Here is a 136740-nt window from a genome sequence, read left to right as displayed (position 1 = left end):
GTGGAGCCAACCATAAGAGAAGCAACTGCAAATTCCGCTACGCACTCTGCCATGCCTGTGGGAAGAGAGGCCACATCACACGGGCCTGCAGAAGCAAGAGAGAGTCCAACCGAACCAAAGGGAGAGCAACCTCCGACAACCCGCAAGAAACGTTCTTGTAAATCGGCATCGCTTGGGTAACCAAGAGAACAACCACTCCTACAGAAACAGGGCACCGGCTCTTCAAGCAAAACAGGAAGAGGCACACCAAAGCGACAACCATCGGCCACGCTTCGCTACTAGACGCACAGAAAATCCGAGTGAGAGTCACCATAGAAAACCAACCTTGCCAAATGGAAGTCGATTCAGGGTCGTCCCTTTCGATGGTTTCCTGGAAGACCCTCAAACAACTCATCCCTGCCATCCGTCGTCAGGATCTCAGCACCCAGAAGGTCGTCCTCAGGGATTACCAGGGGAACACGATTCCAGTCGCCGCTTGACTCAAGTCCGAGTAACCTTCAAAAATCGTAGTGCAGCACTTCCATTGACTGTTGTCGATGGTAACCGGCCCAGCTTGCTAGGCCTACAATGGTTCGCCCCACTAGGGATTGAATTAGCCGGCATTCACCATGCCGAGAGCGACGATTGGGAAAAAGGCATCATCCAAGAATTCCAGGACTTGTTTTCGGACAACTTAGGCAAGTACAAGGGGACCCCTATATCATTTAGCCTCAATCCAGAAATAGCCCCTATCCGCCTTAAGCCTCGTCGGGTGCCATTCACCCTTAAACCCAAGATCGACGAGCAACTTGATAAGTTAATAGCCCAAGGGGTGTTGGAACCCATTGACCATGCCCGTTGGGAAACCCCAATCGTAACCCCCATCAAACCGGATGGGTCGATCAGAATTTGTGGAGACTACTGCGCCACCCTGAACCACGCACTCCAACAGAGTGCTTATCCAGTGCCGGTGGTTCAACATCTTCTCCACTCCCTGGGTGGCGGGAAGATCTTCGCAAAGTTAGACTTAGCGCAAGCGTATCAACAACTACCCGTTGATACGGAAACTGCAGAGGCCCAGACTATCGTTACACACCGAGGTGCCTTTAAATGCAACAGACTCCAGTTCGGAGTGAGTGTAGCCCCCGGGATATTTCAGAGTCTAATGGAGAGACTTTTGCAAGGCATAAAAGGGGTTGTGCCGTATTTTGATGATGATTTAATTGCTGCCCCTAATAAAGAAGAGCTCGAACGGCATCTCAAACTAGTTCTACATAGATTCAAAGACACCAGCCTCAAGGTGAAAAAAAATAAGTGTCAACTGTGTACTGAGCGGGTGGAGTTTCTTGGGTATCTCCTCGATAAACAAGGGATTCACCCCACCGAGACCAAACTCAAAGCAATTAAAAACACCCCAAGACCTAAAAGTAAGGCTGATCTCTAGGCCTTCTTGGGGCTCATTAATTTTACAACATCTTCTTGCCTCACAAGGCAACAGTAGCCGAACCCTTACATCGACTTCTCGACAAGAAAGCTATTTGGGTTTGGGGTCACAAAGAAGAGCGCTCTTTCAGAAAGGTGAAGGACTTATTAACCTCCGACGCTGTGCTAATGCAGTACAATGAGACTTTGCCGTTAAATATTACGTCCGATGTGTCACCGTTTGGGGTTGGAGCCATTTTGAGCCACGTGTTACCAAACGGGAATGAGGCTCCGATTGCGTACTTTTCCGCATGACGTTATCAAAGGCTGAACGAAACTATAGCCAACTTGACAAAGAGGCTCTTGCTATTGTATCCGCCGTGAAGCGGTTTCACGAATATGTTTACGGGTGGCCCTTTACTCTAGTTACAGACCACAAGCCTTTACTTGGCATTTTAGCAGGGAATAAACCAACGCCGCATATATTGTCGCCTAGAATGACTAGCTGGTCAGAATTCCTAGCAGCCTACAACTACGTACTGCAGCACGCCCGGGAAAGCCATTCCCCACGCTGACGCTTTGAGCCGTTCCCACTTCCGGAAACCGTCAGCGACCCAGCTCCGACCCTCACTACGCTGCAAATTGAAACCCTCAACTCGCCACCACTAACGGCAAGGGATATCGCCGCCGACACAAAACAGGACGCTATCCTCGCAAGAGTTCTCAGTTGGGTCAAAGCGGGTGGCCAGTCGAAGAAACCCCGCCACTTTTGCACCGTTCAAACACCGGCAAACGGAACTATTTTCCCAGAAGGGCTGCATCCTATGGGGAGATAGAGTCGTCGTACCAGAGAGACTACAGCGACTCGTGTTGCAAACCCTGCATGAAGGACATCCGGGCATCGTCCGAATGAAGGCTCTCGCTTGAAGCTACGCATGGTGGCCAGGCATCGATAAACAAATTGAAGCCTGGGTAACCACGTGTAGAAACTGCCAAGAAGCCAGCAACGCCCCACCGAGAGCGATTCCCACCGAATGGGAAACTCCTCGAGGCCCGTGGTCCCACATCCACATTGATTTCGCGGGACCCACTAAAGGACACACTTTTCTCCTAACCGTGGATGCTTACTCCAACTGGCTCGAAATCCACAAGATGAAAAGCACGACTACTGACTCCGTTATTAAAAAACTAGATAGATTATTTGCAACACACGGTTTCCCGGACGTTCTAGTTTCCGACAACGGACCCCAGTTTACTGCTCTCACCTTCGAACAATACTTGGCGGACTGGGGTTCCCGCCATGCCTTGACTTCGCCGGCTCACCCTGCAGCAAACGGTAGAGCAGAACGGATGGTCCAATTTGTTAAAAAGACACTACAAAAAATGGATCCGGGGGACATCAATGCTAGATTGAACAAAATACTCTTACTACAACACATTACCCCCACAGTGTCACCAACAAACCCCAGCCGAACTTTTAATGGGGCGGCAGCTTCGCTCCCACCTCGACCGATTACACCCGGCTTATTCGCCAGAGAAACCTTGTGGATCCAGCGGAACATATCGCCAATTCAAGGTAGGCAACTTGGTCTACGCCAAAAATCTTTCCGGCGAACCGTTGTGGGTCCCAGCCACCGTAGTCTACCTCACTGGCCCTAGATCTTACCGCCTTAAGACGACAGACGGCAAGATATGGAAACGCCACATAGATCAACTTCGATCTCACTTACAACCAAATATCCGCGACCCCCCGGATTTCCAAACTCAGAGGGGAGGGAATACCGAGGGGGACGAAGACCGTATAGACGACGACGTAATCGAGTACAGATGACCGCTAAACCAAGTGCTCACGCCACCTGAAGAAGGTCCAGAATCGGGGGCATAGTGGAAACATGCCCGCCCGATCCAGGAATGGACTTAAGGGACCCTGATAGTGTCGCGGAATCAACCCCGTGCGAAAACGAGCATTGCGTTTCACCAGAACCGAACTTTAAACAAAAACCGGTGGAACAGCGGAAATCAAATAGGCAGGTAAAACGACCTGCATACCTGCGTGATTACATCACCACAGCCGTCAAATGGAACCCAGAGGGGAGGGGTGTTGTGAACTAAAGAAATGTGATTAATAAAGATTCATTTACATGGCAGGATCGTAATCCTGCACTTCCTATTGGCCCATATAATGGCAAGTTATGATTGGTTCATTCCGAGCAATCTGACTGGCTATTGGCGGGCCGAGTCCCATTGGACGAGGTTCAAACCCAATAACATCATCCATTGGTCATCCGGATAGCAGTTCACTCTATAAAAGGGCGGCCGCTATCCGGGGTTTTTTGCCTCTGTTAACATGCTGTAAATAAAGAGCTGAAGTTCAAGGTTGACAGTCTGGTCTCCATTCATTAAACCCATGCCTCAAACTTAACAAGCTGCTCATTTGGACATAAAGGGTACCCTTGGTACCCTCTGAGCTTGGTTGTTTTCTTGCAGATGTTTTATTATTCAAACTATGTAGGTGTTGGAGTCTGAATTGAGGAGGAAGACGAACAGCTGACAGGGAGTGGGAGTTTGGCTTCGTTGGCTGTGGAGGAAACTGGGGAAGGGCAAAGTCCAGCTGGGCAGAGCAGGGAAGAGATAGAACAAGGGAGAGGGAGTTCAGAGGAAGACCCAGGCCCACCCCCTCTTTATCCTAGGGCATGCAGGAAGGAACAGAGAAGAAAGCAATGTGGGTTGTGTGGCTTACGGGAGAGGAAAGAGCCCTGATTCCCTTCATTAGCTGGGAAGGGAGTTTAGAAGAGATGAATGCTGAGTGCGGCGTCTGCTGGGAACAAACGTGAATTTATCTTGTGTGTACTTTGGTTATCTGCATTCTTGGAATCCGCCATGTTGAGTTATTGCCGTGCCTTCACATCTGGAATTCCTTCTCCTGCCCTGCCGGACTAATTACCTAATTTTGCCTTGTTTGGACTTATAGTTACAGTTTTTGTTGACCACATTTTGGACTTGATTCTCTGCAGCCAAAGGCTGTTCCTGGGAGAGTTTTTCTCCAGCCAGAAGGTAACCAAGACATTGGGGACAAAGTTGGAGCTAATAAAGGGACTGATTATCTGACTCTGTTGCCTTTGTGCCATGCCCCGGGTCATCACAGTAGGTAACATCATCAGTACTAGTAAGGAGTGGGGTTTTCCAAGAATACAACCAACTCAGAAAGCACCAAGGACCCTTCATAATCAACTCTGAGCTACAAGTATTCTTTTCTATTACATGGACAAATCTGTTAGAGACTGAAACATCCTCTACCTGAGACTCTTTTCCAATGGATGTATGCAACATAGTGATTTCTGGATCAAGAAAGTACTTACTATTGTGATTGGAATCAGAAATTCTAGTATGCACATATACCACCCTGCTGCTAAGTGGGCTGGATCTACCTTAACCACTAGGCATATTACAAAATTTCTAAGTGACAGGTAATTTAGATCAAGAATTCAGTGAAGTGCTCTTTGATGAAGTTCCAAGAAGCCACATCAGAATTAACTTGTTGCATCAAACTAGTTGCTTCATAACAACCTTCGATATACCCTTGCAGATATGCAGAAGGCATTTCCACCAAAATAAAGTAATCAGAATAAATGAAGCAACCCATCGCAATGATTTAAAGTGGAGGTAATGTAGATAGACTTGTTTTTCTACATTGAGGCCCTGCCTCAAAATACTAAAGCAATACCATTTAACTCAAACCCATTAACCACTTGCTATGTTGAAACTGCTTTTGTTTTGTCTTCCCCCCCTTTTTTTCCAGTTCCCAGACTGTAGAATATGCTGGTTTTTGGAAGCTTATGCAAATTGCTTATCATTTGTTTCACTAAGACATAAATTAAGAGTTCGGATCTTCTAAGATGCTAGGCTAGATCTAATCAAATTTAGATAATTTGGTGATTTTGTAGCTCTTCTGTAGTATGTTTATGTATGTATTATCTTTCATTAAGATGTTATCTCTGTTATCTTCTTCAAAAGCAAGGAAATAATCACAAATGTACATTTTTATTCCTCTGGAAGAAAGGTTGAGAAAATATTTCTAAAATGCAGATAACCTATCATCTTATTTTTTCTTCCCCAGGGTGATGCTCTTGTTCACTCACATTGTACATGGAATGTCAAGTATTTTACCTCCCTAACCACAAATGTTGTTTTCCACAGGATTACTCTGATGAGTTCACTGAAAGCCATTTTCAAGGTAGAACAAATTATGTCTCTTATGAAACGAATAACAAAGAAACAAACAAACAGAAAACTAAAATGATGGAATGACACTGAATTGGCAAAAATATTGTTGTTGATCTAAACATTAAAATCCCATTGCATTTGATAGAGATGATAAAAAGATGTCAAATTAGTTCATAATCTACATGGCAGGAAGATTTGTTGTATAAAAACTTATTTTTTCAAATAAGCTAAGCCACCTGAGTTTTTGCCATTAATTTTCTATTGCTATTAATTGTAAATTAATAAAGATATCCAGAAACATATATTCTAACTCTTTGTATAGGAATTCAGGAAGTGATTGTGTATGCTTTCTTTTTCACTGTTCACAAACCTGTGGCTTGTCTACTTATCTAGACTTCAATCTTTGTGAAATTCTTAGCATTCTGGAAATTTTGGGAGATAAAATATTAAGAAAAGGTTGGGGGAGGGCAATTGGATAGGGATAAAGAAAGAGAGTGCCAACATCAAGCATGATCTAGTGTCAAAGGGTTGGACCAGCAGTAAAGAATCTGAGTTCTGTCCTGCCTTAAGTATGAAAGACGGCTAGACCTGAGGGCCTGAGGGCCAATCATTTCTTATCAGCCATAGGAACTTCATGGACTTGTCATGTAAGCAACAATATCAAGTCTCAAAGAATACCAGGAATCACATTCTAAAAAGTAGGCAGGTAGTTAAGATATAAGGCTTGATTGAGTCCCAACTGCATTATGGGGGTGAACTTGATGGAGCCCAACTACCAGCCACTCAACTCATAAGCTGCTGACATAACAGCAGTATTTAAACTTTACTTACGCAGAGTTGCTATCTAGAATCACATGGATGATCTCAACATCTCTCTTCTGGGGCGATCTAGCTGGCCTAGATCCCGATGCTATTTTCTCACAAATGCAATCTTGCACTTCAGCAAGTCTCACTATTAGAAGTCAGTTTCTGCCATCTTGTCCAGTATTCAATTGAGTATAACTTTCTTTCTTTCTTTCTTTCTTTCTTTCTTTCTTTCTTTCTTTCTTTCTTTCTTTCTTTCTTCCTTCCTTCCTTCCTCTCTCCTTCCTTCCTTCCTTCCTTCCTTCTTCTTCTTTCTTTCTTTCTTTCTTTCTTTCTTTCTTTCTTTCTTTCTTTCTTTCTTTCTTTCTTTCTTTCTTTCTTTCTTCTTTCTTTCTTTCTTTCTTTCTTTCTTATCTACTTGTATAACCAGTTTGATTTTATCATTGTGTCTGGTGAACTTTTGCATGTAATGTCATGCCTCAGTCTTTATTTGATTTTCTTGAATGATCATAATTTTTAAAATTATGTAACCTTTGAACTTGAAAAAAAATAGGCCTCAGTTAGGTTTGCCAGGTAATAAGGTGATGTTAATGAACTGTATGAGGCCAAATTTTTAAAAAGTCCAATTTTTGGACTTTTCTGGATTCTGGATGGACAGAGATTCAGTGAAACATGCTTTCATCCAAGCAAAAGCTTAACATCCTTATTTTAATTTGTGATGTAGCAATAATAGTGAGAACCAATGCTGAACACATATATCATTACGCTTCCAGAAATTAGTGTTTTACTGCCAAATTTCAGCTTCCTCTATTGGGCAATTACAGGAACCCACAAAAGAGGGTAGAAGCTACTATATATGTCTGGGCCATAACTTGTTGAAACCAGATATGTGGCTAAATAGGAATTAGCTTGAGTGCCTTTTGCGTAGCAGGGTTACTTTAGTCTAAGTATTTCCTTTTGGTAGAAACAAATGTTGATCATATTACCAAATGTCAAATGATACCAAGGTTCCAAGATTTTTTGAGGGTGCATTTAGATTCAATCTCACTACAGGTATCCTCGATTTACAACAATTCATTTAGTGGCTATTCAAAGTTACAAGGGCATTGAAAAAATGTGACCTTTTTTCACACGTACGACCATGGCAGTTATCCCCATAGTCACATGATCAAAATTCAGGTGTTTGTCATCTGACTCATATTTATGATGGTTGCAGTGTGACCTTCTGACAAATAGTCAATGAGGAAGCCAGATTCACTTAACAACCATGTTACTAACTTAACAACTAGTGATTCACTTAACAACTGTGGCAAGCAAGGTCATAAAATGGGGCAAAATTCACTTAACAAATGTTTTATTTAGCAACAAACATTTGGGATTCAGTTGTGGTCGTACATCAAGGACTGCCTATACTTACACCACTATCCTAATCATGAATGGTAAGGAATTAATAGCAAATTTATTTCCTGACCTCAAAATAAAATATGGTGGTTTTTTTTTTTTTAAAGATCATTGCTGGAAGACTTTTGGAGGAAAGTTAAAATAGAATGTGAGCTTTTAAATGAAGAGTTACTGGTCCTATTATCTTTTTTTTAAACAACAACAGCAACAAAAACAACTCAAAGTTTTGTGAAGTGGATTTTCAGCACTCATTATAAGTAACACATGCAAACATACACAAACAAATACAGTCATAATCTGGGCTATATATTAACTTTTCCTTTTAAACATTTCAGTTCTGACCCTGATCAAATATACTATTGTGCGCATGCTTCTTTATCTTGCTGTTTGAAGCTGATATATTAAATCTAAGAGAAATGAATAATGTTTTAAAATAATCCCTTATTTTACTATTCTTAATAACTCATTGCTGTTACTATTGAAAAAAACATATTTTGTGGATTTTGCTATTCTATGATTTTAACCTAACCATTCTTTATTTTAATATATAATTTGTTTGAAACTCTTGACGTATGATATTTCAGTGAAAAAACTATAGCCTTATTGTTTTTTTTTTAATATTAAGAAAACTATTGCAAAGTTATATGAGGGTGCCCTCTGCTGGAAATATTTCAGTTTTGACACACAAATGATATCCACAGTTGAAAAAAGATCAACAAAATGTCACAAAGGCTGACTCTGTTTAGATTGAGATATGGAAAACTGGCATCATCTTCAAAACCAAATCCTATATGAGCTCATACAAAGAAGAAAGAAGGCTAGGTTGGATGCCAAAATTCTATTATTATTTTTTTAAGGCATCAACTTATAACTTTGAACAGTCGAGGACTATGTGTATATAGATTACTCAACCATAGTTTGTTTGTTTGTTTGTTTTACTCAGTTTGGACTCTAGGTGGCTCAAAACTATAAAACAACATAAAAACAGTAAGATATCAAAAACCAACCCCCTCTTCAAAAATAGTTCCAAAATAATCACAAGTTGGCAGTTCAATAACAAAGCAAACCTAAGCCTTGATGTTTCGTTATAAAAATAATTACTGAATTCTCTTTTGATTTGCATCACTAAATGAATACTCAGCATTATACATCAGAAATGTCATTTTATCCAATGTACTCCTTATAATATTGGCAAGGTGAAAGATTATTACTTTGGATCAGAATGATGCAGATGCTCCTTTCTTTCAGAATAGTTCATTTTCACACAACCGAATATGGGTTTTACTGTGTTTTTTTAAAAAACAAAATTGTTTTAATTGATATTGTGAGGAATATGAGTATTAATGGGTGTTTTTTTTAAAAGAAAAAAGTAATGTATTGGACTGCTTTTTGGTTATTTAAATATAGTTTATATAAGCAAACGTTAAAGGCAACATTGCAAATGGAACTAAGTCTGACTGAACTCATATTTCAGACACTTATTCAGGGCCAATCTCATTTATAATCGATATTTTGCCAATATATAATTTGCCAAGGGACAAGTCAGCAATTTAGTGAGTATCTTCTGTGATTTGCAGCACAGGTACATGTTTCACATTTTGAGTTAAAAGAACATTCATTTCACCTTGAGAACTTAAGAGGAAAGACAGGGTCTAAAAAAATAAACTCAAAACTACAACATTGTGAGACTTAACAAATCATTCTATGATATGAAGCAGTATATGAAGTTGAAATAGGTTGTATGTACCCCTTTAATTGTTAGGATTTTAAATTTGATCTGGAAAATATATTTAGCAGAAATAGTCATTGTACATAATCTCTGATGCTATAGTAGCATACCATGTTCTGTATAGAAAGAGTTATGTTGCTCCAGTAATGCTTTCATATGAATTTTTATGGAAAAAACTGTTGGATTTATATATCAACTCTCCTTTAAGAATTTAAGGCATTTTAGGCCTTCCGGTTTGCGAGGCTTCGGCAGCGGCAGGGATTTGCGATCCAGCGCGATCCCTGCCGAGCTCACTGCCAAGGTTCCCCTGATCCGTTTGGATCTGGGGGATATAGCTGCCCTGCAGGGGCAGCTGAAGACAGGGGGATCTGGAAAGGGGGCAAGGGTGTCGCAGACCCCTCCCCAGCCAGCAAAACCCCTTTTCCCGAGGCGGAGGAGCGGCGGGCAGCAATGGCCGCCATGAAGAAACCTGCAAACGGATAAGATCGTGCAGGAGGAAGAAAATCGGAGAAATTGTGAGAGTTGTTTCTGGACCGGGATAAAGTTGCCAAGGGATAAGAAAGTTTCCTGGGGCTTGAAAATTGCTACGGAGAAGTTGCTACATTGTTTCCAGAGAGAGTTACAAGCGGCGCACAGAATTCTAAAAGGGAAAGTTTTTTTTTCTTTTCCTTCACTCTCCTTCCTAACGTGACAGCGGATGGAATAACAAGAGAAATCTGAAAATCTAGGTAATTAAATACTGAAGAGATAAGGATTTCTGAATGATTTTTTTTTTTTTTAAAAAAAGACTTTTAAAAACTTTTTTTGCTGTGAGTGGGAAGGGAGAGGGAAAAATTGGATTAGAATTTGAAAATAAGGAGAAGACTGCCTGGATTTTTAAAGAGCTATAAATACTAACAAGGCTTCTGAAAGATATATATTAAATGGAACTTTGTGATCAAACTCCAATCCCAGAAAGAGAAAGTGAGGGAGAAAGTGCTTAAAATAATTAACCTACTTGGATTGCTTGGTGATTTTACCACTTTTGAGAATTATCTCTGATTAAAAAGCACTTGGGTGGTTGCTTGGGAAAACTTTTTCTCTTTATAATGGCATTACTTGTGGACAGATTGAAACTTTTATATCAAAAATATGAAAAAGAAAAGCAAGAAGGGAAGGACGTTTTTTGATACTCTTTTTCAGTATTTAGAAATGGCGGTCTACACTTATGTAAAATTGAATGGACAACAGGACGACTGGGACAAAGAAGAAGCCATTTTTGATGAACAAGTGACTTTGGCTGGGGAAGGAAAGGAGAAAGAGAAAAAGGAAAAAGAGACTTTAAGACCTATAAAAGCAATCAAAAAAGAGAAAAACAAGATGAAAAAGAGATATTATGTTAGAAGACAACAGAAAGGAGGAAAGCAGAGAAAAAGGGAGGTGGAGAGGCAAAGGGGTAAAGAGGACAGAGAGAAGAATAAGCAAGGGAGAAAGGGGACGAGAAGCCTTAATAGTAGAGAGCAAGATGTAAAGAAACAAAAGTTTTTTAGAGATAATGGGTAAACTTTATTGATAAAGGGATTCTAAAGGTACATAAGATTGTTTTTTATATTTGTATTTAGAAATAATTTTAGAAAGTTGGAAATAATGTGTAATTTAAAGTGTGATAAAATGTTTAATATAACTTAGTGAAACTTGTCTTAAGAAAAGGGGAACATTTTATGAAATAAGGATTTGAGATATGATGTGGTGGTGGGGGGAATAATTGTGGAAAATATAAGTATTCCCAAAAGGCATGTTATTTAATTGAAATGGATAAAATGGTTAAGATATAAAGGAGTTGGAGAGAAAGATACAAATGAATGTCAATATTAATTAGATTGTGTTATTTCAGTGGAATTTTTTTTTTTTTGAAAGGAGAGATTTGAAGTAGGAGAAGCAGGAATACCTTAATGAAATAATGATTTAAAATATGTGATGTGGGGGGGGAATAATTATGGAAAGTAGGTGCTCCCACAAAAGTATGTTAATTAATTGAAAAGTAATGTGCTAAGTGTTTATGATATAAAAGAATATGAATATTAATGAATAGATTAGTATTGGTATTGATAATATTGTATAATTTTAGAATGTACCAAATAGAATCCCAATGTAAGTTAGGTATTTTATATTAAGTATTATAAATGTAGGGGAAAGAGGTAAAGGCGTCATACTCCAATTAGTGTACAGGAGAAGCTTTTTTTTTTTTAAAGAAGAAAGATAAATCGATAGCTGGAAATAAACAGACAAAGAATAATAAATATTATGATTTGAATTGAGATGAGATAAATAAAATAAAATAAAATTAAGAGAATCTAAGAGAGAGAAGAAGCTATATAAAAAATTGAAAATGGCAATAATGATATGGAATGGCATATAAAATGAATATGAATTTGAGTTGGTGTCTGTACAAAGAGTTTTGACCTGGGATTAAGCAACTTTCAGAAAAGATGTTTTTTTTTTTAATGTTTATATGTTTTGTGTTCTTATGTGTTTATGTTTGAATGAGTTAATAAAACCTTGGAGAAAGGTTAGAAAAGGACAATGGAGAGAAAGATAGAAGAAAATAAAGCAAGTTAGAAAGGGAAAATATGTGATTGTAAGGAAATGTGTTAATGTTGTAAAACTTTCAAATAATTTTTAGAAATTTTTAGAAAAAAGGTTTTATGTTTATCTTGTATGTTTTGTATGCTTTTAAAAATTAATTAAATTTGTTTAAAAAAAAAAAGAATTTAAGGCATTTTACATGATTAAGGCATTTTACAAGGGCATTTTACCCTTCATTTTATCTCCAGAAAAACAACCATTTGTCAAACAAGTAAATTCCCATTGCTTAAGAATGGATTAGAGTCTGAATCTTTTCAGTCATAACCATTGCCCTGTTGTATCTGCCTACAGACACAAATAACAATATTCCCTGAGCCCCCATAACATTTAATATTTTCATTCTCTCTTTCTCTCTGTCTCCTGTATTCTAGAAATTGCAGGTCATCCTAGAACAAGTGAGGTGATTATAAAGCATGACTACATCACTTAGCGACAACTTTCCCATTGGTCCTGGTTGCTTCCTCACCTGAATCCTAAGGTCATTAGGACTGGCAACTTTCTGCTGGCTTGACACAACCAATGTCAGTAGGATAAGCTAGCTGGAAATTACAAGTTACAGGCTTGCCGATAGGTGGCTGCTGCTGAGTGAGGAAGGATGTGAGTGCAAAGATGTGGAGAAGGGCTGGGGAGCATGCCCGAGGATGCAGAAGGATGAAGAGGTTCAGGGAGGCTGCACAAGCAGCATGGCATGACATGGCATGGCATGGGGAGGATTGCAAGGGTGTGAGATGGGTTGGGGTAGGTGTGTGAGACTGCAAGAATGTGTTCAGCACTTAGAACAGTTCCTGATCGAATGGTCATAGATTAAGGACTACCTAGCAAATATTCTAATTAGATTTAGTAATTAAAATACTTAATTTTATAAAATAATCAATTTGTTCCATTCTTTGTTACTACAATGGGCAAGAAAATAAGGCTGCAACTGGCAGAAGGCTATCATAAACAGCAGATGGCTCTGTTTTCCAATACATTTCTACATGTGCTCAGAACAGTAGAACTTAAATATACCTATTCAAGAAGAAATCTCAGTGAATTCCCCTTGAATACATATTGTATCAGTTTCAATGTACAGACAGTTTACTATTTACAAATGGGTTGCATTCTAAGAGACCATTCCTAAGTCCATGTTGTTTGCAAGTCCAACAAGCATAAAAAATATGCAAGGTACAATGCAGTTCTTACTTTGCATGGATGGTCATCCAGAGGGCTTTGAGTGGTAGCAGGAGGTGGTTGGCATGTGGCATGCCACGTAAGTGCACTGGAAACTGGCCCATTCCCATTTCTCCCACTACAGCCCAGGGTTTGCTGGACCAATTGGATTTTGCTGCAATACAATTGTTTGTGTGCTGAATTGTGCTGTTCCTGCCTGCAACTCCAGCCCAGAGGGTCTTCTGGGGTGTGTGTGTTGGGAGAGGGTGGGAGGGAATTAGTTTCCGGTACACCACATATGCATATTTATTTGTATTGGCAAAATTTCACAACTTGAAAGTTTATTAGTAATTGTATATATTCATGGTTGTATTTCTCTGTATTTATGACTGGGCTACTAAAATATTTTTGCAAAGCAACAAGCTTTCTTTTTTTGCAAACATATTGCCTTTTAGATGTACATTTAGACAGATGTTTGTGATACATATAATGTTTTATTTTTAATATAGATCACAGTCTCCATACAGAATGAAAGGGATACAAATTTTTGAGTATAGAAATACCCAAACCCATTCAAGTTTATGGAAAACCAAGGTACACACTCTTTATTTGATATGGCAAATATGGGACAATCCTCACTGCTCACAACTATCAGTGTCCCCTATCAGTGAAGTTATGAGTTGGGGACTTCTGCTATGCACTGAAAATTTTGACATCCAGTGACTACATGATAGCACCTAACAGACCTTCTCCAGGATCATCTGACTCCAATCAGGCGCTTTCACATCTCTTAACAAGATATCCATTGTCAACAGGGTTCCAGAGGGAACCTGTTGTTATTCTGGAGGGTTGGATCACATACTCATTTGGTCTCATTTGGTCTCATTCCTCCAGTAGATCCCAGATCTCCCCTCAGTTTATGAAGATGCTTAGGGAGATGAAGATAAGAGGTGCCAAAAGAGCCTTACAGCATCAGGAAACATTTTAGGGAAATAGATGATAACACTAAATAATTTAAGAAGACTGAAGCATTCCTTAGGTCCTGGGAAACAAGAGTCAGAAGAGACTCAAGGTAGCTGCTACTTGATCCACTGGAGTGTAAAAAGAAAGTTAAAACACAAGCAGACTTGCAAGACTCCGATATTATAACATAGTTGCAGTCTTCCTTTGGAGTCTGTTTCCTGATCTTTTCTATTGTGAAGAGTTGACAACACAGGAGCAACATAGAATGAATCCATCATACAATAGAGCTGAACACAGTTTAGAATCCATATTGAGTCCCATCAAATTGATTAAGCGCATTTTAACTTGGTTATCTGGGCTGTATCCAAAACTTATCATGTCATCTCCCAGGTAGTCAGCCAGAAGGGACATGGATCTAAAACCAAGGTAGCTTACAATACATCCTTAGACCTGATCATTTGGAGCATTCTTGGTGGTTGCCTCACAGTCTCCAGATGTTTAGACCTGCCCTTTAACCATTACACCAAATTGATTGTCATCTAAGCAGAACCCAGTAGTGCCTTCCATAGCTGCTCTGGAACAAATGCCATAATTCTTGACCTTGTGTCTCTGAAAGAAGAATTATACCCTTTATTGTAAAATGTAATAAATAACATTTATTTGTTTTGGGGTATCCATTAATAATTGCAACCAACCAGTATGTATAAGTAGAAAGAAAGATGCTTGAATTGCTAATTTTTATACAGTTTTGAACTAGGGGTTTCCTTTCTTCCTCCCTCCCTCCCTCCCCCTCCCCTTCCCTCTTTCTTTCTTTCTTTCTTTCTTTCTTTCTTTCTTTCTTTCTTTCTTTCTTTCTTTCTTTTTCCATTGAGGTGCGACACGAAGGATTTCTTGCGATCCAAAGGATTTCTTGCAGAACGGAGTAATGCCGCTCGGCTGGCGCGTCTCTGCTTGGACTGGGAGGAGAATGAAACGTCCCTTTGCTTCACGCTCTTGGGCGGGCGGGCACCTGTTTGCTAGCTCGGACGAGGAATCTGCAGGAGCCCACTCACTCCTCACAAACCATCTCTGGGCCGGAGTTTCGCCGCTCCAAGTTTGCCGAGAGCACTTGCTGCCAAAACCACTTTTGCGCTTTACTGGCCGGCCCGGCTGGGTGGCTTGAAGAGCAGCCTTACAAGCGAATCCCCGAGAAGAAGCGCTTCCGAGGCACAGAAGCAACAGCAGGAGGCGCCGCTTGGCGCTTCTGAGGCGATTCTCCCCGCCGCCCTCCCCGCCCTCCAAGTCCTCCGCGCCTTGTCCCACAGAGCGGGGGCAGAAGAACTCCGTGGGACGGGAGCAGCTCAGCAGTCTCGTCTTCGGAGCTTCGCCGGCATTTCGACTCGGGCCAACTTGAGAGACTTCGCTGTCTTCAGCTCGGACGAACCAGAGCAAAAACGATGGCGTTTTCCAAGGAAGCGCGGTAGAAAAGGAGCAACCTTTAAGTCTGCGGGCACGGCGGCAGAACTTCCAGGAGAGACCCCGTCCCGCCGCACCCACAGCTCAGCTTCGAAGGTGAGGGATGTAGGGAGCAGGAAAGGCAGGTGCCTTATTTCGGGGATGCTGTTTATCGAGGACTCTTTCGGGCGTGGGGGAAGGCTGGGGGCGCCGAGGAGTTCGCGGCGGGGAGGTGGCGATTTAGCTCGCCCCGTTCAGAGTTCGTAAAGTCATCGGGTGTAAAATAATATGAGGATAACCTAAGAGCTCTAGCAGTTCAAAAATGAAGGATCCCCCCCCCCATCTTCCGATGCGTGGCCAGCCGGGTTACGTGTGTGCGCGTTAGAAAACTTAAAACTGTTCAGGTGGTTGTGGAACGGGTAGGTGTGTGGTGGTTAGGACGGCGGGGTTGGTTGTACACGCGAAACCTCTGTTCGATGAACGTGCGGAGGAGGGAAGGGTTCACAAAAGGATCTGGACAACTAACACCCTCCCCCACCCCTCCCGTCGTGTGTTTCTGAGACTGGTTTGCTGCGTGTTGCAGGGGATGATGGAGAGTCACACATACATGCACCTGTGCCGTTGGTGTGTAAAGTTGCGGCCTTCCAAGTGGGAAAATGAAAATGTTGCCTTTTGGCATTATGTTTTTGGAGAGGGAGTAGGGAAGCATACCTTTGTAAGTTCAAAATGCCCATATGATTCTAGGACTTGTCAAATTTTTCAACTTTCCATTTCCAAACATTAGGGGTGCTCAAAAGTTGGGATATGCCTTGGGGATTGTAAAGATATTTTGGTTACTTTAATATTATTTAGATGTGCTTGGTAAGCAATTACATAAACATTGTAACTTTTTAACATTTTGTTTGTTTCATTTGACTCATCCAATGAAGCTAGTTTTCCCCATAAAAGCTAGTCCCATAAAGAACTCCAAACAATGGATGCGATTACTCTTTCAGCTATTCTAGGTTAACTTGCCCACATTTTACCAACTGATCTCTGGGTTTCCAATTTTCATTATCTTCTTAAGAGACTTTTTTTTCTCTTAATATAACTTTGTTTTGAGGGGGAAGGTACTGTAGTACCTTTCCTTTTATGCCGCATTTCAGAAGTTCATTCAGTTTTAAATTCAATTCATTAAGAATTTTACATTCCAAAAAGTTGGGTCAACACCCTTTGTTTCATTAATAATTTGTCATTTGATTTGTTTAATGCAGAGTTTTTTCATCATTCAACCATGAAATTTAAACTACACAATGTCCAATGTGTGTGGGGTTTTTTTTTTTTTTGTTATTATATTACCAGTGTCACTGTCACTACTTTGAATATGTGAAGTGACTCTAAAGGACAATACAACATACAAAGTCTGTACAGTGTTTTTTTTTTTTTACTGAGTGACAGTACACTGTCTTATTTACAAAGCTACCCTTTTTGTGATCCATATGGACAACAAAAATAGCAAGGATAGACTGACTAACTGAATGTCTTGTTTTACAAATGAAAGACTAGCTGTCTGTAATTTGATTCTCCCCAACAACAGCTTGACAGGCACACTAGTTTTCAAACACTTGACCAGTATCAATAAACCAGTTAATTAGATTTGATGGTTTGACATTGCATAGCACTTTCCCATCCTGCTGTAAAAGAGAATCTTTTGTAGGTCTCAGATTTGCGCAGTTACAAAAGCTTCTGGTGTTGTTTATTTGTCTCAGACATGATTAAGTCCTATAGCATTTATTAGAGCTGTTAATGCTTCTATGCTGCAATCTTCAGGTACATGGAGTATTAACAGAAGTGCGTTGTAGCAACAAAATATTTAAAGAAATCTCTTGGGTGACTGAAATAGGCCAATAAAATATGAGCGAGCTCAAATAGTGACTTATTTGGGTGGGAGAAAGAGCAGAGATAGAATAGAAAAATGTCTGGCTAGAAGTTCAGTTCACAATATAATGTTTTATGTAGCTCTAATAGATATAGCTAATAACACGAACGGGATAAATAAACAACAGTTCCCAAGAATTGTATTCGAAATAGATTTAATAGAATGTTCTCTGATTCACCTTTCTCCCTGGTGCCTGTACAAAAAGAGAGGGTGTATCTTGTTTTCTTAAATTGTGATGTGAGGATAACATCAGTAGTGAACTTCTAGAAATAGTTTCTTGGCTCTTTTTGAGAGGACCAGTGATCCCATCTACTGGGATACCAGAGTAACAACAAGGTTACTTTTTGCTCTAGCAAGTAAATGAGATGATAATGAGGTCTTTATGAACAAGAAAGAATTCACAGAAAGAAATAAAATGATAAAACAAAAGTAATCCTTTAATTTTCGTTGATATGGTAATTTGTACTAATGATAGGCAGCATCATTTTTATATTTCATTGATTATACATTTCATTCATGAGCCCGAATGAAGTCTTTGAAACTGTCTTCAAAATAATAGGACAACAGACTTATCCATAAACTTAAGCTATGAGATTTTATTAGTGGTTGAACAGTTTGAGATGACTCTATCATGTAAGAACCACACACACACACAGAGAGAGAGAGAGAGAGAGAGAGAGACACACACACACACACAATTGATTATCTTGTCTGATCCTGATTGTCATTGTTATTCCTTTTTTCTGAAACCTTCAGGAAGTATTACTATGTGCTGGGATAGTCTTAATATAGGATTAGGGTTATACTATGTTTTGATTTTTTAAATGATTGAACTTTTTTGGGATATTTTTAATTTTTATAACACTTGTAGATGAACAAATAGGATTTAAATATTTTAAATTGTATCAATTGTGTTCAGATATATTATATTGCCTCTAGTGGGACATCCTTAAGCACACGTGATTTTTCAGTTTTCTAACTTACTTTTCTTCTTCTATGTTTGAATTGTATGGTTGCTGGTTTTATTTGTTTCGTATCAGTCATTTTACCATCATTTACTTATTCCTTTGTGTTCTATATTTTTAACTTATATGAGAATCAAGGTTAGCAAATATATGAAATAGATAAAATACAATTTCATCCCTTTTCTTTTTCAATTTCAGAACTACCAAGATTGCTTATTTCCTCAATATTGGTTACGCTAGATACAAGACCAAGGCAGACCTTTGAAAATAAATGTTTAGCAGTTGGGAAGCTTAATAACAGAGCTGTAAAAGTGGAAGTTTTCTAACCAGCTAAGCCACTGTTTTGTACTTCAAAAGAATGTGCCCATTGATTGAGCTCCATATGTGATGCAAGGCTGAAACTGAAAACTGGCTTCAGACTTCATTTTTCTCTGTAAACATTCCTGAATGCCCAGTAACACTATTCAAAATGAGAGCATACATAATTAACAATGTGTGTTCTTCATGATGTGCATGCAATATGGGATGTAAGGAAATGGGCTTAGCACAACAGTAAAGTGAGTAACTAGCATGCTGTTGAATAGTTTATTTACATTTTTCGGGGCCAAGTTAAGAATGGCAGTCAACTGTACTAGAGAACCTTGATAACTGATTAATGAATATATTACAGTATATGTGTGTGTGTGTGTGTGTGTGTGTGTTTTCTTAAGTTTTCACGGGTACTTACATGTATGGTATTCAGCTTTGTTCGGGTATTTTCCCATGTCATTATAGTTGTGCTTTTAAAGTTGTAGCAACATTTTGGAAGAATCTCATCTGCCATCATCAGGCTTCTGTATTGTGTTCGTCTGTATCGTCAGACGAACACAATACAGAAGCCTGATGATGGCAGATGAGATTCTGCCAAAACATCAGTACATGTTTTTTGGTGAAGTTTAATTCTGTGCTTGGTGATGTTTAATCCTGTGTTTAATGATGGGATAATTTTCCCTATTCAGCTTTGTTTGGAAAGAAAAAGATTAATCTCTATTCCTGAAAAGAAACTGGTTTGAGAAATCTGGCTAGTTCCTGTGTCTATTTGTTCTGGTAATTGGTTTAACAAGTAGCAACAGCTACTGTTGTGATTTAATTATTTGTATTGTGTTTGAATTTTTTCCTGATTCATGGTTTCTTTTTCTATCTGGGGACGGGGTCTTCCTTCACTACTTTAGTGGTATCTGGCACTGTCCTTTTGGGGTATGTTTCCAAGAGGTGGGATGCAAGTTTGGCACTGACGTTTTACTGCCTTTTGGGTGGCATGTGACCTTTCCTTAAACCTGGATGATCCTTAGGATATCTTATGGGATGAGTGAGACCAGTTGGTATCTTTAAATGGTGCAAAAGGATTGTTTCTCCTGGGTGTGCTCTTTCTGGAGAGCTTAAATGACCTCTCTGTTAAAGGCTTTCACTTTATGAGCAAGAGTTGGCTGCTGATAGTTATAATTGCATTTTAACTATTTTAATTCCTCAAGGTGCTCTGGCACTCTGCCTGATTTGTAACTCTGGTTTGCAGGTATTTTTAATCTAATGATTGGTATTTAGGGCAGCTTTTTGCAAGCAAAGAAGCTTTTTGTATTTTTGCACAGGTAATCCTTGACTTATAACAGTTCATTTAGTGACCATTCAAAGTTACAATGGCACTGAAAAAAGTAACTTATGAACATTTTTTGCACTTACGACCATTGCAGCATCCCCACTGTCATGAGAGGCCAGACGAGGAGAAGTGCTCCTTGACGTGAGTGATGTTGAGTTGGCCACGCCCACCCAGTCACATGATCACCAAGCCACACCCACCAACTAAGCCACACCCACAACCCAGCTGTTAAAAAATTTGAATCCCACCCCTGAATTTTCCTACAGACTTTTTGGGGGATTTTCCCAGGATCTCTGGTCCGGGGGATTTAAAGTTATGAGTTTGGTGGTCCCTGAGGTCCAAAAGCTTGGCGACCCCCTGTCCCAATGTATTTTCTTCCAAACCTTCCCAGACACAATAAAAGGTATTTATTACTTGCATGATACTAGAAGTTAATCCTGAGTTCTCTTCATTTGTAATTTTATCTTAATTGTTTTTATGAATTAATACATTTGTAAGGAATTTAACTCTTCATTAAACTCAAGTAGATGGGTTTTTTTTTATTTTGCACAAAATGAATATATTGAATGACCTAAGTCATTTCTAAAGGGAAGATCCCAAAATTCTTTTGACTGTGATTTATAGTTCCTGTAATTAAAATACCGACAGTACCAAGTGATGGTTTAATTAAGTGAAGTTCTAAAGGCAAATCTACTCCTGAATTTAAGTTGAATAATAAAATATTTTGATAGAGATATCATATGCCATGATGGCACAGCAGTTAGAATGTAGTATTGCAGGCTAACTCTATCCACAGTCTGGAGTTCAATGCTGACTGGCTCAAGGTTGACTCAGCTTTCCATCCTTCTGAGATTGGAACAATGAGGACCCAGATTGTTGGGGGCAATGTGCTGACTCTGGAAACTGCCCAGAAAGTGCTGTAAAGCACTAAGGGGCTGTATATAAGTCTATGTGTTATTGCTATTTCTATATGCATACTACAACAAAAGTAGTAGACTGAGTTCATCAGAGCAAATAGTACTTAATAACTTCCTAAATATTACCAACTTAATTTTAATATATCAATTAAATGTCAAGGTTAAAATTCCGGCCTTTTAGCTGTTATGAAAGATTTTGAACATTTTGGACAGAACCAGCCATACTATTAGGCAAAGTCTTACATAATAAATAAGTGCTCTTCCTATATCTCAATATTGCCTTCAGACATGTGGAACCAAGTAAGGAAAAGACTTTCAACTAGCTTTTAGTACATGGAATTTGCTTTTTTTATTTATCTCACTGTAATTAACTCTAATGACATTCCACATAACCAGTACAGGCTCTAGACGGATCATCTTGTTATTCCCCCAAAGCATGCATCTTTGTTTTGCTTCCAAGAGCAAAATGTCATGGAATGTTTCTCTATGTGGCTATAAATATTCTACATTTAATCTATTAGAAGTATTTTATATACATGCCATGAACATGCAATGGACATACATCCTTAAGAAGTTTTGTCTTTTCCTCCTTAAAATCCATATCTTTACACAAAGAGATGCAAGCATATTGCAATATTTTCACAAGATATATACTCAGCTGCAAACACATCTTCATCTATTGGTTGAAAGGCAGTCAAAACATTTTAACTAAATAAAAATTCCCCTTTTTGTTTTGACTTTTTTCAACAACATCCTGTAAGGCAGATCACAGGATGAAGACAGTTCAATCTGCCTACTCATTTTTATTGTCATTTGGTCTTCTAACATGTTGGGGTTCACGTATGTTGAGTTCTTTCATTCAGCAGTGAAGCAACTGGTGATTGTGAACCATGCTGAAGAATTCAGTGATCTTTGGGGACAACTGTTCTGTAGGAAACCCTTAGATATATCACACTGATATTAAATTATACTGTGATATTAATTCCTTGCAAATAATCCTGACAACAGAAAATTGGTATGATAAGGCTATTGTATAACTAAAGTAACTCATGCCTTAAAATTCAGATATAATAAATAGACAGTAGGAAAACTATTTACTACTTAATCAGTTTAACAATTCTGCAACTCTGGAAGTTTAAAGGAAAGCATCTTTTCCATTTTAAACCTTATGTAACAATAATGATAACAATGCTACTCATGTGACAGCTAGACAAAGAAACCATTATGCATGTTCAACTGCAGTTTCAGTCTGCTTAAATTCAAGGAAAGCTTGGCACAATTAAGCTTAGGAAATATCTGGGATTATTCACTTTTGCTTGCAAACAGCTACAACTTTCAATTACTAGAATCTGCTTGGCTTTATTTCTTTTACAGTTCTTTTGCAGTAATTGCTATACTGTGCAAATATAAAAGTAGAGCATTTTGGATTTTAGATTCGAGGAATATTCTAAAATTGACAACACATGTACTCTTATAATCCCAGTTAATGATAGGTAAGAAACTACCATTTCTTTAATTTCCCTTTGTATTTCATACCACAAAATGACCCTCTCCATGTCCAACCAACCACATTTTTTAACATTTTTCTTTACATTCAAGTTGCCCATTTAAGAGTCCATCTATGGCCATTAAAATGACATTAGTTGCCAATGAAACCAGGTAATTGTAGGTCAGCTTTAATCAAATAGCTAATTCTAATTAATTAAATTAATTATTCTAAGATCATGTCATAAGTAGACCAATAAATTATATTTAAATGTTATGATTTTCATTGAAATATTTTAATTTGATACCATGTTCATTGGCTGAATATTTTAAATTAGATAACAATGATTTTTTTTTTCAATCTGGAAGCAAAAACATTATATTACAAGATGTTATTGAATAGTACTTTCTTCATCCTATCAAAGCATCTAGTCTCAGAGTAATATAGTTAAATCAATAGAAGAGAATGCAAGGTTGAACTATGGAATCCTTGGTGCTCTCTGAGTTTGGTAATTTGCTTGCAGACATTTCATTACCTAATTTAGGGAACATCATCAGTGCTGGTGAGTGTAGGGTTTGCTCCTTGTTTATATGCAGTAGCTTGCTCTGCCAGTATTGGAATGTCTATGGTTTTGTCCTTGGTAGGTCCTTGATTAGGTTATTGTTTTCTGCTTGCCTCATGTTAGTTTCTGCTTATCTGGTTGTTGACTGTTGGAAAGGATATATTCTGGGCTTTTTGTTTCTTCTGTAATCCCTGCCCCCCCTTTGTAGCTTTTTTATTGTCTCTTATGAATGATGCGTAAATGTGGTTTATGTCTATGTGTCTATTGATGGCTGATTTATCTGAATGCCATGCTTCTAGCATCTCATAGCCTTTTCACTGTGTTAACCATTTGTCTGTCATTTTTTAATTACAATTGTCATAACATATAATAATAAATGTCAAGCACCAGGAAAATCAGTAGATTCAGGCAGTTCAGATTAGTATAAATATTTATTGCAGCTTAAGCTCCCTACAGTAATTTGACCAACTAACAGTCAAGGGAATTGAGTGGGAGATAAGATTCAGGGTGGGCTAGACTTAGATCTCTTGCAAGCGCACAAGGGCCTTGTGACTTATGACACATTTGACCATTCCCTCATTTCCTCAGGCTCAGCCTAGTCGTCTCCTACAATAAATTAACTATCATAATATGCAATTATACATATTTCAATTTTATTATTTCAATCTAGAAATAACATATCATCTAAATAACAAACTATTTTGCACTAAGAGCATACCTAAAACAATAATTAGAGAATACCTTTATGGTAATTGCATTCCACGAATACAATAAAATTTGAAAGCTACTCCAGCACACTAGTAGTTAGAGAACTGCAATAATTCAATAGAATCCATAGGAATTTTTTTTGTAAAACATACCTTTCTGATTATGTTTAGCACTAAGCAAGGAACAAGCTGAAGAAACAATTAACACATCTGTGCCTAGTCCAGAAATGGAATTTGTCTATACTAACAGTATAGAGTAATATATTCTTTCTACCAACTATATCAAGCCTTCTAGGGAAAGTGACAACACAGCTGAATAGGTTAAGTTAATAAAGGCTAGACAGACTGTTACTATTTGTAGAAAGCAATTTTGACAAGAAGAACCTTTATTTAAATATAAAAATAATCCTTTGGGATTTTCAGCCATACCAGACATGGTGGGTGGAATAGACCATATGCTGTTCAAAAATACTTTGTAAATTATGCCTGGAAGGCTTGCATGAGCTCTCAGTGAAGAATATCTTAAACTGCAGTGCATCATTTTTCTCTGTCCAAAAAGTTACCATTTCTATATTAAATAATCAATACTAATACATGGAGTTCTTGGTGCTTCTGAGTTTGGTGATTGGCTTGCAGGTGTTTTATTACCTGACTAAATATTATTATCTAGTAATGAAACATTTGCAAGCAAACAACCAGGCTCAGTAGCGTGAAGGACTCTAAAGATCAGCCCGAAGTGTTTTCGGCAGAATCTCATCTGCCATCATCAGGCTGATGATGAAGCCTGATGATGGCAGATGAGATTCTGCCGAAACATTGCTACAACTTTAAAAGCACCACTACAATGACGTGGGAAAATACCGGAACAAAGCTGAATGCCATACATGTAAGTACCGAAAACTTGAGAATATATATATATATATATATATATATATATATATATATATATATATATATATATATATATATATATATATATATATATATATATATATATATATATATATATATGATAGATAGATAGATAGATAGATAGATAGATAGATAGATAGATGATAGATAGATAGATCTTTGGTTATTCGGGTTTTCTCCCACGTAAAATTGGAAGTATCTAGGCAATGTTTCAATGAAGTCTCATTCATCATCTTCAGGCTTGTGTCTTCGGCTTTGTGCTTCTCGGAGTAATGTGAGCTTGCAGCTGCTTCTTCCTTTTAACTGCTAGAGGGGGTGTGACTTGATTGGGTGGGGACTTGGCTGTGTTCTGATTGGGTGGGGGTGTGTTCTCATTGGTTGGGGGTTTGGCTGTGTTCTGATTGATTGGGGGCTTGGCTGTGTTCTGATTGGCTGGGGGTGTGTTCTGTTCAGGTGGGGGCTTGGTTGTGCTCAGGTTAGTCTTAGTTGCTGGGGGATCTGAGCTGGTGAGCTGTGATCCTGCTGTTTGGCTTCGCGTTCGTGGTCATGCCACATCTTCATGGTGGGCGTCAGTTCGCTTCATGTATGGGTCGGAGGGGTTTGAAGCGGGCAGTGATGCAGCTGCGGTACGGCTTCTGGTCCGTGGTCGTGTCTCATCTTCTGTGTGGGTGTGAGTCTGCTTTCTACGTGGAAGTGTGGTGGTAGCATCTTGTGCGGCCCTCGTGCGTGTGGGTCTGGTGTCATTCTTCATGTTAGGTACTCGTTTGTTCATGAGAGCGGGTTTCCAAATGGCTGGCAAAGAATCCTGGCAAGATTATTATCAGGAATCAGAACCCCTGGTCAAGCATTCTGTTTGTTAGGATGCTTCTGATAACTTCACAAGTATCCCTAGTTAAATCTACCTAACCCACTAGACCAGGAAGGCAAGGTATGTTATTGATCCCGTCTGTTAGGAAAGAACATGTAGTGGGTAATAAAGTGCTGGTGTAATTGTGCTTGTTGCCAGGAAAATGGGTGGTGGGTCAGTGGTGAAAGCTAAATCTGGTTCTAGATTCTGCCTCAGTTTACCTTCCCAATAAGTAACTGAGTCGGAAGATCATTTAAAAGCAGTTTATTAGGGTACCCTGTAAAGTGGGGTCTCTCTATGTACAAGGAAGCGAGAGAAACTTGAGCCCCATGTCTCCCTCCTTTTCATAGTTTCCCTCCTTTTTATAGTTTCCCTCCTTTTTATAGTTAACACAACAAAGAAAATGCAGGAGGAAAGTTGACTGGATAGAATAAAAGTAACCTTCTCTTTGCATAGGAAACCAGTTACATGTAGTCAAACATGTTACATATTTGTATCCCATAATATCACACAGGTTAATTAAAATGAGGTCTGACATCAGAAGGGTCGTAATTGTAAGGGAAAAGTTTGTTTACAGTTCACAAAAGAGATCAGCCAAACCCCAAGTTCTACTAACAAATTTGTCTTATCTGGAGCTAGTCTCCAGCTTGTTTATCAGTTTAGGAATGTTAAAAGCTAATAAATCTGAACATCATTTTGAAAAAGAGAAAATAAATCAAATTAAAATACGAAATAACTATGTTAGTTAACAAATAACAAAATCCATGTTATTTGCCCATCAGTGGGGTTTATGGGATTTTTATATTGTGGAATTTTAATGTTGTAAGCTGCCTGGAATCAGTATGTGAGTTGAGTGGCAATAAATATACAGTAAATGTGTTTAATAAACAATTTAATAAATAAGTAGGACAAGATGGCAAGAGTCCTCAATTTAGCTTTAGGCTATGACTGCGAGGACTACTATGAAAAAGCAAATTTCAAATGAATTTAGGTATAGGAAGTTATTTCAAACTGTACATTTTGTATAATATATGTTTGAGGAAAAAGCTGGTGAAAAAATTGACTGATGTCATAGGAGAAAAATGTAAGTAATTTCAAAAAATAAGGTGAAAAAAGAGTAATGACTGAGATTTAGATAGAAAAGGGTAAATAACTTGTTTTTAACTAGGTGTATACATTTTCAAAGCTTGCATTTCCTAAGCGTTGCTTATTGCATCTGTATTTTATAATCTTGATGATTATTTGTTTCATTTAACATTATCATTCTAATGCTGTAATTATTCAAATAATTGTACACCACCTGAAATCCTGTTTTGGATGATAAGGACATTTAAAATAAATACACTTCCTTTAATTTTTATTTGCTTTATTTAAAAGTGGAAGAAAGAAAGAAAGTGGAAAGGAATTTGGTTATTATAGTACTTAGTGAGGATATATTAAATAAAAAAGTAAGGAATTATGTTATTAAAAACTTTACAAGAAGACTTTATTGTCTGTGATTTCAATTTCAGATCTAAAGAATAAGTCTGCATTAATGGTAATAAATACCTACGCAAGCACTTGGTTCAGCCTAGCGATTAGTGAACTTGATTATTTACCTTATTTTGGTTAAATTGGAACTATCAAAGGGCTGCTGGCTGTATACACTCACATGTAGCAGCTCAGTTTCATTTGCTTCTTATTAATCAAATGCTTCAAGGACAGATTTATTTACAGGCAGTCCTCAACCACAATTGAGGCTAACATTTTCCTTGCTAAGCATGACATTTTTGCCATGGATGTTAAGTGAATCAGTGAAGTTGTTAAGTGAATCATGTGGTTGTTAAGCAAATCTGGGTTCCTCCTTTGACTTTGATTGCCAGAAGCTCCCTTGGGAGGTTGTAAACAACAATCCCAGGCCCCTGGAATGCTGCAACCCTTGTAAATGCATGCCAGTTGCCAAGCCCCCGAAGTTTGATCACATGACTCTGGGGATGTTGCAACAGCCATGAAATGTGAGAACTGGTCATAAGTCACTTTTTTCAGTGCTGTTGTAATGGTCATTAAATGAATGGTGGCAAGTTGAGGACTACCTACATTTTTAAATGGTAGATTTGGATTAAAATGAACCAGAATTGATTTTACAGTTCAGTGTGCCAAGACTGGTTCAGACTGGTTAATGTTCTGTCTAGGTATGCCCTGTGGTTGATATCTGAAATTGAAATATTTGGTGCCATTGGTTGAAAAGGTATAATATATAAATACACTTGAATTGTTTTCATCTCAACTGATTTCTATTACATCAAAAATAATATTTATATCAGCCCTAAACTCTGTCAGAGAAATCCTGTTCAATTTGTGAGGAAGTTGTTTAAAACTCAATGCAACTAGCAAATATAATGTAAGTATTTTCTTTATTCCTGCATATGCCCATGTACTCTATATCTGGAGAGGCCTGTTTGGGTCAAGTGAGAGAAGACATCAAATCTCTCTGGGAAGCAATGAATGTAGTCTTTGCTCTTAAATATATTCACATCTAGGTTCTTTGGAATTTATTCTGTAGTAAGCATACATAAGATGCTTTTCCAAAGTAGAATAATGATTTCAAAATGATTGATAATTCAGTCCTTGTTTACTAATAAGCTGCACTGATATAGCCACTACTGATTTCACTATCAGAAAATGCTTTATTTATATGATTAGGGATAGCTTACTTTGTGAAAATGAAAAAAAAAAATACTTTATTCACTCTAGTGTTTCTCTAACATAACTTAATGATTTTTTCCTACAATTCTGAAAGAGATTTTCATAATTTGGTATCATTAATTTGCATGTTTCTTTTACTTTATAACAATAATTGAAAGATTATTTTTATTTATTTATTAGATTTATTTATTATTTAAAAATAATGAAATAGATTGGTTGATTTTTATCAGCAAAATTCTGATACCCAATTCTGAAGATAAAGAATAAATTGCATTAATAAGTGATGCTTTGTTAATTAGTTTTTTTTATATAAGAAGATTTTTTTGGTGCAAGAAAGTGAATTATTCCTGTTGAAAACATATTTGCTTGATATTTTGAGAGATTTCCCTCCACATATTATTTTCTATTCCCTTTGCCTTTTTTTACATGCAGTTTAGTAATGCATGGGATAAATCACAACTTTTTCATTCTTCCAATACTGTTGCAAAAACGTTCTTCATACAATTTTGCCAAGTGAATTTAATCCCTCAAAACATATTATGTTAACATATTATAAGGCAAAGTTTACCAGTGTCAGAAGAGTTTCGTCTATAATCTCAAAGTTTAGCCTAGTTTTATATTTAAAAAAAAAGCTTTATAGCTACTTTAATCCATGCCACATGCAGATGACCTGAGCAAACCCAACAGTAAGACAGAAGCCTTGTTGTGTATACATTGAACAGTTGCTCAAAATCTGATGCACCAGCTGTGGTTTGACCAGTTTGGAAGTTAAGGGAAACTTGATCTTTTAATCTTTATTTCAGCAGACAGATTACAACTGTTTCCAAAATGTACCTGTCAGTTAACCTTACTACAAAATTTGAACAGAGGGCTTTATTTATTTATGAATATATTTTTTAAAAGATAGGAAAAGTTTGTAAAGAAGACACAGGGGTTTCCCCCAATCATTTTATTTGTATTCTTTATCAGCTTGCATACAATAAAAAAGAAAGTTAAAAATTAGTATGATTTTTAGTATGATTAGTATGTCATATTTCCCCATTGATTTCTCTCTATTCTGCTTGATGTAACTGAGCAAAAAGGACTTACTTCAAAGATAATTGATATTGGCTTTTGAAAATAAAAGATTAGGATAATTAGCAACAAAAAGTACCAAATAACCAGCGTACACAAGTATTTTATAATAGACTAATTTAAAAAACTAATAGAAGATATTGTATGAGACAAACTATTGATTCCAGTTGAATGTACAGTCTGCTTATGTATCATCTTATTTTTTTGGCACAAAGTAATACACACTCCAATAAATTATTGTAAATTACTTCACAACTCATGTTGCAACTGAGCTGTAGAACATTCTCTCTTAATTTTTACTATGGAGAGTACATAAGTTTAATAAAGTGGCTCATTAAGTTAATATATCACTAAAATTTTGTTTATTTAATGCAATATCTCAGTAGTTAATTAGGTTGTACTAGAAACAATAATAATTGTTGTAAAATATATGAAAACTCTTTGTGTAGAGTATCCTTTATCAATATTATCTACTTTCTAAAGGAGAATATAGTCAGATTTAATATATTCAAATATTTTGTAAGGATCTCTGTTTGAAAACTGAAATTCCTTTTTGCTTATGTTAATAAAAATATAGTCACATTATTGCTCACACCAAGAATTTAACTTCTGAATTTCCTATCAAAAGATTAATGGAGAATATGCCAGTCTGGGATCATTCAATGTAAAGTGGACAGTAGTTCCTAAACATTCTTCTTTTCTTGTTTCTCAATGCAAGGAAGTGCCTCCTCAGTTCAAACTTATGGTATCTTCATAAAGATTTTGATTTTTTTTAAAGTAATTATCTAAATCACCAGCTTCTTTTATATTCTTCCTATTATAATTAATGTCATTACAGATTTAACAACAGAATAACCATTCATTCAGCAACAGCTTGAAATTACAAGAGTACATAAGAACAAGACTTAAGACTGATCCTCACAGATGCAGCCACAACAGTGTATCCAGATTCAGGCGCTTGGCAATTGGCAAATGGTTGCAGAGGCCCACAGTCACATGATTGCCATTTGTGATCCTTACTGCCAGCTTCTGACAAACAAAAGTAATGAAGAATCTGGCAAGAGATTCTCCAAATAGTGCTCATGTAACATTACATTGAAGAACTATGCATGGTTTGCTTAATCACTGCCACAACTATCTTTGTAAGTTGGTGCAGTCATGCGATATCCTTATTTTTGACTCTGTTGCTTAGTGATGATGTTGCCGGTCCTAATTATCATTGTTAAATAGGGAATAGCTTATTTATGCATTTCTTGATTACTCTGAAATGTTCTCATTACATAATTTAATATTGAGTTATTCTATCACTCAACAGTAAGCTGAGTACAGCCTGAATAGCGTGTTTCCCCCCAAATAAGACCCAACTGGAAAATAAGCTCTAGCATGATTTTTTTCAGGATGCTCATAATATAAGCCCTATCCCCAAAGTAAGATTGTCAGCCAGATGGATGCATTTAGTACCATAGTTGCCCCAAAATAACACCCAATGGAAAATAAGCCCTAATGCATCTTTTGGAGCAAAAATTAATATAAGACCTGGTCTTATTTTGGGGAAAACATGGTAGTAGTCATTAGATGTCTTTATTATATACATCACCAGCATTTTAAGTATAAATCTTCTTTAGAGGATACATTTTCAGTTTTTCAGGGTTGAAATATATAAAATATTTGATGCATTTATTAAATAATCTTTACTCTCAACATATTCTCTTTAGCATTTTAAAATGTATGCCTTAGCATTGGAAACAGCAAGAGTTAAATATACCTTCTGCATTTTATTGCTAATATACTGCTTTAGCAATGCTAATCAGCTGTACTGATTTTCTGTTTTGATTTTTCTTAATAATTAGGCAAAAGATCTAGGATGCAATCATGTTTTACACTAGGGAGTTCATGTAAATAGCTCAAAACTTTTTCACATTGATTTTTATGTTATTGTTAAATGTATTCAGAAGGAAAACTATTGACATTTTTAAAAAAGGAAATACAATTACCTTCTTAATAAGTGAAATACTGCATGTTTGAAATAAAAATGCACAAGCGGGTACAATTTTTAATTTATTTTTGATGTAACTGACTCACTATTGAAAAATTATATACTTTAAATTGTTGGTGTTGATCAGGGGATCTAGACATGCTTAAAGATAGGAGCAGAGTGGTTAACTGTAGTCCCTTCTCTTGTTACCGTTGTCCTATACCACTATGTTGTTGTTGTTTTTTATCAGATGTGTTTTAATATTGAATGTGAGTCTTTTTCTGCAAGCAGGAATTAGTCCTTTTGCTCTTTAAATTTGTACTTCAACATCATGAATTCCTCGAAAGAATAGCAAGAGCTATGGTTGTTCATGCCATTATATTTCATTTGGCTTTCAGTTACTGCCACATTTCAATATAACTTTATACTACGGTTTGTCATTATACTTCAATTTACACAGTTAATAAGATAATATTTTGTGAGAAACTGAAAAATCAAGTAATCAGTGATATCAGCATAATTTACATCTGAATTCACAAATTACAGTTATCTTTGCTGCCACCAATCTTTTGGGCACCAGGGACAGGTCCCATGGTGAAAGGTTTTCCCATGGATCGAAGGTGTTGTTGTTTTGCAGGCTGCCTGCATCCCATGGAATGGACTTCACTTATTTGTGCAACCCAGTTGCTGGCCTGCTATGGACTGGTGCCCGACGGACCAGGGATTGGGGAGCACTGCTTTAAAACATTAATACACATGAGGATACAAATAAATTCACAAATTTTAAGTATTGAGAAATTGAAAGCAGAAGCAAACAACTATAATATGCCTGGTGTACATTGTAGACACTGGAATATATTGATTTATCTACTACACTCAAAATTGATGTCTTGATAAGTTTCTAACTTAATACTCTTTTTATTTCCTCCCAAATTTACTGTCTTTCTCCCTTAACTCACCTCAGGGCTGGGTTATTTATCTATTGTTATATTAACTATAAATCTGAAGCCAACAGACATGGGATGAGCTGACTATCACTTCCCAAAATATCTGGAACTTAGCTGGAGGGTGAAATTTTGATTAGGAAAAGCAGATTAAGGACTGAGTTGTTATAGTTTGTTGCTGTAAATAAACAAAGTTATAGTTCAACTTGAAACTGCTTGGACATTTCATAAAGTACAGACAGGCAATAAAGGATGTAATGTTAATTTCTGAACTCTTGCATGTCACTAAAACAGGTGCCACAGTGGTGGGATTCAAAATGTTTTACTACTGTTTCTGTGAGCATGGCTTGGTGGATGTGGCTTGGTGGGCGTGGCAGGGGAAGGATACTGTAAAATCTCCATTCCCACATCATTCCAGGGGAAGGATACTGCAAAATCCCCATTCCCTCCCCACCTCAATAACCTGCTTTCCAGTTCCATTCTCCTGTGCAGGGCAACAAAAGAAGACCCAGCCAATCAGCTGGGACTTGGGAGGCATAGAATAGATGGAGGCAGGACCAGTCAGAGGTGGTATTTGCTGGTTCTCCGAACTACTCAAAATTTCTACTATCAGTTCTCCAGAACCTGCTGAATACCACCTCTGAGCTGTCACTGCCAAACCAACATATAGTTTAAGCAGAAATATAAGTCTGAAATTTAATGCATTTGCACATGGGAAGTTGTGTTACACCATTCACAATCACTTTCTATTATTTCCTTAAGATTCTGCATGAAGCAGGTTTTCTCATTCTATTGCATAGCAGGACTGGCTTTAGTTGTTTACCCCAAAGTATCTGACTTTATAACAGCTTGCATATTACCTGACCATTAATATTATCAATCCATTTCTTTTCTCTTTTTACAGGCATTTTGTTGAAAAGATGGTTCTTTATTTGGATACTTTTGTTCATTTCATGCTCATGCTTTTGAACCATTGGATAGTCTCAACTCTATGTCTAAATCTTGAGGATCCAAATGTGTGTAGCCACTGGGAGAGGTAACATTACTTTTAATCAATAATTCTTCTAGCATGATTATTTTAATCAGTATCTATGTAAAATTTCCATTACATGCGAATAGCAAGACAAGGGTGACATTATGAAATGACTATGTTAAAAAATATAAAACCAAGCCACAAGTGTATGGATGTATATTTATGAATGGCATAAAACTACTAAAACAGGGTACAAGTATGAAACAAAAATAGAAGCAATCAATGATGCCCCTCATCTATGAAGTAGGCAGACTCTATTTACTGCCCAAGAAGATTGCAATATCTGCAAGAAATATCATTTGCCTGCAAACAAGAATTGCTGGACCACAAAGTAGATGAAGTAATAGAAAATGAAGAAACTAAAGTACTGTGGGACAAATACTTGCCACAAATTACCCCAAACTTAACAATTGTTGATAAGAAGCAATAAAAAGTCTGAAGGTCCTGCAAATATAAGTAGAACAACTGTGGCAAATGAAAGCAAAGGTAGATCCAATAATAAATGGTGCCTTGGATGCAGTCTCAAAATATCTAGCATGCCACTTGAACCCTATTGGCATTGACAAAATCACTATTGTGATCATCATCATTTAATTGCAAAAGTCAGCTCTATTTGGAACAGCTTGCATTCTGTAATATCATCCTTGCATCCTTTAATATCATTGACTAATTACTGTACATCTGCCTATCCCAGGTCTTTGGGAAAGACTCAATAGCTAGACAAAACTGTCCCAAACAGTCTAAACATCTGGAGAACTATGTACCCAAGCATAATATTCATCATTTCATTGTATGCTCATAAAATAATGCATTTTATTATTTTATAGTATTCAATAATATAAAAATTAAATCAAACATGTACCAATGCATACTGTAATTGTTGTTTGTAGTTTTGATGTGATCAATAATTCGCTTCTAAATTTTCTGAGGATGTCCTTGGGCTCATAAATGGAAAAAGCAGAATCAGCAGAATGTGTCTTCTTTTTCTTTGATAAACTATTTGTCAGCCTTCAAGATTTTCTCCCTTTGCTTTGCATCTTTTGGCTGTCATAAGTAACGGGGGAGATTATGGGAAGTGAGCTGGAGGTGTTACAAACTGAATTGTATAAACTGGGGGAGGGAATACATTCTTGCTTAGGTTTCTATTCCTTGCTTTCTCTTCTATGCTATGCGCAGCTGCAAACCTTTATCAAAATATGCCAAGGTCAACGGACAGAAGCCTCATCACCACCTGGAGATGTCCACATGATGATATTCACAACTTTTAATTGGAAGAACCATTTGAACTATCGGGGGTGGGAACATTGCCATACTTTGTATATGTGATTTACACGCCCATTTTCTCAGATTCAGAATTCTTTTGTTGCTACCACTTGATTTCCAGTAAAAGATATCTTTTCTCTAATTAAAAGAGTCTAAGTATTTCTTTCTTGGATTTTGAATGGAGCACCAGCTGACACTATTCTAATACAATCAGCTTGAAGGGAAAAAAAATAAAAAACTGTGAATCTGGCTAGTGGTTTTTTCTTCTTCTAAGTATAGCAACCTTTCATGTGACTTCTCATATTCAAGGGTGTGCAAGAGTAAATATATTAAGTATATTGAAATAATCTTGTATCTGAATTTAATAAGCAGAATTCCTAGCTAAAGGCTGCAATCTGCATCCTACTCTAGTGTCTGGGACTTACATTGTCTAAGTTGGCATAGAATGGGATGAACTTTCTTGGATTATCATAAACAGTTGGTATAAAAAATGGGTAGGTTCTTATTAGATTTGTAAGATATTGTATATTTGATTTTTTTTAAAAAATGAATTGTTTAGATAAACTTGAAAAGATAGGTTCACTTGAATTAAGCTTGTCCCATTTTAACAGTACAGATAGTCCTTGGCTTATGATTGGTCACTTAATAGACATTCAAAGTTACAACAGATCCACTAAAAGATACTTACCACCCCCACTCAAAGTAAGGGCTGTTGCAATGCCCCCCATTGTTATTCACCTTTACGTTTAACCTCAGGGCCATTGCAGTGCGGAATGTAAATATTTTTATGAAATTATTTTCACTATCAGCAATAATGTCTCCCGTCTAACCGTTTATTTCCATCCTATTGAAATTTCTTCACTTAATTACTCAAACGAATTGCATGTTTAATAATTTTATTCCTTTTTTTCTGTCCAGTTATTCTGTTACAGTGCAAGAATCCTATCCCCATCCTTTTGATCAGATTTACTACACCAGCTGTACAGACATACTGAACTGGTTTAAGTGTACACGACACAGGTGATTTTTAGTAACTCTATTTTGATTACCCTTTTAAAGTGATGTTTTTATAAGTACTTAATAGTTGATATATGTTGAAAACAGTAGAAATGTGTTGAAGCATAGTGGCACATTGATAGCATTTGCAAAATCAGATGATATGGATATTTACATGTATAAATTATCTATCTTTCAAGATAGCCTTGAAAATATTATCCTGAATTTTGAAATGAATTATTAAAGAGGAATATATGACTTGCAAAGATCTCCTCTTTTTCTAAAAATATAATTATAGTAAAATAGATATAATATTATTATTTGAGAACAGAAAATTTCAGTTATAATTACTCTGTATTTAATAGCCCTCCTTGTATTGGGCAGAAGTGAAATTATGGCTTCAGCTACGCATAGTGGAGCCACTGTGTGTGAATTGGGCAGTTATTTAAATTCAGGGGTGGGATTCTACTGGTTCTGTCCACTTCTGTAGAACTGGTTGCTCTGAAAAGAAGTAAATGGAGAGCATACATAGAACCGGTTCTATGTCTGCTGCTGTTTTGGCCCACCCGCCGGTGTAACAGTAGTTACACTGGTTGGATCCCACCCCTGTATAAATTGCTTTAATAAATGAATGCATGTATTTATTTACTGATTCTTTTTGAATAATTCAGAATTTGTTTTAAATGTTGAATCATTTTGAGTTTTAAAAGTTCTGAATTTGTAAAATGGTGACACATGAGAAAAGTATAGTTTGTTCTTGCTGTGCTCCCTTGTCTGACAATAGTTTTGTGTATTTAAAAATTAAATATTGCTCTGAATGTGTACTAATTCATTAGTTAAAATATTTAATAACAAATGTAAATTACAAATCCATATAACATCAGCTGCAATTCTGAAGTATTTGTCACAGACCTTGAAAAGGATCTCCATTTGCAGATAATGGAGTTTGCTGGTAATGTTGTTTATCTTTCTTTGTAAGGGATGTAGCTGATTTATAGAACAATCCAATTTATCCATAAATAGCCATAGCTGGATCTTTTGAAATAGTTGTTCACAAATTTTACATGTCCATATTTTAACAGAATCAGCTATCGAACCGCTTATAGGCATGGAGAAAAGACTATGTATAGACGGAAATCTCAGTGTTGCCCAGGATTTTATGAAAGCAGGGAAATGTGCATTCGTAAGTAAAGTTATTGTCATAAGAATATCCAACTCTTGATAATATGTTAATGAGAATGCTACTGAGAATTCCCCAAGAAACAAAATGTCTTTAGAAGAGCAGTGGCACAAATATGGTGGTTTACAGTTATGGGATGCTTCTGTGACACTAATTGATGGGGGAGGGGGGAAGGTCTTAGCAGAATAACAGAGTTGGAAGGAACCTTGGAGGTCTTCTAGTCCAACCCCCTAATCAGGCAGGAAACCCAATCAGACAAAGTTGTCCAATCTCTTCTTAAAAACCTCCAATGTTGGAGCACCCACAACTTTCAGAGGAAAATCGTTCCACTGATTAATTGTTATAAGAGTAACAAGATATTTCTCCTTAGTTCTAGATTGCTTCTGTCCTTGATTAGTTTCATTCGTTGTTGCTTCTTGTTCTACCTTCAGGTGCTTTGGAGAATAGGTTGTTCCACTCGTCCTTGTGGCAGCCCCTTCACATATTGGAACATAGTTATCATGTCACTCCCTAGTCCTTCTTTTCATTAAACTAGACATACCCAATTCCTGCAACTGTTTTTCATATATTTTAGCCTTAGTCTCCTAATCATCTTTGTTGCTCTTTCTAAGTGTCTAAAGCATCTTTTTTATGTTGTGGCAACCAAAACTGTATGCAGTATTGTAGTTTAGTGCACTGAATGTGTTACAGTGTGCATTGAAGCAATCCTGCTGGTCAACAGAAACGTATGTTTGCATACAGTGTCCTTTGCTCCTGCCATTAATTTTCTTTTTAAAACAGTGTTTTTTTCTTATTTTATTATCCTATACTTGCAGATGGTAATTCCAGTTGGAAAACTATCCAACCAGCCATCATTTAAAAAGAGCTTTAAAAAGTTTCAAATTAAGATTATTTGCATTACCATACAGCCTAGAGTCCTAGACATTGGGAAATGGCTTGTTCATAATTGTAGATTAACAAATAAATAATTAAAATAATACCGATATAGGCATAAACACAACAGCAGCTCTTTCATTTGAGTCTCAATGCACATAATTGAAGCGTATAGAACTTGGTGATTTGTGGCATGCAGAGAGTTTATCTTGAAGATACAAGCCTGATTTGCCTGGATAGACTTCTTATGAGGTTTATTGAGAACTTGCATCCCATTTGTCAGCATTTTAGAGGTTTAATACACCTTTTTATGATTTAAATCACCTTCCTGCATTCTTTTTCCTTCAAAGTGAAGTGCAATGTTAATGTGTACGTAATTTTGATTGACAGCTCCAGTTGGCAGTTTTGATTTCTTGTCTAGCATCTCTGGTGCCAGAATTAGCAGAGTTACTGATTATTTCTTCAGCTGTCAGTCAGTCAGGAGGATACTACTATAAGATTAAAAATGGATAGTGTTTTTCTTTAGCAAATTAAAACTAAATAAATGAAGGAATATCCTTTAGTTTAGTCATAGAACAGCATAGCAACTAAAGACAAAACAATAGTCTCTTTTTATGCAAGAAAAGATATATTCCACAAACACTGACTGTGAGAAGGGCATGATAGCAAGCTATTATTCCTAAACACCAGTTTCCATAACGGTCCCATCTGTTTGTATTTTTTTAATGATTAACAAAAGATCACTTTATTTCTTGGGCACACATGGGATTGCTGCCCCTTTTCTCTTCCACTGCTTCATATGGCCTGAAGTAATTCCGCAGATCAACTCCTTTTTTTGAATATATTCAGATTATAATAGTAAAATATGATACTAATTAAACTTGAAGAAGAAAGTATAGAAATAAAGAATAAAAAGTGCAAGGAAAAAGAAAAGAACAAGAGAGAAGAAAGAGAAAAGTAAGAATATAATAAAGAGAAAATTGTATTTAGAAGTGATTTTCTTAATACAAGTATAAACAAACATAATGATTCTTCACCTCCACTAAAGTTACAAACATTTATCATTTCACATCTCTTATCTATAAACAACTCCCTAAAACTATTTTAAGTTACGATGTCAACAGAAAGTCCATAAAAGACTGCCAGAACTATGGTAACAATATATCTTGTTTTAACTTTGATTAAATAAACAATCCTTATATTCCTTCCTTTTACTTCTATCAGTCTAAGCTAGGGGTGTCAAACCCGATTGCCTCACGGGCCATATCATGATGTATCAGGATGTTTCTTGCCCTTGCGGAGCCAGGGTGGCTGTGGCATGCACGGACCATAACCACCTCACGGGCCACCAGTTTGACATGTTAAGCTTTAAATAAATAATAAAGCTGGTCTAAGCTTTATTTCATTCAAATATTGTTATAAGATTTGATTTCTCTTAATTTCTTCTTTGTCTTCTTTCACCGAGTTCTTCAAGGCTTTAACAAGCCTCTTTTGTAAATCCTATAGAAAAAAAATATTCACTTTACTCTTTGGGTTTGTCATTTGTATTCCCCCTTTCAATTTTAAAACCTCATCCAGTTTCTTTTGTAGATCTAATGAAACATCCTTTTCTAAGTGATATTTGTTTGTGAGACCAATTTTTGATATCTCTTTTGATACCATCTTATCTTGTCAGATAACTTTTGTTCTACAGAATGCTGCAATAGTGGAAAAAATCTTGAGACATTAGACAATGTCTTCTATTAGCTGTGTCCTACACAGCAGCCATTTTACAAGTTCTTGCTTCTAAAATACAAATATACCACCACCACCCCCCTCAAAATTATGAATCTTGTTCTAGAAATCTTATGACAGAAAATAACAACATATGCTTACTTTTTACTCTACACATTATTAACTATTATTAATCTATAGAAATTAGGCATCTGTCTGAAATAAGACAGATAATACTTACCTTATTACTTATTGGACAACAGTGGCTAGTTTAATGGATTTTTCCATAAATTCAAATGTAGAAGATTAGTGGTCTGATGTTATATTTTCTTAAGATCTTAGACATTGTTCTTTAAAGATGACTAACATCCTTCTAACATATTTTATATTTATTGTTAAATGTGTTGGAAAATTATGATAAAAACATCTTTTTATCTTCAAAAGTTTTTCTTTCAATGCAACCCCATCATAAATATCATTATATGGGTAGTTCTCCATTTGGGTCCAGAATCTCAATAATTGCATGAAGCAGCTGTTAAATGAGATATGTGACTGCTTTGTTCAATGACCACAATCCTGGTTCTCCCAGTTGTGGTTGTTAAGCAGAACCCCAGCCTCCCATGACACCCAGCAGGCAGGACCTTTTTTCTGCTCACTAGGGAAAATGATTGAAGAATGAGACTATTTGATAGTGATTTTGACAGAGTGGAAGTCCATTCCCTTGAAAGTTTCTTGGCATGCTAGAGGAATGGCCCTTCAATCTGGCAAAAACACTAGCAAACAGCATAGTTCTGGAAGTCTTAGAATGCTGGCCTTTTTGCCAGATTTGAGATCTTGTTTCTCCAGTGTATGGAAGGATTTCTGCTCCCTGCATGGAGGGGAGGAGAAATCCCTTGGATTTGCTAGGGCAACATATCTCAAATCCAACATCCTTCTGCTTGCAATCTTCTTTTTCTGGGGAAGCGGATAGACAAGATTGCAAAAGGTGATCACATGATTGCAGGGCATTTGGAAGCCAGTCGATAATGTGAACAGGTTTCCAAGTACCTGAAATGGAATCATGTGACCAGGGGAACTGATAGGTCTTTTTACAATGGTGTTGGGAGTGCTTTATACTGTAAGGCAGAGGTGGGGAACTATGGCCCCATTAGGACTTGTGGACTTCAATTCCCAGAATTCCTGAGCCAGCCATGGTGGCTCAGGAATTCTGGGAGTTGAAGTCCACAAGTCCTAAAGGGGCCATCCTGTAGTTCCCCACTCCTGCTGTAAGGCATCTGTTCCAAAGCTGCTGTGACCTGGAACAGTTGTTAAGCAACCAGCCATAGTCTAATTGCTTCTAATCTATGATTTATCTCTTGGCAGCGGTGTTCTTTTTAAAAAAAATTTAGGGAAGTAACACTAAATTATGCCACTGCAGTTTCATATTCATATAAGAAACATTAGTATTTGTATTATTTCAGATAAGTGATCAAAGAATAAAATAGGTGATGATAAAAATAGAAAAGTGAGGGGGCAGGAAGCTGTTTGCACTGACTGTTTGCAGAAATTGACCTAACATTACCTAAAACATGACAATTTTCAGAAGTTTCTGTTTTAATTACCAAGGTACTGTTTTACATTAATTTATCAAGAAATAAAGAAAAGATTGTAGGAGACCTTTCTTTGGATGCATTTTTATCTTAGAAATGGTAATCTTTAAAGGAATTTATGAATTCAGTGCTTGATTAGAAAGCTCTGTATGAATGATATTTAATAAATATGAAATTTAGATTTTAGGAAACTTCCCTATATGAAATGCTAATATTACTTAATACCCGTGTTCCTTGTTTTTCATCACTGGAATATTTATTTACACGGTTAAAATATTAATTTCTTAATTTCTTTTTGTTTTGTCTTTTTGTTTTAATTGTAGCAAACTGGGACAATTAGTAAATAAATGCATATAGATGGATGATAGAATAATGATATATGGAGAACTAATTCAAACAAGAATTGAACAACTTAGCCTCTTAATTTTAAGAGGAAATTGGAAATGGCTAGGTTGCAGAAAAGCAACCTTCATTGTTGCTTTTATGCAACCTGCCCCTTCATTGTTTTTATTCTTTTTGATTTTTCATTATCTGTTTCACTCACCCTGTTTCTTTGACAGCTCACTGTACTGATAAATGCATTCATGGCCGTTGCATTGCTCCAAACACCTGTCAGTGTGAGCCTGGCTGGGGTGGACCCAACTGTTCAAGTGGTAAGTCTGCATCTGTTCCTGTCAGTCTTCAATTCTGTCTGTTTTGTTGCTCTTCTTTGCAGGGAGATTAAAACACTGTTGTGCTATAGTCCTTCTGCATTTGAGATATCACTTCCAAAGGGATAGAATGCTCCACATATGATTCAGTCTGTCTTGTTTTCAATCTATTAAATACCAACATTGCTTTATTATTATATAGTATGTCTTTAGCAAATTAAATGGGGAGAGCATCTGAATCACAGGGGTAAATGATTAAATAATTTGATCTCTTCCATTTTGGAAATATCTCCTGCCAAAATTTTAGCAGAATATCAGCAGGTAATAGATTTTAAACCCAATTCCCATGCAGATTTCAGGCTATCTGATAAAAGTTATTTTTATATATTTAGACCTGAAAGGTTGTCAGATTGATGTGGCAATTAATTGCCTAGTTGTTCAATATATAGTTTTAAGGAATCAGAGAACTTGAAGAGGGCTACCAGTCATTTCATCAGGACTTTTCAAGCTATACCACTTGTTAAAATAGTCCTTACTAAGGTGGAATTGATCTCATGACTCATTTGTTCTTGTCCTTAAAGGAAGACCAGAATGGTGAAATGTAAAACATATTGTTTAGAGTAGTGGTTAAAAGGACCAGGTTAAAAACGGGGGACTGTGAATTCTAGTCCTACCTATGGCACTTGGGTCAGTCACTTTCTTTCAGCCCTAGGAAGACAGCAATGGCAAACAATCTCTGAAATCTTGCTAAGACGACTGCAGGGATTTGTCCAGGCAATTGCCAAAAGTTAATACTGACTTGAAGCATATGCACAACAGGTGCTAAACTAGGAACGGGAAGTTCAAGTTTTGTCTTAGGGAGAAAATATTTAGACCTTTGGGCCAGTCATTCTCACTCTCAGCCCTAGCAAGAAGAGAACCGCCAGCGTGGCTGAATCAAAGCCGGGAAGGCAGCTGAGACGGAAGTGAAAAAGAAAGGAAAGGAAAGATCTTGTAACAGCGTGCTTAGTCTTGGTAAGAATCACTCCAATTTCTGCAGTGGAATTTTCCTTGGAAAGTGGGACTCAAAGGAGGAAATTAGCTGCGATTAAGATCGGGAGTGACTGTCAGATTTATTAAAGAAAAAAAAAAGATATTGCAGCTAGAAGTAACTTTAAAAGTAAAGGACAGATTGGATTGGTTAACCCAAATTTCTGGATTGTTTTTTACTACTACTCAACTTGAAGAACTTTGGGAAACTATTGGAAAACAATCTTATTCAGAGACATATTGATTGTAGTTAAAGTGTTTTAATTCAGTGAGTTTTGCTCTCTTTCAATAATCCAGCGTGCTTTTGAACATTCCATTACAGCCTATTGTTTACAGCGTAATAGCAGCGGCCATCGGAGCAATAAATTCGTCCAACCCAGTAAATAACAGCTTCTAGTAAAACAATTAACCTTTCCTTTCAGACTCTCAATACTACCTCATTACTTTAATCAAACACTGATTAATCCATTACCTCAAAACTTACAACTTTTCTACCTCATTACCTATATCAATGATTAGATAATCAATTTCTATAAAATAATTTATTAATGGTTTAATTGATTTATTGTTTTAATTGATTAGTGTGATTAGTCCAGGCTCCCTGGACTCCGGAGGCTCTCTGGAAGCTGGACATGGGCTCATTTCCTGCCTTCCCAAACTTCCAGGAGACCTGTTTTTCACCATCCCTGAGCCTCCGCGCGCGCTCTGCACTTACTTGCCATGTGGAGACTCCTAGGAGGGATGGGAGGCGGGACCAGCCAGTCAAACTATGCAGAATCTTAGCCAGGGATTCTTCCAAACCCCTGTGAACCCCCAGCAGCCCACCCCTGGACTACTTGTTCTAAGAAATATAACCCAGTTTGAAATGAAATTATTTCCTTCCTTGTTGTTATACTTTTTCATCAGAATTTGGTTTGTTCATAATTTCATATATACTCCTATCATTAAAAGGGTTCAAAATCAGCTAGTACCATAGCTTTTTTCAAATTGAATCTTTTACTTATCACAAATATCCCATTATTATTAATTATAAAATCATTACAATTAAATGGTATATCCATATATATTACTCTAGAGAGGAATCCACCCATGGAATTAAGTATCCATGTTGACCATATAGCAGTATCTGTATGTAGGAATTATATAGGCTGGTAGAAGGATACAGTATTCAAAACATGGTTTTGAAATAAACCTTTACAACTTGTTACTATTCAGCATAGGTCATCCATTTTTGTCAGTAAGAATTTAGTACTGTCACTTTTGAACGGTTTGTAAGTCAGAGTCAAATTTAAGTAATCATGTCTGTTAATACATTCAATTTTACTAAAATGTCAACAGTGGTGTAGGATTCCTTTCCTTGAACCATTTTCTTGATCTAACATATTAATTATGTGCAATTTACTCAGACAAGAGTGAATTCAGTAGGTCTTAATCAGAAGAATATTTTAGCCTACTCATTTTTTATTTGATAGTAACTGTATATGGATAAAAAAAATCTCTGAACAAAGTGGCAGATGTATTTAATTCATTGCAAGAATTTTGAAGACAGTGGAGTTACAGTAGCAACTGAAAGGAGCATTACAGTACTTTGTCCTCTTAAAAGTGTGTTCCAGTATAACAGAAAGAAGTGAGTAAAGGGCAGACAAGAGGGCAAGGGTTAGTGACTTGTGTCTGGTGTGTAATTGAATATGTAATGGGAGAATGACTTAACTTTGAACTTAGTATTGAGAGACAGTGGTTAGGTTGGAACCAATCCCTTATTTGATTTTCAAACTTAGAAAAAAAACCAGCTGCATGAAAGTGCTGGTTTATTGTAAATATCAGTAGTCTTTTATCTCTTGTAGGGCAAATGGCAACTGCTGGAGTTTGTTATTATTTAAGTCTGCTAAGTTTGAATTGATCCATTTGTTTATCAGTTTCCTATCCTATATTTCATTCAGGTTGCCATGTGCAGGACTTATTTCTTTTATTATCAAATATAAAAGTGTGAAAATGTGACATAGACAATATCAAATATATATTTCAACATGATTTCTGAGGTGAATAGAAGAAATCATTTCATAAGTTTAGATTTGTATATATCTTCTATATCTCCATGTCTAAGTGATGTTTAAAAAATTGTCAACATCAAGCTAGATTTAGTGTTCCCATTAACTTGGGAAACATAAATACATTGTGGTTGACAAATTTTGGTCCCTTTCAGTGTTTTGATTATTAATGGGCAAACATGTATTTTATAACAAATAAAATGCAAGTTCAGAAAAAAGACTCAGGTGATACCTTTACATGATATGTTAATAAGCGTACAATCGTGCCTACAGTCCCTGTCCTATTGTCCCCAATTATTCGTACCTATTTCCTGCATTCATACTTATGTTTATCCTTATCTCTATTATCTTGTAAGTGATTGACAAATCAAATCAAATAAAAATAAATAAATAAATAAAATTGCTAGTTGCTATTTTAATTTTACTGACTTGCTAAGGTAATACTAGATATTGTAAATACTAGATAAATGCTAAATACTAGTATTTATCTAGGTAAATACTAGATATTACTTAGATAGGGTAATATTACAAATTAGCAAATAATGCTGTAGTAATTAAAACTCAACCGTTATATGACAGTTGCATAGGATGCCAAAGTAAGATGGAATGCATAATCTTTAATATAATTCCTGGTTTTTGCATAAAATCTATTTCATTGCACATACTTTTGCATACTTTCTTACCACCTTGAGATTTCCCATCCCATGAAATTATTTCTGGAAAATGAAATGAATTGTTATATGATTATCATTATTGTTATCATTTTATGAAAAAAATGTGTACCAAAATGTTCTATACGGTCATTACCATTCTTGTAGAACCGCGCAGTGATTGGTCAAGACGCATGGCGAGCTGATTGGTCGAGCGAGCCGCACTGATTGGCCCGCCGCGAATCTCCCGCGATTGGTGGAAACTAATCGTGGGAGATTCAAAGCGGTGTCATTGGCCGCGGCCGCCGCGGCCAAAGAATAAAAGCTGCCGCTTTTCTTTCGGACCCGGGCCGATCTCGGGAATCAATAAATGAGCTGAACTAAAGTCACTGGCTCCAAGTCTCCTTCCTTGCGACGGACACAACACTGGCGACGAAGGTGGGATGCCAAACCTGATCCCCATCGAGCACGTGTCCTGAGGAAACGAGACCGATGAGATGGCCAGCATCGTACCGCCCGCCCCCTTTAACCCGGCTACTGAGGATTGGGAATCGTACACCGACCGATTCCTGATGTTCCTCGAAAGTAGCAATCTAAAGGATGCAAACGGGCAAAAGAAAAGAGCTGTCTTCCTCACACACTGCGGACCCACAGTATTTAAGATGGCAAAAGCCCTCGCGAAACCCGAGGACGTAAAAATGATGGACTGGGCCGATCTCGAGCCGTTGCTCCGAAACCACTATGCCCCCGACGTGCTCACCGTCATCAGGTGGCACAACTTCTATCGGTGAGACCAGCGAGCAGGCGAGAGCATCGGTGACTTCGTGGCTGACCTGCGAAATCTCGGGGCATGTGTGGGTTTACGGATATGGATGAGGCACTCCGAGACCGCATCGTCCTGGGGCTCAGAGGCCCAGTCCTCCAGAGCCGGCTGATGGCAAAAGGCGACATCGCCCTCGCCGACGTCCTTGCAGATGCCACCGCAGCCGAGGCGACCCGGAAATCAGCGGCTCGAATGCGGAGGCCCGACGCCGGGGACCGCAATGCGACCACCGAGGCAGGCATGGCAACCGAGATGCGCTCCGAAGCAAGCCGCCGAGAGACCACCACACACCATGGCGACCTCGACTCCACCTCCGACACCACGGACGAGGAAGAGGACGTGAATCGGCTCCAGGCGGATCGAGACCGGCGCAATCGACGGAGTCGTAAGTCGGGGCAACCGTGTGCCAGGTGTGGAGGCGACCACCCTCGATCGGAGTGCCGATTTTTCAATGCAATATGCCGGCACTGCGATAAAAGAGGCCACATCGCCCGAGTCTGCCGACTCAAGAAAAACTACAGCCCCCGGCGGCGAGACGGCAGCGACTGGAGACGAGATGGCACCCCCCACAGGCCCAGAGACCGCCAAGCCGAAAACCGATGGAGCCGAGACGGACGGGGCCGACGAGACGGCGGGAACCGGCGGAGAGAGGAAACCCACCAGACGGTCGTCATCGGCCACTCATCCAGCGCAGACGCCCAGAAAGTATATGTGGAAGTGGGCATTGAGGGCGAGCCATGCAAGATAGAGGTGGACTCCGGGTCCTACCTCTCCATGGTTGCATGGCGGGAAATCAAGCGCCTGGTGACCACAATCCACAGGAGAGGACTGGAAAGCCAGAGCCTAATCCTCAAGGACTACCAGGGGAATCGCATACCGGTAGTCGGAACAGGCCAGTTCGAGGTAACTTTCAAAGGACGCACAGCAAGGCTCCCCCTGACGATCGTGGACCGAGACCGCCCCAGCCTTTTGGGACTGCAGTGGTTTGCGCCGCTCGGAATCGAAGTAACGGGCATCGACCACATCGGGGAGGCCGACTGGGAGGAAAAACTCGCAAGGGACTTCCAGGAAGTGTTCGACGGCACCCTAGGCAAGTACCGAGGGCCCCCTATTTCGTTCAGCCTAGACCCCAGCGTTCCCCCAATATGCCTGAAACCAGGGCGGGTACCATTCACACTCCGGCCAAAAATCGATGAGCAAATAGACAAGCTCATCAGACAAGGGGTCCTCGAGCCAATCGACCATGCCCGGTGGGAGACCCCCATAGTCACCCCAGTCAAGCCCGATGGGTCGGTGAGAATCTGTGGAGACTATAAGGCCACCCTAAATTGCGCATTGCAACAGAGCGCCTACCCCGTCCCAGTAGTGCAGCACCTCCTACACTCACTGGGGGGAGGCAAGGTCTTTGCGAAGCTCGACCTGGCGCAAGCCTATCAGCAGCTGCCGGTCGACGCAGAAACTGCCGAGGCGCAAACCATAGTAACCCACCGGGGGGCGTTCCGCTGTAAGAGACTCCAGTTTGGAGTCAGCGTGGCCCCAGGAATATTCCAGAGCCTCATGGAGAGACTCCTGCAAGGAATCAAGGGGGTGGTACCCTACTTCGACGACGTACTGGTGTCGGCAGCCAACCAAAAAGAACTGGAGGGTCACCTGAGGGAGGTCCTAACAAAATTCAAAAATGCGGGGCTGAAGGTTAAAAAAGAAAAATGCCAATTACACACCGAGAGGGTCGAGTTCCTGGGGTACCTTTTAGATCGGCACGGAATTCACCCAACCGAGAAAAAAATCAGAGCAATCAAGGAAGCCCCCAGGCCGAAGAATAAAATGGAACTACAGGCATTTCTAGGACTGCTTAATTTTTACAATGTTTTCCTGCCCCAGAAGGCGACCGCGGCGGAGCCTTTGCTCCTGGACAAGGCGGCCCCGTGGACTTGGGGGAAACGCGAGGAAACCGCCTTCAACAAAACCAAGGACCTGCTCACCTCGGATGCCATCCTCATCCAATACAACGAGACCCTACCGCTAGCTGTCACATGCGACGCGTCACCCTTTGGCATCGGTGCCGTCCTCAGCCACACTCTCCCCGACGGAAAAGAAGCACCCATCGCCTTCTTCTCAAGGACCCTCACCAAACTGGAAAGAAACTACAGTCAGCTGGACAAAGAGGCCCTGGCTATCGTTGCCGCCGTCAAAAGGTTCCAGAGTACACCTACGGCTGGACCTTCACCATCGTCACCGACCACAAGCCGCTGCTGGGAATCCTGGCAGGGAACAGGGCCACCCTGAACATTCTATCCCCAAGAATGACAAGGTGGTCCGAATTCCTTGCCTCCTACAGCTACCGGCTCACACACCGACCCGGTAAGACAATCACCCATGCAGACGCCCTGAGCCGCACGCCGCTACCGGACTTGGACACCGACCCAGCACCCATGACGGCCACCCTTAGCATAGAGACTCTGCCCAATCTACCCATAACCACGTCAGACATTGCCCGTGAAACCAATAAAGACAAACGTCTGGCGTGGGTATTACATTGGGTAGAGAAGGGGTGGCCCGAAAAGGACGACGACGAAACCTTCAGGACATTCCGGAACCGGCAAACAGAACTGTCATTACAAAAAGGTTGTTTACTTTGGGGGCGGGTTGTTATTCCGGAAAAATTACAGGGAAAGGTATTGGAATTGTTGCATGAGGGGCACCCATGGCCAGAAGTTACGCCTGGTGGCCAGGAATGGACAAACGAATCGAGGCCTGGGTGGCAGCATGCAACAGATGCCAGGAAACGAGGCCCAGCCCTCCTGCCGCCCCAATCCTGGAATGGGAAACCCCTAGGGGACCATGGTCCAGGATTCACATAGATTTTGCCGGGCCCACGAAAGGCCACACTTTCCTCATCACGGTAGACGCTTACTCCAACTGGTTGGAGGTAAGCAACATGAGAACTACCACCATGGAGGCCGTCACCAAGGAACTCAGCAAACTATTCGCAACCCACGGCCTCCCAGACGTCATCGTATCCGACAACGGGCCCCAATTTACCTTGCTGGAATTCGAAAAATTCCTAGCGGAGCGGGGGATACGACACGCGTTGACAGCGCCGGAACATCCGGTGGCGAACGGGAGGGCGGAACGGATGGTTCAATTTACAAAAAAAAACTATCCAAAAGATAGAAAACGGGGAAATCCAAGAGAAAATAAACAAAATGCTTTTCATACAACACATAACCCCGAATACAACAACCAATAAAAGCCCGGCAGAAGTACTGATGGGGAGAAAATTAAGGTCCCCACTCGACAGACTGCACCCCACATACAACCCAGAAAAAACCCCAAACTCCTCAAGCAAAGACCGAATATTTAAAACAGGCGACACAGTATACGCGAAAAACCTCACCGGAGACCCACTCTGGGTACCAGCAACCATAACCCAAGTGACAGGTCCACGCTCATACCGCTTACAGACAACCGACGGACGAGCATGGAAACGACACATCGACCAATTAAGGTCAAGAACAGCCACGGGAAACACAACTGACACGCAAACAGAGGCAAACACAGAAGGGAACCCCCCCAACACAAACCAAGAGGGGAGGGAAGGTCCCAAGGACCAAACCCCATGAGAAAGAAACCAGGAATACTCACCGGAAAGCAGCCAGCTTGACACCTCACCAGGGAGAAGCAGCCAGGCCAGCTCAACCAGCCCGGAAAGACCAGGCGGGAGCGGAAACCGCAGCTCAACCAGACCGGGTAGACCGGGAGGGAGCTGCGATGAAAGGTCCGGCTCAGCCTTCCAGACGGTTCCATCAACAGGGCAGAGAGCAACACAGAACCCGACCGAACCGGCCGGGAGCGAAGCACCAACTAACCTGCGCAGGTCAAGTAGACAAGTACGTAGCCCCATCTACTTACGGGACTACGTTACGTAGGACCCTACCAAGAGGGGAGGGGTGTTCTGTACGGTCATTACCATTCTTGTAGAACCACGCAGTGATTGGTCAAGACGCACGGCGAGCTGATTGGTCGAGCGAGCCGCACTGATTGGCCCGCCACGAATCTCCCGCGATTGGTGGAAACTAATCGCGGGAGATTCAAAGCGGTGCCATTGGCCGCGGCCGCCGCGGCCAAAGAATAAAAGCCGCCGCTTTTCTTTCGGACCCGAGCCGATCTCGGGAATCAATAAATGAGCTGAACTAAAGTCACTGGCTCCGAGTCTCCTTCCTTGCGACGGACACAACACAAAATACTTTAAAAAGTATTCAGTTATTAATAAATGCTTGTACTAAGACCCAAGAGAACTAATAATTGTGCTGTATTAGCATACTCCAAACCCTCGCAAACTGATTGGTCCAGACGGACAGCGACCTGATTGGTCGAAGCCCCGGCCGTGATTGGAGCGCTAAGAATCTACTGCGATTGGCTGTGCCGATCACGGGAGATTCAAAGCGCTGCCATTGGCCGCCGAGCCGCGAACCAGCCCTATATAAAGGGCTGCCGCGGCTTGTATTCTTCAGACTGTTCCTATTCCCAATAAAGAGCTGAACTCACTAGGATGGTCTCACGTCTCCTTCGAACCGATCCACTTCCGATCTAACAATAATAATAATAAAACATCAGATTGCATTGAAAATATTATGCCTTCTCCCAGATGCAACTTTTAACATTCAGAAGAGTTTTAGGTACCTTTTCCAGGAAGAACAATCTTTTTTACCTGGACTTACTTCCCAGGTCAGATTAGCAAACATTACATGAATAGGTTTTACAGATTTCACAACTAGGTTACTCCAGAGCTTGCTTCAATTCAGCCCCTTTCTGTTGAATGTACATAAACAAATGATATTGAACACTGAATTTTTTTGTCAATGCTGCTGATGGGATGCCTTCAGGATGGCTAAAGGAACATAGTTTTTTTTTTCTCCAAGCACCTTGCTGATGCTTCCCAGGATCTGCCATCAGAATGAACCATTTCACTCCACTGAATGGTTGAGATAGCCCTGATAATGTCTTTTTTCCTTTCATAATGGCTTTGGACCTACTTTAATGGAATACTAAAGCTTTGTTTTTGTCTGTAAAAGAGCCAAGTGATGTGCCATAGTTTCTCAACTTCTCAAGTAACTTCTGATTCCACCCCCCCTTGCCCCTTCTTTTCTAGTTCTTTGTAAGATCAGCCACGATTTCCCTGCATTTTGCCTTTCATGTTGTTTCTAAACAGAGTTCTTTTATATCTTACCCTGAGGGTACACTCAAACCAGTCCCAAACATTGAATTTCTCACCATTGCTCTGCTTTGTAATAATTAGTCATAGAATCAATGAACATTTGTTTTAATGATTTAATAAGCACATATTACAAGTTTAAACATTATTTCAAACAAAAAATTAAGAAAAAAAATCAATGTAATGTCCCCAAAAGTAGGTTGGTAAAAATATGTTATTTTATGCTTCTATATGCTTGTCTTTGGCCCATCAAAAGATATTTCTAGAGCCTGAAATGTGTTTTATGAAAACAGTTAAAAAAGAATGCTATGTTACTGAAAACACTGTGAAAGAATATATCTCTACAAATATTTTCTGTTCAGCAAAGCAGTTGATATTTATATTCTGACATAAAATCAAGTTATTAAAAGTTTATTCCCTGTATATAGTAGATCAATATCATTTCAGATTAAAAGAAAACAACAAGCCAGCCCTTAGAATTTGGATATCAGTTTACAGTTTTGTCAGAATTAAGAGAAAGATTTCTAAAGCAGTTGGAACATTGATTGCTATTTCAATTGCAGAATTTATGGTGAAAAGAAGCCACAATAAAAGCAATTACATGATAATTATAATCTTAATAAATGTGATTAGAGACTATTCATCAGCAGAAGTAATATAAGATTATTATTATTGTTTAGCGTATGATGAGAACATGACAGAAGAGAATAAGGGATAAGGGAAGAGAAGGGATAACATTGTTTACCCTAACTGGTTTGGGTAAAAAATAATAAATAAGTTATCATGGTTTGTTGGTTAAAGTGTGTGTAACTTTAACTACAAGAATGTAATTAAGGGTGTGGTTGTAAAAGCACCATAAAAGAAGCAAGTCAATTGCAGCTCTCTCTCTCTGGCTTAATGATCCCTAATTACTGGATGGATTGATGACTGCGTTTTTTCCTTACTGGAACGGAGGAGAGAAAGGAGTGTTGATTTCTCAACGGAGAGAAGAGATAATACGGACTGATTTATTGTAAGTGAACTGACATTGGCTATACAACACGGATTTTGCAAATTGAGTATCCCCGACTGGACTGACTGAAATGATACATGACTAATGGACCGTTTATTTTGACTATGCTATAATTCCTAATGGAATAAACTATATTTTTGATAGCACAAGCGTATCTGTTTTTTTACTGCGTGTTAACTAAAATATAAACTTATCTCACACATTTACCTGTCTGCCTATCTGACTACGCTACACATTCTGTTTAGTTTGTTTTCCTTAACACTTGTTGGGGAATTCAGGCTTAACACTGGTTATGGGCCCAGAGACTGCAAAGTCAGTTAAACTAGGATAAAAAACAGGTTTATGTAAAAAGTGAGATTTTGTGTTGTTACACGTTACAGTAAACAGACAGCTGTGTTTTTATTAATTATAGTTTTATATCCATATATTGGAACATGGCACGTCAGTCTACAAAGTTTGTCCCTTATATCCAAGCTGGATGGAACAAACTATGTTTCATGGTCTATGAAATGTAGTCTACTTCTACGAAGAGAAGGTTTGTGGAACATAATTGAAAACCCACCAAACGTAGAGGAATGGGATACTGAAAATGAGGAAGATAGTCAAAAGATAGAAGACTTTAAACATAAAAATGAACAAGCTCTTTGCATCATAGGACTAACACTATCTGATCAGCAACTTGTTCATATACGCGAAGAGCAAACAGCTGTTGGGTGTTGGCAAAAACTGAAGAGGATTTATGTCCGAGATAACGTTGGTGCTCACATAAATCTAACATGGAAGCTTTTCCGGACGCATCTCCAAAAGAATGGTAATATGCTGAGTCATTTGAATACTATGAAAAGCATTTTTCAAGGACTGACTAAATTTTCTCTGAACTACACCAGGTTTACATAATTCTATCTTCATTAGATGAAAGTTTTGATGACTACGTAACTTCCCTTGAAATTTTCCTAAAGAAAGCCTAACTTTAACTGATATCACTGGCAGATTGATTGAAGAGGCCAGAAGAAGGCTTGAAAGAGATCAGTTAAGGAGGGAGCAACCTCAAAAGGAAAATAATGAACCTACTGCATACACAATTAAAAAGTGTTTTAATTGTGGAGGAAGAGGACATTTGGCAAGATTTTGTAAGAAAGCAAAGCGCCAGAATGCAAGTCAAAATACTGGAAGTCATCAAAGAAAAAATAAAATTTTTGAGTTAGCCATGTATAGTAATGGAGTTGTGAAAAATAATTTATGGGTGGTTGACAGTGGAGCATCCCACTGTATAACAAATGATAACAAAAAATTTGTAAAAATGTCCATGAGTTCACAGCATATCTCATTGGCAAACGGCTGGAAAATGAAAGCAAAAGGTGAAGGTATTGCACATTGTTCTTGTATAAAAGAGAACGTAAAAATGTTATATGTACCTCAACTTAAATTTAATTTGCTTTCAGTTAGAATGTTGGTTAGATTAGGATACGTAGTTACCTTTAGGGGAGATACTTGCTTAATTGAAAAAGAAGGTAAGAAAATTACTGCATCTTTAAGAGGTGAATTGTGTGTGTTAAATGATAATGGTTTAGAGGTGGCTAACACAGTTTATGATAATAAGAAACCTCATGATGAATGTATTCACTTGTTACACCGACGGCTAGGTCATTTAAATTTTAAAATGATTAAGAGAACTGTTCAACTATCTACAGGAATAAGTTTGAAACCTTGTAATAAGTATTTGCAATGTTCTGCTTGCAATCAAAGCAAAAGCAAAGTCATACCGGCAAATAGAGTTGATGGATTTACTACCAAAGAGCCTTTAGAGGTAGTATTTGCCGATATAATAGGTCCTAAAAAACTAAGTGTAGGTGGTGCTCGATACATATTAAGCATAATGGACCACTATTCTAGGTATGGTTCCTGTTTTCTAATGAAGAGAAAAACTGAAACGTATCTAAATTTCTTTAATTGGTTAAAATTTGCAGAGAGGAAAACTAAAAAGAAATTAGTAACTCTTATAACAGATAATGGTGCGGAATTTACAAATAATAAATTCCAGAGTAGACTTAGGATGGCAGGTATTCAACATAAAAAGTCTGCACCATATAGGCCTCAACATAATGCCTTTATAGAGAGACGAGGCCAAACACTGCAATCAATGGGACAGACTATGTTGTCAGATTCAGGATTACCTGACAATTTGTGGGGAGAAGCTATAATGTGTGGTAATCACATATTAAATAATGTTGTTAATTCAACAACAGGTGAATTACCATTCACACTGTGGCATGGTAGGAAACCTGATTTAAGTTACATTCACACATTTGGTGCACCAGCATGGGTGCATATCCCTACACAACTCAGAAACAAAGGACAGCATAGAGCTAAAAGATTATTTTTTGTTGGATATCAATCAAATCATAGATCCTATAGATTCTGGGAACAAGGTACATCTAGAGTATACTGCAGTGCTAGTGCACAATTCCTAGAACATATAGTATGGAATAGATTAGAGCAAGATTCAGATAATCGTGTAATTATAGAAACCTACAAGAAGCAGAAAGAAAAGACTAGTTATAAAAAAAGTCCAATTAAAGAAGAAGTCCATGAAGAGCAAATAGAACCAGAACAAGAGGAAATAATTGATCAAGAAGAGATAGATAATCAAGAACAGGAAATAAAGGAAAGTCCACCTGTAAGTCCTGTAATACCTAGACGCACAACAGGTGTAACCAGACCACCTGAAAGGTATCAGGCAAGTATAGTTTGCCAAGTAAATAAAGTTCCTACTAGTATAGATGAACTTAGGATGTATCCTGTAAAGGATCAGGAGAATTGGCAAAAGGCAATGGAAAAAGAGTTAAATTCATTAAAGGAAATGAAAGTATATGAAGATACCAAATTACCTCCAGGAGAAAAATCCATTGGGCGCAAATGGATATTCAAAGTAAAGACTGGAAATAATGGGACAGTTACTTATAAGGCTAGGTTAGTAGCTCAAGGATTTAATCAAAATGCATTTGATTATGATGAGGTATTTGCACCAAATTTAAAGGCTACAACTTTAAGAGCAGCTTTAGTGTGGGCAGCTAAGAAGAATTATATCGTTAACCATTTAAACGTAGAAACTGCCTATCTACATGCACCATTGCAGCATACAATATATTTGAAAAAACCAGTTGATATAAATGATAATAAAGCAAATAGCAATGATTGTTGGAAACTCAAAAAGAGTCTATATGGATTCTGGCTATGAATGGAACCAATATATTGTGAAAGAATTAAACAATATAGGGTTTAAATCTGGTTTAGCAGATCCATGTATGTTTAAAAGAGAAAATAATGGAACGGTGTCATTATTGTTATTATTTACAGATGATATTGCTTTGATTACTAATACAAATAATGAAGCTACTGAGATTATTTCATTATTAGCCAAAAAGATAAAATTAAAGCATTTAGGTGAAATTAAAAAGTATCTAGGATTGACAATTAACAAAACCAAAAATGGATTTAAAATATCTCAAGAAGATAAAATTTGCCAATTAATTAAATTGTATAAAATGGAACTTTGTAAGCCGGCAAAGACTCCAATGAGTCAGGAAGTTTGCCAAACTGATGCTCAAAGTCCCAAATTCGATAAGACCATCTATCAATCTTTGATTGGTAGCTTATCATATATAAGCAATTGGTCAAGGCCAGATATTGCTTATAGTGTTAATCAGCTGGCACGATTTAATAATGATCCACATCAATGTCATTGGCAAGCATTAAAGAGAATTTTAAGATATCTTAAAGGAACAATGCACCATGCATTGTATCTAGAGCCAAAAGGTGATTTGATTCTTAGTGCCTATGCAGATGCAAGTTTTGCAACTGACATAAACACTAGAAAATCAACATCTGGGATGGCTATATTATTTGGTAAGACACTAATAGGGTGGAGGTCAATCAGACAACAGCATATCAGCTTGTCCACGATGGAAGCAGAATTTTCATGTCTGTCATTACTATGCACTGACTTAATTCTGTACAAACAGTTATTATTAGACATGGGTATAACTGTTAAAGATTCCATTATTGTGTACGAGGACAACCAGGCAGCCATACAGTTAGCTACTAATATTGCTGTAAAGACTAGATGAAAGCATACTGATTTAAGATACTTAAATGTAAGAGAATCTGTGAAAATTGGTCTAATTAAACTAGAGTACTGCATGACGGAAGAAAACATTGCAGACCAGTTTACAAAAGCTCAAGGTGTAGTAAAATTTAAAGAGAGTTGTAACAATTATGATTTAAAGGTGTAAATGGTTATATTATTATTATATTATTATTATTACCCAAAAGGGGAGAATGTTAGGGATAACATTGTTTACCCTAACTGGTTTGGGTAAAAAATAATAAATAAGTTATCATGGTTTGTTGGTTAAAGTGTGTGTAACTTTAACTACAAGAATGTAATTAAGGGTGTGGTTGTAAAAGCACCATAAAAGAAGCAAGTCAATTGCAGCTCTCTCTCTCTGGCTTAATGATCCCTAATTACTGGATGGATTGATGACTGCGTTTTTCCTTACTGGAACGGAGGAGAGAAAGGAGTGTTGATTTCTCAACGGAGAGAAGAGATAATACGGACTGATTTATTGTAAGTGAACTGACATTGGCTATACAACACGGATTTTGCAAATTGAGTATCCCCGACTGGACTGACTGAAATGATACATGACTAATGGACCGTTTATTTTGACTATGCTATAATTCCTAATGGAATAAACTATATTTTTGATAGCACAAGCGTATCTGTTTTTTTACTGCGTGTTAACTAAAATATAAACTTATCTCACACATTTACCTGTCTGCCTATCTGACTACGCTACACATTCTGTTTAGTTTGTTTTCCTTAACACTTGTTGGGGAATTCAGGCTTAACATGTAACATATCTACACAGTCCACGTAAAACTTCTATGGAGGTATAGCAGTGGCCTCATAACTGGATGTCCAATTCAGCTATCCAGGTGATTGCCTGTGGCATTGCTTCATGCAGATCTTCTAGGGAACCAAAGAACACATGTTGTGAGCAATCTTGCACAATATGTATAGTAGTTTGCATATCAGCACCATACTCTCAAAAAGAGGAATTTCCATCCCCACTGAGAGGCACTTCTTCCAGTATCACACCTAATTCTATTCAATTTCAAACAGACAAAGTGAGGCAGATAAAAATCAGATGATTTGGTAGAGGGATCACTAATGGTCAGGCAAGAAGAATATACCTTAGATCATTCCTCACTCCAGGTATTTTGGGGTTTAAGCTGGGTAGATGTTAAGGGAATATCTGTTTTCAAAGCTTGCCTACAGGATTTCAAACTTGTGATGGGTTGTGCATTATCCTGGTAAATAGGGAGGACTTTGTTGTATATATCCTTGGCCATAGCCGAATGAAAGCTTGTTGTCATCTAATGTGGGGAAGTATTACTAAGTAATGGTAACCACTGCAGAGGAATGAGAGAAATAATCACCCATGTCTGTAGCATTCCTTAAGCTACACATGTTCCCTGAGTAGTGCTAATTGGGTGACAACCATCAGATGCAGTTGTACTGCTCTTTTGGGCCATGACAAACAAGTGCATAAAATCAAATACAAGATTATTATCTTGTATCTGTCTTATTTAAAGACAGGCAGTCCATCTAGATTTCAGGATGCTAAAACAAACTGCACCTTGAATTAGATGCAGAGGCAGACTGGCAATCAATGCAGATTGTAGAACAGAAGTGTAAATATGTGCTCTTCTAACAGCTAGCAATTTGTATTGCTGCATTCTGCACCAATTTATTTATTTATTTAGAGTATAGCAATGTTACAATAATCTGGAGACTACAATTAGGAGGCTAACACATAGTTCTGGTTGCTTGAGACTGCTAGCCCATTCTATTCACTGTCATGCACCATGGTGCACCATAGGGGATGACCTAGCTTCACACCAGAAAGAAAGATGAACCACTGAAGCCACCTTGCAAACAGGTGTCACCTCTGAAGAGATTCAGCATTCTGACTGTCCTCATGAAGCACCAGCTGGTCTTCCTACCAAAGTGGTACCTATTTATCTACTTGCATATAACATGCTTTCAAACAGTTAGGTGGGCAGAAGCTGAGGTGACATGCTAAGACAGTGCTAAGACTTGAACCAATGAAACAGAGACTATCTAGGCTTCCGGTGGCACTTCCTTCAAAGATGAACCAAAGACTGTGTTTGTGCGTGGCTTTGATCTGTGCTTATCTTGTTGGAGGGTCCCAACGGGACTGGATCCATCTCGGACTCACCTCGGAGGGGTGAGGGAAGAGGGGGAGACTGCTAGCCAGGTTGAGGGGAGCTGCATCTCCCCTCCCTGGCTAGGTATACTCCCCTTGAAGACAGGAGGTAGCGGCAGTTTTAATGGCTACCCCGAAGACAGAAAGTTTCCGGGACTTAAGTGTGTGCTGGAGCGGTGAAGTGGTGAGCGGCATGTAACCAGGCAAAGGATTTTGGATTTTTCTTTTCACAACTCTGTGAACCAGAAGGAAAGAGCCCTCCTTCACAACCAGAAGGAAAGAGCCCTCGTTTAAGAGTGTGGCAGCGGCAAATGGAAAATAAGAGGAAATTATAAGGTAAATAAAAAACCGGACCATAAAAGGACTATAACAGAATTTGAGACCAAATTTGGAATAAGATACAGAAATTGCCATTAATTAGGCATTGAATAGAATGCTGGACTTGCCCAGAATTGACTATATTTAAAAGAGCTAATGATTGAAAATTAGCAGAATTAATACAATTGAAAAGAAAAAAAGGACTTTGAAAAATAGAACGCGATATCGAATTCCATCTAATGGTTAAAGGCACTTTTTCTCTTATGATTTCATGGAAAATTACTGGTCTTACAAATGTATGAATGAGAAATGAAATGAAATAAAAGACTATATTATAACAATAACCCTGGAAGCACCAAAAAAGGAGGATTGCAGCAAAGGGACAAGTGAAGATAATATCTTGGGACTGTTTGGTGTTGATTGTGACAAGGAGACAGAAGGATTAATAAGAGGAATTGAGATAAATGGATATTTTGGGCAAAGACTAAAATAAAAGACTCTGACTTTTAATAAAGAATAACTCAACTGATTAAAAAAATGGAAGAAATGGGCAAAGAATTCAAATTGGAACTGCAAACTGTGAGAGGAATGTTAAAAGAAAAAATGGAAATATTGGACATACTGGCAGAAAAATTAATGGCAATGCAGTTCACAGAAGAACAAAGAAAATTTAAGGAGGAGTTCAAAACTTATTGGGAATTACCTTCAGATTATTATATAATGATATGGTTATATGAATATCTCTGGAATAAATATAAGATTTATTGTAGATTGGGAGATATACTATGTGGATCCTGAATATATTAGTTATATTTTATTTTTTACTCTTTTTTGTTTGTTTATTATATATCAGCTTTGAGAAAGTTAATGAAGATAATAATGTAAAATAAAATAAGTAAAATGGTAAGTTGAAAATGGAAATAATAGGGGATAAAGAGTGGAAAATATATGTGAAGATGAAATGTTTTTGATATTGAATTAATGAATTCAAATATGAAGTGAGAACTTATTTAACGATCAGTGGAATAGATAATGATTTGATATGAAATTAGATAAGAAAGTTGGAAATGTAATTATGACTATGCATGAATGTTGTAACCTGGAATCACATTGCTCACTTGAAGAGATGTGTAAAAAATAAAAAATAAAAAAACTTTTCATAAAAAAGAAGAAACAGAGACTATCTCCAGCATCATTAAGCCACTGAGCCATTGCGCCTTCCCTCTGTACCAAATGAAGCTTTTCAGGGCAGTCCCATTACAGTAGTCCAATATGGAGGTAACTAGGACATGTGTGACTGAGCAGAGAGTCCTGATCTAGGAAGGGGCACCATTGACACATAATACAATGCTGTACAATTCAAAGGCCCTCCCGGTCACAATTGCCACCTATTCCCTGAGCAGGAATTGTGTGTCAAGGAGGATCCTCAGTTAGCATACTAGGTCTGTTTAGTCAGTGGCACCCTATTCAGCATTAAATATGGCATAATCCTAAAACCAATAGGATCCAAAACTCAAAGCCATTCAGTCTTCCCAATGTTCAGTTGAAATCTGTTGGACAGATTGTGTGGAATGGTTTATGTTCAAATCATTCCTCAAACATTACCCCAATCATCTCTTCTGCATTTACTGTACAACAAGTCTGGCATCCAGCTGCTAGCAAATCCAAGTGATTTTGTACAACAGATGTTGGGCAATTTCCTTGGAACATTCCTACAAGAGGTTCTTGAAGTTCCCTTTACACAAGTGAGTTTGTGACATCAGATACAGAGCTGTGCAGCAGCAATCTCAATAGGCTCTATAACAGCAGAGAACTACTTTGATTCCCCTTACTGCCACAAGGTAATACTTGTTAATGCAATGTGTGAAATCATAAATGAGACACGTATTCTATTACACCAGAAATGCCATATAACCTCTCCTCAGACTGCCTTCTTCCTTCTTCTCAAATATAGAATATATACTATGGTATAGAATTCTTTATTGTCCAAGTGTGATTGGATACACAAGGAATTTGTTGTGGTGCATATGCTCTCAGTGTGCATAAAAGAAAAGAATATTTGTATATATCATAAAAAAAAGTTTAGTCGGGACACTTGTAAGTTTATTGCCACCAACAGTGTAAAAATAGTGCACTTAAATCTACTTTAAATGAGAATATCCTGTTTTTACTGAATTTAGGCAAATCAACAAACTTTATGGTATTAGGCCTACCAGATTTTAAAAATCTGGATAATAGCAGCAAAGAGTGAGCATTACCATGTGCCTGTTTGCTCCTATTTAATGAATTTTTTTTACAGCCTAGATCAGTTAGTTCTATGTTGTATTTTGAAATTTCAAGGAATTTAAAAAGATGTTTAAGGCTTCAGCTTCCTGATAACAGTACAATTGTAGTTTCCCGAAGCATAGTAATAGCAAAGATGTTTGATAAAGATAAAATATAAGAGATGGGAAACTGCTTTATGATAATAAATATCATAAAAAGCTGAAATCAGCCATCCATTTTTGGCATCCTGATACCATTATGCCATTTTACATTAAACACCTGGAAACTTGCAAGATCACAGTTGAAATCATGTAAGTTCTGATATAAAATGATTGAATCTCATGAGATTCTGTAAGATCTCAGTATATTTTCATGTGAAAATCTTGACTTTAGAAATTTAAAAGATCCTTCAGTTGGACCTCTCATTCCCATGTATATTGAATAGCTTATTTGTGATTTATATTGACTGATGGTAGCTTTCTAGGGTGTCAAATCCCCCTTTTCAAATCCCACTACGCCCTGGATTGAATGTGTGATCTTCTGAATGCAAAGCATGTATTCAGAAACTGAGCTGATATTTCTTGTTAAGGCATGACAGATAACAAAACAGAAACAAAACTCCATGTCTTTTTTGCTTTTGGAGCGCATGTTTATTATGGAAATTTTCAGACACAATCTTCATGCTTCCCTGCAGTGTCATTTACCATCAAGAATGTCTGTGAAGGTCTTGTAAAGTTCCATACTGCCAATTATTTTTCTCACAGGATCTGGCAGATGCAGAAGAGAGTAGAAACAGCAGTTTTTGGCACAATTTCTGTGGGATATTCACACGAAGTACAACCTCTGCCAGATTCTCAGAGAAGCATTTCGTTTTTAATCAACTGCTGAAAGACTGAACTCAACCAAAGTAGGCAATTGCATTTTCTCAACCCAGAAGCAGAATAATCAAGGAATCAAAGAAAAAAAACCCCTAAACTACAATTTTTTTAAACTGAACCTGTATAGAAGATGTATTAAAGCATCAGCTGAATATTAGGCCATTTTCTGGACTTACACAATAAGAATCAGACCTGGGTTTGAGATATATTCCTTCTGAATTCTGTTACTGGTGTTTCATGCCACTATTCTGGCATAATCCTTGTCCTTTCTTAAGGACAGTAACACAATCTTTCATCTGGTTATTGTTCATTGGTCTCCCTCAGGGTTTAATCTTCATGCTATTTTATATTTTCTTGGAATTAGAAAGATAAATTGTGTAATGAATGAGAAATGCTTCTTGTATGGGAATATTCAGACAAATACTTCTTGTGTGGGGATATTTGGGCTGTTTTAGATGGCGTAGAATTTGTCCTATGTCTTCAGAATTTGGCAACATTTTTGCACTCAACCATGGTCCAGGAAACTCAAATAATGGTTGGATTTCTTTAGTGCTTTATTCAGATGAGAATTTATATGCCAGTTAAAAAAACGCATAATTGCTTGTATATCTTAATTATATCTAGGTTGGATATGAAGCTATTTTTGAAAAATGAAAAATCCAAAGAGTTCAAAACACAGCAGGATTTCAAAGTTGCTTCAAGCTGAGCCAAATTTATAGAAACCAAGCTCAGTTCAATGTAATAATATATATTAATACATCCTTGATGGATATTTCCACTTGGATATATTCATTTAACCAAACTGAAATGAAAATTAGTCCATTCCTTTAACCTGAACATTTTGAATTTTCTTTTTGATTTCCAAAGTATGAGCTATCCACCCAATCTTAAGTCAATTGCAAATATGACAGTCATTCCTCCCATATTCTTATTCAAGTGATTCATTAAAAAATACCAAAGACTACATCACCTTTGTGGTATAATATTAGGTTTGCTCCACCAGTCTGATGAAGTTTTAATGAATACACTTTGAGTACAATTTGCTATCCAGCTGTGTTTTCACTTAGTTGTCATGCCAGCCAGCCAGCACTTAACTAGCTTGTTAATCAGAATGCCATGGCTAGTTTGTCAAATGCTTTACTGGAATTCCATCTACAGCATTCCCACAATCTGCTAAGAAAATTATCCAATCAAAAATTGAAATAAGATGGATCTGGCAAGACTTTTTTTTTTTGCCTAATCCATGCCTAATTATTGCATTGCTTTCATGGTGCTTATTACTCAGTCTGTTTATGAATTATTCTAGAAACTGTTCTGGTGTTTGTTTCATTGCTTCTCTATTCCTCTACTTTAGAACATAAGAGTAATATTTTTCTGCCTTCAATTATCTGCCCACCAAGCCATAAAACACCACACCCATCAAGCCATGCCCACAGAACCGGTAGTAAAAAAAATTTGAATCCCACCACTGGTCCAAATCCATTTGGCATTGTTTCTTTAACATCTCATTATCTATGACCAGAAAATGACAAAAGGTATGCTTACTTTGTCCCCTCTTCGTTTAGCACTGAGCTTGATTTGTTGTCTGCAAGATTGCTAATCTGAGGTCTTTCTTCCCAGGTTTATAATGCATTTCCTATAAATATTTCCTGTTTTCTGCTATAATAGTAAAATCTGCTTCACTAATCCTTGCTTGGGTCAGACTTGTTCTCAAGAATGCTTAAACATCCAGTTAGAATATTTCAATTCCAACAATTATGTAACATGTTTTGGTTTACCTTGAATTTTAGTCCTATCCACTGCAGTCCTGTCACTTCATCCTATTGCTCACAGCTGACTGGCAGAATTTATTCTATCTAGAATCAAAATAGGAAATGACTATTCTGCCTTTTCTTTGTTTTCTTTCTTTAAAGAATGAATGTTACCTCCATTAAGAGATTGATATGCTAGATTCCTCTTCTTATAAGAAGCTCTTTTTAAGCACCTTTGCCAACCAGCCTCAACTCATTCTGAGCATTTGCTTTTCTGATACCATGGAATTAACTCTGAAGTACCTGTAGGCTATGTCCTATACAGGTTCTTTTTTCTTCAGATTCTTGATAGGTTTTTTTTGTACAACATATTGTTTTCTTCCATTCTCTTCCATTTTTACTCTTCTTTTGAACTTTTTGCAATTGTGCTTTTAGGATCTTCTTTTTAAAGAACTTCCAACATCTGTCTTCCTCCCCTCTCTGAAGGAGAAAAAAAACTCAGGAATTTCCTGAAAGGACTATGCTTGGCAGAGTTTATATTCCAACATATGTTGGGTTAATTAAAATCTGCTATTACTGTACTTCATGCTTCTTTCATAGACCTGGCTCTGAACATATTTTGAATAATTCAGATGACTGTAAAATCATGAATAAAAACATCCTGGTATGTTTAGAAAGTGAAATGAATGAACTTGGCTACACATGATTATCACCTAAATTAGTAATCTTAATCTGCCAAGATTTTCTATTGCATATAATGTTACTTTTCAATGGAACTGGCTGAGATCATTTTGTGGCAGCCAAAATTATGGTACCAATAATGGTACCAAAATTACATTAAAGTACACAACTTTTGCTTGTGCATTAAATTCTGATAATATAACATGGTGGCTACCCCAATGGAAAGAAATAAGTGTTGTCTCAATTATTGTTGGAAAATACCGTAACTGCCCAAATGTGACTAAAATAATAAAATAATTTTCCAAATAATATTTGCAAAATATTTGGAAAATAGTAACTAAAGTTCTGCATATTTTCAAAGGAGGATTTTTTAAAAATACATATTACTAAATAAATTCAATATTTTACTATACTTTAAAGTAAATTTTATACTTTTATAACTTTCAGGAAAATAATTTTTGATATGACTATGTTGTAATCCCATTTCATTTACGGACATTTTTCTATTTCATTTACTTCATAAAGCAGAAAATAAACATGTTAATTAAAATATAAATGATAATAATTGACATCATAGGTATTAATTAATTGAGATAGACCAGGATTAGACATTTTCAGTAAGTAAATCACTTTTTTTCCTACTCAGACATGAAAAACAAAAAAAGGAATGGAGTTACTTTTATAGTGACATCTGAAAAGACACTGAAGATAGAAACAGACATGAAAAGACAAGGAAAATCTTCCAAAAGGTCTCTATATTCAGAAGGAGGTTCCAATCTTGAATTGTAATGCTAAAGGACACCAATGGACAGATAGTAACTGATTCAAAGAAGTTAAAAGAAAGATAGAAAGAATGAAATATTGTACAATAGGGGTATCAATATCAAAAATCTTCATCCTTATGATTAGGTCCTGTGCACATTGGTCAGCAAATGTTTTCCAATAATTTCAATAATTTGCAGCATCTTTGGCATCATTCCAAGGGTCATTAATAAACTTAAGATCTTCCTTAAGTGTTTGGCACCATGTTTGGCATCAAATTTATGTCAGAAAATTGATCCAATGAAAATGGAGATAGATTACCATCTTATTCACTGATTTAAAGTGGTAGAGTTCAGAAGAGACTTCATGAATTTTCCTAGTATTGTTAGGAATGAACTAACAATGCTAGGGAAAATGACTAATTAAAATGACTAGGAATGATGATAAATATGGTATGGTTGGTATTACACTTTTTAAATAGGATGACTTACATTGACTGGCATCCTATTTAGGCAGAAGAGTAGGATTGTTGGTATTTATGTAAGCAAGAAATAATCAGTAAAAAAATAAAACAAAAAACAAAAACCCTAACTGCCTTCAGGGATTTTGTATTTTTGCAAAGGGATGCTGAAAGGATACAGGAAGGTAGGAAATGAAGCTGCTATATGAGCATAGAAGAGGTTTTAAACATGGCAAGCCAATCAGAATTAGATTTTATCTCACTATTAAAAGACATCACTGATGCTAATAATACAATTCCATACTCATGGTCAGTGGTATGGGAATCACAACAGATAACAATAACATCAAAGTCACCACTAAATGTAGCTCAGTGGTAAGCCACACTCATATTTGTGTTTTCTAAGTTTGCCGTCATCATGATTCTCTTCCCACACCATATTTCCTGTTGTCAGTACATGTTTAAACAAGCTTGCTATCTTCCTAAAAGTTCTTCAGTATTGCATGTTACAATTTATTTATGAATATTGTGAAAAAAATAAAAATACAGTTTAAAAAAATAATGTATATGAATAATATTTGTTCTTTTTTTTTTTTGCCTTCATGGCTCAAAAATAAATAAATTGAATGATGAATATGTTAAATGGGAAAAAACCCTACAATGTAATAAAATAAAATAGGAACAAAAGATTCTAGAGGAAACTAGATATGAAAGGAATTATACATACAGCAATGTGAATATATATTGCTTGAATACACATGAAACATAAATTGAGATCTTTTTCTTGTAACTAAAATAGCAACAATGATTGAATAATATTACAGCATCCTAAAAAATAGCCAATTTATTATGGCATAAGTTTCTGTCAATCATTCCAGTGTTATTTTACAAACAAATGTTGCCATAGTATATATACAGTAATACATCCAAATTATCCAAATTATCAATCACCCATATCTTTCAATAATATGTCACATTCGGGACTTCCGGTTTGAGCTTCTTCGGCGACAGACCAAAACCTCGTCTCTGGAGCACCCCGAGCCGGCTGGTTTTGGGGCTAAGCCACCCCGTAGAGGTGGTGAAGAAGGGGGAGACTGCTTGCAGGGTTGAGGAGAGCCGGATCTCTCCTCCCCAGCTGGCCATTACTCCCTTTCCCGAAGGCGGTTGTAGCGGTGGTCAGAAATGGCCACCACAAAGAAGCACTCGACCAGAAAAGAATGTGCAGGAGGAAGATAAGAAGAGAAAGTTTTGGTTGACCGGGTCAAACAGCAAAAGCAACAAATAAGGTACCCTGGAATTGAAACTATTAAAAAAAAAACAATAACATTGTTCCCTAAGAAGATTTTTAAGCTGCAAAGGAGAGAGAAAAGGGAAAAGATTTGATTTTTTTTCTCCTTTTCCTATACTGACAGCTAAGAGACTTAAGCAAGAAATTGGAAAAAAATCCACTTTGACATTAATTGGCATTTAATGCTGAAAATAAAAAGTCAAAGGGATAATAAAGATTTCTGGATAATCAAAAGTTTTTGAAAACAGGAAAGGAGAGAAAAAGAATAAAAGGGCAGGATCTGGAAGGGAGGAGACTGCCTGGAATTAAAAAGAACTTACAGCAAAATCTCAACAAGACTTCCAAAAGATACATTTTAACTGAAATATCGCAACAAAAACCCCAGGAAGAGAAAGTGGAAATAGAAATAAGAAGAAATAACTTGGGACTATTTGGATTACTTGATGATTTCTGGATTTTTTTTGGTTATTGTATTTGAATGACTAAAATCAATCGGGTGGTTGTTTAAAACTGTTTAAAATGGCTCCACTTTTAGAAGAACTGAAAATGGAACTTAAAAAGAAGATGCACAAGAAGGGAGAGGTTCTTTTGGCTTCGTATTTCAGTTTTTAGAAATGGAGATTTGGAATTATGAGAAACAACAAGAAATGCCTGCAGAACAAGAAGATTGCGACAAAGAAGAAGCCATCTTTAATGAACAAGTAATCTTAGGTGGGGGAAAAAAAGGAAAGGGGGGAAAGAGAATGAAAAGTTTAAGATTGGGAAAAACAACTCCAAAAAAAAAAAAAAAAGAGTGAAAAATACGTATAAAATCAGAAAGCAACAGAAGAGGGAAATTCAGAAGAGAGAATTAGAAGTAGAGAGACAGGGGGGTAAAAAGGGGAGGGAGAAGATGAGAGGGAAGAAAGAAAGGAAAAGAAGTTATAAAGGACAGAAACAAAATATAGAGAAACAGGGCCTATTTAGAGATAATGGGTGAAAATTTAATGGAAAAAGGGATTCTGCAAAGGTACATAAGATAGTATTGTTATATTAGAAACAGAAATAATTTTAGAAAATATGATTAAAATTATGGATAAAATATTTGATAAAATAGCTATTGTAATTCAGTGGAATGCTTGTCAATAAACAAATGTAACAAAATGAATATTTAATGATTTACAAAACATATGTGAAGAGAAATAAGGGAAAAATTAATTATGGAGATTATATGTGTCTTTAAGGAAGTATGATATTTAATTGAAAAGAAGTGTTAAAGATGTTAAGATTTTAATGATTATTAATGATAGAACTGAACTGGAATGGAATGAGGGTTTCTAATTACATATATTTATAATCTTTTTTTTAAAAGAATATAGTGTGTGTTATAAGAATGTACCAAACAGAATTCGATTGGAAGTTATGTATTATGTATTATATTGAAGGTCATAATCTTAAGGTATATATTGAAGTTTAAATAAGAGTTTAATGGATGTAATTAAAAGATATAAAGGTGTCATACTCCAATTAGTAACTACAGGAGAAAAATTGTTTAATGAGAAAAGATAATATGAAATTGAAACAGAACAGACAAAAGTATAAATATAATGATTTGAATTGAGATGAGATAATCAAAATAAAATTGAGAAAATTAAAAGAGGGGAAAAACTATATAGAAAATGTAGAATAGTATAAGATATAGAATAGAACACAAAAAGGAGCATGAAATTGAGTTTTGTGTCTGTATAAAGAAGTTCAACCTGGGACCATGCTATTTTCAAAAAAGATGTTTTACTTGTATTTTGTATGTGTGAAAACCCAAATAAAACTTTATTTAAAAAAAATATGTCACATTCATTTTATTATATTCTTTCTATTATGGATAAAGAATGTGCAAGTATTTAGTTGAATAGTAAGGGTAATCCTGCTGCCAATGTTGTTTTTCAGCCCATCCATAGATTTCTTCCCATTATATTTAAAATTTGCATGCATTCTGAGACTGAACAACAGCCAAATCCATAGCCACACACCCAAACAATCAAACCACTTGTCTCTTTCACAGAAAGAAAAAAAAAATAGAGCAGTTTGCTTCTTCTACACAACCCACAATCCATGTATATTCCTTTTATAAACATAACAAATCCTTTGAAAACTATTAGAGGAAATCAGTAGAACTGAATTAAATGAAAATTTGGGGAACTAAGGAAAAACAAATTGATTTGATGGTCAAAAGAGAAAAGCATGATGCAGCCATTTGACCTTTTTCTTCTAAATGATTATTTCGTGAAGGAAAAGGATGTAAAAAAGGGAGATAAACTCATGATGCCTACTTTGAAATGGACGCACAAGGACATAGAAAACTTGTTTCGTTACATATTTTAGGATGTATGTTTTAGCCCTTTCTTTCAAAATTAATCAACACTTTCACTTTCTTCTATGTATTCATGCACACCACTAGCTTATGTCACCTTCATTCAAATTTATTACATTATTTCTCTTTGTCTTAATTTCATAGATCCACAACATACTATAGTTCTTTCATGAACTTCATTGTTAATTTATGCTCATATATTTTCTTATCTTACATTCTAAGTAGCATGCTATGATCATCATAGATGTTTTGCTTATCATCATCATTCTCGTCAGTTAAGGCTTTCAAATAATATTTTTAATAAATAATATTTTTAATCAGATTGAGAAACTATAGACTATATAGTCCTTGGAAATTAACCAGTTTGTTTGGGTAGATTTTGTCAATTATAACCAATCAAATTTGTTCACAGTATTCCATGCAATCTAGACAAGAATTATTGTTCTCCACATTCCCTCAATGTGGTTGTATATGTAGCGTATTGATACACATTCAGAGTTATACACAATTTAATATTGAAAATGTGTTTTTAGATAAGGAATGTGGAGGCAGGTCAGTAGTTTTCTTGAACAATAGAATATAGTGGTAACCTCCTGAAAAATTGCTTCTGTAATCAAGATTTTAAATGCAGTTGATATGTAATAGTTAAAAAACTTAAAACGTATGACTATATGATCCCAGTTATTGTTGCTGAATTTAACCAGGGTTACCTCAGCCTGTATTAGTCATCCTTTTCCCACAGAAATTAATAGCTCAAGTTAGTTGGGACAAGTTTAACTTACATGTATTTCAAAGACTGACTCTGGAACAAGCCCAATAGCTGAATGAAAGTCACAAATGAGCTTTGTAATAGAGTAGGGATTTGAAGTCAGGTCACTCAATTTAAAGGAACACTAGGCATGTTGTTTTCGAGTTATTTAATCATTCCTGTCTCTTTGTGTCTTGCTGGATTGTGTATCAGTAACTGCTTCTTTGAATTCTTGTAAACTCTCATGCTTGTGACATCAGTAATAGTATCTAACCACATTGTCTTTGACATTTTTTCATTGCCTTCAATTTTTCCAGACATCAGGATCTTCTCCAAGAACTCTTACTTTTGAGTTATGCACCCAACAGTTGTAAGCTTCATTATTAGTAAATTCAGAGAACAATCTGTTTTATTTCATCAAACATGGAGTGATTTGTCCTACTTTGATTTGAAGTACTCTTAACAATTTTCCTCAGCACCTCAATTCAAAGGCCTCAAATTTGTCTTTGTCCAGCTTTTCAGATGGTACAGCTTTCAAAGCCATATGTTCCTATCAAGAAAGCCATTGGCTTTGTTAACAGTGTCCAATTGCTGCATTCAGGCATAAAACGCTACTATTTGCTTGGTATATAGTCTGGACTGCAAGATGAAAAGAACACTCTAAAGGAAAAATAGAATTGCAAGTAGATAAGCTCATATTCTGAATAATTTTCAAAATATCTGAAATAATTAATCACAAATAATAAGTTGATGGAAAATCATATGGTAGATCCAAATGTATAGTTTTGGCTGGTTATTTTGTTTGAATTGTTCTTTGCAACCATCAGGTATTCTATGGTTATTTTTATGCTATTGTGTAGAAGAAAACAGAACTGCATGCAATTCTGTTATTATCAGCAGGAATATTCTTGGATTCAAATATTACAAATGTTCTTATAAATATTAGCTTGGATTCATTGAAGTTTATTTTTTTCTCCTTTTTCAAAAGATATTAACAAAAGAAAGTGTAGGTGGGATGAAGAATCTAGAATAATCATTGCATAGATTAGATTGATAATTTATTTACTATAACTCAAAAATAGATCTTAAAACAATTATAAATCTATGTAGATGTCTTAAATTTTATATTGCAGTGTAAAAAATCACAAAGTTGCTTTTCAGCTTCTCAAATTTATGAAAGCAATTTACAAATAGTGGATCTTAAACAGTCTAATAATATTTATTGAAGTTTAATTATAATGTGAAATGATCTAATATGAATCTTTACATATATCAGAGTCCCAATAATAATTCTGATATTCCAGTTATATTTATACCTTTAAAAAGATTTGTTCCCAAAGCTTCTTTTGTAAAAACAATTGTATTTATCACTGAAATACATAAAGTTTTATACTTTTCTTGTTGTTGATAGTGAATACATATTTTGAGAACCCAATGAATTTTATTTATTTAATATATATTATAACCCCCAGTGTGAAATTTCACTTGAGATATGGGTAAATGTTTGCTGTTGCATATTTTTATGATCTTCCCAATATGTATTATAGAGTTCTAAAATAGTAATCATTTAAAATAAAATGAATGTTCAAGAAAAATGTGAATTATGAGGTTTTCATAGTATTTCTATTATTCATCATACAGACACAAAGAAATATAATTAAGGGGAAAACCATCACAAGTTGTATTTTACAGTAATATGTTATTTTGTTTTTGTTAGCATTTAAAAAAACAAAAATAAGTGAATTTGTGGTTCTAAGATAATTAAGGTAATTAAGCTTTCCCCACCATTCAATCATATCTGATTCTTGGAGACTGCCTGGTTTTTTTAGTAAAGTTTTTCAGAAGTGGTTTGCCATTGTCTCTTTTCTAGAACTGAGAGAAAGTGACTGACCCAAGGTTACCCAGCTGGCTTTGTGGCTAAAACAGATTAGAGCCACAGTCTGATGCCTTAATCATTATACCAAACTTATTATAGATAAACTATATAAATAGTTAATATATATGATGACAAATTAACAATCTGGTATTCTCAATTAACACTCCATTATGAAACATTGTCATGTTATTTATTTTCTTCAGTCTTGTGATCTAAAATCCAATGTCTAGCTAGAACATTATCAAATATTTGCTTTCATAAATACCTGGATATTCAGCCACTATAATATCAATTAATGAATCAGAATAGAATTGGAAGGGACCTTGGAGGTCTTCTAGTCCAAACCCCTGCTCAAACTGGAAACCTTATATCATTTCAGACAAGTGACTGTTAAGTCTCTTCTTACAAATCTCCAGAGATGAAGCACCTACAACTTGGGTGGCAAGCCATTGGTTATTGTTGTCACTGTTAGGAGGTTTTTTCTTAATTCCAGGTTGCTTCTGTCCTTGATTAGTTTCTAATTCAGTTCCACTATGTAGAATCCTAATGATCCTGAAGTGCTAGTCTACCCTGGTATTTATTCAAATCATTATTGTTTTATCTGTCATGATCTGGCTTTGAAAACCTGAAGAAATTGTCTCAGGGCTCTGACATTCAGGGGGCTATGTGCACAAGATTTGTGTCTTGAAAGGTTTACGACTCTACTACAATTTACTTCAAAGCTTAATACTTTCATCAGTTTGTTAATTGATTTCTATTTGTGATCCTTTCAAATATTAAAATGGACTGAAAAAAATGCTGTTTCAGCTCTTAATAAGTCATAATAATATGATTTATGACTGAAAAAGTGTAAATTCAAACTCACAGTGAGATGTAATATGCAACTTACTTTAACATAAAAGAAGTAGCATTTTAAGGATAATTGGGTGTTTCAATAATGGCATTTGTTTAATAGCTGTGCAACATTTTATGCGTACTGTAGGTTTTAGTTCTACAAGTGAGCTATGCCCTATCAGGTCTATATTAACACCATAGCATGCATGTACACAGTAGGGATACATCACATCCGTTTTATTTTACATCATTGCTGCTTAATTGTTCTTTAAAATTCTTCAGTGATCAGTGATACTTTATTCAGATATTTCAGAACATTTAAATCAATTTGCAATGTTTTGGTTAGAACAATTTTTCTTTCACTTTAAAGAAGACTAACCTGAATATAAATGATACTAAACAAAGTTAATCTTGTAATCTGGTAAGTCTTTAGAAAAGCTCAATTTGTTCAATAAACCTAATGCAAGCATACATGTATTTTCAACACATTGTTTTCCAAGATTAAAAAAGGCTAAATACCCTGGTGAATGATAAGCACAAAACACCACAGTCCAACATACTTGCAGTTCAATCTCAGACAAGAATTCACATATTTTCATCTTAGTCCTTGTCAGCCCTGCAAGATAGTTCAAACAAGAAGGGCTATTAATTCTATCTTTAATGGAAGGTTACATTAACAGAGTATTGCAAGTCTGAAAGTGCTTCTCTCCTCTCTTGCATTTATAATCCCAGAAACTAGGGAAACTTTTGATATATCTCCTACATCCCCAATTTTTCTGCAGATGGATATAAGGCTTTACTGGGAAGATTGGTGGGTGACAGCAGAAATTATTAAAGTTCTATCCCAGACTAGATCCAGGGCGTGAAAACTCAGAAGACTTCTGGTAGGAGGTTTAACATCTCCAGGTTTCTGTCCTGTAGAGCAGGGCCCACCTTTGTGCCAGTGGCCCCACCTTTGGCCAGACAACCTTTTTAGGACTGGGGGAGAGGGGGTTTGCGCAGACGTTTTCCGACGGTAACATGAGGACCAGCGGGTAAAAACTGCCACACCCGCAGGCCCCCTGCCTCCTTCAGCCCCATCCCCTCCCCCCGCTCTCTTGCTGCTCCACAGCCCAAGAACTTTCGCGGGGCGCAGCCCCCCGCCCCCCCCCCCCCCCCACCCCTACCCCCACCCCCCCCGCCCGCCCGCCGTCAACCACCCCGCCTGCCTGCCTTTTTGTTTGCCCGCGAAAAGGGCGTACCCCCACAGGCGGCGGCGCGGCCAACCCCCACGGGCGGGGAGGCCGCACCCCGCCCCCTCGGCCCCCGCCAGCGGCGCTGCCCCCCCTCATGCCCACCCCTTTCTTGCGCCGGCGGCCCACCGTCCAGCGCCGGTGAGGACCCCCGAGAAACTTATTTTTTAAATTATTATTAATTTTATACATACTGTAGACTTAGATGTTCCACTAGAATTACACACATGAACATATTTTTTTTCTAATTCACCAGAAGCATTTAAATTATTTACATTATAAATAGGACTACAGATAGTCCTTGACTTACAACGGTTTGTTTAATGACTGTTCAAAGATATGACATTGAAAAAAGTGACTTATGACCATTTTTCAGAGTTATGACAGTTGCACCACCCCCTTGATCAAAATTCAGATGATCGGCAACTGGTTCATACTTGTAACTGTTGCTATGTCCCAAGATCATGTGATCCCCTTTTGTGACCTTCTGATTACCAAAGACAATGGGAAGCCAGATTAACTTCATAACCGGGTTACTAATTTATCAACTGCAGTGATTCACTTAACAACTGAGGCAAGAAAGGTCATAAAATGGGGCAAAACTCAGTTAATGAATGCCTCGCTTAACAACAGAAATGTTAGGTTCAATTGTGGTCATAAGTCGAGGACTACCACACACACACACACACACACACACAAACACACACAAAATACAGTTTGTAAGAGCATATTGTGTACTATATCCACAGGGTAGTTGTTTAGCAGTAAACTTTACTAGAGTGGTAAAGAAGCATAGCAATGAATAAACAGTAATACAAAAATTACATGTTGTGTTGAGTGGAGGGTTTTTTCCCTAGACCCAACCATGCTTTATTGTGTATTACAAATCACAACATCATTAGACAATTGTGTTCAAGACAAAGCTTTCACATCTAAGTAATGTACAAGACACATTAATGGGGAAAAAAAATCTTTGTTAAGAACCCACTATTGTTATTCGTGCAGCCTGAAGAATTTAGCTTTATGCTAGAGTAATGATCGGTCTGAGGAGACGCCATGAGTCTCCTCTAAGGTCTAAATAAATATGTCTATTTTGCCTCAGGAGAAATCTATGGGAATAATAGTCACTAAAGTAGTCCAGTGACAATTATTAGCAAGGATATTTCCATTTTATTTTCAGTTCAGCAGGAAAATGAAAGCAGATGCTGTAAGCATATATATAGTAAATTCCTAGTGAACTTGATATGATCTTTTAGAGGTTATTTATAGTTTTACCATTTAAAAAAAACTTCCATAGCATTTTTCTTTGAAACTTGGAAAATAATGTCTTTACAAGGTTTTACCTTATTAAACTTTACAATAGGAAGCTCTTAAGCCCTTTTGGCAGCTCTTGAGCCCTTTTTCAAGATCTACATATAATGAATGTCCATAACTGGTACTGTTTGGGCTGCTAATTCATAGTATATAACTATGTTTTATTTTTTTTTAAGATTATTTTCTTAGATTCTGCATTTTCCATAAGCACTAGTGCAGGGGTGTCAAACTCATGTCATTATGGTGGCTTCATGTGACATATCATTACTTTCCTCCCCTCCGCTAAACCAGGTGTGGCCAACACGTAATGCATCCGGCCCATGGACCGGGAGTTTGACAGCCCTGCATAGTTTCTATTATTACTCCATTCATGGAGATAGATTAGAAAGAACAATTATCTCAAATTTTCAGAAAGTAATTGAGGCATTGCTGATCTACATCAGATAGCATAATAATAATAATAAAAAGCCCATAAAGAAAGTTCAGAAGGAAACAGATTTCAAGATGTGTCTGCATATTTCCTGCTTAAAACTTCATATTATATCTGCTTACAAATTATATTTTAACATTTCTCATCACATGGTTTGTTGTAATACAACTGGTAAGACTGCATTTGCTTTTTAAAATATGATTTATAATTCTATAAATATAATTTGTAAATACATTATGTGTAATAATATAATTATATCCAAGCAAATTATATTTAATGCCATAATATATCATTATAATTATAAGTACAGTATAATGATATGTTTTTTCTCACTTGATTTTAAGATGAAAATTAAGCAATTCACTTTGGCACAATATCATAATTAATTAAATAGCAGGGAAAATAGGTTGACAAGGCAGTGCCTATAATCTTGCATTCTGTTTTCTGTGCAGCATGTGATAGTTACCATTGGGGACCCCACTGCAGTAGTCGCTGCCAGTGTAAAAATGGAGCTTTGTGTAATCCCATTACTGGAGCTTGCCACTGCACTGCAGGATTCAAGGGATGGCGCTGTGAGGAACACTGTGACCAAGACACATATGGAAATAATTGCCACCAAAAATGCCAGTGTCAGCATGGAGCCACCTGTGATCACATCACTGGAGAATGCAGATGTCCCCCCGGATATACTGGAGCTTTGTATGCAATTGATATATTGGTTATGTGTTCAATATTAGTGAATTTCACAATTATTTTTTTCTTTTACAAGAAAGATGGCAATATCGTATTCATGCCATGATTATTCCTCTGGTGAAGATAGAAAAATAATTTGCACTCTGCTAATAGTTTTATTGGGATTTGAAATGGTCTCTCAGTTCCAAATCCAATATGCCAACTCGTGGATAACTAATAAGCAATAGAAATATGACAAGATGAACTATATTTTAATATTTTGAGGAAGATTAAATGTATATAACGCATGGGGTTTTTTATGTTACTTTTATTAATGCTTGATTCCTTTTTTAATATGTTGGAAGGGTTTTTATCCTTAGGCAGGGTAGAAACTGTTTAAATAGATTCTAGTTGAACCAGGACTCATTGGATGAGATGTGGGAGCAGGGATGGGATGCTACTGGTTCTGCCCAGCTCTGTAGAACCGGTAGCTCTGAAGAGCAGCAGACACCGAACTGGTTCGGTGTCTGCTGCTGTTTGGCCCACCCACCCGCCCGGGCTCTTACCTGACCTTTATTTCCTGCTTTTTCAACCTCAGCTGCTTTGTGCGGCACAGCTGAGGTTGAAAAAACAGTAAAATAGTGGCTTTTCAAATGCTGCGCACCCACATGCAGTGCTTATCAGCTGCCCGGGTGGCACAGCTTAAGGTTTATTACACGCGTGCACAGCGCAAAATGTAATCACCAAACCGGTAGAAACACCAGTTGACTCCCACCCCTGTGTGGAAGGTTACCATTTCATAATCCAACACAGTGGACTCTGATTTATAAAAGCCAAAATTAATGTTGTCAGGATATTTTTATAACAATAAATTATGACAGTAAATATGAAAAAGACTCTCAAGAAAGAAAACTCTGGTAACAGTTTGTATTTGCACCAAGGAAATGCAAGTTCAAATCCTTATTCTTTATGACTTAGAATCAATAGCAGTCACAATTATTTTCCTCTTACCATCCTATCACAACTAAATAGATCCGACTACAAAATTGCTTGGAGTTGATTTGGGAAAAGAGGAGATAAAGCGGCGATGAATTCACCAGCAGCCTGTTTATGCCAAAAGTTGCTTTGAAATTGTCTAGATCAAGGGTGTCAAACTCGATTTCATTGAGGGTTGCATCAGGGTTGTGTTTGACCTCAGGGTGGCGGGAGGGGTGGCCGGGGGGGTGGCCAGGGGGGGTGGCCAGGGGGGGTGGCCAGGGGGGTGGCCAGTATGATGTCACTTGTGTTGGGGGGGCGTCTGTGGTGGCCCAAGCACTCTGCCAGTGAAAACAGGTTCCTGAGCTCCATTTACGGTTGGGATGGCCTCCTGCAACCCTCTGCCAGTGAAAACGGAGCTCACAAGGGCTGCATGGGGTTCCATTTTCACTGGCAGAGGGTATCCGGAGGCTGTCCCAGCCGAAAGTGGAGCTCAGGAGCCTGTTTTTGCTGGCAGAGGCACCATGGGCTGGTCCTTTGCTGGTCCTTTGCTATTTTCAGGGCAGCCCTGCAGGCCAGATTTAAGCACCCTCCGGATCCAGCCCCCAGGTCTTGAGTTTGACACCTCTGCTCTAGATCCTAGATCAGAATATAGAGAAGGCATCATCTTTTCCCAAAGCAATCCAAAGAATGGACATTTCAGCAACTCATCTGAATACAACATTCTGTAAAGGCAAAAACAGGGGTAGCAATCATTTTTGTTTTAAAGGGAATAGTTAATTGTGAATAGAGAATGCAGGCCTATAAGCTACTTTTGTATATAACTTATTTTAACTTTATACAATAAATATATTTGGTTGCTCAAGGCATAAGCTCATTATTTGCCATGAATGTAAGCAATATAAGAATATTGACTAGGTAATTGTATACCACACATAGCAACGAAATGAAATCTCTAATTCAAGCCTAGTATTTTGCCACAAAATAGAGCAGGATTCAGGAGACAATTTGGAAAATATTTAATAAAAAGTAGATAAAGGATATTTTTGGAAAGCAAACACATAGAAACTTTTAACATTACTGCTCCTTTACCCGGATTAGAAATTCCTATAAAATAGAGAAATATTTTTGCAGTTTTTAAATGGTTAAAATAAAAATAATCTTTGGGCATTTATAAATAGAAATACTTTCTTAAGTAAAGAATACACACACACACACACACACACACACACACACACACACACACACACATACATATATATATTTGTTTTCTGAGGTTCTCGCGGGTATTTGTATGTGGATCTTTGGTTATTCGGGTTTTCTCCCGCGTAGTGATGCAGCTGCAGTGTGGCTTCTGGTCCGTGGTCATGCTACCACCACACTTCCATGTAGAAAGCAGACTCACACCCACACAGAAGATGAGATACGACCACGGACCAGAAGCCGCACTGCAGCTGCATCACTACTCGCTTCAAACCCCTCCGAGCCATACATGAAGCGAACTGACACCCACCATGAAGATGCAGCACGACCACGAACGCGAAGCCAAACAGCAGGATCACAGCTCACCAGCTCAAATCCCCCAGCAACTAAGACTAACGTGAGCACAACCAAGCCCTCACCTGAACAGAACACACCTCCAGCCAATCAGAACACGGCCAACCCCCCAACCAATCAGAACACAGCCAAACCCCCAACCAATGAGAACACACCCCCACCCAATCAGAACACAGCCAAGCCCCCACCCAATCAAGTCACACCCCCACTAGCAGTTAAAAGGAAGAAGCAGCTGCAAGCTCACATTACTCTGAGAAGCACAGAGCCGAAGACACAAGCTTGAAGATGATGAATGAGACTTCATCGAAACGTTGCCTAGATACTTCCAATCTTACGCGGGAGAAAACCCGAATAACCAAAGATATATATATATATATATATATATATATATATATATATATATATATATATATATATATATATATATATATATATATATATTTGTTTTCTGAGTTCTGGGTATTTGTATGTGGATCTTTGGTTATTCGGGTTTTCTCCCGCGTAAGATTCAAAGTATCTAGGCAACGTTTCGGCGAGGTCCCACTCGCCATCTTCAGGCTGGTGCTTCGGCTTAGTGCCAGTGCAAGCAGTGTGTGACCGGAGCTGCCATCTCTCTATATATACAAGTGGTGGGGGATGGTGTGCTGGGCTGGTGAGAGACGCGACCACAGACCAGAAGCCGCACTGCAGCTGCATCACTACCCACTTCAAACTCCTCTGAACCATACATGAAGCGAACTGACCCCCACCATGAAGATGTGGCACGACCACGAACTCGAAGCCAAGCGAACACAGACCCAGACCCCAAACTCAAAGCCATATTAAAAAACCCAAATTCTACATCACAGCCACCCGCTCAGGACATCACATCAGAAAACTCAAGAAATTACACCTCAAGAACTCAAGAAGTCACAACACAGCAAATGACCCAGGATATCACAGCACAAGACCAAGGATACCACAGCAATAAATCTCACAAGGTCATCACACAACCCATTACCCAAGCTGTTACTACACAGGAGGCTAATGGAAAAGAGATCAAAACACAAGCGACCCAGGAGATTACAACGCAAGACCCAGGATACCACAACAAAAGAACTCACAAGCCCATCACACAACCCATTACCCAAGCCGTTAAAACACAAGAGGCTAACGACCCAGGAGATGACAGCACAAGATCCAGGATATCTCTACAACAAAAGGCCATTACACAGCCCATTATACCAACATCAACTCCATCAACCAATCAAGAGGCTGCAGCACAGCCAACCAGCCCACACACCATCCCCCACCACTTGTATATATAGAGAGATGGCAGCTCCGGTCACACACTGCTTGCACTGGCACTAAGCCGAAAGCACCAGCCTGAAGATGGCGAGTGGGACCTCGCAAACGTTACCTAGATACTTTGAATCTTACGCGGAGAAAACCCGAATAACCAAAGATCCATATATATATATATATATATATATATATATATATATATATATATATATATATATATATATATATATATATATATATATATATATATATATTCTGAGGTTCTCGCTGGTATTTGTATGTGGATCTTTGGTTATTCGGGTTTTCTCCCGTAAGATTGGAAGTATCTAGGCAACGTTTCGATGAAATCTCATTCATCATCTTCAGGCTTCTGTCTTCAACTCTGTGCTTCTCAATCTTACGCTGGAGAAAACCCGAATAACCAAAAATATATATATATATATATATATATATATATATATATATATATATATATATATATATATATATATATATATATATATATATATATTTGTTTCCTTAAGTTTTTGCAGGTATTACATATATGATATTCAGCTTTGTTCGGTATTTTCCCACATAATTATAGTTGTGCTTTTAAAGTTGGTGAAATGTTGCTACAACTTTAAAAGCACAACTATAATGACGTGGGAAAATACCTGAACAAAGCTGAATACCATACATGTAAGTACCCGCGAAAACTTAAGAATATATATATATAAATATATAAATATATTATTTATATTTTTCTTAGTTTTACAGATTAACACCCCTAACCCTATTAGAAACATAACTATCTCACTATTTCTCTTATAAGTAAGAGAAACACTTTAATTAAACACTTTCTCTCTGTGAATGTGTGTTTGTGTTTGACTTATTTTTAGCTGTGAGGATCTTTGTCCACCTGACAAACATGGGCCACAGTGTGAAGAAAGATGCCCATGCCAGAATGGAGGAGTTTGTCATCATGTAACCGGAGAATGTGCCTGCCCTCCTGGATGGATGGTAGCTATAATTTCTATAAAATTTCATCACTTTTCACTTTGATATTTCATTGGTATATTTTAGTTCTAGGTTATATGCAGGAAAAAAGAGAAATTATTCGTTTGAATCTATTACCATTATGTAGGATTAAATTCTTGGATTAGCTTTCTTTTACAGCATAAACATTCCACCAAATCAACAATCTAACATTCATGAGAAAACATATAGTATATAGTATTGCAAAGCTTTTTCTTTTTCTTTTGCCTTTTTACATTTCATGCGATCTCATACTACAATCCCATGAATAAATATGAAGTTTTGTTTTCAAACAGGGCACAGTCTGTGGTCAGCCTTGCCCAGAAGGACGTTATGGAAATAATTGTTCCCAAGAATGTCAATGCCACAATGGAGGGACATGTGATTTAGCCACTGGTCAATGTCATTGCAGTTCAGGGTATACAGGAGAATGGTAAGAAGACAATTCTTCAGATCTCTCAATCGTCATGATTGTGGAAAAAAGAAATTTACAATATTATGCAAAATTGATTGCTGTCCAGTTAAAATTAAGCAAAACCCAAGCTGATTCAATTTTACTTAAGAAACTAATTCAATTACTATACATACCTGTCATTTTCTTTCATTTCATTTTGTTTTCATTTATCTTATATTCAAAAAACATTTGCAATTTTTTTGTCTTTTTTTTCTTCGTTTTGGTCATTTCACTGTAATTCATAATATGAAAAAATTAAAAAGCACTGCTCCATTTCATTTTTTTTTACTTTTTTATTTTATTGTTCTTTAATCAATGACTGTTTTATGTGAGGACGTAAGTCAGGGGTCCCCAAACGTGGCAACTTTAAGACTTGTGGACTTATGCATAGCTCGCTGGAGAATTCTGGGAGTTGAAGTGCACAAATCTTAAACTTGCCAAGTTTGGAGACTTCTGACATAAATCATGTGAAGACTCTCACGACTGTGAGCAAAGTCGTAAACCCATTTTCTTCCACCCATTATTTTTTCAAATATCATCACTGGGGCACAACAATAGAACTCTTTCATCCCTATAGATGTTAGGGGCTCAGTGTCTTATTTTTTCCCCATATTTAATCTTCTTGGTATGATAACAACAAATCATTTTCAGAAGGGAAGAGGTGAAAATTTTGTCCCAGAAGTTTTTAAGTGAACTTTATGCTAGTAAATTAACTTTCTATCCTACTATTTCTTATGTTTATGGGATTTGTGCAGAATAACTTTACACTGATTTTTAAGCTATTGAATTATAAGAACTTTTTGTATTTTATAAAATCTTGCATACTATGTGTGTTGTTTGAAAGGAATGTGTAGCCAGCTGGCTATAACCCTGGCCTCTTTTTCTAACCTTCAATTATCTCTTCATAATTTATTTTATGTTATAAAGAGCAACATCTAATGGCACACAGATGTCTCGGGTGTTCCTCTTTTAGCTTTTACAGGAAATATCACGTTATCTAGTTTGTCGTACTGGATTTGATTTAGAGATAGACACTTAAGTGAATAAATCCTCACATAATAAATCAAATGGCACTTTGAGGAATAAGCATTTGCTTAAATATCATAGCAAATTTCTGTTTCATGCATCAACATTCTGTTAGATGCTTGGAAGTATAGTGTGTAGAAAATAGACAAAGGAAAATGTCTTTCACTTGAACAATCAGGAATTTCCTATTTTATATGAAATTTTAAAAAGCTGTTCTTATATATATTCAGACTATTTTTCTATGTAACTCAATACCTGCCTAGCTCAACATTAGCAATAGCATTCACTTCATTTTATGTAGAAATGAGATGTTTAGAATTACCTCATTGGTGTCCTTCATAATGGTCAGTCAGGAGGAACAATTTTTGAAAGGAAAACGATAGCAATAGCTCTTAGAGTTATACCTCACTTCATAATGCTTTACAGCCCTCTCTAAGCAGTTTACAGTGTCAGCATATTGTGCCCAACAATCTGGTTCCTCATTTTATCATCCTCAAAAGGATGGAAGACTGAGTCAACCTTGAACCGGTCAGAATTAAACTGCTGGCAGTTGGCAGAATTAGCCTCAATACTATATTCTAACCATTTCTTCTTTTTTGTAATATATCGGTAATATTTCTGCTAAGAGGTACATATGATCCTGCTTAAGACATAAGAGCATGGTTTGCTTTAATTGTTATCTAGAAAACCATAATTAAAAAGCTGACATGTATTGCATGAAATTGTATGCATGGTTGTGTTTGCATCTGTTATGCAATAATGCTGTTACCTGACAAGAATTAAATGGACATTTTAGATTTTTTTTTTTATAGAAAGTGAAAATATCTTTTTCTTCCTGGTCTTCTCACTAGGTGTCAGGATGAATGTCCAATTGGAACTTTTGGAATACAGTGTGCAGAGATCTGCCAATGCATGAATGGTGGAAAATGCTATCATATTAGTGGAGAATGTCTTTGTGAGCCAGGATATACAGGAGTACACTGTGAAACAAGACTATGTGCTGAAATAGTCTATGGTCTTACATGCGACAAAAAGTGTCCCTGTCATTTGCCAAATACTCACAGGTACTTTAGATATTTTTGTTATATCTGTGTGGAATCAACTTTTGTTCGCCAATTAGTCTTGGGCAAATTTTTCAGTAGTTTTTATAATGTCACTCAACTCTTTTGGCAAAACACGAATGCAGGCAAATTTATATTGTCACAGCAATAACAATATATCACCATGAATGAGAATATGACAGGAAACATAAGAATGTGAGGAAGGATTTGTTTTTCCAGATATCCTGTTGTTGTTGTTGTTGTTGTTGTTGTTGTTGTAGTAGTAGTAGTAGTAGTAGTAGTAGTAGTAGTAGTAGTTAAAGTTGTTCACAAGGATTAAAATCTTTGGATTTCTTTCTATAAATGCTAGTGCCTAAATTTTTTTCTTGTGTCTTGGGGGGAAAAAATACAATGTTAAGAAAGTGGGTTTCATGTTGATGACCTACTAATAAAAACAAAAGCCACTGATTATTTGCTTCTCCTGACAGAGCTTTGGAAGGTATTACAGATTGTTAGATCGGGTAGATCGGTTCCCACAGAGACGCGAGACCAAAAGTGATCATTCAGCTCTTTATTGAGTATACAGACCTGTACGAGACCTGCGAGCCGCGGCAACCCTTCATATAGGAATTGCTTGTGGCTTGGCGGCCAATGACAGGGCTTTGAATCTCCCGCGATCGGCTCGGCCAATCGTGGGTGATTCTTAGCGCGCCAATCACGGCCGTTTAGTTATCCAATCGGGTTGCGGTCCGTGTGGACCAATCAGGATTCAGGGTTTGGAGTATGTTAATATAGAACACAGATAGTCCTCCACCTACCACCATGTTGAGCCCAACGTTTCCATTGCTAAGCGAGACAGTTGTTTAAGTGAGTTTGCCCCTTTCTTGCCACAGTTCTTGAGTCCCTGCAGCTGTTAAGTTAGTAACATGATTGTTAAGTGAATCTGTCTTCTTCATTGACTTCGCTTGTCAGAAGGTCGCAAAAGGTGATCATATAACCCTGCAACTGTCCTAAATAGAGGACTGTTACCAAATATCTGAATTTTTAATATTTTTATTGGTTTATCAAAATATAGAATACAAAGAAAAATCCAAAAAAATAATAGAAAACTAGGAAGGGGGGAAGAGAAAAAAATGGTATAAAGAAGGGAAGGGAAAGAAAAAGGCACTGACTTCCAGCTCTCTTAATGTTCTGACCCAAACCTTGTTCCAAGGAAACAAACATGAAACAGAGGTAACAGCAAAATCCTCTAATGATTCTTTACTAATTCCGTTCCTCCAAAGGCTGTTTCAAACTAATTGTCTCTGATAAGAATGAGCCTTGCCAAGGTTGTGCAAGGTTGCCAAGAACACTAGATAAAGTTACTAAGAAATATTTCAAACACAAAGAGTCTTCAAACACCAACCAAGATATTCTGAATGTCTACAAGGCTTGAGTTCAAAAACTTCTTTGCTTCCTGCAAAGAACTCCGTTTTCTCAATTGGCTTTTATCTCTTAAGGAGGGGCCATTACTTTGCAGCCTTACTCCCAAATTTGATTGTTATGACAACAGTTAAACTAAGTTATTTATTCCCACAGTAAACCATGCATGATTTGCTTAGTTAGAGGTCTTTAGTGGTCCATTTAGCAGAGAAATTTCTAAAGAAATGTTTTCTTCATTCTCTGATATCATTGTTCATGAGGAATATATGCTTAAAAATTCCAAGTGCTTGTTATGTTTAGTACTGGAGTTGGAATCCAGCAACTTTTCCATTAACTTGTCTATTTGGTGGTGTGTTCACTCTTTTTCCATTCTTGTCCTTCAACAACATTGTTCAATTAGAAGGACCTGGGTTGAAATGTTTATCAAATGTCCTACAATTAATGTAGACATTAACTTAGAAAATAACTACATTTGTAGTAGACATTTTAAATCGACAAGAATGTATGGCAAACATTATATAGCATTTCTGATATTTCAAGGATTAAGTTGATTCATGTTCAACACAGCTGTTCATTTATACCACTGAAGGAAAGCCTGTGGGCAAGTCAAACTAAAAATGTTCTGATTCAAATAGAAGCACTTATTTTAGAATGTGTTTTTAAACATTTCTTCATTTCTGTAACAAATTGAATGGATTTAGCAGTAATATGAGTGTAGCAGCATTGTATTGTTCATTTTAGAATACAGAAGAATGAACTTTAATTGATATTATAAATATTTAGCTTAAAGTGTAAGTGAAAAATTGTATATGTATGTATATGCTGTGGGCACAAACAGCAAAAATGTCAGCGTCAATCCAAAAATTAATACTACAGATATATTAAACTTAAAGTTATGATACTCAAATTCTGATTTTTATAATCAAGAAGGCTTTTCTTATACATATCAACAAAGTAAACACACCAATATTAGGTATGAAAGTCTTTCAAAAATCTGGTCATCATGAGTATATTGTACTTTATTGAAATGTAAACACTAATAGTTGGAATGCCCTGACAGTCTGTACATTTCACATTTCTCTATCAATTGTTCATTAAATATAGATTCACTTTGATCTTCATTTAATCTAATTTCCCAAGATTTATTTTAAAAAGAGTTATGTATTTATATCATTCTTCAAACCCTATGCAACCTAAGCACTGCCAGTTAAAGTAGCTACACCAAGAACATCCTAGTATTTTAATTTCTTATTTTTAATCATGGATTGCTCGCTCTCTTTCTGTCCCTCTCTCCCTCCCCCCTCTCTCTTTCACACACACAACAAGAAGAGAAAATGAGATAGAAAACAGTATTCTAAAATGATCTTTTTGTTTCTTTATTGGTTTTATGCTACGATGTTGCCCATGGTTACCAGAGTTAAAATAATTTCCTGAAGTACAATAATTAATTATTATTTATTTCCAAATTACTGTCAGGTGTTACCATATAATGTCTCATTAATCTAAAATAACACAGATGTTTTCCTTATTTTTAAAGCCAAAATTAAAAAAAATGATTAAGAATAAAAAGCATGATTAGCCCATGTGATCTCTTAAAAGCACTTCCAAGCATAGCCTCCTCTCTGTTTTTTTTTCTTCAGAGAGAGAGAAGATAAAGGGTGACTGAATCAAGCTCCTTAGGAGCCAATTCCCTGTTAAAAGCACCTTTAAGTGCTGGCTCCAGGAAAGCGTCCTTCAGAGCACTTCTGCCTGGGAGCAACATAACATTTACCCAAGTGACACATAGGTTTTAGTCCTGGGTCAGTGACATCATCTCTTGTGTTGAAGTGGTGCTTGGGAAATATCTGGCCTTGACCCAGTTGAATTCTTCTGGGTTGGAAAATGACTAAAAAGAGAGAAGTAGCAAAATCCTATTCTATCAATGAAGCATTATTGTCTCAACTAGTAGTCAGAATTCGATTAAATTTCTGCCTGGAACCCAAAATACACTTTGTCAATATGTACTAATTATTAGACATATAACTTCTCTACAAAATATGAATGAGAGCAACATTCCCCAGCTGAGATTAGATGAAGATTTTGGGAGCGGAATTGCTTCATTGGGTTTGCATAATGTGTCTAATATTGTATCTAATGTGCCACAAGGCCACAATGACAGTTAAAACAAATGTATTTTGAACAATAACAATAGTAATAAACTATAATTTGCCCTTTTCTTCTAAACCATTTAAACACAGATGAATAAGAGAAACTATACCTTTTTGGTTTTCCATATATTTGTTTGAAAACATGTTTTACACACAAACAGAAGTGTTTCTTTCATAAAACAAGTGATATCGTGGGGAGAGATTGACTGCAGTTTAATAATAGGGATAAAGAACAGCTCACTGTAAAGAATTACACTGGCAAAATGAGTAAGGGGCATTGAAAAAAGGCATTGAAAAAAATAGAAAAGACACTCTTCTGTCATCGTTCATTTAATATGTCTTGACTGGAGTACATTCCCCCCCCTTTTAGAATGCCTTAGGGAATATTACTTCAATCAGTGATCAGTCACTGACTTCAATCAGTCATCTTTAAACAGGCTGCCTATTGTAAATATAATTGATCTGGATATTAAGGCTTCCCTTTGGTGAGAGTTAAGCTAAGTGCTTTTCCTGCCAGAGGATCACAGAACTGTCCTTGTGTTTACTGTCTTGGCACATATATTCTAGCACAGCTGATGGTTCCATTTGTTGCAAAATAACAGCTGTGTGGTTGTGCATTGAATAAAACTGCTGTTTTAGGTAGGAACAGATGGCCTGACACCAGGTATGGAAGCTAAAATAGCAACATTCTTGAACGCTATAAGAGTGCCCTTGACTTTTCCCCTGTAAAGCAATTTGGCACTGCTTCTAAGTAAAAAAATATAAAACTTGCATACTAAACACCTACTGGAATTTAAATGAAAGCTCATAGGTTCATGCAAGGTCAAATTATGTATCTGTTAAATAGAATTTGGTTTAGATTTTTGACAAAATGAATAAATACTGGGGAATAGTTACAAGGTTGCAGCTAGCATAAAGGGGGTGATTAAACTTTGTTTATTGCAGTGCTGACAAGAATACATTCCTTGAAGCTACCATTTTTTCTTAAGAAATCTATTGTATGATATAGCCTAACCCTAACCTTTTCATCGTTGCGTGCCGAAAGTGTGTGCATGCACGCGTGGCTGCACCCATAATGCAATGCACACGTGACCCCCCCACCCCCTGCACATGCGCGCATAACCCCCCATGCTGTGCGCCTCTGGGCATGTGTGTGCAACCTTTGCATGCGCCCTGTGCCTCTGCACATGCATGCGTCCTGCCCCCGCACACTCCACCCCCACGCATGCACAGCAGGTACCCGACAATCAGCTGGCGGGCGGGAGGTGACGGGTCGCATGCTGGCAGAAATGGCTCTGCATGCCACTTCCGGCACACGTGCCATAGGTTCACCGTCATGGATATAGTCAATAAAGGGTTGGTCCAGGGTCAGGAAACCAAGTTTGAAATCCATCCTTAACTTTGGAATTGTCCTGAGAAACTTCAGGCTAATCACATGCCTCAGTCTAATCTATTTCATGGATTTTTGTTGGGAAAACATGGACAAGAGAGTTCTATAATTGTTGTTGCAAAGAAAGGTGGGATAGAAATACATATATACATTTAACTTAAACACTCATAAAGATAATATAACAATGTATTTCAATAGGGTTTCATTTTTATTATTATTTTAAACAATCAGAATACAAAAATATGTTCCTAATATTCATGGTAGCCTGTTTGGTTTATTTCTACGGTTCCAAGGTAATGAATATTGAATCAGTGAGTTTACATTTGATTTTATAGAATATAACTACAGGTTATATCCTTGACTTACAACAGTTCATTTAGTGACTGTTCAAAGTCACAATGGCACTGAAAACTGTGACTTATGGCCATTTTTCACACTTACAACTGTTGCAGCAGCCCATGGACACATGATCAAAATTCAGATCCTTGGCAATTGGTTCATATTTATGATGGTTGCAGTGTCCCAGGGTCATGTGATCAGCTTTTGCAATGGGGAAGCCAGATTCACCTAACAACCATATTACTAACTTAACAAATGCAATGATTCACTTAACAACTGTGGCAGGAAAAGTTGTAAAATGGGACAAACTCACTTAACAAATGTTTCACTTAGCTACATAAATTTTGGGCTCAATTTTCTGAGGACTACCTGTACATATTTGGCTAATACCTGTCATATTTCATCCAAAAACTTAATTATAGATGTATTTATAATTATATCTATCTGGTAGATTTTCTCAGCACTGATTTTGTTTTAAAACTTAAAATATGTAGATGCTATTATTATTAGTAGAGTATTAATACTGCAGTAAATTAATATTAGACCACATGGTCCTCTAATTCCACCCACTCCCTGTACCCAAGTGAGGGCATTTTTCTAAATAACTTCTTTGTGTGAAAATCCTTTGTCCATTTTTCTTCACTGGGCTCTTGGTATCATATTCTCTACAAATGCTTTGTCCATCCATTCCTTTTTGGTAGCTGCCAACCAATGTCTGGAGAGTGTTTGTGCAAGCCTGGCTGGTCTGGCCTCTCTTGTAATGAAAGCTGTTCCCCAGGATTCTATGGTGAATCTTGTCAACAAATCTGCAGTTGCCGAAATGGTGCTGATTGTGACAGTGTGACTGGAAAATGCATTTGTGCTCCAGGATTTAAGGTAAATAGTTCTGATTGTTATTTCATTGGTTGTCTGCCTTAGAAGACAGATGCAACTTCTATAGTCCCTACAGGGATTAAGACATTCCATCAGAAGAGGTGCTTCAAAACAGGAGTGCAGTTAAGACATATTTGTTTTAATAAAAGATATGGAATTTAGAGTTGAACTGTGGAATTATTGATGTTCTTTGAGCTTTGGTGGTGGTTGCTTGCAGCCATTTCATTACCCAACTAAGTATTATCATCTTGCAGATGTTTCATTACCCAACTTGGGAGCATCATTATACTGATAAGGTTACCTTTTTATTTAAAGATCTAATTAAAACATTTTCCTTAACATTGCATTTTTCTTATCTTTTGTCAAATGTGTTCTAGGGTTCTGATTGTTCTACGCCTTGTCCTGTTGGAACATATGGAATTAACTGTTCATCTATATGTAACTGTAAAAATGAAGCTGTTTGTTCCCCGGTAGATGGTTCTTGTGTCTGCAAATCTGGTAAGTGATCTAATTTACATTTTTGTACTATGAAAGTCATATATATATATTAAAAACTATATTAAAGACTTTTAAAAGAATAAGAATCATAAACTACACTGTGCTGTTACTTCCAGGATTAACTTTCATTTTTTAATTCTGTTCACTCCACTACAGGTTCCTTCTTGTTGATAATTCCAAAACATTTTAAAAAAATGTTCGTCAAGATCCCTGTGTTTTCCCTGCCTTTTAATCATCTTTATTCCTTATTCTCTTTGGCTACCTATTTTGCAATTAGCTTTCCCTCAATATAGTTTATAGTAGTATTTGCATCATCCTTGCATACATTTTTCTCATGCATAGCACTTATTCTATTTCCATTCTTCCTTTCACGCTTTTCTTTTTCTTTGATGTCCACTTTTTCCTTAACATCCATTCTTGCCAAAAAAAATCCCACATTTAGAACACCTCATCACTGCAATATACTTCACTAATTTTTTTCAGTCTTTCATAGTAAACATTCAAATCATTCATGTGGTTGATCCATTCCCTATTTTTGTAAATGTATGAATAGATGTAAGCTTAAAGTACATATTTGAAATAAGCAGGTTTTTTTCTAAGCAAATACTAACCAATCAACACTGTCATTCATTTATGAATGATCCAAGCATTTTTTCTGTATTCTGCCATTTTATTCCTTTCCATACTTTTACATTCATGATGTCTAATAGAATTTTATTTATTTATTGAATGTATACTGTACAGCCATCCATCCATGGTTCCAGGCATCTCACACACAAAAAAGTATAAAAACAGCAAGGCTACAATATTCTACCAACACCCCAGCCCCAATGCTTCAGGGAAAAGTTTGATCTTTCTGGAAGACTAACACAGTCAGGACTATCTGGATCTTAAGGGAAACTACTTGGCAAGCTGGGCAATAAAGAATGCACACTTCCTGTGTTTCACAAAAGAAGAACCCAGAGTATGACCCTTTGATCACAAGTTACACAATTGTTCTCAAACTTACCGTATCTCTTTTTTTATTACCACCATTCACTGTGAAGTATCACAATTATTACTCGCCTATAGATCCCTACCTACATAATACCAATATTTACTTTCTGGCATATGTATTATCAAGTTTGTTCATAACTAAACCCATACCTTCACTTTGTGCATATATTAATCAGTGCTCAAGATCAGAATTTTAAGCATGATTGATTACATTGTTCCTTTTTTTTTCAGTTGTACATGCACAGACAACATTTCCATTTATTCTTGTATCTTTCATTTTACTCATTATTTCACTCTTTTTACTGCTTACCAAGGTTGTCACCCAAATGGATGCATGGATACTGACCATCATATCTTTGGTCAGTTGAAGCGTTTATATAGTATAACTTTTCTGTTTAGTAAACTAGAGAAATGAAATAAGTTGCAATCAGTTGCAATCTTATGCATGCCACCTGCAGAATTCTCTGTTAATTATTAGGATAATAGCATTCATTGTTGGTATATTTTGGCTGCACTGGTGCAATCCAAATAAAGACCAGTTTTACCTAAAAGACGTTGATACTACATTAGGTCAATATACGATTGCTGCATTCCACCAAGTAGGAGGAATATGCAGTATAGTACCATACACTCAGGATTCCTGGTGGATGCATTTAATTCAATTTTGGCAATTCTTTTAGGTTTTCAGTTCAAAGTTCAGTTTGAAGATGTGATTCTGTTGATTGGAACTTCGTTCAGCACAAATTATCAGAGCCCAATTCCAAAGAATTAAGAAAGAATGAAAAACAAAAACAAATAATTCCTTCCATCATTTGTATTCTATCCACTTTCAAAAGTATAACTGCCTTTATTCTTCTAAAAACATTTGTATTTTTAGTTTTAGCTGTTTCTTTGACTTTGATTGCTCATCAACGGCAATATTTTTACAACTCCTCACTTCAAATTGCTTAATGACATTTGTAGATCTAAATACTTTGTATCAGTAACTGCATCTTGTGAGGTCAGTTGCAATATATGTAGTGAGTTGCAGCTCACAAAAGCTTATGTCTTTTAATAACAATGGCTAGGTGGAAAAGATGCTGCCTGAGTCCTCATTTTTTTGCTGCCATAGACTAACACAGTCATCCTCCTATGATTCTGGCAAGTGAATGATATATTTAAAAATAGCTTCCTATTCAAAACCTGAAAAAGGTGCTTATCAGCTCTCAGTTGTTCTTATCAAGTAAGATCTTAGAACTCTATACTTAACAGAGGCATTTTCTTTTTACTGTGTCAGGTTGGCACGGAGTGGACTGCTCTATAAATTGTCCTAGTGGGACATGGGGCCTTGGCTGTAATTTAACATGTCAGTGCCTTAATGGAGGAGCATGCAATATTCTGGATGGAACCTGCACCTGTGCTCCAGGTTGGAGAGGAGAAAAATGTGAATACCCCTGCCAGGTAATAAAGCTGACTCCACTGAAAGCTTGATTTGGCATTATAATATAATGCCTTGATAAATGTGTTGAATATTACAATATTATAAGCTGTGTTTTTAAATAAAACATGTCCATATTATCAGAGGTATTGCAGCATGTAAACTAGCAGTTCACCATATAACCCAGAGGTCTCCAAACGTGGCAACTTTAAGACTTGTGGACTTCAACTCCCAGAATTCTGGAAGTTGAAGTCAGAAGTCTTAAAGTTGCCAAATTTGGGGACTTCTGATATAACCCATTAACTATGGCACAAGGATGTTATCCTTTTAGGGGATAAATCTTCAGGACATGGCCTTTGATTCATCCTTAGTCTATCATCATATTGACACTTTAAATTTGTTCTTTGATGTTCCAGTTTGAAGTAATTTTTACACGTCTTCCTATACTCATCTTGAAGTATAAACAATGTAGAATACCTCATTCGTGAGCTTGGGAATGAAGGAAGGAAAGGAAGAAATATGTTTCATTCACAAATCAACTCTCTTATTATGTCAATAATGTAAGGCTTCCATGTTGACTGCACTAAAATAAGTTTAACTTCATTTCATTTTCTTCCTGGCAGGATGGCATGTATGGCCTGGATTGTTCAGAGCGCTGTGACTGCAGTCATGCAGATGGATGTCATCCAGTAACAGGTTATTGTCGTTGCCTTCCAGGATGGTCAGGTAAATTTGAAATTGTAACAATACAAGAGTGCCATCCAAATTTTGATTCTTCTTAGCACCCTTGGGTAAATTAATACATAGTATTTTGATCAATATATGAAAGTTTTAGAATAGATTCTATTTTAATCACAAGTCCAAATATATGTGGTGTAATTTATATTAATTACATAAACCTTTCTCAGAAAATGAACATCTGGAGACAGAGTAATTCTCTGAAATGGAATAATATTATCTAAGTAATTGTAGGCCTTTAACCTATCATGACAGAATCCCATTGATTCTGTGCCATCAAGTTGCTTTCAACTCCTAGCTTTCAAAACCTAAATTCACACTGAACTTTATCACAACTACAACTCTGATGCTAGCAAAAAAAATATCAGTATTATATCTACAAAGTTAATCTTGGCAACTGTTCTGTAATCTGGCAGTAACCTATAGAGCTGTTTCTGAAAATATGCTTTCCATTTAATGGGTCTTTTAATTAATGTGAATGTGACATTTCATTATTTTGTTCACATGAATAGATTTTTTTTTTTGCTTTCTCTTTTCTAATTTTATAAAAAAAAATCTTCTTACTGTGTTCTAAATGTCTCACAAATGACAAATCTGGGATATAGTTATTTTAAAGCCCATCTTCATCTTTCATAGTTCACCTTCACACATGCCAGAATAACTGTTGTGTTTGACTATAGCGCTATTTGTCTTTGGGCAAAAGTGTTTTTGAAACACGCAATACCAGCAAAGCTATCTTGTTTGTATCATGTTATGTATCTAGATGTTACTGACATATTTCTTTTTTTCAATATTTCAGTCCAAGTAGGCTGAAATATATTTATTTACTTAGAACATATACTGTACTTAAGAAATAAAATAAAAACACCACTAAAACCAACTGTTCACAATGAAAGATAGCAGAGCATAAAAATGTATAAAGATGTATTAGTAGGATATTTTACATTTTATTACAATACAATCTGTTAATTCAATAGTAGGCCAAAAAGGATTTGTAATACTTGTTGTCCATGACAGATATATTTAGATTTTATTCAGTGTGCATAACTAAGCAAACTGACCTTGATTCCATTTTCTCAGGATAATGAGAAATTTTGATCAATCCTTTGGATTACAAGCGTCTTTAAATTTGGAATGCAACTCTAAGATTTAAAAAAATATCAAGAGGCATTTAAAACTTATGCTGTATTACAATTGATTTATTGTCAATTTTTGTTCCTTTATGATTAGAGGTATTGAACCAGACCAATTTTTACCAGACACTTAAATTAACAAATTTAAAATTAATTCCTCAGTAGACTCTTAATTCATTCTTGCCAGCTATATTTTGGTAAACAGAACAATGAAAGCATTCTTACAATTGTCAGATGCAATCTTCATTAACATGTTAAGTTTTACTACCTACAAGCTTATCCTTGTTCAAACATGGATGACTTTCTTTTCTTGCACACTAACATTTATAATATTTTTTAAATTCTGTTATTCAAAATGTTATTACTATTTCCTTATAAATATCTGAAATATTCCCTCCCAACCTTTGGTTTCTTCAGTTTAATCCCAACCTATTCCATTGTGTTTTGTTTCAATCCCATTCATTCTTGACTCTTGACCAATATATCTTTTCTTTTATGTACACTGAGAGCATATGCACCAAGACAAATTCCTTGTGTATCCAATCACACTTGGCCAATAAAGAATTCTATTCTATTCTATTCTATTCTATTCTATTCTATTCTATTCTATTCTATTCTACTGTAGACTGTCTATTTTAAACTGTCTATTTAGCCTTCTTCATCCATTCCCCAATTTTTTAATTTCATTTCATTAATGAATTCATGATCTTTATTATTTATTCCTCTTATATTCCATTCAATATTCTATTATCACAGTTCTTAGTATTCTATTAATATTCTATTAAGAATGGTTTGTAGATATTGGCTTCTATCATCAACCATAGCTTTGTTCAATCAAGATATTTACATAATCCTTTTAGTGATATAGTTAAACTGATGGCTAGGTTTTCAGTCTTAGTCATACCATGCTAGATGTGGAAATCCCTGATAAGAGTAGGGTCGATTTTGCCATAAATTCAATCAAAATCTAATTATAATATAGTATAGATAAATAGGACATGATGGAAGTTTCAATATTTCGATGTAACAGCTCCAATCCTAATCTTTAGGGTTTATTTTTCTTTGCTGGGATCAAAAATCCTGGGTAGGGATGGGTCAATATGTCAAACTCAATATAAATTAACTTTTTTCTAATTTTAAAATTACTCCAATAATATGGTCTCCACCAATAGGAAGGCCCAGCATGATTTCTAGGCATGAGGTGAAATTAAGCCCCACCCCCAAAATTTAGGCCTATTTAAACCATGCGTTTCCCTGCCATTTCTCACATAGTTCGAACTACACGAGGTGAAGAGAAATGGGGGGAAGGGTGGGGGGGGAGAAAACTTGCCTTTAGGAGTGCCCTGCAAGTAGCCTAGGCTAGAATACCCCGATAGCCGATAGAAGCTCCCCGAAGACAGAGTCCCCAGCCGTTTCAGGGCGTGGCGTGGCTGCCCGTGTCCCCTCGCCTTTAGGCAGTCTCTTTCAGGCAATGGAAGCTCCCCAAGTGCAGTCACCAGCCACTTCGATCGGCCAGTACAAGCAGCCTTGGGGCGAGCACACACACACACTCCCCTCGCTGCGAGGCCACTTCTATCGGCCGATGAAAGCTCCCCGAAGGCAGAGTCCCCAGCCGCTTCAGGGCGTCGCGTGGTTGCCTGTGTCCCCTCGCCTTTAGGCAGTCTCTTTTGGGCGATGGAAGCTCCCCAAGTGCAGTCACCAGCCACATCGATCAGCCAGTAGAAGCGGCCTCGGGGCGAGCACACACACACACTCCCCTCACCACGAGGCCGCTTCTATCGGCTGACGAAAGCTCCCTGAAGGCAAAGTCCCCAGCCACTTCAGGGCGTGGCGTGGCCAATGAAAGCTCCCGGCCGATCGAAGTGGCTGGTGACTGCACTTGGGGAGCTTTCATCACCCGAAAGACACTGCCTAATGGTGAGAGGACACGGGGAGCCATGCCACGCCCTGAAGCAGCTGGGGACTCTGCCTTCGGGGAGCTTTCGTCAGCTGATAGAAGCAGCCTCGCAGCGAGGGGAGTGTGTGTGTGCGCTCGCCCGAGGCTGCTTCTACCAGCTGATTGAAGTGGCTGGTGACTGCACTTGGGGAGCTTCCATCGCCCAAAAGAGACTGCCTAATGGCGAGGGGACACGAGCAGCCATGCCAAGCCCCAAAGCAGCTGGGGACTCTGCCTTCGGGGAGCTTTCGTTGGCCGATAGAAGCGGCCTCACGGAAAGGTAATTATGGGCCGCTCTAGGTGGGGGAGGAAATTAAGTCACCCCCAAAAAGACAGCCTAGCCGTTTTTTTTGGGGGGGGGGGTAAAAAAAAATAAGGCCCAGCCTTATTTTGTGAGAAACACGGTATTGCTTTTGACAGAGCAATTATTTCTACAGTTTGCTTTAGAAAAACAGATATTTGTCTATTGTTTTAGTGTAGAATATGTTTGGTCCAAGGAAATGTACACAGATGCCACATTTGCAATCCTGCACACCGCAAAGCATATTTTTGGCTTTGAATCCAAAGTATTGCACAATCCCAGTATTTATTGCTTGTGAAGAGGGCCTTCCTTTGACTTGTTTGTATCTTTGAAACATGAGCAAATATATAAAATATCATTTAATATGCACTCCAGCAGCTGCCACCATGGATCATTTACTAGATCCCAACTACACAGTATAGAAATTAGGTTTTCCACGTGTCAATGTTACCACAGCGTTCCATAGTACTATTATTGTTAAAATATATGAAATATATGAAAAAGTTTTTTCTATACAGACTATATGTAGACTACAAATTTTATAGCAGAATAGATAATATTATCCAAGTAATCATTCCCTTCATTCACACCATTGTATGTGCTACAGGAATGCTAATTTAGAAGTAAAGCTTTTGGCATAGTTCTCCGAGTTTGAGGATTTCTTCAGAGTTCCTTAGCTGAAGTTTATCACGACCATTTTGCTATTGCCTAGCAACTTGCAAAGGCCATTAAAGAGGCCTTTGTCCATTCTCCTGGCAAAACATTTCCTGACTGATCTGTTCATCGAGAATGAAATTAATGGACTTATTTGCTAATAATTCTTTTGTTTTGGAAAATGCATTTTAAATATTCATTTAATATTACACCAAAAAAGCATCTGTGTAATTTTTAATGTAAAAGTTTCCTATGCCAAGTACTCATGCAGTCATCTAGGGGCTGAAATATCTAAATATTAAGGCAGAGTTGCTTGCTGACATGTGGCCTTCAAAACAAGAATGTGTACAAATATGTTCCTTTTCCTGTTTGTGTTCCTAATTCTTTTAGTAGTGTTTAGTTAAATACATGAATTAATAGTGTTTAGTTAAATACATGAATTAATAAAAACATATGTAAGAACACAATTAATCAGGGAAATAATGGCTCTGCATGTGGACAAAAATAATACATTTTCAATACCAGTCAGATATATAGTCATATTATACTAAGAACAGCTTAACATGTAAGATTGCACTGAACATCTTCTCTATTTGAACTATAAGGATGATTAGATAGGTTTTTATATCCATTTATGCAATCTTGTGATTTCTAGACACATGAGATTTTTATTGAAAAGAAATCAAATTAAAAACAAACTGATTTGTTTATAACAATTCAGTGTTAATGTTAACACAGTTTAGATTTCAGGCAAAATAAAAATAGATGTTCCCAATCTCCTTTTTGCTGTTGGGCACAGAAGGAGAAAAGAAGAACATAAACATTTGAAGCTATCTGTAGATGATATTTATTTTGCTAAACAATAATTTGGGATTACAAACAAGTTGTAATCATAAATACTATTTCAATTTATATTCTCTATTTCCACAGATTATTAAACTAGCAAATAATATATTTATGATATATTCATATTATGTATTAAACAAAAATAAATTATTTAATTTATTTAAATAATAAATTTAATTTCTGTTAAATTATTTAACAAAGTCCTATCTGTCTACTCAAAAATAAATTTTGTTAAGTTTAATAGTCATTTTTGGAAGGAGATGGGTAAAAGAGAATATTTATATTGGATGAAATATATTGAATGAAAAAATAAAAAGCAAGAAAAAAATTTCTAAAATAAATCTTTTTTTGTCCTTATTTGGTCTCAGTAGCAAAATATTCTCTTAAAATGCTTATTTCAAACTCATGTACATTAATTTCTACATTCAAGTTTAATATTTTTAAAATGTACCAGCATAGTCAAAATTTAAGGTGTGATGTTTGCAGAGCTTTCAGTGGATCTAATGATACCCAGCATAGATACAACAAGGAATTTAATTTGTTTGCAAATATAGGTGGCTGAATTTAAAATTCCAGTAAAAAGTGTCTGTTCTAAGCTATTGAAAAATAAGTTGTGACTTGATTCTGAAAACTGAGCTATCTAGACAAGAATCAGCTTGCAAGAGGTTGATGGTACAACTTCTTTCATGTCTTGACAGTCAATTCAAAGTCCATTCAAATTTTCATTCAATCAGGAAAAATAGCCCCTTTATACTTGTTCAGTATCCTGTATAAAATTAGTTTCTGAGTTCTTGTCAAATTTCAATGTGATGCATTTTCCACTACAGTTATTTCTGTCATTATTTCTCTAGCAAATCTGATAAAAAGACCTAGGACATAATCGGTTTAACCTACATTCCCCTTTATTCTTACCAAGAAAGATATTTTCCAAACAGGATTCTGTTCCCAACCCCCATAAGAATTAATATATGGATTACTATAAGGAGAATGTTTTTCCTTAATTTTACTCTACTAATAAAAAACGAAAGGAAAGAGAATAAAATAAAAAATAATTTTTTAAAATACCTTTCAAGTACAGATGTAAATTAGCAAGATAGCAAGATAACTCCAGACATAATATACAATATATGATTTTTTAAAAAAGAAAAAAAGTTTAGTTTTCCCAAACACATCAAATGATGTTATCAACTTATTAACTGTAAAAGAAAGAGAAACTATAGTTCCATTGACTTGTTTTGCATAATCAAGTGAACTTTTATTTGTTTAGATATTATGTGTCCCCGGTGTATATATTTTTAAATAAACAAACAACATTTAAAATTATTTCATATTTGCCCTTCTATTAGATTAAACTGGGATATTTAAGCTATTGAAAAGATAATATATTCACAATATATTGCAATTATATAATGCTTTAAGGCAGGGGTGTCAAACTGGATTTCTTTGAGAGCCAAATCAGCATTGTAGTTCTGTGCAGGCCTGCAGGGGGAGGCAGGATGGATGCTTCCTGCAGCACTCTGCCAGCCAAAATGGGGTGTGAAGGGGTCCATGCGTGGCCCCCCTGTACCTTGTTTTCACCCTCCATGGCCTCCTGCAGCACTGTGCCAGCTGTTTTAGGACCCATTATTGCTCCATTTTTGGTTCATTTTCAGCACATTTTTTGGCCTGTTTTTCAGACAGCAGAGTGCTGCAGGAGGCCATGGAGGGTGAAAATGAGGTGAGGGGGCCGCACGTAGCCTGTTTTAGCTGCCAAGTGCACCGTAGGTTGGTCCTTTGATAGTTCCAGGCCAGCCCTGTGGGCCGGATTTAAGCACCCCGTGGGCCGGATCCAGCCTGCAAGCCTTGAGTTTGACACCCCTGCTTTAAGGCAACATATTCATAAATTGCATATACAAGCAATTTCACTTATTTTTGAAAGTAAGTTGTCTGGGTCTGAAACCCAATTGATTCCATCATTGGCATCAACTGAATAGCACATCACTATCTATTTTGGTCACCCAATAATTTTGGTTTCTTATTTCTTATCGCAATTCTCCCGATTTTTCCCTACTTTGAGCTCATTCATTCCCTGTTTTAATAAGAAGCTTTGTTTAATCACAGGGACCCAAAAATTACTTCTTGTGGCTTCAAATATAGCAAATACTCAGATATATGTAAATAATCTCTGCATCAGTGCTCCTTTTGGGTCAGATGAGCAGACGTCTTCTTGGTAATATGTACTTGAGTTATACTTTGCTTTGCAATTTGCTAGCTTCCCCTTAGATAGAAAGAAATAGTCATATAGGGCATAGAGTCTAGCATAGTGGTGGCAAACCTTTTTGGCAATGAGTGCTGAAATGGGAGCGTGCATGCGCACACCGGAAACCAGAAGAGCAGCTACCTGGTGCACTGTGCAGGAGTGCTGGAAACTGGAAGCTCTCAGCTTCCCATGCACATATGCATGCCACCCACCTGATCTTCTGGTTTCTAACATGCATGTATGCACGCACAAAGACCAGCTGGCCAGCACGTGCATGCGCACCGGGGAGCTGCTCTTCCAGTTTCCAGCATTCCTGCATATGCGAAGACCAGCTAGCTGGCACACATGCGCGTGCCAGAACCCGGAAGAGCAACAGGTGACGGCTGGTGTTCCCAGAGATATGCATGTCACTTCCGGCACACTTGCCATAGGTTCGCCATCATGGGTCTAGCAATCACTTGATATGTAAGTAGGTGTGTAGAAGCTATGGAAATCATGCTGAAACTCCAGATTTATATTATGCTTCATTCACTATTTTATTTCTGGTAGTTTTGTTGATCTTCTAGTATTATTATTGATAACTGTACATATTTATTGTTTGCAGGTATACATTGTGACAGTGTATGTGCTGAAGGACTTTGGGGTCCAAACTGTTCATTGTCCTGTTACTGTAAAAATGGAGCATCATGTTCTCCAGATGAAGGAATCTGTGAGTGTGCACCTGGATACAGGGGTGATACTTGTCAAAGAAGTAAGTTTCCTGTTCCCAGTTTATTAAGGTTATAATACTAACATGTAAGCAAATTATTTTCTGATAGAAAAACATTTCTACAAAATTATATGCTGAGATAGTAATTTAACTACTTTTTCATATGGAAATATATCATGTAAATAATCCAATGTTAAAAAGGACTATAGTTACGTATTTACACACACACACACACACACACACACACACACACACCTGGATGAAGTGCATTAATTGCCTTCTGTTCAATTAAATAAATTATTCAGAATGGTACAATACCCACATGAAAGCTGATGGAAAAATGTGTTTTATTTGGTAGCTTCTAGACAATTCTAAAAATGTAAAAGCAAAAGTTAGCCTTGTAAATGTTAATTGCTGTTTAATAACTTGAAACATTTGTTAATATATTGATTGGTCCTTTAAAGGAATGCCAGAATATTAGAGTTATAAAGAAATAAATTCTACGCAACAATTTATTTCTTCCTCAGTCAATCCAAATGGGGACACATATCTTTTTGAAGAAAGGACTGGTGTATTGGCATAAGAGTGAATAGGATTTTTTTTTCTTTAAATCATGAATTGGACGAAAGCAAACAGCAGTGTGCAGCTGTCTGCACTTGCTCTTGTACCGAGAAAAATATTTAAACTACCCAATTGTAATGACAATTATGACAAGGAAACATTTAATTATGAGCATAATGGTTTGATATACAGTGTCACTATAATAAAAATAACAGCAATTTTAGGTAAAATTCATAGTGTGTCAAGCTGTCTTTGAATCTCAAATAGTTACTATCTTGAAGGAAAATCGCTGGAAGTTGAAAACAAATCCTGAAAGAAGGAATAATATATTATTTTCATAATGTTGCCAAGGAAACAAAACATTTGTCCATAAAGTCAGTGGTGACTCAACTGGATGAGGAGATCAGCTTGATTTGAAGAAGATTTAATACTTGAAACTGTATGAAACAAATCTGTATACATTAGAACTTCTCCAGTGTTTCCAAATCTCTCCAAATGAATCCAGCTCAATTCTTTTAGATTCGATAAGTATGTGTGGACGATGAATATGATAGCATCTTTCTTCTTTCAGTTTGTTCTCCTGGATTTTATGGTCATCGATGTAACCAGGCATGCCCCCAATGTGTTCACAGCAGTGGCCCATGCCATCATGTAACAGGGCTATGTGACTGTTTACCTGGTTTTACTGGAGCTCTCTGTAATGAAGGTAGGATCACCAAATGATGCCAACAACTGTTTGAGGTTTTGTCCTTATCTGCTAGGCTTGAACAAACTCATTGTATGAGTTGTTGTACTAAGCAGCATAGCCTCTTTCAGTAAATGATACATATAGGCCTATTAGTGAACTGTACCTCATAAAAACTGATGCCTTTGTTAATCAGAAAAAATGCTCCCAGATCCTCTTACTTTTTGGTTATCTTGTGCTAACAAAAAAAAAACAAAAAAAAAAACAAAAAAGTCATGGAAATAGTTCCCTATATATGATATTTTTACTTACTGAAATAGGATTATTGAATAGTAAATGAGAACAAGGACTAAAAAGAAGAGGCATGGTGAATACATACACAGAAAACAGCAAGGAAAAAGGAAAAAGGTATAAATGGAAGACAGATAAAATAGTGAGTCCTGGATAATGAGAGAATGTAAGAAGTCTCAAAAATAAAGGGAAAGAATGGGATGGGAAAAACAAAGGTTATAGAAAAAAATGGTAGTTACTGATATCTGACTATTAGTATAAAAGCATCTAAAAAATAAAAAGTAGCAATAGCAACAATGATAGTACATAGACCAGGCTATTAAACTCTCAGCCCACAGGGTGGATGTCACACGCTAGCCACGCCCACACCCAGTTTAGCGAAGGGGGAAAAAGTCATGATACATCATGTGCTGATGTGAGTTTGATACCCCTGACTTACATTTATATACCAACCCATAGTGCTTTAGAGCACTCCCTGGGTGGTTTTTAATGACAGCATTTTGCCCCAACAATCTGGCTTCTCATTTTACCAACCTCAGAAAGATGGGAGGCTGAGTGAACCTTGAGCCTGTCAGAATCAAAATCCAGGCTGTGGGCAAAGTTAGTCCACAATGCTCCATTCAGTGCTGCACCAGCAAGGCAGAAGTATAAAAATATAAGTATTCATGACCTGTGTAATTTATTTCTATAGTTTGTCCAAGTGGAAGATTTGGAAAGAACTGTGCAGGGGTTTGCACATGCACAAATAATGGAACTTGTAATCCAATTGACAAGTCTTGTCAATGTTATCCTGGCTGGATTGGTAGTGATTGCTCCCAGCGTAAGTACTAGCATTTCCTTCTTTGGGAAGTTTCTGCATTTTCATTAGAGTTTAGTTCATTGAAACATTTTTAACCAAATACAATGATTAAAGCAGCATGGCTTATTTATCTCAATACATTTGCATTTCTAATAGTGCATGAAATATATGCCATATGCATTTTCCACGTTTGAAAAATTCAAACTTTACAACATAGCCACTGATATAAACTCTATAAATAATTCAGTAGCTCTTAAATATTTGCTGTACAAATAAATAAAACCATTCCTGTATTTTATTATGGAACCATCCTTGATAAGTGTATAAAGACAAGCACAGCTGTAACAGACTAAAACAGTGTGCCGCCTCCCCGCATGCCTAGTGTTTTGGAGAGAAGTCAAGTTTCTCAAAGATACAAACTCTTTCCTATATGTAGACTCACATGTTTTCTGGAAAAATATGTACCTTTGTGTGTTCTTCACCTACTGCCAGCTGCTAACTAATAAGTAAAACTCAGATAAAGATCAGAATGGCCGGAGAACAAAATGGTTGCCCATTAGAGCAGGGGTCTCCAACCTTGGCAACTTGAAGACTTGTGGACTTCAATTCCCAGAATTCCTCAGCCAGCAAAGCTGACTGGTCTTAAAGTTGCCAAGGTTAGAGACCCTTGCATTAGAGTACTGAACAGTTGACTGGCTGATGGTACTAGAGTTTGGGCTATAATGAAGAAGGAGCTGACATACTGAGCTTTGCACACATCAGTTCATCTAAAGAAAATTTAAGGCTTAATCTAATGAAAGCACAGCATGGCACGGCTAAAAGGAGACTAAGTCATCAGGGGCCAGTAAAAAGAAACTGTAAGTAGAGAGCAAAACTAGGGAGTCCACAATTTGAAATAAATGAAGCTTAGTTCTAAGTGACTGTCTCCCAAGTGACTGCCTCCTCAAGAGAGAAATAGATACAACTAGCAGGGTAAGAAAACACTGTGTAGAGACTGAAAATGAAAACAATTTAGAAAGGTGGGAAAACAGACAAATGTTGTTTCAGAAGAATTTACTCCCCGGTGTATACAGTAATTGCCATCATATTGTTGCCAATGTTTTTGACAACTAGAATCCCTTCATTTAAAGAGGTTTTTTTTTGGGGGGGGATCAGATAGTTTTGGTGATGAAATGTTTCTGAGAGGAGTTGGCTGACAAAATTAGTGGCCAGAGAAGAACTAGACTAGTATAGAAACCATATACTTAAGGCAAATACCCTGTTTTCCTGAAAATATGACCTACCCTGAAAGTAAGTCCTAGCTTGATTTTTACATGTGTGCCCAATATAAGCCCTACACCAAAATAATGCCTAATTAAGATCCCACCCAATCCAGAGTGCACGGGTAAACATTAAGCTAGGGTGGGGATCAGTGGTAGTGGAGTTGCCCTACTACTTACCTTTGGTCAGTTGTAGCCGGGCCTCGCACACCCCGACACCTGCCTTGCCGGCCCATTTCTTCTGCAGCCGACAAGGTTGGCAAGGCTTTCCTGAAGGCCTCTGTAGCTGATAACAAAACTCCGGATAGATCCAGAACTCTGTTATCTGCTGCAGAGACCTTCAGGAAAGCTTTGCCAGCCACAGAAGAAGAAGTTCCTGAAGGCCTCTGACAGCGAAAAGGAGGCCGGGGGTGACACACGCAAGTGAGATTAGTCAGTGGATGACATCCCCTGAAAATAAGACCTGGTGCCTTTTTGGTGGCAAAAAAATATAAGACAGGGTGTTATTTTCAGGAAACACTGTAGTACAGAAGTGGGGGAGAACTATTGTTGCCTTCCAACAGTATCTTTCACCGATAATGGGTTTATTTAGTGATATTCTTTATACTCTTCTGTCCTCTATTAGCAAAAATAATTGGAAGGCTTAGAAGAAATGTTCACAGGTTACTTCCTATCTCACTGACTAATTGTAGACTTACCTCATTTCTTATGGATGCATATGAAGTTGAGGGAATTGGAGGACTTTTTAAGAGAATTGGGAAATTTTGGGAGAAGTGTTTGCTTCCTGGGCCACTGCTACTCTTCAAGGGCAGGACAGACCGAGGCAAAAAGAAATGTCACAATCTTTGCAACAGAAGTGAGAGGGTGGCAGAGGCTCATGTTCAAAGTGTCCAGTGGTTAGTACAACTGAATGAATCTTCTAGATCTATCAGATATGTTCTGCACATGGTGTTCAGTGCTAATAGAATGGATGAATGGAAAGGGCTGAATGGGGTGGAGAGATTTGAAATTAGATTAGATTCCAGGAATATGGTAGTAGAGGCATTGGAAAAGTTAGTTAAAAGAACAGGACTTAATAGTGTTGCATCCCCTTTCTTCCAAGTCAGTTATTTCTCACCTGGATTCAGTTTCTGGACTGTTGCCAATTTGGCCTCCAGCTACTGTTGGTAAATGATAATGGTTCTTGTTTCCTTACCAATGAGCAACTGATAAATTGGTGAAAAGAAATAAATGTGCCAATTGAAGGAAAGGAGATATATGTTAAGCCTGACTTTTAAATCAGAAAAATCCATTTTATGTCCTTCCCATGAAAGGAATAATATTTGAAGGAAGAAGTATTCCCATTACTTTAAAAAGCCTTTGTAATTATCTTTATAAAATTCTGATTTTTTTAAAAATGTATGACTTAGCAACTCTCACTCATCTTAGACTTCTCCACAAGAAATTGTTCACTATAGAGCAGGGGTCACCAATGTTTTGGACCTCAGGGACCACCAAACTTATAATTTTAAATCCTGGGGACCACTAATATGAATTTTGACTGACGGTGGCTTGCTGATGTTGGTGGGAGAGAGAGAGAGAGATCTGATCTAAACTCTCTCTCTCTCCCCCTCCCCCTCCTTCTCTCTCTCTCTCTCTCTCTCTCACACACACACACACACACACACACACACACAAACACACAGAGGCAGGGGTGGGATTCAAATTTCTTAACAACGGGTTCTCGGGCATGGCCTAATTTGTGGGTGTGGCTTGGTGGTCATGTGACTGGCTGGGCATGGCTTGTATGTAAATATTATAAATATTTATGTAAATATTGTGTTTTTTATTTTAAAAAGAGCAACTTTTACCCAAAATCAGGCAAAGCAGGCAGGCAGATTGAGTTGCTCACAGAATCACAGATTCACTTAGTGATCTGTGTTTCTGCCATCGGCTATTTGAGTTTGCACTGAATAATAGAGCCTTCAGTCCTAAGGGAGGTTTGGCTCTGGTTAAAGGCAGAGCCAAAGATCTAAACATTAGCTACAAAGCAAGAAATCCAATGATTTCCTGCTTTCTAGCTGATCTGAATCTCCCAGCACAACAGAACAGCTGATGGTCAGAGGGAAAAAAAGGAAAAATAGCAACTTAGCAGGCAAGTTTGCCAGGTAAGGAGTAAGTGGGCAGGGAGGGTTCCTACACACGGGCCATGTGGGTGTGGCAGACTTGTGTTCCTACACAGCCTGGATTAATTGCTTTGGGGGGTGCTCTGGGGGTGACATTTCTCTACAGACCACCAAAATTTTCTCACGGACCACTGGTGGGCCACAGCCCACCAGTTGGCAACCACTGTTATAGAGGACATAAAAAAAACAACAAGTAAACCCAAATTTTTATAGTCTCATTGTGTTCTTGGATAAATTGGGTAATTTTGCTATGCCCAATCTCTCAGACAAAGCTCATATTTATTCTGCATATTTTTGTATTGTAATAAGGCTAATTGTTTTGTTTTGTTTCAGCTTGTCCTCGTTCTCATTGGGGCCCAAACTGTATTCATACATGCAATTGCCACAATGGCGCTCACTGTAGTGCTTATGATGGAGAGTGTAAATGTACATCAGGATGGACTGGTCTCTATTGCACACAAAGTGAGTTAAACATTGAGTTTAAACAGTGAGTTTGCATTCAGAAACAGTAACACCAAAATTAAAAATTAGAGGAGCTCCTGCTGGTTGACAAAATAATTTATCTGCTTCCTGGTTTTTTTTAGAAATGTTTAATGCCTTCAAGGAATATTATTCATAAGTCAGAAAGTGAGATATGGTATTGTATAGGATATAAACCAGAATGAGAAATTAGAATTTCAACAGTTCCTTGCCAACTCAAAAGGGTCAATGCTTTAAGAGTCACAATTGATTTGAATGAGTGGATTGCACAGAAGTACGAAGAAAGTGAGGTTGCTTTTAAGAATCACAGGAAGGTCTGCAGCCATAGTTTTAGATGTTCACATAACCTTTTTTTTCAGAATTATTTATAAAGAAAGTGTGACCCTCCTACTATTTTTACTAGTAGTGGCAATTAGTTCTGAAACAATTCTTGATTTGGAAGGATGGGGAGGGGGCATGGCTTCTGAATACTCATCTCCTACAGTTATAATAATGATACAACATTTACATCACACCAGAATTACATTATTTTTGGAAGAAATAGAGTTAGAGTGTTACTCTGGGTTACTGGAATCATTACTATTCAAGCTTTTGTTCTTTTCTGCTCTGATGTTATTTTGTTGTTTCATAACTCTGGATTCTCTGGAACATATGCAAAATAGTTTTTTCTCTTGAAAATCTATTGGATTTCATTCAAAGTAATGAAGTAGTGAGATTTAGAACAAGCCTATAAACTTATTTAGAATTATACCTACTAAGATCCTTCCTAAGGAAGTTCAGGAATTGTTATTAGAGAAGTACTATTGCAATTATAAACACTTTTAAAGATTATAATGTTTTATCTTTTCTTTGGGTTATGGATTGTGTATTTTTTTGACATAGATTATTTGCTACAGAGTGGCAGTTATTGAACATACACTGCTTGATTTTATTTTCTTACTTTCTTCTTCAAGGATGTCCTCTGGGTTTTTTTGGGAAAGATTGTGCTTCAATCTGCCAGTGTGAGAATGGAGCTGACTGTGATCACATCTCAGGCCAATGTACATGTCGCACAGGATTCATGGGAAAATACTGTGAACAGAGTGAGTTGGGAACTTTTCTTACAAATTGTTAAGAGATGATGTATGTAGAATTAAAATTTACTAAGCTCTTTTTTCTTATTCAGACTAGGCTGACTAAAATTTTACACAGATACCTAAATGGATAAGACAAAGACAATGATTCTTAATACATTATGAACTGTATTGTACACATCATGAATTCAGTCCAAAGTGAGGTTATTGAAAGTTTGATCTTAAGTCATGATTTTCACTGAATTTGGTGGGATTAAGAGTACATAGTTAGCTCCTGAAAATGCAATTTTAAGCAAAGTCACTGGCATCTACATTCCATTGAAATCAATAGAATATAATGTAAATAGGGGGATTAAGATAAAGGTTTGCATTGTAGGTAAAGTTACTTTCAATAATATTTCATCAGTTTAAAAACCATCTACAATTTTCTTTTACTTTTCCTCTAAAAACTGGTATATGTTCTAAATATTATAGTTGGCTTTGGCATATTATGAGAAACAGTTTACTAGTATTTTTCCCTTAAACTTTATATTTTCTAAAGAAAATGTTTACCTAGATTAATACCCAGGAAATTACATTTCAACTTGCAATTACTCAACATACATATTTTTATAATATATGTAAAACATCACAATATATTTTATTCCGAGAGTTTCATTTCTATTGTAACGAATGGTTTCCCAGCTATTTTAGCAACCTGGTTTCTTTTTAGAAAATTGGTGACAACATTATCTTTTATTGAGTGAATGCTATATTGTACATGCATTTATTTTAAATTGTAGTTTATTGCATTTATAAGCATCTTTCAGCAGGCTATGGCTTAGATATAAAGTCTTCTTGTGAAACGTTGCCATCTGGTGGTGACTGATTACATCTGCAGGGACTCCAGGGAATGAGAATTTATTCATAGAGCTTCAAAAAAGCTTATAAACTAATCTGGCTGCAGCACTGAAAACACATGTGACTTTGTTACATAGGAAGACTATCATGAAATAGAGCTTTCCTTCTTCCTGCATACACTCAATTCATTTAAGATCTGCTTTTCAAAAAAGGTGGGGAGGCACTGCCCTGTTGATCAATGGATACCCATTAATGAAGCAAATCTTCACTCTCCATTACTAAGAATTTGGAACTCTCAGTTTTCCTCTAAGCTGCTCATAGTCACTTATGACTATGAATTTGACAGCAAACTGGAATAAAGTAAATCCTCTATGTGCTTTTTTTTTTGCTTTCTAAAGAGTGTCCCCCAGGTACTTATGGTTATGGTTGTCGGCAAATATGCGATTGCCTGAACAACTCAACTTGCGACCATATCACTGGAACTTGTTACTGTAGCCCTGGCTGGAAAGGAGCAAGATGTGACCAAGGTAATATTTTCTAAAAATTGTTCATTAAAAAGGTGAGATGACTGCCTCCCAGAGTAAATTTGTATGGGTGCTTTTGCTATTTCACTTTTCGGATTAGAATATTAGACAACAATGAAGAATGCTGAGATTTTAAATTCACCATTTGTAAAGCTTATTAGGATCCTACTCCCACTCTATATGCATAATGAGACACAATTCCTTGTGTTTTAGATGGCACTGACCTATTACTAAACATGATTAAGATCAGATGTAATGCACAATCTAATGTATGTTTAGTCAAAAGAAAACTGTTTTGCTTCTCATCCAAGAAGCTTCTTCAGCTCTTGAAGAAGCTTCTTGGATGGGAAGTGAAACGTCTTCAAACAAAAACCAGAAAGTCCAGTTGTCTCTTTAAAAAGCACCTTTGGGGACAACCATGACCTGGATGTCTGAGAATCTCCATAGACGTTGTTTTATATTAAGAGGGTTTGATCTGAAGTAAATTGGTTCAGGATTAAAAATTAAACATCTACCTATTTGATCTAAGTACATTTCCATGTCTGCCAATTAGATTTTCCATTAGTCAAGATATAGTGTGACAAGTTTGATTGCAGATCCCCAACAGGAGATGAGAAGAGAAGAAGAGACAAAATTGTTGGGCAAGCACCTTCAACCTGTAGTCCATTCTGTTTTCCTTCACTCTTTTATGCTGCTTCCCTTTCCCTTCACAGACCCACTGCCTCCAGAATAGCTGAATTAAGCAGAGGAAGATATGTTTTAGCCATAGTGGCAAAGATTCTGCAGACACTCTGGATAGTGCTGAGACCTGTTGGTGTAGAGATTAATCAGCAATACTTAGGTTGCCAAGTTCTAGCAGTTTATGGGCATGTTCCATTTCTGGCCGACTGATTTTTTGGAGGGGAGGGGGGGAGAACTAAAACTGGTTTGGATCAACCTCAAATCAAAACAGTTAGATAATAACACTGCTGGTAGTGGATTGTTCTAAAGTCTTTGACGGAGCTTTATTGCCCACTGGAAATTTGAGTCAGCAAATTCTACTCCACTGTTTTAACTACTATACTCCTCTGTGTGGAGTGACTTTTAAGAACCAAGCATCTTAAAGCAAGTCTTTCAAATATATAATTCAATAATGTAATGTTATTGTTATGTGAAAGCATAGTTTCAAAAAAAAAATCTGACACCTTATCCTCTAGTATGTTTTCAAGCATACTTAAACCATTTATAAATTAATCATATGAGACATTTTCAAAACATTTTAAGATTGAAAGTGATGATCCCCAAATGCCCTGTTTCCACCTTAGAACGGCCATTCTAAAATTTGTTCTAACCTTACAGGAACTGTACCCATTTCCGAATACTTTGTTCTAGCTCAGAGAAGGGAAGGGGGGAGGTTGCAACAGTGTCAGAATGCTGCCAATAGGTAAGAAGAGAGTTCAGATTGAACAACATTTTTATTTCAGAATGTGTCATACACTTTTAGTATACTGCATATTGTTCAGGGTTAGGCAATCAGAATAAAAATATGCACCTAGGACTTCTTTTATATGTTTATGACTGGCTTTTCATTTGTTTTCTTTTTCTTTTCTTTTCTTGTTTTTGCAGCAGGGGTGATCATTGTAGGAAACTTGAACAGTTTAAGCCGTACTAGTGCTGCCATCCCATCTGATTCTTACCAAATTGGAGCCATTGCTGGAATCATCATTCTTGTCCTTGTTGTCCTTTTCCTGCTTGCATTGTTCATTATTTATAGACAAAAGCAGAAAGGGAAAGAAACAAATATGCCAGCGGTTACCTATACACCTGCCATGAGAGTTATCAATGCAGATTACACCATTTCAGGTAGGAATATAATACTGCAAGCATTAATTCTATCTCTGTTAGACATATACACTTTCTGGTTTTTCTTTGAAGATGTTTCGCTTCTCATCCAAGAAGCTTCTTTAGCTCCAAGCTTCCGAGCTGAAAAAGTTTCTTCGATGAGAAATGAAACATCTTCAAAGAAAAAAAAACCAGAAAGTCCAGTTGCCTCTTGAAAAAGCACTTTTGGGACAACCATGACTTGGATGACTGAGAATTGCCGTAGACATAATTTTAGCAAAGAGAATTTTTAAAGTTGTTTCAGTGGTTAAAGGCTTTGTACATCATTAGCAAATTCTATAGGAACAGAAGATTTTGCTTTGATTGATTGGTTGATTATGTGCCATTAAGTTGTTTTCAACTCCTAATGACCATATAGATAGAATTCTTTCTTCTTCAGTATAGCATTTTATAGTTGAAATTATTTAGCATCTCTCTCCTACTTGTTAACCACTAACTTTCTGTACATTGCTTAGCTATAATGTATAGCCCCAAAGTAATGTAATGTCTTTAATCCAGCAATATTTGATCTCCAGATGTTGTTGAATTACAATTCTCATCTGCCAAAGCAAGAGTGGCTACTATTAAACAATGATGGGAATCCAATAATATTTGGAAAAATTTACTTACCTGTCTTGCTTTATCAGGACTATTTATAGACAGTTATTTCAGTAATGTATGGGGAAACCAAATTAACATTCATTGCTCCTGCTAATGAATTTATTACCTATTATTTAAAAAGAAATTGATATATGGCAGAGGGAAAGGAACGAATATATTACATTGCAAATGTATGGATATGGATAGAGCCAGGGGTGGGATTCTACCGGTTTGGACTGGTTCTATAGAACCAGTTGTTATGAGTCTGCGCAGTTTGGAGAACCAGCAAATTGTGTGCCTGGAAACATTGCGTGCATGCCCGGCATTGCTGATTGTGTTTTTCCCGCCCAGTCACTCCTTAAGGTATTTCTTTTTTTTCTCCCTCCTGATGATCAGCTGTTCCTATGATCACTCTGCCGGGATTCCCCTCACTTACTTATTGCTTCACCCAAGAGGCCTCCCTGAGGTACAGGAAGGCAAAAAAATGGAGGGGGGCACAGCACCCCCACCCCCTCCATTTTTTTACCTTCCTGGGCCCCAGGGAAGCCTTCTGGGAGCAAAAATGCCCCCCCAGGAGGCTCCCCTGAGGCCCAGGAGGCCCCAAAATGGAGTGCAAGGGGGGGGTGCTGGATGCCCCCCCCCATGTTCCAGTTCTTGCCTTTCTGAGCACCAGGGAAGCCTTCTAGGAGTAAAAACGCCCCCCAGGAGGCTCCTCTGAGGCCCAGGAGCCCCAAAACAGAGTGCCGGGGAGTGCTGCATGCCCCCCCCCATGCTCCTTTTCTTATCCTTTCTGAGCCCCAGGTAAGCCTTCTGGGAGCAAAAACGGCCACCTAGCCACATCCACAGAACTGGTTGTTACAAAATTGGAATCCCACCCCTGTATAGAGCAGTATTATATCTGCTTTGACCTTTATATAGACTGAAAAACAATTATACCCCATTTTGGTAATAAGCTGCATTTGAAACATCCACATAAAAAACTGATGAAAGGCCAGCAATAATTTGAATCATTAAATAAATCTATGAAATATTAATTGACTGTTTAGTGTATTTTTTAAAAAAGAATCATAATAATTGAGGAAGAGACTAAACTATGTCCAGAAGATGAATTTAGGAATTAAAAAGTATTGCAAAGCAATATATAAACCATTCTTAATCTGTGCTTTAATTCTAGGATAGCTGTTGGATGGTTCTTAAGAATTACGATATAAAGCCAAGGATGGGTAATGATAAAGATCTACTTTTTTTTTTCTTTTCAGAAACCATTTCTCATAATAATGGTGGAAGCACTAATAGTCGCTACTTCTCCAACCCCAGCTATCACACTCTAACACAAAGCCCAAATACAGCAAATGCCAACAACATGAATAGGATGACTCTGTCAAAGGTAAGAAAATAAAAAGGCTGCATACTTTGTGCCAGATGGATGTATCAACTGCCTGTTTCAAAAAAGACTATACTTAAAAAACGCCACACTTTTAGTTGCCTTCTATACAATGAAATATATCATTATTTATCTCCTTTACCTTATTTAATTTGAAACAGTCAAACAAGAACCAATTGTTTGTGAATCTTAAAAACATGGATCCTCAGAAGCGAGCCCCCGTCCTGGATTACACAGGGACATTGCCAGCTGATTGGAAGCATGGAGGCTACCACAATGAATTTGGTAGGAACATAAAAACAGACAGTTCTGAACATGATACTGTAGATTTTAGAAATTAGGAACAATTAGTGCAATAAATAATGCAACTATTCCCAGCAGAAGAGACTGCTAATATGCTTAATTTCCTTGTTGTCTATTATTTACAGGAGTTTTTGGAAGTGACAGAAGCTGTTTAGGGAAGTCCTTGAAAGGTGAGTATGAAATTTTCCCCAAAGAAAATACACCAGCGTGTAGTAGATTTCTTGAAGTTAGGCAACCCTGGATCTGATGCTATTTTGGATAGAACCCATAAAAATATGTAGGAACTATAAATTAATACTGAGCAAATGTTAATTCATGAACCTCAGAAGCACAGGTAGCCCTCAACTTACAATGTTTCATTTAGTGATCATTCAAAGTTTACAACACTGAAAAAAGTAACTTATGACTCTGTTTCACGCTTATGACGGTTGCAGCATCCCCATGGTCACACGATCAAAATTTGGACACTTGGCAACTGACTCATATTTATGACTGTTGCAGTGTCTTGGTTCATGTGATCACGTTTTGCGATCTTCTGACAAGCAAAGTCAATAGGGAACCCAGATTCACTTAACAACCGTGTTACTAACTTAACAATTGCAGTGATTCACTTAACAGCTGTGGCAAGAAAGATCGTAAAATGGGGCAAAACTCATTATCTCAATTATCTCACTTAGCAATAGAAATTTTGGGCTCAATTTTGGCTGTAAGCCAAGGACTGCCTGTATCAGAGGTGGTATTCAGCAGGTTCTGACCAGTTCTGGAGAACCGGTAGCAGAAATTTTGAGTAGTTCAGAGAACTGGTGATAACTTTCCCCCAGGAGTGGGGAGGGAATGGAGATTTTACAGTATCCTTCCCCTGCCCTGCCCACCAGCCATGCCCACCACGCCATGCCCACAGAACGAGTAGTAAAAATTTTTGAATCCCATCACTGGCCTGTATGTTTTGATACTATGTAAAGTTTTTAAATATGTTGCATTACTCCTGAACTTAAAAGAAAAAGAATACAAAAAATAGGTTTTTCCCTTTGGCCTTTTGAGCATCTTTCAAGCCATCATTTTATTTAACAGAGTTAGAAACTTTTTAGTTTTTAGGACTCCCCCTGCTCAGTCAAGAAATCCTTACTAAATTAAGGCAGAGGCTAGAAGAAGGGGGGGTAGAAAGGTTTGTTGGGAGAAGAAAGAAAGGGAAAAGGTGGAGAAAAGTTACAAAGTTTTGAAATTAAATGGATTAAAGATTAATTTGATTAATTTAGTGGGGAGATAGAAAGGCATCATACTCTGATTAGTGATTTCAGGAGAAATTTCTTTTTTAAAAGGAATGAGACAAAGGTACAATAGAGAATGGACAAAAGATATAAATATAATGACTCAAATTAAGATGATTAATTAAGATAGAATTAAGAAGAGTGAGATATGTGGAGAAGTTAATATAGAAGACTTAGAATGGTAAATAAAATAAGTAATGATATGTAAGATGAGCATGAATATAATTGAAGTCCATGAAAAGAGAGATACCTGGGTCCAAGTTACTTTCCAAAAGATCCTTTTTATGTTTTGTGTGTTGTGTGTATATATTTTTTTTTGGGGGGGAGAATCAATAAAACCTTGTAGAAATATAGAATGAGAATAATGGTAACTAAGTCAGAAAAAAATAGATGAAATAATAATAATAAAATTGAATAAGAGTAAAGAGAAATAAAGGGAAATTGGATAAGAGGTTTTGTATGTTTATATGGAAATGGTTTAAAACAGAATTATAGTTTATCTGACTTGTTAAATTTATAATGGAAAAAGGTTAAACATGTAATGGATAATGATGACTTGTGTGTTTTGAAAATTAATAAAACTTGTGTTTTTTTTTTTAAAAAAGAAATCCTTACTAAATTATTTCCATATATAGCTGCACCATTTGTGCTGCCAATGAACGTTAACTCACCATCTCCTTGGTTAGACTTTTTGGTTTCACCAGCAAAAAATTATGACTCTTCATTACCCCATAACCTACACATTCTAAACATTCTGAGCTCCTTCAATCTCCCTTTATAAGATTTAGTTTTTCTTCCTTATTCTCTGAACCTCTTCTCTGAATGTTATAAATGTGCCCAGAACTCATTGCAATACTGAAGTGGAAATACTAATCCCCATGATTCAGTAACTATATTTCTGTAGATGCAGCCTAAAACAATGTTGGCTTTTTCTACAGCCTCATAATGATACTGATTTATATCAAGTTTATAATCAGCTACTATTCCAAGGACTTTCATTTTCATTAAATTTACTGTGAATAGTTGAAACAATGCAGAAGAAATCATTGGCTTGGTATGAACTAATTTGCTTATTTGTTTCACTGTTATTGCTGTATAAGTTGCACTAAAAATAGAAACTTGACAAATAACCAAAACATTTCAAAGAATAATTCTAATTTGTTATTCATTGTCATTCTATAGTATTGTTAAATTATCATTTTTGTGTTTTCTTAGATCTAATAAAGAATTCTGAATATAATTTAAGTAACTGTTCCTTAAGTAGCTCTGAAAATCCATATGCTACTATTAAAGATCCACCAGCACTTATGCCAAAAAATTCAGAATGTGGATATGTTGAAATGAAATCGCCAGCACACAGGGATTCTGCCTATGCAGAAATTAATAACCCTGTTTCATCTAACAAAAATGTATATGAAGTTGGTAAGTTCCAATTTTAGAAATTTACCACTTATGTGACAGTAACCTTTGTTCTGTTTTTCTCATTTTTTGCTTCCACATCAGCAGTTTGTCAGTTTCTACAACTCTACCATCTATTTAAAGGTAGTCTATAAATAATGGTAATGAACAGCTTGATTTTTAAAAAAATCTTAAATTAGAAAACATTAGGATGTTCTCCTAGGAGGCTGTTCTCTATCTTATGTTGTCATGATAAAATACTATTTTGAAATAAATGCACATTGTTTATTGCCATTATCAAAAGAGCCTGGGAAAAGGGAAAAACATAATTTTAAGCAGAAATTATTTAAGTGCTACATGAGGACTAATTCATTAGTTGAAGAGCCACAACCTTAAAGCTTTTTCATATAACTTATTTAAAAATTGCTAGTGAGTCCAAAATGAAGAAAATGAAACTATTATGTCAATAAACACACATTTATTAAATAAAAATACTGTGAAAATGAAGAACCTTTTCATAATTTCATTTTGGTTATTTGGTAACCCCCCAAAAAACAATATAAAATTGTTGAATGTTATTATCTGAAAACTTGGCAGGACTTATTTCTCACAAGAGGCAACTATGCCCGAAAATTATTTCCAATTTTGCAAAGAAATAAAATATTGGCAGCTCTTTAAAAAAAAGTTTTTGTTCAATTTGGCATGTGTTATTTTGTTATATAATTCAGCTATAATTCCTGATAATTCAGCTCAACTTCAAATTTCTTGTCATGGAAAGCAGGGTAAAATTAATTCAATAAACATATAAGCAACATGGGAAAACAGCAACTGATATATTGTGCTTTCCAGTTATAATTAATGGGAAAGCACTAAATTTGATTTTGAATTAACTTTAAGATTGGAGCCTAAGCTTCATCTATCTTGTTCGGCTGTTACAGATGGACATTAAACAGCTTGAGACAGAAAGGGGGACCAGTTACTCTGAGAAGTCTGTGTTCATGGGGAATAACATAGGTCCAAGAAGGAGATAGGTTAGGGCGGTATTATCTTATCCATCTGGAAGCTCCAGTGTAATGAAAGACAAAAATGCCCAGCAGAAAGACTTTTTGTGGAGACAAATGCAGCAATTCCAGAATGTGCAAGTGTAAGACAAGATCCAATGGATGGCAGCTTTAGCAAAGGAAATCCAAATTCTAAATAAAGAGCAATTTCAGGACCATGAGAATGAATAAGTAGTGAGAGTTGTTGTTGCTACATCATTGAGTGCTTTCATTCAAAGTTGGTCAAGTATCCTAAATAATTCTAAAGTTTTGATATTGAATTGAACATCACATTAACATATTAAGATTTTCCCATAAAATTACTTTTATTTTATCTTTATTTTATTATTATTTTTTATATTTTATTTTATTTCATTATTTTATTTTGTATCACATTGTATAGCCATTTTACATAATGACATGTACATTAATGTACTTTTATGTATATTAAAATAGCTTTCTACTTTTTACATACATTAACATAATATTCCAAAAAGGTACCAGATGATCATATTACACTACAATATGAATCAATGATTCCTCAATTTTTTTATACCTCCAACGAAGAAAGTTGATTATCCTTTCAAGACATTATTTGGGGACTCCAATATGGTCATAATATAATGAATCAGTCTCAAATATATTGATACCTTTAAAGTTTGTAAGCACATGAAGCCCTTGATAGATCATTACATTAGCAAAGATTTTTATTCTGAAGTCCATATTTTGAATATCTCAGAAGTTCCATTTTAAAAATATACTTAAACTTTAAATAGAGATATGTTACAAATTTTACTTCTGCCATGGATTCCTTCAAATAATTGAGTATCTCAGATTCCAGAGCATCTGGTGTACATGGAACCATTAAGACATGTTTAAATTGAAATATACCACCACTGATGTGAACTGGAGGACCAAATTTAATTTGAAGTCAGGATAAATCCTTAAAACAACCGTGATTAGTTTAAAGTCACAAAAGCTTCTACTCCAGATTTCCAATAGAACATTTTATCACCTATTTTTAAAGTAGATTTTCCCCAAAGATTTCAGTTTTATGAGTTTCATTACCAATATGACCCAAAGATTTTTTACCACACATATACCTGGAAATAAAACACGTTTTCTGTGATTGATTGGTTGATTAGATTTTTTTATCCCACCTTTATTGGAGGGGGGCAATGTAAGATAGTGTATATATATCCCCTCACACTTTCCTGAATTGGCCAATGTCTTGCACCCTAAGAACTTCCTGAAACACAAGAAATCTCTGGATGACATTGGCCTCATGTATATTTACTATTGGCTGAGGCAGTTAAGGGAAGTTACTTCAAAAGAGTTTAAAAGCTGTGGGTGGCAAACAAGTGGGGAATGTCTCCTTTTCTGGCAAAGCTACTTGCTACCAGCAGCTTTGTCCCTTTGAGAGCCCTATTTAAAGCATGGAAAGTCCTAAATGAATGAATTCATTAATTTTGATTAAATTTTATTATTCTTTCTCAATTACAACATCAAAATAATAATGCATACTTTTTTTTTTCAATTGCAGAACCAACAGTTAGTATTGTGCAAGGCAATTTAAGTAATAATGGACCCATAAGCCAAGATCTTTATGATTTACCAAAAAACAGCCACATCCCTTGCCACTATGACTTGCTGCCTCCTCGGGATAGTCCTGCAGACAAAGATGAAAACAGTGAATAACCCTTGATGAGCATAATCAAGTTATCTTGAAAAGTGGAATCTGGTTATTCTTCTTCTGTTTTCCTACCTGCATCCAGTAAAGGTTTGCTGTACATAAAGGAGGAGAATCAAACTATAGTTTCTATACACTCACTGCTGATGAATAGATGTCAAGCTTGAAAGTTCATGTCAGATTTTTCATCAAACTCTTCTTTAAAAAGCCAAACATTTACATTGTGATGCATTGGTTCAACACCCAAGCTTACAGAACAACGCTTGTGAGAACTCTACTACTCAGAAGAAGAAGCCACTTTTCACCATCTCAACTTATATATGTTGACATACATTTGTTTCTTTTTATGACTCTGTAATCCCTTTATTTTGGGTAGGGTTGGGTGACTGAATGGAGACGTATGTTTACTGGCTGGTTGCCCTTCCTGATGCCCACATGGAGTTTGCAGTAGATATTTTCTCTTTGCGCCTTGAGATGGAAACTTCTGCTGCTACCTAGGATTGAACTCTCAACCTTTTGAGTGAGAGGCAAACGTCTTCACTACTAGGCCCCCACGCCGCTCATATATGTTGACATACAATCAAGACAGCACAATCTGCCAAATATTCACTTAGCCAAGTAGCCAGGATTACTAGTTATGGGTAGGGGTTGTAAAAATAAACTGATATCACTTTTTCAATGGCAAAGATGGTATAAGGAGATACTCAAAGTATATCCACCACAATCCTGGACTTGTTGGACAAACCTCCAGGATATTTATCACATTGCTGGTCGTGGAAATATAATACAGAACAGAAATATTTTTGAATAGAAGTAAATCAGTGAAAATTGAAGATTGAATGCCTAGAGACCTGAAGACATGAATCATGAAATGGGATTTGTACCAAAATGTCTTCAAGGACTGGATGAGAGAACCCAGATATAACATATGTACACTCTGAATGAGGAAAGGTTTCAATTCATCAACGAGGAGTATTCTTCATCTGAAATTAATTGAACCAATCTTTGTATGCTTGTTGAAAAGATACCTTTTTTATGATAGGAAAGGAATAGGAAAAAATGCTAAAGCTGGACTTTTGCATTGTTGAAAACTTGGCATGTGTAGCCCACATTTCATTAATTTGTATTTTAAAATAATGTAGCTGTGTTTTCTAGTGGTTTAGAACAACAGTGATGAAATATTATATTTTATAACCCTGTCAACTTCCCTTATTTCCAGCTTCATGAGATTTAGAGGTTCTGCTTTTATGAAGAAAAATATTATTTGAATCCATCAATTTCCCAACAGACTTAAAAGTTTCAATTTATCAATGTGTAAACTGTGGCAATATTCAGATTTTTAAAAGACAGATTTAATATCGGTGAAAGGGTTTATTTATAAAAAAAATATTAAACTGGAGAGAACTTAGATATGATTAATTCTTTCATTAAAAATGTAACATCTCTGTTTCAAGGGCATTTTTCTATTTTTATGATCTAATGTGCCAATAACTAAATTTTCACATAGAAGGTAAAAAAAAATTGGCAAATAATCAGTTCTCAATCTAGAATTGTTTTGTACAATGTAGCTACCCATTACTATATCATTTTTAGCCCTAACAATAACAGGTTATTCCTTATATATGTATTAAATATAATTGTTGGATTTTTCAGTTTGCAGTTTGCAGTTTTCTAGTTCTTACCATTCAATCCCTAAAATTGGTAAGTCATATGTCCTAGGGCTATTAATTTTTTAAAAAATATTAGTGGCTCAGATCTAACATAATTGAAAGAAGATAAGGGTAGGGTTGGGAAAGAAAAACTTTTCTAGATATTCCAGAAGATAAACCTGGATTGAAACTAAAATTTGTTTTACTTCAAAGGCATTCTCCATCCAAGGGTGCTGCCACAACTTGATTTAGACTTGGAAGGCAATGTCTTTGTATACTAAAACACAGAATACACTTGGAAGATGCAAACCTGAAGGACAAAAGAACAGAATTTTGCAACTTAAACAGTTCAATATCTTGCTGAAGGATAAGGTTGGAATAGTGTCTGAAATAGCTCTATTGGCTTTTGTGTCATGGTATAAAAAGCTTACAAATAAAGACGATCATTTTTTGAAATGGACTTCAGTCTTAATTTATCAGCAATTTAAGAGTGAAACAAATTGGCTTAGTACCTGAATTTCATTTTATCTCATATAAAGAAAAAATGTAATGGAAAATTCCAGTAAAAGAAAAAAAACATATAATGGAAATAAAACCTGGGTTCTCAAATGTAACGGGGCTCATCCATACACACATTGTCTCCATTGGTGCTGGCGAGGCTCCCTACTCCAAAATTCCTGTCTTTGTGTTAATTGTTAAATAATTGTAAACATTTATTTAAATAAAAGGACACTAGGAGATAGTCTAAAATTGTAAAATCATTTCTTTCTTTATCTCCATTTCAATTGGTGGGAATAATTTTCATACAGTTGAAAAGTAGTAAAAAATGAGCAGGTTATTGTGAGATTTCCAATTTCCAACTGATAGCATCTTGGCTTATAATACAACAGATTTAACTGTGGCTGAAAGGAAGAAAATGTGCAGTTCATAATTCAGCTCCTAGGATAGTTTGTTGTTGTACTGTTATCATATTTTTAATAGTTTTCAGTAATGTTATTGTGTAAAGGAGTATTTATTGTCTTTTTGTGTTTTAAATTAAAAAGGGAAGTAGTGATCTGTCATTGCTGGTTGAAAAACAACCTTTCTATAAAATGGACTTCACGTTTAGTGTTTGTCATTCTTCTTTGAAAGATATCAAGTGGAACAAAAATTCTCCTGATATCTAGCATGAGGATATTTACCTACAGAAATGTGAGACATTAAGTATATGGTCTCAGAAGGGGTTGCAGATTCCCAAGTCCTACAGATGAATTCAGGAGAGGAGGGAGAAATAATAATACTTTAGACCTGACAGATGTGGTTAAAATAATTATGTAGCTTGTCTATTGTCTATTTCACTATCCTTTACCTCTATCAGGAAACTTAGCAGAGAACCAGAGAATGAAAACAGCAGTTATAACTGTGCAGGACCTCATCGAGAAAAGATTAACAAATAGATACTGTTTTTCAAGTTTCTTCCCTGTTATCTCTGGTAGCAGAAGAAGTCCTGATATATATATAATGTGGAATTAAGGTAAGTAGAAGAAATTCCTACTTTGGAAAGGCATCTGTTTTTTATTAAAATCATATTGCAATAAACAATCAAGATTGAATATTATCAATGTTGGGTTCATACTCCAAGGGTTAATGAACAAATAGACTTATATATTACTAGCGATAAAGAAGGCAAGGAACTGTGGATTTAGGAATATGGATACAAAATAAACGTGTTGACTGATGAAAGATGAATTTCTGTTTGTCTATGTTTCCTACAAAGAAAGCAAATAAATCCAGATGCCGTATTAAGTAAAAATATTATCCATTCATTGTTACTCTACTCTTTATGTTCATGTTTACCAGTGGTGGTATTCAAATATTTTTACTACCAGTTCTGTGGGTGTGACTTGGTAGGCATGTTGCGGCTTGGTGGGTGTGGTGTGGCTTGTTGGGCGTGGCTTGTTGGGTGTCGCAGGGGAAGGATATTGTAAAATCCCCCTTCCCACTCCACTCCAGGGGAAGAATGTATTGCAAAATCTCCATTTCCACTCCAGGGGAAGGATACTGTAAAATCCACATCCTCCTCACCCCACTAAGCTGCTTTGCAGCTCTGTTCTCCTGTGCAAGGCAACAAACGAAGACCCAGTTGATCAGCTGGGACTCAGGAGGCAGAGAATAGATGGGGGCAGGGCCAGTCAGAGGTGGTATTTGCCAGTTCTCTGAACTACTCAAAATTTCCGCGACTGGTTCTCCAGAACCTGTCAGAACTGGCTGAATACCACCTCTGATGTTTACTTTTCACAAGAAGAAAATACATTATTTAGTCCATTAGAATTCCCAACATTATGTAGCCAGAAATTATCTTACGGCATTTACAGGTTACTTAAAATGAAATTGTAATTGCTTTATAATTAAAAGTAATGTAGGAACAGCTCTCTGAAACCCCAAAATTTTAAACACTAATATTTGCATGCAAACCAAATGCAAGTGACTGAATTAAGCCCTTGCCACTATCTCGAAGGTCCAGGAGAGGGCAATCTTACCACAAATTTTCCCTTTGAAATGAACATGCCTTGAAATGAATCAGTCACCCAATTTTGTACATTTTCAATCAATTTAATATAAAAAAAACCTACCCAGTTACACCTGTACATTTTTATTTATTTGCTTTTCTGATTGCAAATCTGCCATATGAAATATAATACTAACCCAGAATATATACTGTAATCACTTTGGAAGCTCTAAATTAGAAGGAATGATAGCATTTTGTTGGATTTAATTAAAAAGGCATTTACTTTTGTGAACTACAGTTCCGCTCATGAAATGGTTGAAATAGCTAAAAGGAGGTAGGATTTTTGGTGACTATAGACTGTCCTCCCATAATGTCCACCTTTGAAGCCCACGTGCATAAGTTTGCCGTAACTTGTTTCCCAAGTATGTGCATTCTTAGAGACATATATGAGAAATCTTTCCTATCTGTTTCCTTTTGTCATCTTTTTTTATGTAGCGTATGAAAAAGAAATGTTACTGCCTGTCATTGCAGGAGAAACAATTTGGGAGGGGAAGAAAGTTTCATTTCTTTACCTCTGTTGTTTGTGAAATAATCTTTAGGGTGAGATTATCACAATGGAGGCCAGCATTGTCCTGGAAAAAAAAAATGTTGGTAGGGGAATACTTTGAATAGATGTTGATGCCCATGAAAGGCATGTTGCTGCTATGTTTATCTTCCTTTAGACCGGCTCCTTCACGCCATCACAAAACAGACACATCACTAGTTATGAGGTGAAGTCTGACAACTGTGTCCTGACACTGTTGCCTGACTGTCTGGTAGGCAGTTTCTTGTGAACAGACCAAGAACTAAAACAACAATCAAACGCACAGTTTTCTATTTTAATGGTCCAGGAAGATAGTGGTTTGAGGAAGGCTGCTGGGATGAGTCTTCCCATTCACCATTATCTTTGGCTTTAATAGGGTTACCAGTTCTGGCCTGCAAAAATCCCCAGGATACCAACATAACTTGTTTGGCAGCTCAGATCTGGTAGCTGAAAAGTGTTAGCTTTAACCTTATTTATATATTTTTTCAAAGCTTAAGGGGTTTTTAACAGAGTGAATAAAAGCTATTTATATAATGTCTCAATATTCAATTTTTTCCCTTAGCCCCTTATTTTTAGATTTTGAATTATAGCCACATTTGCTTACTGGCCTTGTTCTACCCTCACTACACACCCTATTTGGTGCAGAATTGTTCGTCCAAAGGTTTCTGGTCTAAAGAAGAAGCTCAAGGAGAGTCCTCTGCCTCTTTTTCAGCCACCCACTAATTTTTCTGATACCCTGTTCTTAATCGTTGTCCTGGATCCTGATCTCCTAGGAGAAGCTTTGGCAAGGCATGGATGTCTTCTGAACATTCATGCAGGAAAACAAATTATCTGAAAGGCTTCTTGATGCAATTCATTCAGTTGTGAAACATGACTTAAAGACAGCACTATCTTTATCAGTGTGCTTCTGGGTTCAATTCAAGGTGCTGGTGGTAACCTATATAAGAGTTTATAGGTGACCACCAACACCTTGAATTGAACCCAGAAACATACCAATCATACATAAGCCTTACATGGCTTGGGACCAGAATACCCGAGGAATCACCTTTTTCCAACAGCCTCTACCCAGAGAAGAGAAGAGAAGAGAAGAGAAGAGAAGAGAAGAGAAGAGAAGAGAAGAGAAGAGAAGAGAATTCTTTATTGGCCAAGTGTGATTGGACACACAATTTGTCTTGGTGCAAATGCTCTCAATATACATAAAAGAAAATATACATTCATCAAGAGTCAAGAATCATAAGATACAATACTTAATGATAGTCGTAGGGTACAATAAGCAATCAAATCATATTAAGAAACAGTTAAGATAAATCGTAAGGATACAGGCGACAAAGTTACAGTCATACACTCACAAGTGGGAGGGGATGGGTGATAAGGAGTGATGAGAAGATTAATAGTAATAGTAGTGCAGACTTTGTAAATAGTTGAACAGTGTTGAGGGAATTATTTGTTTAGCAGAGTGATGGCTTTCGGGGAAAAATTGTTCTTGTGTCTAGTTGTTCTGGTGTGCAGTGCTCTATAGCATCGTTTTGAGGGAAGGAGTTGAACCATTCAACTATGTCAAGCTAAATGGGCCTGTTGCAGATCCCATCAGACAAAGAATCTTGGCTGGTGGGGACCAGGAGACAAGCTTTTTCTGCAGTGATCTCTGTTCTGTGGAACCCCTCTCTTTGGGGATCAGAATGGCCCCAATCCTATTAGCCTTTCATAAGACCTTAAAACCCTGGATATGATTCCGAGCTTGGGGTGTTGAATATTCCAAGGGCCTGGTTTTCTGATTATATTGCTAACAAGCCAAATATCTTGCTGTTGTGTAACTTGAGTTGGATGTTTTTTAATGTTTTCACTCATTCTATTGTTTTTATTATTTTAATTTTTGTAAATATTTAATTGTATTAATATTTAATACATTTTATGAACTGTAAGCCACCCAGAGTCATTGACTGAGAGGGTCAGCCATAATATGGTTTTATGTATAGCATGATGTCATCCCACAATTTCAGCATGCCATTAAAGGTGTGATGTCATTGGTTTCTTTTTGCTCTCAATGTTCCTGATATACTTCATGTAGCTCAGGGGTGTCAAATTTGCATCATCACGGCATCATCATGTGATGTATCGTGACTTTTTTCCCCTTCGCTAAACCGGGTGTGTTCATGGCCAGCACATGATGCGTCCGGCCCGCAGCCCACAAGTTCCCACCCTGATATAGCTCATGAAGTGAAAAGTGTTCCAAAAAAGTGTGTAAAATAAAACATTTATTTTATAAGGTGCCACAATATAGTGCTGACTTTGATGCAAAATGCTCCGAAAGCAATATTAATGTATTCATTTCTTTCTGTTTTTCTTCCACTAACTCACACCAAATTCCTGGTCTCTCACAGTGGTACAAAGCAGACCCAGGCACTTATGCTTGAAATCAGCATCTGGATCTGACAATATCCAACCAAATTATCTGGCACTTTTGATGTTTAGAGGTACAGGCAAATGCCATGGACCTGAAATGATAAGTCTATTTCTAGATCCAGCCTGTGATCACCTGATCTAATCATAGCCTAGCACCATGTATAGCCATTCATTAGAGGCTTAGCAAGCCACCTATTTATTCTTCTTGCCTTGAATTGCATAAAAAAGAAGATTGTCATGTGGGACATAGCTGTATATATACCTAATGATCTTCGCTCGGCCTGGACCATTCAGTTTCAGGCAGCAGGTTCATAAGCTTCAAAGGAAGCTGAAGTAGAAAGCCAGTCTGAAAATTGGGGAGATAAAAAAAGATATGGACAAATGGTAGGGTGAGAACTCTGAGCAGCATCTACAACTCAATTCTTTTCAGCATTGTGACATAGGAGACACACAGCTATCTCTGAGAGTTTGCAGTCTTCACTGGAAATCCTCATTGGCTGTTAAAGGGACATCACTTTCTACATAGTTTAATAATTTCGCCTGACAAAAAAAGTCCCATTTTACTTCTCAGATTCATAAATGATCCTCTTCTATTCACCCTAGGGATTCTCTAAGTGCCCATAGACAGTTAGAGCTGTCATACTTCCCTAAACTAGGCCAAAACCAGTTAACTTATGTTGGAATCTCCTTTTCTATGCCATTCAAATATAATAATAATGATTATCATAATAATATAATTACAACTTCTCTGTCCTTTCATAGTCCAAACAACTGTCTTACATTTTTTAATGGTTATCTTTCACAACACCCAAATTTACATGTACTTTTTTTTTTTGTATTTTACATGGCCAATCAATTCCAATTGTCAGCTTGTTTTACAAAGTACATTTCTGATTCCCTTTCAGCACATTGTGAACTTAACTGCTCTTCTTGAAGCTTTTATGCTTTTCCACAGGTCAGCAGTAGAATTTAACTTTGCTATTGATTGCTTGTGATCATCAAAAAATGTAGCACAAAAATTCAAAAGATTGTTCCAGACTACCATCTGGCAAAGTGAAGTGGGTGAAAACACCCAGCAGTGATTTGTTGTCTTTAAAATAAGATGATGACAACTAGACAGTCAGAAAGAATGAGAGAGATTTTCTGACTTAGATGTAAGATCTTTTAGTTGACGCCAGATAGAATACGATTTGGCATATATAGTAGTGAGCAGCATACCGTGCTTGAATATCTTGGATTAGCCTTGAATTAATGATGACAAATATGATGATGTTTTTCATCTTGAAGCTTTCCCCAAAGTATAATATTAGCCTGGCTAGGAAGATGAAGTGAAAAAGAGTTAAAGTGAGAGAGAATTAAAAGAATGGGGCCCAACCATGTTACCATAGTTGTCAAGAAAGATAAGATGCCAAGTTCCTGCAGTGGGTGGGAGTCCAGATATATAAACTGCCTGAACACGACATCAGATTCTAGTGGAAGAGGTGGCAGACATGAGAAGATTGGGTTTCTGAATGGCTCTTTGCACCAACTCATATAAAAGGAAGCTTTGGGATCATGAATTTAATAACATTTTGTCTAAGGTAGGTGCTGTCCATATCTCATCTATAATGATATAATGTACTACAATGCAATGTAATACTTTGAATGGGTTTTTTTCTTATTATTTTCTAAAGTATATGGAATTGCAAGCACTAGAGTAAATCTTCTTTTTCATGTTTGTCATTCTTTTGAATATTATTCAATACAGAATTCTGTATAAAGCATACCTTTCATTATAGTCTGTTCAGTCTAATGAATAACATAGCTAAATCAAAGATTTTGATGATGACCAGGGAAACCCAGAGGATGAGAGGGGGGAATGTCCATAAATATCCAGTTTTTCAGAGAACAAAGATATCAGAATTCATGAGGCTCAGCTACTATGAGAAAAAAGAAAATTGGCTCTATAGTACAGTGAGTACTATGATAGATTCAGAATCAATGGAAAGTATCTAAATTGATAGAAAGGACAATGAAGATAAGTCAGAAGAATACTAAAGAAAAGAAGAGATATGCTAAAAGTAGACAATAAAGAACATTTAAAGTCAACAGAACATAAAAGCAGCCAAAAGAACTAGGCCAAAACTAATGTGAGCAAATCTGAATAAACATTGGATGGTAGTGATATAAGCTAAGATAAATATTTATTTTATTAAACAAATTTATATAGCTGCCGAATGCACACAAAATGGTTCTGGGTGTCATATAACATTAAAAATCCACAGTTAAATATTTACAATTTAAATCTCCCCCTCCCCTCACCCTGTGGCAATGACAACAGAATCAAACAAACCACTTGATCAATTCTGATGGGGTCCCCAAACCTGATGACAAAAACATGTCTTCAAGATCTTGCAGAAATGCAAATAGGTGAGATATAATCTTATCTTTGGAAGGATGATATTCCAAAGGGAGGGAGCCACCGCAGAAAAGTTGTTGTTCCTAGATCCCACTAGATGTTCTTCTTTGAGACTTGCAATATTCCCTGCCTTCCTACTCTGTGGGCTGGGTAGATGTAATCAGAGAATGGTGGGTTGCCCTGTAGGGCTTTAAAGGTGGTAACAAGCACCTTGAATTGTACCCAGAAGCAAATCAGCAACCAGTGTGGCTCTTGCAAAAGAGGTTGCATAGGCAAATTTGTACTTGCACAAAACCATGTGGGCTGCTGTATTTTGAACCAACTGAAACTTTTGGATGCTATTCAAGGGCAGCCCATGTGAAGCACATTATAATAGTCAAATTGGGACCAGGGTGTGAGTGATTGCAACAAGGGCCTGTTGGTCTAGGGTGTAACTCATGCAGAAAACAGGTGCGCAAAGGCCCTCCTGACCATGACTGCTGCTTCATCTGCAATCTGGAGTCACAAGTCCAGGAGAGCCCCCAGATTATGCAGTGGGTTTGTCTGGAGCAGTGCAGTTCCTGGAGAACTCCCACAACCTCCACAACAATTCTGCAAAAACCAAGAATTCTCAGAACTAAAGCCACTCTGCCTTCCAGGGTTTAGTTTTAACCTGTTGCTCCCCATCAGGCAGCAGGTTCATAAATTGTTGATTAGTTCACATCAACAACCTCCAAGCACCATGAAAGGGTGGTCGTGACATCACTTAACTCATCACAGGCAAAGATCTACATACAGATATCTCACCCTGTGGTGATGGATGATCTCACTCAATGCTTTCATGTAGATGTTAAAATAGGAGTGGGAAAAATGGAGTAACCACCTACCCAAAGCAGGGGCCGAGGGACAGATCTCTGGCTCCCAGTCAACGCCAAATGGAAATGGTTTCAAAGAATGGAGACAAACCAGAACAGTAATAGGGCTGGCTAAGCTGTGTTAGTGGTTTGGGGGGGAGCCATATTTGACTGAATTAGATGCTGGCTAGTGAGGTAGGGCTGCAATGGGTTTGCATGAACTCTCTTCTTCCCAATGGAGGGGGTCATTGGGGACATGCCAGAATGGGGAGCAGGGATTAAGTGTTTCTTGTGGTTTGCTGCTTCCTTTGTTCCTCTTCCCCCAAGCAAAGTGGCAGGCAGTTCTGTAGGTGAGCCAAAGAGAAGGAAGAGACTTCACCGAGACTCACATGAGGGTTGCAAGGGAACAAGAAATGGCACAGACTTATAATAAATGTTGAAAGAAGAATGAGCCAAAGACTATGGATTGTCCAGTTTCCTTTTAAAATTTATGTACTTCACCAAAAGGAATATCTGCATAGGATGTCGTACTTCACTGCTATACTGTAAGAAGTTTGCTTGTTTTGTTTACATTATTTAACTGTGGTTTTATCAAGTAATGCAAATTTTTGCATTACCCAACACATCGAGCCAAGAATTGGGTTTGCACAACATTTGAGTTTAATATATACTTGGCTAGCTGTGATTCAGAGTCATACAAACACACCCACAGTCTTGACCTTCTTTATAGGTTCCAGAAAAGGTTTCACAAACCATTTTTACTGATCTACTAATTCAAACCAGGCCCAAGATTGGAAATTCAGAAAGACTTGATTAGTAAGAGCTTAAAGAGACCAAAGTAAACTGGTGATTAGCTTTCTCTGTGCTTATTTGGCCCACTGACTGGTTGGCCTTCGGCCCTCTTATATGTGCACTGTGTTTGAAAGCAACTTGAGAAAGCTGAGGTGAGGAGCAGGAAGCAACATAAACAAATAGAAGAAAGTGTTATTCTGGGATTACTGTTTAGAAAGAGGAAGGGTATCTGTTTCAGGAAGAGTTGTAAACCATGTGACAATGGTCTATCAATTGGTTCAAATGGTAAAGCTGATATCAAAGCATAACAAGATTAAAATGATCTTGCAAATAATCTTATATAGGATTTCATTGAGTAGGCATTCTGCAATTGACAAAGAAATAATTGGGTTCACTGCCACTGTCTGGACTAGAGGACGGCTAAGGTCCCTTCCAACTCTGTTATTCCACTTATCTTCTGTCCTACCTTTAGTGATGGCCAGCATCATATATACTTACTGATAGTCCTTGTTTAACAATCACTGGTTCAATGAACATTTGGAGCTACAACAACATTTATCACCTGTCCTTGAAGTTCTAGCTCCTCTGCAGTTATGTGATTGTGATCTGGATGCTTGACAACCAGCTTGCAATATGAAAGTGCCACAACATATAATTACCATTTGCAACTTTCCCTGTAAGCTTCCCACAAGTTCTCAATGGGAAAGCTGGCAGGGAATCCCACAAGTTGCTCCAGTAAGTTGCTCTCACTCTTCCCTACCTAGCAGCAACCAACCCTAGTCCTACGTGTTGGGGATGTGCCATGCATGCCCCTGTGCTCTCTTCCCCACCTAGCAGCATCCACTTACATACCTGCCAGCCTACTTGCAAACCAACTAGTCTCACTTAATGAAACATATCCTCAATTAACAATGGCAACAATGAATCCCAGCAATGCCATTGCTAAGCAGTGTGGTCATGTGATGTTGTGTTTAGTGATAGAAATTCAACATTGTTAACCAAGGACTACCTGTATAAACTAATTGCTTTGGTCAGAATAACAGAATATCAGAGTTGGAAGGGATCTTGGAGGTCTTCTAGTCCAACCTCCTTCTCAAGCAGGAGACCATGTACCATTTCAGACAGGTGTCTGTCCAGTCTCTTCTTAAAAGCCTGTGATGGAGCACTCATAAATTCTCTGAAGGCAAGCTGTTCCACTGGTTAATTGTTCTCACTGATAGACATTTCTCCTTGGTTCTAGATTGCTTCTCTCCTTGATTACTTTCCATCCATTGTTTCTTGTCTTGCCTTCTGGTGGTTTGGAGAATAGGTTGACCCCACTCTTCTTTGTGGCAGCCCTTCAAATATTAGAACACTGCTATCATGTTATCCCCTAGTCCTTCTTTTCACTAGACTAGACTTACCCAATCCCTGCAGCTGTTCTTCATAAGTTTTATGATATCCCCCAATCCTCTAATCATCTTTGTTGCTCTTTTCTGCACTCTTTCCAGGATCTCAATATCTTCTACATAATATGGTGACCAAAATTGGATGCAGTATTCCAAGTGTGGTCTTACTAAGGCTTCATAAAGTGGTACTAGTACATTATGCTATCTTGATTCTATCCTTCTGTTAATGCAGCCTAAGATTGCATTGGCTTTTTTGGCTGCTACACTGCTAGCTCATATTTAAAGTGATTGTCCACTAGGATTCCAAGATCCCTTTCATAGTTACTGCTATTGATCCAAGTTTTACCTAATCTGTACCTGTACATTTGTTTTTTCTTGCTGAAGTGTAACACCTTACTTTTCTCTACATTGAATTTCATTTTGTTAGACAGAGCCCAGTGATCCTGGCTGTCCTGATCCATATGGATTTTGAGCCTATCTTCTGGGTGTTGGCTATTCCTACCAGTTTAGAAGTCTTCTCTTCTCTCCAAGTCCAGCCCTTTCCTCTATTCATTTATTTTCCTGTGGCTGCAGTTCTGTCCTTGTGTAGGGTTTTTGTTTTTTTTTAGGCTTTTGAAAAGATTATTTCTGATCATCACTAAGGAGAGAGAATGTTATAGCTCTGCTCCCCATGCCTGCCTGGAAATCAGCCTAGTCTGGGGATAAGAATGCATATTTCCTGAGGTTGATTATGTAAATGTATTTTAAAACTCCTATACTACTACTCTTTAAAGAAAGACAAGATGATTGGCAAGCCTTCCCTGGCACAGAAAGTTGTGAGGACACAGCAGCAGAGGAACTGTCCAATTGGAGAGAGCAGTATCTGGCAGTCTGGACTGAACACCTATCATGTTGCTCCATTTCCAGCCCAGAAATAATTTTCTTAAGCAGTTTAGAGTCCAACTGGCACCCATATGGGACAGAGGCAGCATAAGGCACAATGTAGGCACACCCTGGATGTTTCTGACTTGTTAGTCTCCTCTAGCTTTTCTTTTCAAGCCTGATTCCTGGATTTAATTGTGGGGCAAGTATTAAACCAATTGAGACCTTAGAGAGCATCTGCCTACCAGAATAGAGTTTCCTTGGTGTAAAATGGTTCCTTTCCTATTTTGCAGCTTCCCCCTCCCCCATTTTTCTTCTCTTAACAAAAACCATATTATAGTTTTCCACTATAAATTAGTGAAAGGCATTGCACAAGGACTTGGCATAAAATGTTTTGGGTGGAGGGGTGTCTGCCAAAACTTCCTTTAAAAAAAAGCCCTCAATTTCTTTCTGAGTGATCTCTTATAACTACACCCAGATAAAATTGTTTTTACTAAAAATAGAGTTACTGTATATACAGAGAAAAAGGAATGAAAGGTGTTACAAGACTAAAAATGTCAGCAATGGCATACTTCTGAATTTGCTGTTTAAAGAAATCTTTATGCACAGACAACTGGATATTATTACTTTTTTTTTAAAGGTGGTTGTAATTCCATCCACTGAACTGAATATTGTTTTCCAGATTTCTTTAGAATCCAGGCAAAGTTTCTCTATTTCCCCTGAATTTGAATGTAAAAGCATATCATTTATAACAACCACAAAAATGTGTTTCCCATATAGGAACCAGTGCCTCAAGGTGAGTGAGGTTGGGGCAAATCAACCTTGATTTGATTAGGACTGGAAAGGGTTTAACTGCATTTGAGGTCTGCTTCAAGATTCAAGGCAAATGGATTACAATTGGGAGGGGAGAGTACAAAATTATCTGCTGGAAATGAGTTGATTTGCAGAAAGAACAGAAGCTGGCTCTCATAGATATACAGAACAATATCAGAAGTAGACAGTCACAGGGGAAATGGCAAGTACAAAGAAAGTGGCTGTTACACTTCTACTTCCATGTTCAGTGATTTAAATGAACCCCAAATGAGCAGAATTTAACAAAGGGATCAGCCCTAAGCTCATATTTATTTATTTATTTATTTATTTATTTATTTATTTATTTATTTATTTATTTATTTATTTATTTATTTATTTATTTATTTATTTATTTATTTCTGGAAATGAGTTGATTTGCATTTCAAGAAAAGTAAAGTGTAACCTAGTCTCTACATAATGGGTATATAAAATGAAGACTGAACAATAGGAAGGGAGGTAAGGAACTTTATTGGCTTTTTATCCCCCCCCAAATCAGAAGTAGACAGTCTAAGGCACAGTTTTGGGGTTTGGGAAGAAATAGTCGGGTAAGTATTCAAAAGACACTCTATTGTAGCTCCTCTCATTTGGTCGTACTTGTTGCTGTCCTTGTGTTGTTATGCTTGGCTACTTCCATGTTCAAGATGATTTTTATAATGCTTAAGTCCCCAAATGAGTTCTAGAATTTAATGCATAGGGATTCAGCCCTAAGCTCATATTTAGCATGCTGAGAGCTGAACTGAATTCCTGCTTGCATTGACAGGTTCAGCATGGAACTATAGCATTCCACTAGGATAAAGAAGAACAAATTAAAGCTAAGAGCAGAAAGAAATGCAAGCAGTGTCAGCTATGCCACCCCAAAAGCTTTCCGCCTGGCAGAGAGTTTAATGATTAATCACTCCAATCAACACCCCCCCCCTTTTCCTTATGTATGGTAATAAAAGCGATTGAATCTGCAATGTTGAGAAAGGCTTTGCAGCTACTTGATTCAAATTGCAGTATTAATATGGGATTTGCCTTCAGTTCATTAATCTGTTTTTTTTGGGGGGGGGGGGGATTTGATTGAAACTTTGTCAAATCAAAACCGACATTCAGAACTTGGCCCAGGCATATTTTCTATCAAAATAGTGCAGCTGTTGCTTAGGAGGGTTTTGCAATACATTCAAGTGGCGCTTTTCACAAAGCAAGTTAGGGTGAGCAAGCTGCTCACCACCAGCTCTCTTAGAAGTCTCAGCCAGCAGCTAAACGTTTCCAATTGTTTGCATTTATGAGCAGGCAAAGAAACCTTGCTTTGATGACATGTCTGTACAGTAATGCTGCCAGTGTATGTTTTATTACTTCAATGGAAGAATGCTTTAGTGTGCATTTTCAAGATACTGTGACCAATTACTCCAGTAAATCTGTAAAAGTATAGAGAGATTATTTTAAAAGAATGAAACATAGTACATCTTTTGTCTAAAAATGTTTTTATTTTCGGAAAAGTATGTTGTGATAGAATCCATCAATTTATACTTATTTTCTGTGGAGGTGCACAGTATAGTTGCCAAAGGATTAACTTCATTGCTAATTCCCTGGAAGGTTTTGGTCCTTTGTGATTAGTACAATAATACATCTTGCCCAAATTGGCCTTGGATGAAAGCCAAATCAGTCAAATGTCTTCATATAATATTTCATCACAAATAATATATCATTGTTTCAGATTCTTATGATAAAGGTAAGTTTATAATCAAATAATTCTAACTTTAATATGATAAACAATATGCATGCTTTGAAAAGCTCCCTTCTAATTTTAATTTTTTAAAGGTTTAGTTGACCTTTAGTTTACAACAATTATGCAAACAAGAATGCCCTTTCTATGTGGGAAATGCTTCTATTGGGAAATCCTTTTGCAGTAGACATGATATCAACTGACCATGATATTAACTGAGGAAGGTCTGGTGTGGAATAAACAGTAATATTTAATCTCATGTGCAAATTGTAGTTATGTAAATAAAGTGTTGTCTCCTTATATTTATTCTTGCTTAATCAAATATAATTTGGCCTATTATCCAACATATGAAGCAAACCAGGATAAAACCATAAGGGATGTATTTATTCAAATCTTATAGGCTTTAAGAATAGTCAACGTACCACAGACAACAACAATGATCTAATACATATCGATTTCACAGAAGACAATGTTGAAAAAGCACTACGCAACCTAAAACCATCTCTATCTATTGGACCGGATGGAATATGTGCCTACTTCTTAAGAAAGCTATCCACTGCCATAGCCAAACCTCTAAGCATAATCTTTGAAAAATCTTTCAGAACCAGCTCCTTGCCTAACCTATGGTCACAAGCCACAGTCATCCCCATCTTCAAAAAGGAGACCCAAGCCTAGTTGAAAATTACAGGCCAATCTCCTTATGCTGCGTCACCTATAAAGTCATGGAATCAATTATTAACCAATCCATCATCCTTCACTTAGAGACAAATAACCTACTCTCCAATAAACAATTTGGTTTCAGAAAAAAACTATCCTGTAATCTGCAACTCTTACACTGCAAAAACATATGGACGACACAACTCGACCAGGGCAAAGCAATAGACGCAATCTACATAGACTTCTGTAAAGCCTTTGATTCAGTGGTACACGACAAACTACTCCTAAAAATAAAATCCTATGGTATCTCTGGACAACTGAATAACTGGATAGAAGCAT

At 37.0% G+C, this 136740-nt stretch overlaps 1 protein-coding gene across 4 annotated transcripts; it reads left to right on the top strand.

Moving 5' to 3' along the window:
• Positions 1-15584: 15584 nt before the first annotated feature.
• MEGF10 (multiple EGF like domains 10) lies at positions 15585-121897 on the top strand. Of its 4 annotated transcripts, none has more exons than XM_087957997.1 (25): positions 15585-15847; positions 33260-33391; positions 35570-35671; positions 36730-36830; positions 41563-41655; positions 76362-76608; positions 81279-81399; positions 81711-81847; positions 83746-83958; positions 89934-90108; positions 90483-90603; positions 92876-93039; positions 93640-93742; positions 101468-101614; positions 102705-102839; positions 103801-103929; positions 107666-107794; positions 108766-108894; positions 110124-110252; positions 111858-112091; positions 113969-114096; positions 114255-114378; positions 114522-114566; positions 116880-117086; positions 119646-121897. In XM_087957997.1, exons 2-25 carry the CDS (start codon positions 33276-33278, stop codon positions 119798-119800), a joined length of 3384 nt encoding a protein of 1127 aa, XP_087814123.1. In that variant the 5' UTR covers positions 15585-15847; positions 33260-33275; the 3' UTR covers positions 119801-121897. The 4 variants fall into 4 exon arrangements, with proteins under 4 accessions (XP_087814123.1, XP_087814121.1, XP_087814124.1 ...); XM_087957995.1 differs by having other exon boundaries at positions 111855-112091; XM_087957996.1 differs by lacking the exon at positions 15585-15847 and adding an exon at positions 30453-30578 and having other exon boundaries at positions 111855-112091.
• The last annotated feature ends 14843 nt before the right edge of the window (positions 121898-136740 follow it).

The sequence above is a fragment of the Notechis scutatus genome, chromosome 2 (genome assembly GCF_049901735.1).
Source record: "Notechis scutatus isolate UNSWTSFEM ecotype Mainland chromosome 2, rNotScu1.2, whole genome shotgun sequence".
NCBI classification, from domain to species: Eukaryota; Metazoa; Chordata; class Lepidosauria; order Squamata; family Elapidae; genus Notechis; species Notechis scutatus.
This window is presented reverse-complemented; position numbering and strand designations above follow the sequence as displayed.

Coding starts and splice junctions, on each gene's coding strand:
- MEGF10 (XM_087957995.1), top strand. CDS start 33,276: ATGGTTCTTTATTTGGATACTTTTGTTCATTTCATGCTCATGCTTTTG. Junction 83,959..89,933: donor CATTTGCCAAATACTCACAG/GTACTTTAGATA, acceptor CCTTTTTGGTAG/CTGCCAACCAATGTCTGGAG. Junction 110,253..111,854: donor AGGAGCAAGATGTGACCAAG/GTAATATTTTCT, acceptor TTGTTTTTGCAG/CAGGGGTGATCATTGTAGGA.